A 144,179-nucleotide genomic window follows, 5' to 3' on the forward strand; every position below is an offset into this window, starting at 1 on the left:
CTCCCACTTTCAAAACCATCATTACATTTTGGCTCAGGACAAATGAATTTTGCATGAAAAAAAATTGTATGATTTTGGCATTAAACATTTTTGGGTGTGGATGGAAAATGTTCTCAAATTCTGGAATGTCCGTTTAAAACGTCACGGTAGTTGCTGCCCTCCAAAATCAGTTATTTAACGGGGCAGTGTAAGCTTGTCCATTTATCTGTGTGCGGGCATATGTTTTAGAAAAAACAAGCTCAACTCTGAATCTGCTGTTTACTTCAAAATCAACGGTGTCCTTTTGGTTAAAGGGGACATATTATGCATACTCACTTTTTCAGGTTTTTTAACAAAAATATTTGCCCCTGGCCTGTCCACAAAATACCAGAATAATCCATTCCTCCCCTCTTTCTCCACCTTTCAGAACATGTGTACTAAAACAGGCTGTTCTGAGATTTTACCCTCATGATGTCACATGGGGAGTAAGCACCCACCCCCAGGTTTGGTTGGCCCTCCCGCATGGTAGAAAACTCCACGCTCCTCTACTAATCTCCCTCTCAGCTGCCAGCTGAGATGCTGGATAGCTCACTGGGTTACCCTGCTGACTTGGTTCAGGGAGATTGATGGTTCAAATCCCAGTTAGGTCCTTATCTCTGGGTAAATGTGTCTGTAACATCAGGATTGCCACATCCATTTCCTGAAAGGGGTGGAGTCAGACAGCTAATTACAATTTAAAACCACAGAAACAGCTTGTTCTGAGATGGTCTTAAACAGAGGGGTTTTTAGACATGCAAAAACCGTATACTAGAGTGTTTTTTCAGCAACAAACTTCACAGGCATGTTTTTTGGACCTCTGAGAACGGTATAAACTTGTCTTTAAAGGTTAAAATAATTCCCCTTTAAGGGGAATAAATACTGTCATTTATGGTTATCAGCTGTGTCCTTTGGGCGTCGCTCTAGCACCACCTGTTTTCAACACCACAGAAGAAGACAGGATATGACATAGCTGTAGTGGTTGTAAAATGGCGACTGTCGTGCTTTGGTCAAAACACAACGTATGAAAACAAAATAAAAACGATATAAAGAAAAAGTAACGCTTCAAAAGAGGAGAACACAAGCTTCGTTGTTTTTGGACATTATCAAGGTAAACGAGTTTCTGACTAAAACCGTTAATACAAGATAATGTGCCTTTCACCATGTTAAATTCTCTCAGCTGTTCAACACTGGCTAAGATTATATTTGTAAACGTTTGAGACCATCTTCTACTTTCTGGGTGGCAGGAGTAAAAAGGCGACACAGGAGTGTAAATGTGACGTTTATGTTTTTACTTAATATTTCTCGGCGTTGTAGTTGGTGTTAAAAGCTTAATGTGGTGTTTTTCTCTCGTGGTAGTTTCAGTCATGACCGAACAGGCTAGCGCCAGCTCGGAGGGGATTGTTGGCCTGGATGAGCCCAAGAAGATGACCCGAGAGGACTGGAGGAAGAAGAAGGAGCTGGAGGAGCAGAGGAAGCTGGGAAATGCTCCAGCTGAGGTGGACGAGGAGGGAAAGTAAGTATGAGGACTGCACTGAGAAAATATCCTCCAGATGAGCGCAACTTATAAAAAAAGTTGTATCTTTCAGAGAGCAGTTATGTTGTACTCATATCTGTGTAATATCGTGTTTTCTAAAGTTTGTTTCAGCAGTGGAGCTGTGATGATTCCTCAATTTGAAACTTAGTTTTGTTACCAGTGAAAATTAGCAGTTCACACTTCAGACCATAGGATGCATGTTTGTTCAAAAAAAACACCATCGGAGGACAAGCACGCATACATTCTTAAACTCAGTTTTATTGTAAAAGTAGGCAATTTTGCTCATTTCTTTCTAAATTACTTAGTTGTGTGTGGAAAACTAGCTTTGTCATCCAATGAAATTAGGTGAATAAATCGAAATGTCGGTGAATCAACCTCAATTTACTCACTTGTACTGAAATAGAATGTGTATCCTTACTTCCTCTTCGAATCATAGATTTCATGCCATATTTTTTCACATTTGCTTTCCACTTAAAACAGCCTTGCGACTCACTTTTGGGTCCCGACCCACCTGTTGAGAACCATGCCACCTCCTCAGTTCTCTTGTAGCTTGCTAGATACATCATGTAACTTTCCTACCTTCAGAAAACTTTAGAAAAATCAGTGTGTGAGTATTTTCAGACCTGTGAAATTGAATGGACCACCACTATTCTTATAATAGTCAGTGTAGCTTTGGGTTAAAGATATAGCTGCAAATTAGCAGTTTCCAGACAGTACTATTAAGTGTTGTCAAATATTTAAAAACAGAAATAGCAATATTTAAAACAGATGATGCTGCAAAAGTCTTGAAATATCAAATGACCTTACTGATGGAAAACCACAATAAACTAGATGATACAATTGACAGGTATCACAATATATGTATTGTTTTTTTATATCACAATCAAGTCATGTCTGAACTACCTTATCATAATTTTCAACCAAAGAAAACATCAGGATAGAAGCTAGACTCACAACAAACAAAGTCAAAATTTTTTAAACTTAAAAAACAGACTCAAAATCTAACAGATCATAAGTGCTCTTGTATACAATGAGTTTTAAAAGCAAATTCAACCGCTCATGGTTTTCGCTTGCTTTTACAATAGTATTCTCCATCTTTACTCAAGAAGTTGAAATGATTGCTCCTGTTTCCTAAACACTTGAGTCTTTTACATGGTTCCCATACTTTCCTTACAATGCAGTTAAATGTCTCAAGTAAACCAGAAATGATGTGCATTAAAAGGAGAATTTTTGACTGAAATTTAAAGATGCTTTGCAGGGAGGTAGAGGTGTGAATCTGCACTATAGAGATCCCGGATGAAGTGGTTGGCTTTATTAAAGTTATTTGTTGTACAAGAACCATTCTTACAGGCTCAGTCTCATTTCTCATGATGTGTGGGCATTCTTAAAATCAAATAACTCGTTTGGGTTTTGTTCTTCACAGCGAAACTACTCACAATGTAAGTAACCTCTTGTGCTGCCTCCTCTCTTTCCCAGGGACATTAACCCTCACATCCCACAGTACATTTCATCAGTGCCATGGTACATCGATCCATCCAAAAGGCCAACACTAAAGCATCAGAGACCTCAAAGTGAAAGAGAGAAGCAATACTCAGCCATTGGAGATTGGTACAAGAGAGGAGTGCAAGAGGTAGGGGTGATTAAATAACATATACTCGTCTTGCCATTGAAATTAACTTCAAATTTAATAGCTCATTGTTTTCCTTTAAACAGACTGCTGTTGTCACTAAGTACCGTAAAGGAGCTTGTGAAAACTGCGGTGCCATGACACACAAGAAGAAAGACTGCTTGGAGGTAAAATAGATAGAACAGTCTGTCCCCATCCAGAACTTTAACCACTGTTCTGACCATGGTAATAAAGAGTATCGTTAATCTCTGACTTTCCCCTTTGACTCATCAGCGACCCAGAAAAGTTGGGGCGAAGTTCACAGGCACAGGCATTGCTCCAGATGAACACTCGCAGATACAGCTTGATTTAGACTATGATGGCAAACGAGACCGCTGGAACGGATATGACCCTGAGGAACACCAGCGCATCGTGGAAGAATATGCTAAAGTAGATCTGGTAAGCAGTCTTCAGGTTTTACACCCTGTTCACCTGCATTTTGTTTGGGCTGTTAAAAGAAAGAGGCAGATCTTTCAAGAATAACATATGCCTCAATGTCCACTAAAAATCAAAACTACGCAAAATGTTTAATCGATTTCAAAACTTAAATGCTCACCGAAAGCAATTTGGGCAAAAATAAACCATGACATGGTTTTGACTTTCTTTGTGTTTTTTCCCCTCAGGCTAAAAGAACTCTAAAGGCACAGAAGCTTCAGGATGAATTAGCCTCTGGAAAACTCGACCCGACTGTAAGTGTGACATAGTGTTTGATTGTCTCCATGTTTGATTTAAGGAATAAAAGAAATGGCCTTAATTCAGGAGGATAGCAATAAACTTTATGAATTATCTTTGCAGGAGCGAGAACACAACAGTGAAGATGAGGATGAAGATAAATATGCGGACGACATCGACATGCCTGGTCAGAACTTTGACTCCAAGCGGCGAATCACTGTCAGGAATCTGCGTATCAGAGAAGACACTGCTAAAGTAAGAGATGCACCTAGAAACATGAACCTGTTTTCATGCTGAACTGCTGTTTTATTTTTCCTGCCTTTTTGTGTCCACTGTTGTACTGGCTGATTTAAGTCAGACATGTCATTATCTTGTTATCAGCCAACAATCTGAACTTTTCATGTTTGTTTCTTACAGTATTTGAGGAATTTGGATCCAAATTCAGCGTACTACGACCCAAAGACTCGTGCTATGAGAGAGAACCCATACTCCAACACTGGCATGAACCCAGACGAGTAAGGTTTTGTTACTGTAAATCTCAACATTATTTTTTTAATTGCTTTTTAATGAAATTACTCCTGAACTGTTATGTCTGACAGAGTCGGGTATGCTGGAGACAACTTTGCTCGATATACTGGGGACACGATCACTATGGCTTCAACTCAACGTAAGTCAACAAGATCTCTTATCAGCTGTCGTATAAGGCTCTTTTATAATTTCAATACAATGTGGAATCTAACCATGACAGGGATGTGAGAGTTTTGTCAATTTTTGGATTGTTTACACATCACTTACATCAGTTATGAAACAGTAGGTGGACTTAATCTCCCTCTGCTTTGATTAAAAATTGCAACATTCGCACATAACCTCTAAATGCTGTGAAGATGAAGAGAATTTTCTCTCAAACTGTGATTCAAAAACCACAAAGGTGGAAAAAATCCCACCACCGTTTGGAAATGTAATTCAATGAAGTCACACAGCCACCAAGACTTGCTTTAGCAAGAGCAAGAAAGAAAATTTTGTCAGTTAACAGTAAATAAGATAATAAAAAAACAAAGAAAATCTGCATAAACATTTTGATTCCAGAAACAGGGTATATCAGTTTCTTCCATTATTGCAACCCTACGGAAAAAACATATCCACTGTTTATTATAACATGAGACCCCAAAAGCAGATAACCTTCACTTCCCAAACCACTGTGTCACATGTTCTTAACTCTTCTTTTTAAATAATGGTCAATGCTTCCTCATTTGACAGTGTTTGCCTGGGAGGCCTATGAGAGGGGCTCTGAGGTGCATCTGCAGGCTGACCCCACTAAGCTGGAGCTGCTCCACAAGTCCTTCAAGGTCAAGAAGGAGGACTTCAAAGAAAAACAGAGAGAAAGCATTCTGGAGAAGGTACACTTCTGGGATCTTTTTTTAAAGAAACAGGCTATAGATTGCATGTCACTTTTTGCAAAGAACATTTAAATCACAGTGAGTTTGATAGCAGCTTTAAGGCATGTCAAATAAATGATGCTAGATGGAATTAGGACCACAGTTAGGGACCATGGGGGCCAAGTATTTATTAGGGAAAAATGCCTCACTAATGATGTTTGTGTCTCTGTATGTAATGATCAGTATGGAGGTGAAGAGCACTTGAATGCACCGCCGCGGGAGCTGCTCTTAGCCCAGACAGAGGATTATGTTGAGTACTCTCGTCACGGTGCTGTGCTGAAGGGGCTTGAGAAGGCTGTAGCTCGTTCCAAGTATGAGGAGGATGTTCTCATCAACAACCACACAGTAAGGACGGCAGAACATCCCACAGTCCTGACATAAAAGCATCAAAATTGCCATATTTTGTTTGTGTATTAAATAAATGTCTCTGTCTAGTGTATTTGGGGCTCCTATTGGAAAGATGGCTTCTGGGGTTACAAGTGTTGCCACTCCATGGTCAAACAAAGTTACTGCACAGGAGAGGTTGGAGTTGGAATTGTAAGTACATTTTCCAGTAGTTTGAAAAGCTTTATTTGATTAACAAATTGCTTCTGTTTTATAATTTTTATTCCATTTGTCTTTAATATTTGAAGAGCAACCAAGATTGTGTCCCGTTTGAGGACGGGCTGGTTGAGCAAGAGGAGGAAGAAGAGCCAAAGTCACTGCTGGAGGTGAGTGATGCAGAGAGGATTTTAGACTCAGCTGATCTTTATTTTCAATGTAACTGATGATTAAACTAGTGTCAGCTTGTGCATTCACACTTCACTAAAACTCCTGAAACTTTCCCTAAGTTTTCTAGGTAAGCTGCATGTGCAGACGCACATTTTTCTACTGACTTAAGCCAGAAGTTTTCCTGAAAGGCCCTGGTAAATTTTTCGGTGTGAAGTCTTGGTGGACTGATATGAGAGTGCAACAGAAAATGTTCAGAAAAATAAGCCAGAAATGCTTCAGAGGGGATAGGGCTGGGCAATATGAACCAAAAATCCTAACTCAGTATTTTTGGTAACTGATGATAATACACAATATATACCCTTTATTTATTTTTTCAGTAAAAATGACACCTGCATGACTAGCTGAAGGAGCATTAATGATTTTTGTCAGCTTGATTGGCTTCATGGGATTTGGTGTCACATTGCTTGAGAGTTCTCTGAAATCAGTACAATTTCCAGTGAAGTTTGTGCCATGATCACAACAAAGTTGGCCAACTCCACTTCTAAGGCTAAAATAAGCACCGTCAAGTGTTAATGAAAGCAACTGTGGACTTTCGAGCATCTTGATGTGGACTGCTTGAAAGGAAAGGTATGTGAAGATAAGCCCATACTTCTTGAACTCCTTTAGGACAGTGTTTATCAATAAATGGACTTAAACAATCCATCCCACAGAAAGTGAAAGGGGCTGAGACTACACAATGTTGTTTGGGGAGTTTAGACAGTTGTTGCTTCTCAGCTGGTCTTTGCAACATTCAAAAGGATTGGGATGGAGTTCCATCAAGATTTGACTTTGGGCTTGACTTTGGCTGAGTGATCATGTCTGAAAATGTATGGATTTATCTTAAAACTTGATAGATTGCCTGACCCAAGGAGTGTTGATGACACTTTATATCGTGTGATCTTCATAATTAAGCTGCTTCAATGTTTTCTCTTTACAAATATGTTCTGCCCTGCTCTTGTGGTGAATGTGTCAGACTACTCTTAATATCCATTGATGTCAAGGCAAAATCTTAGCTTTTTGATTTCACTTCTATCCTTCAACACCTGTCATATCAAACCTCTTGAGAGAACAAACAAATTCAGGAGAATGGCCAGTGCAGCCTAACCTTGCAAAGCAGATAGATACGCCCGTTTCCATGTTTCTCACTGGCGAATCCATCTTGCAAAGCTCCCTTCTGAACCGTTTGGGCCAGGTTAGAAAGTGACAGGACCAATCAGTGACGAGGGGCAGTACTTTCAGGCGCAGCAGAGTTGTGACGAAAACAAGCAGCAGCAAGAGCTGCTGCAGTTATGGAGGAAGAGATTAGCGTGGATGCTGCTAAAGCGCCAGTTTTATCAGAACTTGACAACATTGCTTCATTAAAAGAAGAACAAAGAACAGCAGTGAGTTGTTTTCTTTTCAAAAACGACAAAAGTCAAGTACTTACATGTCTATAGTCGGCCATGTTTCGCGTTATTCCCAGTAGCTGCGCAGCCCGATAGCAGCTACGTCACGTGTTTTGTTGCTCTTATTGGCCCGTAGAGATGTGATAGGCAGAACGTTCATCCAGTTACACTCCGAGTTTTTTTCAAATCCTCTGCCTTTTCTCAAACGTTTCCTATTGAAGCTTTCCCAGATGGATGTGTGAAACAAATCCATCTGGCGTGTCAGATTAGGTGCAGCCTGCAGCCTTTCTTGAAATTTTCAGGAGTTCATGTGAGAATCACGGATACACCAGGGCATCTGTTGGTATTGGCATATATCAGCCCTGTTGACAGGCGTTGGCTATTGGAAACTTATGTGGCATGAACAAATATTAGTAGTCAATGTTTATCCAAATCTGGGTTTAAAAATGGATTCCGATTCAGTGTCAGATATATTATTTGCCATGCAGACCAAAAATACATTTAATTAAAATATCTATAGAAATGATTCAGAGTGTGATGTTATTAATTCTACATGTCTTGTGTTAGATAACACTGGTTACACATGAGCAGCATATTAGTAAAAGATGTGACATTTTATTGTCTGGATTACCAGAACTAACATCAAACTAAATTTTCTGACAGTAGCTTTTACTTTTTGTATTACTGCAGTGAAGTTTAAGAGAAAATCTTGATTTTCAATTTTTCAAAAACCTGATTTAATGATTATATTGATATATTGCCCTGCACTGTGTTTACCTGTTGTGTCCAATCAGTATAATGCTGGCATCTGGTATATCTAACAGCTGAGTAAAATAAGATTTTCTTCTGGGCAGAGGATGTCTCCTGCCAGACAAATTCTGATCTGTTTTCATAGTCACACATGAGAGAAACTGTTGGCAAATTGGGAAACTTACATCACTATTACACTTAAGGAAGTGATGAAAAAATGTGATTGGTCATGGTATTAGCCCTAAAACTGCTGTGGTTGTTAACTCCCAGATGCACAGAGAAAAGATGAAAGAGAAGAAGAAGAAAAAGAAGAGCAAAAAGAACAAGAAGCGCAACTCTGACAGCAGTGACTCAGAGGATGAGGAGAAGAAGAAGGAGAAGCTGAAGAAGGTAAAGCTATCTTTGTATTTATCTGTCTGTTTCTCCTCTTCAGCTTTCACTGTGACTGACATCCATTATTATTCATCTTCTCAGGCATTAGAAGCTGAGGACAAGCGGCTGAAGCACGTAGAGTCCATTATGCAGCTGGATGAGAGAAAGAGACCGTACAACAGCCTGCTGGAAGTCAAGGCGCCCACTGAGGAGGAGATGGAGGCTTTCCGGATGAAACGCACTCGGCCAGATGATCCCATGGCCTTATTCCTGGGACAGTAACCTCTTGGAAATATCTGCTGACTTCCTTGAACTCCCCCAAAGGATTCTACCAGAGCAGCTGCTCAGTTTAAAAAAAGAAGTCACACAGAATTCAACTCTTGTCATGTGAATTAAAGAGAAGCTCTCTTATAAAAAGGAAATTTGTACAGCATTTTTTTGTATTTTATTTTGTTTTAATGCTAAAAAATTGATAGACAGTGATGATTTGACATTTTGTTTGTACCAGGTTTTTAAGAGTTAAGATCCATCCATTTTAGAAGTATATTGTCAAACATAAACACTTCTACTGGAATTAATGCATCACTTTTTATTATTAAAATATGAAGCTGCCATGACACTGTCAAAAGTTCCTGTTTCATTTTTTATGGGTTTAATTCACACAAATTAACCTAACTGTAAATATGCTTTGTTTGAATAGCTACTTAAGTGCCTCAATAAACAGACAGGGAAGAAATGTTAGGTAGAGATCAAACTGACCTTGAAGAATATATTTAAAAAGTACATTTATTGTAGATTTAGCAAGTTGTATCATAATAGTAAACAGGAAATGAATCCTTAAAGTGGCAAAAGATTAATGGTTCCATACAAAAACACGCCTATTTTAGCAGTTAAGTCTTTGCTGCTGTGTTTGGATTACACTGGCTTTAAAATGGAAAACTTTAAGCCACTTTTCAACTTCTATATGTGTTTTTTTAACAAAATGGTTTGTAACAGTGCATCTAGGTCAGAACCTAAACAATTTTTTGATTAAACATCCTTTTTAGTGTTGCATTTTTCTCCTCAGAAACCTGCAGCACAACACTGGTTATGCAATATCTGCTCACATGGTTGTAGTTAAAGGTGAACACAGTAGATTGCTAAACACAAGGCTCTGCCTCTCCCAACAGCTGCAACCTTTTTATTGGTCTCTCAGCTCCTGGCTCTGCGGCACAGCAACAAACACAAACACATCCTGCAGAAATCATAGACAGTGCACTTTTTACACTCCTGCAGACCACATTGTGCTTTCTAGTATGAGGAACTTTAAACTCTAAGAAGAAGAAGAAGATCGAAGGGGGAAAAAGGTTCAACCTTATCATGAAAGTATACCAAAAACTAGATGACATTCTCCCACATTTTCCACATCCTACTTTGCCATACTATAAGTTGATGCGTCACTACTTCAGTGCACCGACTTGAATTTAATGACTTCATGGTGAAAGTATTTTTTGGCAGTGTTCTCACAGGGCGGATGTCATGGACTATGATTCTCTGGGCTGCACATTTCTCTGCAGCTCTTCTCCTGAAGAATGATATCTTACCGGATTATTGGAAAATCGTGTCGAGAAGTTTTCGCACTCTCATGCAGGAAGAGGAGCTCAACAGAGCTGGAAGATGCCTGTGTGCACAATTTGTCAGTTGGTGAGTTGTTTTTCTAGTTTTTTAATGTTTTAATCATTCCCTTTGCAGATTCATGTTGGCAGGAAGTCTCTTCTTTGTGGAAAACAGATGCTTCATGACTCATAGTAAGAATCAGACTACAGCCTCTAAAAACTGTTTATGTTTTTGTTTGATAAACTGGAGGACGTTTGCATGTCCTCTCCACATTTCTCAATTTCAGCTTTACTAACTTAGGAGAATAATGTTTTTCTTTGAACATTTACTGATCTGATTATGTGATTAACAACAAATGCTATAGTGTAAAGAATCACTTCCGCTTTTCTGTTTCCTAACTTTGTGGTATCTTGTCATTGCAACTCTACAGTAACCAACATGCTCCAGTTGTGTGTGATCTTCTGCTTGCTGTCAGCTGTCTTTTCCCAGTCAACTTCTACGACACCAAAGAAGGGTCGAAACTTCACCATCCACTCCTCCCAGCTTGTTTGCAGTCTGCCAGGCCCAGCAGGGCCACCGGGTAACCCAGGAGCCCCTGGATCAGCAGGGGCAATGGGCCCTATGGGTCCCCCTGGGAAGGATGGCCCAGACGGAAAGGATGGAGAGAAGGGAGAGAAGGGAGATGGAGGTACATATTTGATAACTGTAATAATGATAATTCTTGTTAGTTATAGTGCCTCTCACAGCACTGAAGGTCACCTTCTAAGCCAAAGTTAAAACAACACCTATATAAATGTATACTAATTAACAGTGAATATAAAAAAAGTTGGCCAAAATGTAAACTGACAGGGTATGCCAGCTTAAATAAATAGCTTATGAGACTGGAATTGAAAATAAGGAGACTATAGCGGGAGAGCAGGAATGATGTCATCACTGCTGTCCTGATGTGCTAGCTTTTTTGCCAATTGACTGTTTGACATGTGTGTTAAAAATTTCCTCCCTCAGCCTTTATCAGTCCTGTTTATACCTCACTGTGAAACTTTGCTGTAAAAATGTAAACAAAACAAATGCTCTTTTGGTCTGGTGGTTGGTGCGCCCTTCATAAACTGCCAGTCCTCTCCTTCATGTTTGAGATTGCTTTTTAAGTTAATGAGGTTTCCATTTTAAATTGAAACTCTTCCATAACCACCTCATAGACTTTAACTAGACTTTGGCCTTTCAAACAATTAACTAGATAACAAAGGGTGGCTTAAATTATGAAAGAAAAGCAAGCCTGCTGAACAGAGTTATTTGTTATTTCAAGCTTATTTCACAAATCAAAAATATTTTCTCTGCCGGCTTCCTGAAGAAATAAACCAGAACATAAATAATTCATTTACTGATAGTTCAACTGATGGAAATGATGAATCATTAATTTATTTTGTTTTGAAGTAAACACAAGATATTAGTGTCCTCCTGAAAAGATAAGTGCAGCACACAGTGCCTATAAAAAGTTTCCCCCTTGCAGAGATTTTATAAATCAATCATGGTCAATATAATCAGAGGTTTTTGACCAAAAAAAAAATCTTTAATCTCACAGAGAAACCAGATTTCAACAAGACAGGATTAATTAAATTAAAAATGTAATTTAAAATAAATGACTGCATAAATATTCACCCTCTTAAAGTCAGTACTTAGTAGATGTACTGTCGGCAATAATCACAACTCCGAGTCTGTGTGGATAGGTCTCAGTCAGGCTTGCACATCTGGACACTGCAATTTCGCTCCATTTTTCTTTGCAAAACTTCTCAAGCTCTCTCAAGTTGCACAGGGATCAGGCATGAACCACCTTTTTCAAGTCCAGGCACAAATTCTCTATTGGATTGAGGTCTGGCCTTTGACTTGGCCAATCCAACACATTCACCTTGTTGTCTTTAAACCATGTCTTTGTAGCTCACGCCATATGATTGGTTCATTCTCCTGAAAGATAAATTTTCTCCCAGCCGTAATTCTCTTGCAGACCGAATAAGTTTGTCCTCCAGGATTTTTCTGTATTTTGTCACATTCATTTTACCTTCTATCTTTACAAGCCCTCCAGAGCCAGCTGCAGAGAAGCATCCCCACAGCATGATGCTGCCACCACCGTCCTTGACAGTGAAGGGTGTCCCACAAGATAGTATTTAATAAGACCAAAGAACTTTATCCCACCTGACCATGGAGTCTCCCACATTCCTTTTGGCGAACTCTATTTGAGATTTCATGAGCTTTCTTCAACAGTGGCTTCTCTTTGCCACTCTCCCATAAAGCTTTGGCTGGTGAAGAACTTGGCAGCAGTTGCTGTATGTAGAGTCTCTCCCATCTCAGCTGCTGAAGCTTGAAACTAACACAGAGTAGTCATAGGTGTCTTGGTAGCCTCTCTCACTGGTCTTCTTGCCTGATCACCCAGTTTGTGAGGACAGCCCGATCTAGGCAGATTTACACACATGCCATATTCCTTCCATTTGTTGATGATGGATTTAACTGAACTCCAGGGGATGTTCAATACCTTGGAAAAGGTTTTGTATCCATCCTCTGATTTATACTTTTCAGTAATCTTTTCTCTCTGTTGCTTAGGGTTTTCTGTTTTCATCATGGTCTTCTAATTGTGAGACCACTTGCAACAATTGGCTGGACCTCTGTTGAATTAGGTCAATCACTTTAAAGGGGGGTGAATATTTATAAAATCACTTATTTAACATTACATATTTTGTATTCAATTGACATTAATTTGTAGAAATCTGTTTTTGCTTTGAAATTAAAGAAGTTTTCTATTTTTCTGTCAACAAAAGCCAAATTAGCTTGACCATGATTGATTTATAAAATCAATAAAATGGTATGACATCCAAGGAAGTGAATACTTTTTATAGGCACTGTAGGCCTACTAGAAACCACAATTAACATATCCTATATTATAATTTATCGATTGATCTATGACAGTGTTAAGGCTTCTTTTGTTTAAGACAAGTCTTGTGTCTAATTTATCCCCATTTGGGAATTTGTTTACAAACTGGTCTATAATACTTTTTCACATGAAACAAAACTTATTTGTTTCTCATATTCCTTAAATTCCTATATCAGCAAACAAACTATTCTACAACATTAAAAGCACATTGTTGAATGATAATTTTGATACACGTAGACTTTTAATGTTTGTTCTTAGGTGATCCAGGAAGGACCGGAAACCCAGGCAAACCAGGTGTGAAAGGCCGGGAAGGTGTTATTGGCAAAGCTGGTCCACGAGGGCTGAAGGGTCCTAGGGGGTCACCAGGACTCACTGGAAAACGAGGGCCAAAAGGAGAGCTCGGGGATGTTGGTGAGCAAGGACAGCCCGGAGGGTGTAACTGTGGCGGTGTAGCCCGAGCAGCATTTTCTGTGGCCGTGACAAAGAGCTACCCCAAAGAGCGATTGCCCATTCGCTTCAGCCGCATCCTGCTGAACGAGGGGAATTACTACAACGCCAGCAGTGGGAAGTTTGTCTGTGGCATCCCTGGAGTCTATTATTTCACATATGACATCACTCTGGCTAATAAGCACCTGGCCATCGGGCTAGTCCACAATGGACAATACAAGATCAAGACTTTTGATGCAAATACAGGCAACCATGACGTTGCTTCTGGTTCTACTGTCCTCCACCTGCAGCAGTTAGACCAGGTATGGCTGCAGATCTTCTACTCAGAGCAGAATGGACTCTTCTTTGACCCCTTCTGGACAGATAGCACCTTCACTGGTTTTCTCATCTACCCTGACCAGGACTATCTTAATGAGTCTGATAGAAAGGCTAATGATCGGGATCAAAGTTAATACCCTTGTCCATGCATGTTTTTTTCAGTATTTGGAATAAAATTATCAAGTGGGAAATACACATTGGAAATGTCAGGCTCGCTCAACTAGGCCTCAGTGTATTTAGGTTCCTGAAAAGTTATGACAGCAGGGGGCGCACAAGGAGAGACAAAGTCAGCAAATGGAAAGCACCAAAATGATTCAATCCATGTGCTTGAAGCTGCAGAATCCGTATGATGCTTTCTTACATATACTGTACAGTCCTGACAAAGTTTTCTCCAAAATGCAAAACTATTATTTTTCATTTGAATTAACATAAAAGGAGCTGTATTCCCTGCCCCCAAGACGGTACTGTTGAAAACTAAATTAAACCAGTGTTACCCCAATGATTTTACAGGATGAGTTCTTGAGTATGCAAAATCATGTGTTTCTAAATGTGTGTATGCCAACTGATACCTGCCAAACACTTTGTTGGTATGATAAATTAATATAGATTTGTCTATGATACTGTAATATCTACTCCTTCTTGTGGCAATAAAATGGGACAGGTGGCTTGAGACAATTTATAATGGGTAACTTCCTCAAAGCATCAATGGCTACAATATCACCACCTAGGGGTCTAGTTATGTCAGGGTTCCCTAAGTTGTTTTCATTCATTTATTCCTTTAAATTTAACAGTTTTATTATTAAGATGATTTTGAGATGTAAGAGTCCATTTGGGGAGGATAATTTCAAACAGACAGAAAACTTTTTGGACTGATTTGAATCTTGAAAACTCTTTTGACATGTTCAGACTCTCACATAAAATATAAATTATTAAAAAACCCTTTTGGAGGGGAGCTCTTCTCATGGGAAAATTGAGGATTGTAATTGATATTTAACTGATTGTTCAATAGTTGCTGTTGCTTTTGGTTTTTGATTGCTGTGGCCACACTGAACGACATGAATAACATTGAAAGGAGATGGTCAATATCGTTTTTTTAAAATATTTTTTTATTGAGATGCTTTATCATAACACATTCTTCCTTTTTTTTCTTCTTGTTCTTCTTACATTACAATGTTACAATTATTATTAATTACAATTATTATTATTATTAACAACAAACGCAATAATAATTTTATTATTGTTGTTATTATTATTATTATTAATAATAATAATAATAATAATAATGATAATAATATAGAATATCCACTTTTTAAAATATGTAAACTTTTAAAGTGGCACTATTTAAACAACTCTCTCAAAAGCAGGCCTATGCTTCAGCATTTCAGATGAATAAAAATTAAGGGATTTTAGACGAATCAATCGATAAACTAGCACAGTATGAGAAGGGTTATACTTTCTCAACATAAACTGAAGCACTGATTATTTCATCCTCGACTCAAACACAAAAAAATAGGTGAAAAAGTGATACTGACCGAGTTCAAATTAAAACTATGATATGTGGACATGGAAAAAATGAAATTCTACCTTTCTACGTAGCAATGTGTGTTTGTAGTTCTGAGATTGACCTCTTATGGACTACAACTCCCAAGCTGGAGGAGGGCCCTGCACGTCGAGCGCACGAGCCTAGCACCGCAACAGCAGCAGCTGGTGCAGCCGCAGACGTTACTTTGTTACAGCGGAGCTACCGGGGAGAAACGGACGGGCTGAACCTCTCGGAAAAGTGTGCAGAGTTAGGGGAAAACGGCACTACCTAACGCCTGTTGCCGGGGTCTGTCGGAAGCAGATGTTTTATGAACTTGCCAGCGGCTCTAAAGGTTGTGTTTTCGCCGAGAAAAAGCGGTTTTCTCAAAGTTAAGCCGAAGAGGAGTTCAGGATGTCGGACTGAGACAAAGGGGTCTGGGGGGCATTCCCGTCGGAGCGGTGAGTGGCACATGTAACTACCAGCAAGATAAAAAGTTAACCAGGCTGTCGGAGAAAAGAGTCGCGTTGTGTGGAGACGTTTTGTCACATCACCGTGTTTTGCTTTGGTTTTTAAACGAAGCTAGTGTTAGTGAGCTCGGTGGGCAGTTAACTTATGTAGCCTCACTGTTTGGTCGCTGTCTCGTGGTGCGAACGCCTTCACAATGATAACCGAAGTGTGAGATATGTTTGTAATTTGGTATTCGTAGTGAGTTAATGTGTAGAAAAGTGACATTACTTTAACACAAGGCTATTTTTGTTCATTTGACCCACAGCGTGGTCGAGCGGGCATTTAACTGAGCCATTTAAATTCCCGAGCAGAGAAAATGGCCTGTGTAGGCAAGGAGCTTTGCTCAGGGATTAGCTAGGTGTTACAAACTTCATCAAAACCAAGTATTTCATAGGGAATACGTTGATTAAATGCTAAAGTCGTTAAAGAAACTTGTTGTAGGCTAATTCACCCACTCTTAAATTAGAGAATTTCACTCTTCAAACAAAATGTGTTTATTGTACTCGGGGTTGTCTTCTCTTTAGAAAGACAGCTTTTTCCCAAGTATTTGGACTTAGTATGATTTTGGACTTTGTCTCAGCAGGTTAAACTCGTTTCTTGAAGTCTCCTCTGGATGGGAAAGATGGAGAGGGAGTTACAATGGTGGAAGGGACAGCTAGCTGCAGATATCCATCAGTCCCTCCGCATCAAGGTAAGTCTCATATTACTGAGCAGTATTATTTTGGAGAATCATGACATTTACACTGAAACAGTTTTTTTTTAAATTATCCAACAACAATGGACTGAAAGTATTTTGTATTGAGTATTTAGATTGAAGCAAGATCAAAAATATAATCAAAGGATTTTTAGGAATGGCTGAAATTTCAAGTTTTTGTCTTTCTTTAATAGAAAAAATTTATGTTTTAATGTGTCAACATCTTAAGGACTTGGAAAAGGCAAGAAAAACGTGATAAAGTTACTATTTGCTCTCATTTCATGTCATATTTTAAACTAAATGACTCTCAGATGGCCTAAAGTTGCTTATTTTGCGCTTTTATGACCAACAGAACATTTTGTTTTGTTTTATTTGCTGAAAATCATTTGGATGACAAAAGGGAATCTCTGAGTGAAATATCTGGGAAGCTGATCAAAGATGATAATATTCTTTGCTTACAAAGTCTAAACCAGGAGTCCAGTGTTGATATCCCAAGGCAGCTTTTTACCATTTATATATCACATACCACACTGACAGTTGGGATGAAAATATAATTACATGTTACTTTGTCTATTTAAACATGATCTAAATGAGATTACATGGAGGAGTTAAGGCTCATTAATTGAGAATGTCTTAATTAACCTCAAAGTGATATCATATTTCTTCCCATGTGTCACTTTAATGGAGACATCTGTCAACTGACTGGCATGTTGGAGCTTGGCCTCGGCTGCCAGCTCCACTCCGATGAATACAGATCAGGTTGTAGATACCACGTTCCATCGGTCTAGAGTGAGATCTGTTAGTGAATCAGATGTTTGTGAGTCTTTATAATGAGTCATTTGGTTACACACAGTTAGATTCAGTGTGCTCATGCTGGACAATGTGTGACTCAGAGCGAGCTGTCAATTAGACTGAAAATCTTTATGCAGAGCTGGAAACTGAACAGCACACCCACTCCTTTCTCATATACTGTAATGAGAGGGAGAGAGGGTTGCTCTAATTTTAGGTTGGATTGTCCTTTATCAGCATTTCTGGAAAAATCTAAAGAAGCAAAATAAGCACTGTGTATATACAGTGTATGTGCTGCCCTATTTGAATACTGTGAAGTGGTACTTTGTCCCATACATGCTGTGAAATCTGAAATGTTAGAGACCAGTGTATTGAAACAGACTAGATACTTGTGAGCAACAACACCCAGGTGAGTTAAAGTGGACGTTTCAGCTGAAATTATGCAAATGTTTACACTTTATCCAAAGTGACATACGATAGACAGATGTTCCAGATTGGCTGGGGTTTGAACCCCCAATGTCCTGCGCCAAGGCCAGGCATGTATACAACTGATCAATCCAGATGCGTTTACGTATATAAAAGTCTCAAAATCCAGGCAGCAACTAATGATTTCTTTCTTTTGCTAACCTGTTGACTGTTTTGTAGATAGATTTAACAAAGCTGCTTGTGTAAAATTCAGAATTGTGAAAACAGCTTCTTCTGTGAAAATGACTTTTAGTAACAGAGTGTCTGGATACTTTTCTGTGAGCCCATCCATCAACGCCTCAAATGACTGTTTGTTACATTATGCAAAAAGAAACTTCAAGAGTTATGGCAGATTTTCAGAAAAAAAGTGTCTTTCTTTCCTAAAAAAGATTGTTTGATTTTTTTATCTTTAGTGTCTTGAGTGTTGCACTAAAGACTGTTTAGTTTTATGAAATCACCTTTGAATGAGAAAGCCTTCTTATGCTTTGGGATAGTGGATTTATAATGGCACAAAATAAAATCTTGCATAGTTTTTAAGTCATTTGGCCTAACATTGGTCTGTAATGCTTTATTGTGCAGAGATCTGCGTCATTCCTCTTGTTTTCAAAGATATAATGATTTGTTGTTGGTAAACTGATCCATAGAGCTACACCATAAATTACAACTCGTTGTAGTATAAGCTTTAGGATAAGGACATTGCGGATTCCTGAATTAACTGCAATAGACTTGCAAACAACCAGTGCAGTCTAACTTGGCATGTATTCATATTACTTGCCCTCTCACACCATTTCCATACAGTCAGGTAAAACTCAAGCTAGTTAGCTGTTCGCAGCAAAATAGTTTCAAATTTGGTGTTAACAAAGCTTTATTTTGCATTCAAGAGAAACCTGCTTCAAATAACTATATAGGTTTTTCAATTAATTTGTTTATCATATTTCATAGGGCGAGGTAGTTATTAGGGGTAGACTCATAGTTTTTCAGGGCGGATACCGATTACTAGTAGTTCACAACACTGATGACTGATATTAGGAACCAATACGCATTTATTACCACTGTCATAACCCTGTACTTAATTTGGCAAAAGTAAAACTAAATGATTTTAAAAAAGAAGAATGATAAACAATTTAGCCCTAGGTCTACCAGCACCAGAAATGTACAAAGCAGCAAGAAAACAGGAAATGGTGCTGTAAGCTCACTGTGTCAGTGGCACCCAGACTAAAGCGTTGATTGGCTAGAACTCATTTGACATCATGCTAGGCAGATTGTGTTGTATACAGGACATTTGATGAGACTGTGGGGAGTGAAAATGAAGCTAGAGGGTTAGACACACTTTGCAGTGGTAACCAAGTCGCACACTTTTGCATTGATTTTGCAGATTATTGGTAAAATAAAGTGCTGATACAGATTATCAGCTAAATGCTATCTGGATCAACAATCTGCCCGGTAGTAGTTATACATGCATCACATGTAAGGGAAAGGCACTTCAAGACAGCATCACGTTTAAAGGGGACATACTATGCAAAAATCACTTTTTAGGCTTTTCTAACAAAAATCTGTTCCCCTGGCCTGTCCACAATCCCCTCAAGTACCAGAACCCCCCACCTTTCAGAAAATGTGTGCTGAAACAAGCTGTTGTCAGATGTTACCCTTATGACCTCACATAGGGAGTAAGCACCCGCCCCCAGGTTTGGTTGGCCCTCCCCCACTTGGAGGAAAGTTTCCGCCCTCCTCTCCTGGTCTTCCTCTCAGCTACCAGCTGAGGTTGATGGTTTGACTCCCAGTCAGGTCCTAAACTTTGGATAAAGTGTCTGTAACATCAGGAGTGCCACATCCGTTTCCTGAGAGGGGCGTGGTCAGGGGCGGAGTCAGACAGTCCTTTAACATTTAAAGCCACAGACACAGAAGCAGCTTGTTCTGAGAAGTGCTGAAACAGAGGGGTTTTGAGACATGCAAAATCCAATACTAGAGTGTTTTTTCAGCAACAAACTTCACAGGCATGTTTTGTGAACCTCTGAGAACAATATAAACTTGTCTTGATAGGGTAAGGTTCAAATGCAATTTAATTGACTTTTTTTTCTGATGCTGAAAAAGTTTGCAGGCTAAATTTTTTTTTTCAACAAAGCTGAAAAATAGCTCGGAGTAGCACATTTTTTCCTCAAATGGGGGCCTATGATAAGAATAGATGTAAAATTCAAAAGTATTTATTTATGTTTGTAAAATTCAGAGTTAATTACCGATATTGAACCTTATAGAAACTCGCAGCATTTGTTTGGAATAAATCCCTGTATTTAAAAAAGAAAAAAACATTATATGTATCACTGGAAGAAAAGCCATGGCCTGTCACTTTTTCAGTATAGTTCAGCTTCAGTGGTTTTCAGGTAATGATTGTAATGGCTTAGTGATTATTAAAAGTTCGAATTAACTGATACATTGTTAAAGTCATAAGCAAAAGTAGTTGCAGGGTACTTTTTCAGATTCATTGCTTGGGCTTTCTTGTGTATTCATGAGCCACAGGCTTGAGTAGAACCCAGGCCACCTGCTTCAGACAGCAGCCTCTGTACATGGGTTGTGTGGACATAACCACAAGGCTGTCTGGACACTGAGTGCTCTTCGTTTGACTAAAAACTGATTTTTAGCTCTAAAAGCCACAATAATGAAATCAAATGTTGTTTTTAGTAACATCAGACTTTTTTGTTAAAAAGAAGTGTCAGTCACAAACCTTTTATTTTCTATTATGTATCTTAATTAGGCAGTTGCTTTACATTTAATAGAAATATCAAACCTTTGGTGTCTGGATACGTCTTTTCAGATGTGGCTACACTGAGAGCACAGTAATGTTTGTAAAAGAGAATGAGCATCAGATCTGCGTGTGTAAAACAGGCCTTCACACAGTGTTCGTCTTTCCTGCATGGCACCCGCTCCCCCACGCTCTCCTCCAGCCTTTAATGACGTTTGCTGCAGCAAAAGTGCCCTGATGTGGGAGATAACGCTGGTGTGTAGCATGTGGCAAATTATCAGACATGCAAATCAGGCAGAGGCAGCTGTGGAATCCTTAATTATGGTGCGGGTCCCCCACAAAGGCACCTCTCCACCCAACATGGAGTCTCCCCCCTCCCTCCAGACTCCACCACCCCTTCACACCCACCCCCATTCTCTTGCTGCCCTTGTACCCCTAGACAGACAGATGGACCAGAGGTAGAGGCTGAAGCAGTGGGAGGAGAGGAAGGTTCCATGAGGGTTGGGTGGTGTGGTTGTGGCGCTGGGAGAGAGGGGGGGGTGGGGGGTGCTGTTTGTGGATTTCAGAGTGGGGGGGTACTGTTTATTTTTGTATTCCTTTAAAGTGTCAGTCTTGTCTTAGCATCATTGTTGTTGAGTTTATTTCAAAATAAATAGCTGACATTTTGTATAAAACTGGCCGTGTTGTAACATCCCTTTGTTTTAGTATCGTACAGTGTGTGGCCTGTATTTCTGTGGTTTTTAAAAAACAGAGCTGAATGAGATCTGTCAGTGACTGCCTGAGGTCTGGATCACGCCTCAAAAACAGCCCTGACATGTTGTTGATGTTTTCAGTATTTCTGCTCTAGGAAGGACCCCTCACTGTTTGGAACTAAGGAGATTAATCAACCAATCCCCAATCTCTTATTAAATCCAAATCAGACACCCTTGTTTTTATTCCCACAAAGAAAATAAAAAACAAATGTATTTTTTCAGCGTAAGCAGCTTAAAAACAAAGGAAGCACGTGCTGGGAGTCTGTGTTGTATAAAACATTTCTTGTTTTGGACTTTGATGCAGGATTTAAAAACTCACTTTTTAGTTTTTTCTGCTGCTGATTGTGATGATACCCAAGTCAATGCTAATGCCTGCAAATATCTTCTTTGAAACTTTGAAACACACACAGCTAATTGAACATGAATAGGAGATGTGCTGGGGTGAAACCTAATCCTATCTTCTTGTCAACCTCCACTGAAGAAAGCATGCTGACCCCCCCTTACACACACACACACACACATGCCTCAGACCCCTGCAATGACCCACATTAGCTCTTGTTCTCTGCAGCAATCGTGTATAAAATGAGGTTGAAATGAGACAGAGTAATAATCAGGATTTCTAAAGGTAAATTGAGTTTGATGTTGTGTTTCAGCTGTTAAACACAGTCAGCAGGGCACATGCATGGCTCACCATTATTATTCATGTTCTTTACAACCCCTGTGTTCTCCTCTGCTGCTTCTTCCTGCTCTCTGCTGCTCCTTACACACCCCGTTGGTTACATCCCACCTCATCCATCTCCTCTTTTCTCCCCTCCAGGAGCTGAAGCTGCCGGTGTACCGGGCCCACTCACCGCAGATCGGCATGCGGCGATACTTTGCAGACTTGTTGGCCATCTTGAGTAATCGCTACCAGCTCTGTCCCACAGCGCGGCACCTCGCTGTCTACCTGCTGGACCTGTTCATGGACCACTATGATGTGGCGGTCAAGCAGCTCTATATCATTGCCCTCTCCTGTCTGCTGCTAGCTAGTAAGTCTATTATCAATACATGCACCTCATTCCCTGTAAACCTCTACACTTTTTTTAATCGACTTGGTTGATAAGAAAATGTATTAAACCCCACTATTTTTGCTTCAGGGCATTATTTTTACATTTTTAAAAACAATAATTCTTCAGTTTGACATATATCTTGTCCAGGAGTGAGTTAAACCTGGTGCTGTTTTGCTCTAGAAAAAGCATTGTATGCTGATTTGCTCTGTATTAGCAGTGATACCATGACTGTGGTTACTGCACAGATGGCACAAGGTGACCTGCGAAAAGACTAATTTAAATCGTGCCAGAACATGGTGGTATTTTTCCTTCCAGCTCTGATCTGTTGGCCTGTAATGACAGTTTACTCTAGCTGTATTGTTGGTCTAAAAAGAGACACAAGGTTTCCATTGTGGTGGAATGACTGTGCCATTGTTTCTGGGGAAACTGTTTGGGATTATGCTGTGTCTGCAGAACATTTAGTGTGACTTTGATCCTGGCTCTAATAACATGTCTGCGGCTGTTGCTCTTACTTTAGTCCCCTCTGTCAGTTAGAGATCACACCTGCTGAGGTCAAAATGTCTCCAAACCAGAGGTGTGATTTTTTTTTTTGGCTCTCTTATTTAAAGCATGTAAGTGGCTGAAGAGGAAGGCATACAATCGTCATATGAACAGTTTAGGAGTCAGGTTTATTATCTTGTGATACTGTTCTTTGTCTACTGATTGTTTTGCCTGTAATTTCTGTTGTCAACCAGTTGCCCAAAACATCAAATCTAACAATGAAATGAACAAATATTTCCTCATTGTCAGAGCTTGTCTTATTGCTCTCACAGAGAGTAATGTGTTTACAAACTGTCAAACAACAAATCAGCAGGGCACAGTGTTATACTTTTTCATAACCAGCCAAGGCTTTGCTGTTTTATTATGAATCGTTTAAAAATATGATTTAATGAAAATTGGAACTGACAAATAGAGAAAAAACAAGGATAGGGTTTTAAATAGTTGACAATAATACAAATGAAGGAAATAAATAATGAAACTTTAAAATATTCAATACATCCAAACTAGAATAAAATCACCAAAATACCCCAGCACAACGAAAGTTTAAGAAAACCAAGTACATTACTGAAACATAAAGAAGTATTCAGAAAAATAAACCAGAAAAAGATGAGATAAACCAAAACAGAATATGACATAAAATAAAACAAATTAATATGTAAAACAGAAATAAGTGATCAAATACTTACAGATAAATTCTTACTATATTAAAAGCTGGACTTAAAATAAAGATCTGGAGTATGCTTTTAAAAATGTTTACTTTCTGTGCCACGCCAAGGGTTAAATTTTTTATTGAATTTGATGTTAAAATGTCAGAGGAAATGGACGTTTTTTTGCTGTTCAGCTTGAGTTGAGGCGCAGATGGGATAAGAAATACTAAAGTAATGGTTTCTAGATTGCTAAAATGTGTTTTTTGTGGGATTTACACACAAAAATGTAGCATTATAACATCAGCCCAATGGGGCTTTTCCACCACAACTGAACTGTTTTTGGGCGATGTAGCGTTTTGAGTCAATGATGTTAAATAGCTGTGCTTCAGTAAGCATTGTTTTGTTCCACCAGAAGAAGAAGAAGCACTGTTTGGTTTAGTGGTCTACTCGCATCATGCCTGTCCACGCTGTTGTCCCGAGGTTTTCCAGTTTGGCGCCGCCGTAGCTTCTTGAAAATGTCTGTGAGGCACCCCAGATGATGACAAACCACTGTGATGTCAGTGCAGCAGGCTTGGAGGTGGTGCGGGTGCACTTAGGCCCTGCTCCAGAGCAGGACCATTCTGGATGCTACTCTGTATAGCCCAGCGTGGCCAAACTGGTGATAGAAAAGTAAATCAGAACAGCTTGGTTTGGCTGGCCAAAAGTCATAGTGGAAAAACCCCAGAAGCGCCTGTGTTCACAGACTGCTTTTAGCGCAGGCAGCAAACTCAACCTCAGTTTCAGAGTGCTTCTCACCAGCGTTTATTGTTGCTGGGTCAGAAAAGTTGACCTCCTCAGTAAAATCAGTAAGATTATTTTCAAATCGCTCTGTGCACTTAATTTTGATCTTCAGTCAAGGAAATATCACTAAGAAACCATGCGAATTTGTTGAAGAATCATCCAAACATTTGTAGCAGCTGTAGACCTGAAGATCAGTTTGCCTTCCATGATTGACGTTGTAAAACTTATTACAGATCCTACCCCTCCTTGATTTTGATTAGTCAGTGAGGGAGAGGTGATGGGTGGGAGGCTGGTCAAAAGTTGAACCTTTTTCAACTGAGAGCCTTAGCACAGTGACAAAAATAAGTTGATGGTGTTTCTGATGTTTTGAACAGAATGCTGAACGCTGAGAATGCTGGACTACATTTTTTTTTCAATGAGCGCTGCTAGAACTGAAGAAATCATTTGTGGGCATTTGATTGTTGTTCCAGTTTTGTTTGTCTGAAGACAGACTCAGTGTCCAGGATAAGGAGACTTTTGGTTTAAGTTACCAGATTTTTTTTTTACTGAGACAGCTTGAGCAAAAAAGTAACAAGGGAAGAAAAATACTTATCTTCAAGCAGAAGCGGCTGAAGTGGTGATTTAAGAAGAATTAACCAAAATCCTTCATCACTGTAAACATGAAAAACAAACAAATGTGTTTCTGTGTTTCAATTTTCTCTGTAAAGCAGGTGTATTAATCATTCGTCCCTGGCCTGATGCTTCATTGTGCAGGATGTGTCATTACTTGTGTCTGTGTGTCTGTCTGCTGATTAACAGGCTGTGAGGTTTTCTGTACATTAATGCAGCCTTTGGCATCATGGGTAATTAGACTAATGATGCCGTCAAAGTGGGAGTCTGGAACAGAGCCTGCTTGCTCACTTGGGAGGGCTCTGTGTGTAAAGTGTGTGTGTAGAGTATGTGTGTGTTTTGCACACAGGCAATCATTACAATCAGGGTAGTTTCACTGGACAGCTAAATATGAATATGGGACTTGAAAGAAGGTTTCATTTAAGAGGAACCTCATGAGAATAAAGGGGAAGGTTGTAGAATTTGCTCATAAAGCAATGAGAATATTGCCAAGCCAACTTCGAGAGAGGTTCTCCTTCTACTCTCTACTACATGAATATGCTATTACTGGATCTTTTGATTGTAGCTTTTAGGGAGTTGGGCTCCCTTCTCTCTGCTCTCCTTCCTCTGACTCCTTCAGGACTCTGGGGAATCTCCACCATGATTGATGATGGCTTGAAAAGGGTGTTTGATTCAAAGTTGTCTTGCTTTTTATCTGTCCTGAGGTGCTTTGGAATCTGGCCTAGTTATTGAACAGCCTTCCCAAGCCAATACATCGTCTGTCTTTAAAATTTTTCTGCCTTCCGCGCTCCGTTAATTAATTGCTACCTCTTTTGTGTCTCTCAGCAGCCACTGCTTAATCCTGTTAGTCTATTGTGTATGTGGATGTTTTCGTGGCTGCTTGTGTGTGTGCGTGTGATTGGTCATGGATGAGCTCTTCTTCATTTGTTGGAATAAGATTATGGTCATTTTGTAAGACCCTCAGGGATCGAGTTTTATTGACTTGTGGGCACTTATTTTGGGACCTCAACTTATTCTTGAGAATCCAATTTGTCAAAGGAGGGAAAATCCTGAGCAATAAAGATGTGAAGACATTTCATACACTGAATATTTGCTTTAAATCAGTCTTCATGCTCATACTAAAGTTTGCATTGTGTTACATTCCCTGAAGTCCTGCAATGATCACATCAGTCTTCCTGGCAAATCTGCTGCCTGAAGTCACAGCTCTGCATACTGCAGCTGTTTGTGATGGTTAATGACATCATGGATGTGCCTCTGTGCCAGCGTGCAAAAAATGTTTGAGTTTATTCTTGGCACATTATTAACCCTCTGCATATGTTTTTCTCATTTCTGCTTTAATTTCATGCACTTTAAGAGTTGTGATTTTTTTTATGACTGAAAAGCATTAACCTTTTTTGCTGAATGAACCTGACTGCTAAACAACAAAAAGACAGAGCATCCTGTGAGTCGGACCAGAAGCTTGGTGATATTGACGAAACAGTGCTCTTACACAAGCCTCAGAGCCCGGGGGTGGGGAGGAACTGTGTGCTGCGGGGCACCTGCCATATGCTCTCCGAGTCAGGCCTCAAACAAAAGCCCGTCAATGCAAGCAGGACAGCCAGCCAGCCAGCAAGCCAGCCAGACCCTTCCCAGAGAGGGGGAGGGGAGCAGAGACTGAGGGGTGGAGGTTGATGTGTGTGCGGGCGTGTGTTTGGGCTAAATGAGGAGATGGTCGCTGTGGCAACCTATGGACTTTTTTTTTCCCCCGTGATCGTCTAATAACCTCCCCATTAATGTGTAATCTGTAGGAGATTTTTCCCTTTTTCACAGTGGCTGCTTATCTGCATCATAACCATTAACAAACGGGGCAGTGATCGTGTCCTTTTACCTTTTGCTGCCGGCTCTGTTTCCTCCTCGTTCTCTCACCTTGTCAGGGACAGCCAAAGAGAGCCAGTCCTGGGACAGGGCGGCCAGTAAAAGCAGCCCCTCATCCCTGGGGGGCTGGGAAACGAGCTGAGCGGTACTTCAAAGGCAGGTTGGCTGCTGATGTTAAACAGAGTAGAAAGGGAGGTGGAGGTGGTGGCCTGCAAAATGGGACATGTTAGAACTGAACCACCCAGCAGGACACCCTGAAATGTAGATTAATAGGGAGCCCACTTCCCCCTTTTATCCCCCTGTCTGAGGTTTGACAGTAATTCTGATGGAGCTTTCGTCATGTGAGGCTCTCGTGATTAAAGAAATTATGTGAAGACAGATGAGTTTTACTATTAGGACACAACCACACCTCTTCTGTTTTTGAGGAGACATAGTGTGGAACAGAAAGCAAATGTTAGGATTTAGTCATATTTTCTGTTTTGTTTAATTCCTGAGGCTCTGTTTGCCCACACATTCCCTGTGTTTGCCCTTATCACCCATGCAGCATGGAGCTCCCCCAAAAACACCACACACACACTGCACATACACCCACACAGCTCTGGGTTTCTATGATCCTGGTTGGTCCCCCCCAGCATTTGCATCAGAGGTCAGGGGTTGGCCTGGGCCTACATTGTGAGCGCTGCCGGGGCCAGGGGTGACAACACGGAGGTTCAGTAATGGAGCTGTGAGCAATTTCACACCCCCAATGAAAGATGAACCAGCAAATAAAAGGAGTTTAAAGAGCAGAGGAAATTCCTCCATGGCTGTCAGGTCAGAGAGAAAAAGAGGTAAAATATGAGGAAGAGAAGGAAGATGGCCTTAAATCTCCACTTTAGTTTTTGCTGGCTAAAGATTATTGAATTTAAATGATCATTGGTAACACAAACACTTTGAATCATGCATCCTCAAATTTTCAATCGTTGGTGTCACTCTTTCCCAACTTCAGTTGTGTATATCATCAGTGTTTTCCAAATATTTCTTCAAGCTTTATTCTTGTAGACTTCGGTTGTGTCAGTTTTCTGTAAAGTAGGTGCTTTCAGCAATAACTAGTCGCTGTGCCAAGATTTTTGGACACTTTTACCCCTCATTTCTGGTTGGAAAGTTGAGCTCCCAAATCTAGCTTGACTTGTTGCAATTATAGGTTAGTATAATGGCAACAGCAGTTACAACATTTGTACAGGTTAAGTAGTATACAGCTGTTTGAAACTAGGAACAAAAAATGTTATTCCAAGAGTCTTTACTTCTTGGTAGAAGCCTTATAACTAACACTCCGCCATCGTATTTAGCTGCAGATGTGTTGATTTTGAACGCATCACAGAGATAATGTAGCCTTCAGCTCATAAAGACATTCTTAGTAATTCTTGTAGCTTTCCAGAACACGTTTAACTTTTGGATACCCAAGATATACATTTTCTTTAGGAAACTTAGTTTTAAGGCTTAATATAAATTGTCTAGGTGTACATGATGTCTGTTGATTAAAGAGAAACAGAAGCAAGGGCAGTTCTCTTTCTCTCTCTGTGTAAGAATTAAGCTCAAGTTTCCTTTCAGCCCCTCTCTCAGACTCTCTCCCAGCCCCCACCTCTACCTCCACTACCACTGCACACCTGGGGGGAGGCCCTGTATCCTTGCCTTACCTCTGCCTCACCCCTGACCTTTAACTTCTCCCTGTTTACTTGACCTCTTCTCATCATCGTAGTCACCTGTGGGTGCTCTGAGACAGGAGAGGTGTCCTGTCAGTAGAGTGTATGCAAAGGTGGTGTTTGTAGATGAAAAGGAAGATGCTTTTTTTCTTCATCGGTGTCTGCGGCTCACTGGCTGACTTCAGATAGGATCACTGAGACGCTTGCATTCCAGGTAGGCTAAACTCACATGAGAGGAATGCAGAGTCTCTTTCAGGCCACACTGACGACAGTAAATCAGCACGAGGGGATGTTTGTGTTGGCATGTTTCTACAGGGCATCAATGACAAGAGGACAAAGAAAACAGGAAGTTCAGTTTAATAGTGCATCATAACGACGCTACATAAATATTAACCATGTGATGCAGTTTAAAAAATAATAGACAAATGGTGAAATGGCACAAAAATACAACGTAAACGGTGTGTGTACTCTGATTAATAATGTTTGATTTAATCAGGTTGGCAATGTGCTGCCCCTGTCATCATTCAGTGTGTACAATGAGTTAATTTCAAAAGTCAGTATATTTAAGAAGAAACTCTGCTTGTTTAAGTGGATAAGACATGGTAAAAGATGTCAAACCACCCAAAATATGTTTTACTTGGGGTATTACAAATAGCAAGTTATTCAAAGTTGACTTAACATCTAGTTTATATTCCTGGGCTTATTTATCGACACTTCTGTCGGTCTTTCAGAACAGCCACAATAAATCGTTGGAAAATTTGGCACATGATTAATGGTGACACTAAAATGGCACTCTGAGACAGCAGCCCTCTGCCAAGATCAATATCCTATTAAAATATGTAAATTAACAAGCAATGCTTTTTATGTCTGAGTATGTTCTCTCACTTTAAAAACTTTGTTTAAATTAATCTTGAGAAAGAAGCAAATTTAACTTTGTTCATGAACTAGAGGTACAGTTTTGTCAGCATAAATGCTACTTTTTGAGATGGATCTGTTGCCAGTTAAGAGTTTACCTGGCTCTCCTCTAACCCGTTTGCAACCCTCCTGTCAGCCGTTTTGTGAGTATTTAGCTGCTTTTGTGAAACAAAAAAACAAATTTAGGTTGAGCTGCATGTGTGAAGAAAGACTTATCCAGTCTTCCCAGAATTTCCCCTCTGGGAAACCAATAAAGTATTATCTTATCTTGGTATCATCTTATCTCTTCCTGCCAGTCCCTAGTCATACTTCCATATGAAGTCTCAATGAGAAAAGTGAGAACAGAGCGGGGTACAGTCCGCATCACACATGACTGATGGTGCTCAGCAGAGGTGTAAACGGCCCACCTTGAACTGACAATATGTCAAAGGTAGTAGTTAAGTGTAATTTGACTTAGAGTAGATGTCGAGAGATGTTGCATTCCCCACACCTTTAATAAAAATATGTGAAGATGTCTCAGTTTAACTGTTGCTGAATTAACTGGTGACATGCCAGGTGATATTCTCGTGTTTTGCCCTCTGACAACCCAAATTTGCCATGTGAGGATTTTTCCCCCTCCATCCTGTACTTCTTTACCCTCTGTGGCTGTCCTTTGTCCTGTAAATGAGACCAATATTTGGTCATACAGGCTGTAACACACCCAGCTGTCTTTACAGTAAATCAAATCACTTTGTATCTCTTAATTAGACCGTTCTTCTGAAGTTGCTTTGTTTTTGTTTTCAAAGCTTTTGGGCGTCCAGTGTCTCTCATGTTCCTGGTCAACTACAGTCAGAGCACAAAGGAGAATTACTTGCTGTGCCCTTCTTTAAGATCAAAGAGGCCAAGCTTGTGTGGAGATTGGAGGCATTGATGGCTTTTTATGGCAGCGTCTGTGTGGACATAGCAGTCTGGAGGCAGACAGAGCCCTGGTCCAGAGGATATTAGGGTGAGAGAAAGGGGCAAGTGTGGACTGGGCTGCTGAACGAGCCCTGGTGGGTGTAAACACTCCTGTTTCACTGTGCTTCCTGTTCTGCTGGAGAGAGATGCCATTATTGCCTCTCTGCTAATTACCCCTATGGCCTGTTGGGCTGCAGACCCCCACTCCTCCCCCTCTCATGCTCTCTCAACCGTTCTCTCTCTTCCTCTCTTCTATGCTGCTTAATGGTTGGTTGCAACGTTGGTGTAAAACTCGCACTCACTAAGACACCCCTCTCCCTGAGATGAGGGAAATGAGGTCTAAGAGAGACGAACATAACAGCCATTGCAGACTATTGTTATGCGTGAATAACTGCAGCTTAGATGTGCCAATAAGCCGCTGTTTTTCATAATCAGTTGTCATGGTTTAGAATAAGAGGCTGAAAATTTGCCCATAAATATAGTTTCTGTCATTTACAGCTCTAATCACATTTTTATAAAGCAGGTACAAACCTGATAGTCTTTCCTGGGGATGTTCTACAATGCAATTCTTCAACCGGTCTAGTGGCAGTGTTAATGACTGGTTACAGACATTTGTAAAAACAAAAACAAAAAAAGAGTTTTTTATTTTTATTTTTATTTTTTTTATTTTAGGAGTAATTATTATCTCTTCACAAGTCGTACACTCACTCCTCTTAATAGTGTAAATGTACACATGCTGGGTGAGAAGCATTGCTTGCTTACATGGAGAACTTTTCAACTGTATTGTGATTAATTCACATTTTGTAAGCTGCTTATTGCAAATGCTGGTGTTGTAGTAAGTATATAATGATTGGCTGTACAGCCCTAATTAGGATCCTCCCACTGAATCAGCCTTCACTATCTGTCACTATCTGTCACTATCTGAATCTTTTGACTGTTTCTAGAAGCGTCTAAAATGTATCTGTACGGGCAAGGCTTCACAATAACCCCCAAATCTTTTTGTGTTGTTATGCCTTTTTGATGCTCTGATTAATATGTTGTGCATTCTGTGAAACTTTCTGCTTGTGAAGCACCTTTATATAAGGAGCACTGATCTCCACATTTTTAGTGTAAACTGAGACAATCTTTTGATTTTAATGAGATTATTTTATCAATGTTATTGATAAAAAATAATTAGAAAAGGGTAGGAATAAATACATTTATACCGCTTCCTGCTCCGTTTCATTCATATAAACTGAGACCCTTAAAGTTTTGGAGATGGGGCTTGTCTTTTTTTTCTTGCTCTATTCTTCTTTAACTGTTTGGATGTCATTTCACATGTTGGAAATAAAGATATTACCAGCCAGTCAATCAATTAAATCTCATTGTAACTTGTTTTAAAGGTAGTGATGCACAATATTGGATTTTTGCTGATAGCCGATATGCCAATATTTGAAAACTCATTTTGGCCAATACCGATATTTAATTACATTTTTTCCACTGTAAAAAACACCAATTCCATCCTGTACCACAAATTTAATATTGGTAGTCTTTTTTTAGAAACTGACAAGACATTTGATTTTTATCAGAAATGAAGGATGTATTGTTTTTATCAAATACAGCCATACACCAATGAAAAACTTACAGTAATGTCTTTGGGCTACATGTGCATTACATGCTACATGTATTTTTAACAGTACAGCCAAAGTCATCTGCATCTTTAAGGGCAATAAACAGCAGCAAAATAACCTGCTGACACTGAGCTCCACAGTGCAAAAAAGAAATGGCTTATAAATTTAGATTGATTTTCCTCATAACTCAGCCTGTTTGCAGGATGGCTCCCTGCGATACTCCTGACAAAGTCCTTCAAATAAGAAGAAGAAGAAGAAGAAGAACAACAACAAAAAGACAGATTCTTAAATTTAAAAAATCTAGCTATAGTTCAGGGCTTAAATATGCTTTTAAAGGGGACATATTATGCAAAAATCACTCTTTTAGGCTTTTCTAACACATATATGTGCCCTTGGCCTGTCCACAATCCCCTCAAGTACCAAAAAAATCCATTCCCTCTCCCCCTCTCTTTCTCCAACTTTCAGAAAATGTGTGCTGAAACAAGCCGTTCTCAGATTTTACACCTAGTGACCTCACATGGGGAGTAAGCACCCGCCCCCAGGTTTGGTTGGCCCTCCCCCACTTGGAGGAAAGTTTCCACCCTCCTCTCCTGATCCTCTCAGCTACCAGCTGAGATGCTTGATAGCTCAGTGGGTTACCCTGCTGATTACGGTCTGGGAGATTGATGGTTTGACTCCCAGTTAGGTCCTAAACTTTGGATAAAAGTGTCTGTAACATCAGGAGTGCGGCATCCATTTCTTGAGAGGCGTGTGGTCAGGGGTGGAGTCAGACAGCTAATTACCATTTAAAGTTGTACAGATCGGCGCAAATTGTATTATCGGCAGATACTTATAATTAACTTTTTAAGCTATTATTGGCTGATACCGATACACTGCCGATAATATTGTGCATTCCTATTTAAAAGTTCCATTTAAAGTTTGACTTACAAGTATGGTGGGTAGAGAGGAACTTCAAAAATGAGCTTCTGGTAGATATAGCTGTTGATTGCTGTTAGATCACTATAACAGTGTTTCACTATGTTGTCAGTGCCCTTTATAATTAGTATAAACAGATACGTTGCTGTGGCTGTTACAGTAAAATTTAAGTGATATCTTTAAAACATATGGATACTGTTGCTAATGCTACATAGGGATGCCTGAAGTGAAGTGTAGTCTTATTAAAATTACTGTTTTAAATAAAAAATGTAATGATGATGATTCATCTACATACCATTAATCTATGATCATTCATACCACACTGCATGAATCTCCTGGAATTTCTGCTTAGGTTTGTGTGTGCTTCAGGCTCATACGTGGTTCACTCATGTATCCTGTATCGGAGTAACCCGACACCTCCTCACCATCACTCTAAAAGTTTGCGCTGAGGACGCCTGTTGGTCTGTTGGATTAAAGGCAGAATCTGCCCTCTTCATTGGTCACATGGACCCACAAAGCCTGGGGGCTGTTGCCATGGAAAGGAGGATGTCTGGGGATGGAGGGAGGCTCTCTATAATGGCACTTCTGTAATGTCTGAGAGGATCTGGAGTGAGTGAGAAGGGCACAAATATTGGGGATCGGGCTGACAGGCTTTTTCATAGAAAGTGTTGGGCTTGTATAATCCACAGTAAGCAGCAGACTGTGTTTAAGCTCACAGCAATGTTTCCTGAGGCCTTCCAGCTCGTGTAACAGCTTAGCTTTATGGCCAGATGTTCAGTAATAGTCAGCTTAATTGCTAATGCTTCACAGGCACTTGTTAGCTTGTGTGGAAACTGGAGTAGAGCTCTTTAGGGCTGAACATAAACGTTCTCTGTGTGGCTACAGAGTAGTATTCATTATTATACTTACAGAAAGCAGGGAATAAACAGTCATTAGCAAAGATTATATCTAGGATATGATATCAGGATATCATATCAAGATAATTGGCTTCTTTAAATATGAAATGTTAGACGTCTGTGTAAGGCCTGGCCATTATTTTGATTAAATAGCCCAGTGGTTGGTTGTCCGATTACGTATTTGAGAGTTTGGTTGAGTGGGATCCTTTATTTATTAAAAGCAGCGCAACTAACTAGTTACATTGTTGATTAATCTGTTCATCAGTTCAAGCTGAAGACCTTTTTGTTAGTCTTAGAAAATGTCCCACTATCATGTTATTTTGCTATAGTCAAAATTAAGTGAAAAACAAATTATGTTATGCAATCCTGTATTTGAGTACCTCTTCCCTGTCATCAAACAATCTCAAACAATTTGTGTTCCGTTAAGCTGCTGTAATGCCACTTTCTGTACCTATTCAACATCATGCACGTAAGCCACTGAAAGAATTAGACTGTTTGTAGATGAAGTTGTTATACCTGGCATTCTCAAACTGTTAAATGCTGCAGTGCTGCATGAATAGAACCAAACACTGTTGCTAACATTGCCGCACCTCTTCCACCCTTCCAGGTAAATTTGAGGAGAAGGAGGACCGGGTCCCCAAACTGGAGCAGCTGAACTCTCTGGGCTTCATGTGCAGCCTGAACCTGGTTCTCAACAAGAAGGACCTGATCAAAATGGAGCTTCTGCTGCTCGAGACCTTTGGCTGGAACCTGTGTATGCCCACCCCTGCCCATTTTATTGACTACTACCTCCACGCCTCGGTGCAGGAGGGAGACCTGTACAACGGCTGGCCTCTCTCTTCACTGTCAAAGACCAAGGCCTTCATGGACAAATACACTCACTACTTCCTGGAAGTTTCTCTGCAGGGTGAGTTAAAGTCAGGGAAAAGACCTGGACTCATCTTCTTTATTTGCTCAGATGCTATATGTAGATTTCTCAGGTTTTTAGGATCAAAGAATAACTCAAGCTCTTTTGTCTGTGTTCTGCCAGACCACGCCTTCCTGAGTTTCAGACCGTCTCAGGTTGCTGCCGCGTGTGTGGCAGCATCTCGTATCTGCCTTCAGATCTCCCCCAGCTGGACTACTGCTCTGCACCTACTAACAGGCTACACCTGGGACCACCTCACCCAGTGCATTGAACTCATGCTGCTGTAAGAGACACACTCACATACACAGATAAAGTCTAACATGAAGCAGGGTTATCGAAGTGTACATGAATTAGACCCCTCTCACATTTTTGGTGTCTGTTGTTTTAGATTATAATCTGTAGGTTGATTTTACCCTGTAGGGGCTGATACTTCAGTGAGGATCACTAGACAAATCCAACCTATCCTATTATACAAGCTGATAGCTTACTGCTGTATAATTTAACAGCTGTAATTAAGTTAAAATGTCTTGGTACTTAGGCTGCTGTGTCTTTATTGTGTACATCCTTGTATGTGTAACTGTTTTCACATGTTAAGCTAAATGTGTGGGAGTTAAGAGATGGCATAAACTGATTTCCTCAAAGTCATTTGCAAACCTCTACCCACAGTTAACTAATCCGTACCCATGCACACTGTTCAGCAAAACGGTGTGCATGGTTTACAGATCCATTGTTGCAGATTAAAATCAGTTTGCATAGTTAAACTACAAAACTTGTGTACAGATTTAATAGCTTTATGTACAAGTTGGCAAACGACTTCTCATTTCTAAAAGCCTTTATAAAAGCCTCTTCAGGCTCTGTAGATTTCCTCGCTGTTATTTGATTTGCCCAAGCAGTCACTTTTTAGGTAACGACTTTTCCTCGAGTGTTTACATGCGAAACATTGGACGCTGTAATTTTATTTAGTGGCTGAATTGCCTTCTAGTTCTAGTTCAAACATCTCAGTAAAGTAATACACAGAACTGGAACAGAAGTAAAAGCAAAAACATCAAATCTTCAGGAAACAAGTACATTCCTCTTAACAGCTAAGTCATTTGTTAACACAAATAAAATCAGCTCTGTAGGAGGTTATGTAGTTTGTCCAGTTTCCTCAAAATAAAGTAAAACACTCTGAGTTTGTTATTTACAAATGCTGTTGTCCTTTCTATTTCGGAACTGTTGTTTTGTATATAAATGGTAAATAAGGGTTCAATGCCTCATAAAAAAAGAAATTCAAATGTTAGAAAAAAAATTCTAAATTTAACTAAATTTTAGTTGACATTCCTGTTTATTCCCAAATGTTGAACCAGACAAATTTGACTTTAATGATATTAAAGTATATGATGATACAAATCCTAACCTTTCAATGCTGTTTGATTTGTTGCATAACAATAAGACCGGTGTGTTTCCACCACCTATGCCATCTAACTTTCTGTTTGCCTAAAAGCATCTGACCAATTAACAGAGGTGTGGACTCGAGTCACGCGACTTGGACTCGAGTCAGACTCGAGTCACAATTTTGATGACTTTGGACTCAACTTGACAATATTGTCAAAGACTTGCAACTTGACTCAGGGACTTTAGTCCGATGACTTGAAAATACTTGATTTTCAGTGACTGTGTTGAGTAAAATGTGCCCCCATTCAAAGTATTCAACTAACGCAGGGATACTCAACCCGCAGCTCTCGAGCCGCATGTGGCTCTTTAGTGACCAATTGCGGCTCTTTTAAGGTTTACTTTTAAAAAATCCTCCCGAAATCCTCTATAAATATAAGTCCACACAAGAAGACAGACTTTAACTTCCAAATTCAAATGAAAACTTGTATATTATTACTGTTGGATGGAGGAACGTGTGTAAAAGAGCGCAGAGGAAGTCCGCTGGTGGCGTGTGTCTTCATTAAGTTAATTCATAGAGGTGTGCTGTCTTGTGTTCCAAGATAAGCTTCTAATGCCCTCGTTGTAACACATTTCTTCAGTCACTCCCTGCCAATGCTCTCCCATACTCGTATTTGATGATGACTTTTATGATGCGCATCATCATCAACAAGCCAAACACACACGGATCACATTCTGAAATAATGTAAAATTGAGTAAAACTTGTCCAAATGTTGGTGTTTTATTTGATCTTAAACGTACCAATGATAAATACTGTCAAAAGGGCAGAAACAGAAAGATGAAAGCAACAAACTGACAGAACGATTTGTGAGGGGGAGCTGCAGGTGTGAGGCAGGACCAGTTTAAGCCATTTGGAGGCCCAGGGCAAAGACCAATATGGGGACCCTCCCCATTTAGCTAAAAGCAATAATAATGAGAGGGAAAAAATAGAAAGCATAACTTTAAGTTAACAGAGTCACAAAACTACAGTAAATGTCCAAATATTAAATATAAATACCCAAACAGACACCCATAATTATCAGCTCTTTTTTTTGTTTACTCACAAGGAGGCAGTCATTGTATTCACATAAGTTGAGGTTAAGAACTGGTTAAAACACCTTATACCTAATGTTGACCAGTCAAACATGTTCACTTACAAACACACACAAACCCTATATATCCACTCACACACCTAAACATATACACACACACACACACACACACTCACATTAGATGAGTTAAAATGATGGTACATCATCTTCAGAAGTTCATTTGTTGTTGCACCGCTTAGCACTGATTATATTCTGAATGCTATGTCAACACTTTTTCTGTGTGATAAAGTTCTGTCCCACTGGTCTTATTTTATTTAAAAAAATAAAACAGTTCAAAATGCGTTCATTATATTTGTCAAATTAAATAGATTGTTACATTGTAAAAATGGCATTTTATTTGGTAAACAGTGCTTATGACTTGTAAGGACTCAAAAATTTCAAGCCTATGACTTTGGACTTGACTCGACTTGACTTGGACTTGCACGTCTTTACTTAAGACTTGACTCGAGACTTGGGATTAAAGACTTGAGACTTACTTGCAAAACAATGACTTTCTCCCACCTCTGCCAGTTAATATGACATGTTTTTACCATCTAGTGCCCATATTGAAGAAAGCGAGATACTGTTTACCGAAGAAACCACACATATTGATTGGTTCCTACAATGATGCCTTTTAAGCTGTTTTTTTAACTATCGTAAACACTTTTAGTTGCTTTATATATGAATGGTGCTCTATTAGTACACTTGACTTGCTACGCCTTGCCTAGGGTTCTGTCCATCCATGTAACAGCCATCTCCTCGCAAGAGGCATTTTACAAGCCATGCCCACTTAATCCACAAAGTATTTTTTCTCTTTCATTCTTGAGGTATATACAAGGTATTGTCTTACATCCTTGGGCATTTTTCTATTTTAATCTATTCTTCCTCTCTACACAGTGCTCATGACAACGATGTTAAAGAGGCCAACAAGAGTAAATCCACTCCTCCTCACAGACCGTCCTCCCTGCAGTCACAGCCTCAGACCTCCCACCTCTCTCCAGTGTCGGCCATTCAGAGACCAGCCTCTTCCTCTTCCTCCTCCTCCTCCTCTACGTCCTCCACACCACAGTTGCTCTTTCAACCAGACGCCTTCCCTCACCTCTCTCAGCACTCCCCGTCCCTCTCACAGCTGCAGGCCCTGGCTGAATCGCAGGCTCTGGGGTCTGTAGTGAACATGTCTCAGGACTTCCTTCAGAGCCACAGGATGGGGCTCCTCACTGCTGCTCCCTCCATGACTCCTGCAACGGGCTTCCCCTCCTACCCAAGCCTGACCTCTGCTCTCCAGCCAGGGACGCGAGGGTTGCCCCTCCAGGGCCCCATTTCGGTGCAGATGGCCCTTGCTGGAGAGCCACGCCACTGTCTGAGCATGGCCTACAGCGGGGGCTACCTGGGGGCTCACCACACCTTTGCAGCCGGCTGCTTTGACAGGTGACGCCAGGAGACGGAGAGGGAACACAAACCTCTGCGGGAGTGCACAGCTATGCTTCCGTCCAAAGTCCCCACACCTAAATACCCTTTCTCAGACCTCCTCTCTCTCTCCGTCAGCTCTGCCACACCTTCAGCTCATCCAGCTGCCCAGCCCCTCTCACAGAGACGCCTCAAACGCAAGCAGAGGTCCAAAGGCAAGTTAGAGCCGGTGGAAGTCATCACACTGACATGACAAAGACTGAAACATTACTGCCATGTTGTGGACTGGTTTTATAAATTTGTGTTAGAATGAGACTGTCATCACTGTGAATGAGATGAATCCAACACCCACCTCATTCAGTGCCTCATCTCAGTTGTGTAAGAGCTGAGCCAATTTTGGAACCACACAGAATACAAAGAATCTGTGATAAGGATGTTTTTGCTGCTTGATATATTTCTGATTTTTAAAATTTCTAATCCCAAATACTGAATACATGGTAGAAAGAAGAAAATGTCCTGGTATCACTTCTCGATCCAACTTGTATGAGTGGCAAAAGGAGAAGAAAGGAGGCCAATTGCATCAAAACTCCTGTAGCTTCTGTGTGAGTTGAAGTCAGAGCTCGTGCATGCTTACTCCTATCTCTCTTCGTCATCTCCTCTCTCCCATGTCCAAAGTCAAGCCTTGTTATGGAGTCGTCACACACCCTCCTGGCGGGAATGTGTCTCTACAGGCTTTGTCAAACTAAAGTTTTAATGTCACTGTCTCTGGCACCACTCAAAGAACTGAACACACTGATGTGACTGGACCAGCACGGTGAAGGAGACGTGGACGTTGGTTGTGAATTGTACAGATGAATTGCTGCTGCCTTCTTATGAACTGTTGGTTCTGTGTCTGTGTTAATGACTCCAATGTTTACATGAACCACTAAGTATCAGGGACTTGAACAAAATTACTTGAATATGATGCCATTGAAACATGCCATAGCTTTTATTTATGACTTATTTGGGTTTTTTTTCAGTTTATTTGTTTGATGTAGGGTAGCTTTTTATACCAACTTAGAAACACCATTGATTTCTAGTTATTTTGTACCTGCTCATAGAAAACTGTGTATTCAGGCTCAGGTTTCAAGGCTGAAACTAGCAGCCTTTCTCATTATTCTCTGCTATTATGCTTTAAAGTGGATGCTGCTGCAGCATCTGTGGGGGCTGGAGTAATCCCCTTCCTTCCTCATCACTGGACCATACTCTGCTCACGTCAGTAACCGAATCATGAAACCGTCTGTTTGCTTCGTACTGGAAAAGCTCGTGGTCACTGGTTTAAAACAGACATCTGTAGCAAGGCCACAGTAATTGCTTCCTGGATTTCTAAAGCTGCAATCTTCCTTTCCTGTTGGAGAGTAAACACATCCAGATTGGGTTACCATGGGGATACCTTAAATGACCGTGGACGCAATGTTCTGGGATGTTTCTTACGAAAATTAGGACGGCAGCTCAGGATTATTTTCAACACTAATTAGGCCTTCTAAAAAAAAGCTAGAAAAATGTGAAAATGCCACTTAAATCTCTTAGAGCTTGGGTGCTGGTTTAGCTCAGATGGTAAAACAGGTGCCCCTATACAGAAGCTGCAGCCCTGCGCTGGTGGCATGTTCAAATCCAGATCTTGGCACTGTTTGGCATGTCTTCTACTAGCTCTACCCATATTTCACGTCTCTGTCCATCCTTCCAGTTAAGGCAGAAAATCAGTGCTTTGCTGGATTTATTCCACCAGCTTTCATAAGCCCAAAGGTATTCAATCTAGTTTTATTTATGACAAAGAAAAGTGTGACATTTAAAAGGAACCCTAACATTAAAACATGTTGACTTTATTAGATTAACATTAGTGTCTTTTACATGTATTGTATACAAAGAAACACTAAATTTATACATCTTGACAAAATTTAAATACAGATTCACATGAAAGTTGCCCTTGCTGTGCAATGCACTCTGGGAAGCAATGTCACATAGTTGCAGTGTTTTTCTTCGTACGGAGCATCATCCTTAAAACCTTTTAAAATTTTAACCTGAGTGAAGTTTAAGTGAAGAGGCAATAAGAAAGGGGTTACTATAATGTAGATCAAACTGAGTAAAATCAGAAAGATAGCAGAACAACTGTTTGCAGTACTTTAGTGCAGTGTATATGGAGTACCTGCATTTCTAAATCGCCTCTGATACTCATCACTCAGTAGTATGCGCTTGGGGAAGGTATGACCTGCCTTTCTCTGCCTCTGATTAGTGAATAACTACTGCCTTAAAGCATTTGTTGGGTTAGATGGGCAACTGTGGCTCAGTAGGTAGAGTTGCTAGTCTCAGTTTGAGAGTCAAGGGTTTGATCCCTGCTTCTGCAGTCGCATGTCGATGTGTCCTTTGGCAAGCATGTGAATCTGTATGGATGGGTATGAATAGTAAACTCTGATGCCCACTCTACATAGCAGCCTTGTCCATCAGCTGTGTGAATGTAGAGTGAGAGGGTATGAATAGTGCTTGGTGTTGTCGGGCGACTAGAGAAGCATTGCACATACTCACATCCATTAACCCTAAGACCATTAGTCTTCCTAGTGGTAAGGATGGAGGGTAAGCCAATTGGAATCAGAGAAGGCTGGGTAGTACTTTGTAGTTCTCTGCTATTTTATTATATATAATTTACAAGAACATTCTTTAACACTGGCTGGATAGGTCGCTTAAATATGCGGGGCATAAATTACGATAATACCCACTACTAAACTGCTACCCAGAACGTGTGCATAACAATACGTTGTAACAACACAAGGTGTGAATCTATTTTTTAAAATTTCTAAGACTCAGAAATCAAGTGTTTCTTGAAAAAACACACGCAAGACACTAATGTTAATCTTGATAATGTTTTAGTATGCAGGGTTCCATTGAAGAAGCTAGAACCAGAGAATTTTGAGCTTTTTGTGACTAAAATAATCCACTGACTGATGCAGCACTGATTAAAACGCTAACTGATAAAATATAAAATTCTGCTCAAAATCGTAAGAAATTATGAGCTGAAGTTCTGAAACTTTTCTTCTTTATACTCAAGTTTATAACGTCTGGATGAAACTGCTGTGAACATGGACTTCCTCATGTTGTACGTCTTTCCTTGATTTTTAAACATGATCAGACTGACTCAGAAAACACTACTCAAAGCCTTCTGAAGCTGCAACACTGAAACTGTTGTCTGAAACCTTCACGTGTGTTTGTTCACCACTAACAGGAACATGTTCACGTGCTGCTCAGTGATCTTAACTCTAAACTATGCCTTTGTTTGTACAGTCATTTTTTATATTTTTCATTTTCCGTGTATTTTAGTTTGAGGTTTTTGTGATTCTCCTGATCAATGCTGTGTCATATTTTTAACTCTATCTCCTCATAACTCATGAACTTCTCACTGAGGTGTAAAAGGTGCAATATGTCGTTTTTTAATTTTCTGTTGAAACTGACCACAGCAATCACTGTCTCACATTCACCACTGGTTCATGTTTTGTAACTTATTTTTTAATAATTGTGTGTTTTAACTTGATCTCCTCTAGGGGGCATTGTCCTCTGAACACAATGACTATGTTGCATATTGCAGCCGCCCTCTTTAAGGGATAGATACTCAATACTTTTTCTTTATTTTTTCTTTTTTTGTTGTAGCTATTTAGAGATTTCCTGTGCATTCCCCCACTGCTAAAAGGTCACTTGTTTAATGTGATAGTGATGAAATGACACCACAGAACTTCCAGTTTATATTTTTGTATTATTTTGTACTGACTTGTAGTCTTGGATTATATGACACTGTATGATAGAAGAGATTCTTTTTATCACAGTGTGCCATGGAAAAAATAAACACAAGTGAACTGAGATTTTTGTGGGGTTTTTGTGTGTGTTGTTAGGACTCAGATGCCTGTAGCCGTTAGGGGATGATGGTTTCCACCACAGTGCTCCTGTCGGCTCAGAGGGAGGACAATGAAAGCGCTCCACTGATAAGCCCTGCAGGTTTTACATACAGTCCTCCAGCTGTGCCCACATGCTGTGAGTGCAGCTCTTCATTCATTAAAACAGAGTGGAAATTGAGCTAACCAAAGCTGCTGCTGCTGCTGCACTCTGTCCAAATACATTTACTTGTGTGCGCCCAGTAACATGAGCACTGTATGACTTCAAATCAAAGCCCAGTCCTCACCAGCCATGTTTTCACAAATAGAGGCAGATTTCAATCACAGGCTCTGATTAATTCAGTACTGAAGTTGCCTGCAGATCCAAAAGAAGGAGAAAATACTGCAAGGAAAAGAATAATGCTAGTAGTGTACCAAGGTGAGAAAGAAGATGAGCTGGATATCCATTGTGTATTGCATCCACAGAATATGAGCACAGCCTCTCACAGTCTCCTGCTTGATGATCTGAAGACATTTAAAGCTCAATGAGTGACAGGAGGGATGGGAACGACACTACAGCTTGTGCTGGTGATAGAGATAAAGATAGATGTTGAGTTTTAACCCTGTATCATCTGGCATAAATAATCAGACATCATGATCTGTCTACACAGTTCTATAGCACGCATTGGAGTGGAAAATCAGAAGGTTGCAATTAGTGAAATATACTTTGCAGTTTCATAGTCTTTTCCCAAGTTTGCTATGCATGAATTTTATGCAACAATAGCTGATGGCCCTTATCTTATTGACGTGTCACAAATATTGGAGGCATAGCAAACAATACAGGTTATTTTTGTGGTGATTCGTGGTCACTGAAACTTTCAAGACAAGTATCACAAAATAAAGATGCACATATTAACACACACTCAAATGATAAAAACAACCTATCAATCCATTAAACAATGGATTGATAGGTTGTACAATTCCTTTCATTTTATTGAAATTAATTAAAAAAAAAAACCAGCAGACACTTTTAAAAATGTGATGCGTTTTCTGGGTTAGAGTGCCAGTGAACATAAAATATTCTACTAAAAACTCTACCTGCACATTTAGACATGACACGTTTATTAGATGATCTTTCAGATTCACATACACTGCCATTGTTATGCAATGCACTATGGTTAATGATGTCATATGGTTGCATAGTTCATCCCACTATTTCCTGTGGTATGTCAACCACAAAGTCTTTTTTAAATTTAACCTGAATGTTGTTTTAGTGAAGAGGACACGGAGGAAGAAGCTACTGTCATGTAGACGAAGATGAGTACAATCAGAGTGATGTGGAAAAAGGACAATGTAATCATTTGACATCACTACCCTGACATACATGCAAATATATGTTTTTATGTTATTTTCTCAAAATATAGAAATCTAGTTTATTTCTGTGAATAACACAGGGGTCTAGCCATTTTCAAACCATATTATTACAAATTTAGATTTAAAATACCAGAAAATGTAGACCATACATCATGATGGCAAAAATAATATTAAGTCCAACTAAGAAGAGAAAAATCAGGCCAACATTGTTATTGATATCTATTTCATCTTAAAGAGTCCTTACTCTGAAATTGTCATGCTTGTTGAAAACAAACTAATTTTTACTTGTGCTCTTAGAAATGGCAGAAACTGTCTGATGTTCATTTTTTTAAAGTCAGGGGTGGAAAGTTACTAATTAAATTGATTTTTGTTTCTGTAATTGAGCAATAATGAGGGTTTTTTTGTGTACTGCTATTTCTTGAGTGCATTTTAAAATCAGTAGTTTTACTTGTCCTCAAGGATACTTTTGAGGATTTTTTGGTAGTATTGTACCTTTTTTTTAGTATCAGTTATTGATTGAATGCTGTGTGGTTCCTGTGACAATCCTGTGACAAAATTCTTGTACTAAACCACCCTTGGGTTTAGGTGCAGTTTTTATTTTTTAAATTTCACTAATACTTGCTCATATTTACTAAAAAATTGTATACTTTTTTCACAGCAGCAAAGTCTTAAAAGTAAAAAATAGCCTGATTTTGTCGGTTTGGCTTGAAGAATGAAACGCCCATGTAGTTTATTATCATGTAAATCGTTTTGCATTTATCTGTGTTAACACTCAGCAGCAACAGACTACCATTTAAAGATTTGTGGATTATAAGAAGATGTTTGGGGCTTATGCTCTATAAGCCACCACCTTGCTATATCTATAGAATAACATACAGTGCTGAGCAAATTTATCAGACCACCCTAACCCTAACCAAAGTAAGGTTTATGCCACAGCTGCCCTAAATTAACAGCATTTACCAAAATCATTTTTCATGTTTCTACAATGGTTAATACACCAATATGTAGAAGCTCTTTAACCGAAATGAGATTTTTAATGCTAAAATATAATTATTATTGTTATCCATGGATTTTCAAATTTATTGATTTACAAAAAAGCTGAAAAAATAGTAAATCACATTATTATTTCTTGATTAATATGTCAAATTATAGTTATTTACTTGCATTCCTGAACAGAAAAATGAGTTTTAGTGGTTGAATGTTATGCTTGATTAATTTCTGACTTCTCAGAGAAGCCCAGTGAGCCGGCTCAAATTTGGGTGAATTCAGTTTGAAATCCCTCATTCCTGTTCAAAATGGTAAAATGTGGAGAGCTCAGTGAAAATGAAAGAGTCCGCATTAAAGCACTTCATGATACTGGATGGTCTCTGAGACAAATATGACAGGTGGTCTAATAAATCTGTTAAGCACTGTACATATTAAAGGTACAAATAAATGTATAAGGACATATGCATGATTCCTTTTTACTGAGCTTTAAATGCAGAATTATAACTTGTGCGTGTAGTACTTTATTTCAGATAAGAAAAGCATGCAGACTTTCCTCCACTGACTTAAACATGCTTTGTGTTAGAGGTCAAATCAAATAACACTTCCAGTCATTCCCTCATGGGTGGAATAGTAATGCTATTTCTCTGAATACACACACTGTTATTATTCTGCATCTGACAAACAAATGTAACTTCTTCTGCCTCTTAAACTCCGCCTGCACAGCTCAGATAAAGTCTGCTGTGTTATGAGCACTATGATTCACAGAGATCGGCTCAGTGTTGGAGATCTCTCTTATAATACAGGAGACAATATTTGCTTGTATGTAATAGTTACAAGTCAGCCGCCTCTTCTTGTGTCTGACACAGAACTGGACTGTGACAGTGAGTTCAGCTCTCAAACAAAGCAGAATATTCTTATTTCTTAAAAGCACTAGAAAGTTATTGAAAAGTTGATATGCCTCTGTTGTTCCCAAAGATCTCTATGTTAAATTCCTCATGTGCAAATTGAGGTGGAGGGGTTGGAGTCGGGGGAGTGCTCACAGCCGTCACTGTGATAATGGATCATTCTCACAGTCTCCTGTAAGCTTTTGTATGTGGGGTGAAACATTCAGGCTGCTGCTTCCTTTTATCTGGCCTCAGGGAAGAATTTGGAGAAAAAAAGAGAGATGAGGGTGCAGGAAGGGCTTAACACTTTTTTTTGTCCCCAGTTTTTTCCCTTTAAACCTGCCATACAACATTTTATCTGCAGGACTAGGGATAAAGACTCTTTAATGAGGACTGAGCCAAAACAAGAGAGACTATGAAACCTAGACAATCATATGGCAGCAGCAGAGTCGATGTGCTTAAGTTCAAGCAGAATATCAGAATGGGGAAGAAGGGTGGTATATGTGACTCTGAATATGCCATGGTTGTTGGCTGGTCTGAGTAAATCACAATGGTCTGGAAAAGAGAAAACATCCAGCTTTTTGGGTTAAAATGCTTTGCTGATGGCAGAGATCAACAGAGAGAGTAGTGTGAGTGACTCATATAACCACAGCTTATAACCCATTTAAGCAGAAGAGCATTTTTAAACCAACAACACATCAAACCTTAAAGAAGCAGCAGAAGACCACAGTGGCTCCTGTCAGCTTAGAACTTGAAACTCACGCTACAGTCACCAAATTTGGAAAATGGACCAATAAGTCTCAACTTCTGGAGCAGCATTTAAAAAGTAGGATCACAATTTGTCATAAACGACATAAAAGCCTACAAGACCACCAACGACCATAGTATTTTTCAAAGTCACTGAAATCACCTGTCTGCCTAAATGCTGCCACATGATTGGCTGTTTAGATAGTTGCATTAATTCAGTTGGATGGGTATACCTAAAGAAGTGGTCAGTGATTGTTTATGAGTCACTTAATAGTTTTGTATTAGGTATACAAACCAATGGTACTGAAAAAAGGTAACCTTAATGTCCTTTGGAGAATAATAAAGCTTTGCTTTGAATTGAATTTGGGAACATTTCAGTGAGTAAAAAAGATGTTAAAAGAACATTCTTGCAACAACAAAACAGTTATTAAGGTAAAAACCTACGGTCAAGAGTCTCAGAATGGGGAATAAAAAACCTTCCATTTGAACTTCCGTTGCTTAATTTGAAAAATGCACCACGTGTTAAACATGCGTAGTGCATTTTTTCAATAACATTTTCCCTGAGTTGCATGGAGTGTTCTTTTGTCTACATGGTGTAATAGTAGCCATGAATGCTGATTAACCAGGGACTGGACCTTCCAGACACGGGTGTCTTTATACTACATCTACTTGAGACACAATCACTCAGGTTATCCCCATTTCACTAAATGTGAGACTACTAGCACCGATTGACTGAACCACTGTTGAAACAGGTCAGTTACTTTGAAGAGAGTGAATATTTAGCCAGTCACATATTTTACATTACATGTTATTGGCATTAACTTTGTAGAAATCTGTTTTCATTTTGACATTAAATAGGTTTTGTTGTAGAAACATTTGTCAAAAAAGCCAAATTATATTGACCATGATGGATTTATAAAATCAATAAAAGGGTAAAACATTCAATGAGGTAATTTTTTTATAGGTAATGTATATACAGAAAGATATTTTTTCAAATTTTAGAGGGCTTTGTAGAGTCAGAGATGACTGTGGTCAGTGGTAAAATTGGTTAACTCTCAACCAGGTCAGTGATGTATGAATATGCATGAATGTGCATAGACTAGTTAATACAGGTGGATTCTTTACACAGAAGTGTCTACCATCTGCGTGTAAATGTGGTGTTAAATGGTAAGTGTGACCTGTGGTGTAAATGTCCTTTGAGTCGTCAGATTCTGTGTTTTTGTTTTAGACTTTACAGGGTTAAAGATCTCAAAGTGGTTTAACAGACTCATTTTTTATAAGTACTGGCAAACTTAATGAATCTCATTTGTTTGTGTAATTTCACTGTATGAATCTTCTGTGGAAAAAACATAAATGTTAATTTCAATAGAGAGCACGACAGGACCTCTTCGGTGTTTTATTGAGGAGTGAGGGTGCCTCTCAGTGGTGGTAATTTAGAAGTGCAGTTTTTTATGCAGCATCTTTTTTTTAATTATGTGAAGTAAAGCAGACAGAGTATGGAAAGGTATTTCATTGTTTGTGTTTACAGCTGCTTTAGACACTTGCAAGTATCATTCACATAGCATGAATTTTTATCGTCTCCTGAGGCTCAAACTGTGTGTGGACTTTATGAGTCTTCATTTAAAGTGACTATTTCAGTTGTATTTTTAATTCTGGCTTCTGCTTTGAAAGTAAAGAAACATCTGAACTTTGGCTGCTTTGTGGTAAAATCTTGTCCATATGTGAGTGAAGTAAACATAGACATTATGATTGTATCATTACTACATCTATCCATGAAATCAACACGTTCAGACGTTATATTCAGGACAAAGGTCCTTTATGCAAAGAAAAAAATCATTTATGGCCAGTTGTAATGCAGGAATCATAAACTTTAAAGTCAGCTTGCTACCTCATAACACACTCAGCACTTTATTTTATCATTTAACAACTTTATGTTGCTGTTTGTGAATTTCACGGACAGGATTTAAGGGCATCATCAGCCCTGTTTTTGACAGGACAAGACACGTGATTAGGATAATGGATCTATGGAGCAAAATTGTTCCTGCTTTAAAACTTCAAGTATGATATTTAAGTTTTAAGATCAGCGGAGGCCTGATAGTCATACATGCCATGCATTATGCTCTTTGATTTTCTTGTGGTCTCCTAATAGAAATGTCCTTATTTACAGAGCTGGAGAAGGACTGCTGTATTTATCACTATAGTGCTAAAACATGACAAACAAACAACAACATCATTTTGTTTGCATCTTAGTGCAATAACATTTAAATGTATCGGATTGTATTTATCTGCACAGGCCAGGGCCTGTTCTTGGCATAGGCAATATAGGCATTACATGAGCCCTGAACATTTTGAATGAAGCACCAAAGTAACTGATTTTCAACTCCTGAGCGTCATACTCTAACCCACTCATTCCCAAAGTCTGGGGGTCAGAACCCATGTTTGGGTTGCAGGGGTTTTATTTGGGTCACCAAATGAGTTTTCAGGATTTCTTTGCTACAGTATTTAATGTGGCATTATGTCTGCATATTATAGCCATGGGGGGCTCCATCCTATCACACTCATCCTCTCTAACATAATAAAACACAAAACAACACCAAAGCTAATGGATGGCTAAAGAGATAAAATCAGTTATTAATGCTTGGCTTATAAAAAGACCCAAGAGGTCAAATGAAGAAAGAGAATCTTAAGGAAGTGAAGTGGCCTCTTCCAGGCTTGTAAAACACTAAGCTCCAGGTCAGGACCAGCGCGAGACTTGATCAGCTATAACGTATGTAAAATTAAGTTGGTGGGTTGCAATGGCTTGAACCTCGTTAAAGGTGGGTCGCCAGCAGGGGCGGAGCCAGACATGATTAATATCCGGGACTAAGCCCAAATAAAGGATGGTCGGACACTTCCATAGAGATTTTTTGCTTATCGCACAGTTTAATGCACTATTTTTGCACACTTTTGAACAAAAATGTAGAATGCCAAACTAATGTTGTTTAACCTAAAAAATACTTCAATGCTAACATAAATTCTTTCTTATTTTTACTGAGCTAAAAGTGTCTTTATCATTCTTAAATCATGATTCACAGTGCTGGAGTTCAATAATTTTCACTCCTACCTCCTAAAAGTGTCTGAAACTTATTTTCTAAGTAACATTGCATGGGTAGGGTAGGAATTTGTTCTTTCAAACAAAGAACATAAGGGGGGGTTAGAGATACTGGTTTATTCACAAAAATGCTGTAAATTGTGTTCTTAGAACAATGTTAAAAGTACTTTTTACACTGCAGTGAGTGCATAGGTACAAAAATGGATTAGGACAAAAAGTCAGAATTCAGTGGAAAAAATCAGAATTCTGACATTTTTCACTGAATTAAAAAAAAAAAAGAAATGCATGCCAATTTTTTTTTAAATATCTCTTATCCTCTTCTGTACATTCTTAAATGTAAAAAATATCAGATTTTTTAAATGACATTTGGCTGCTGTGATCAGCAAAGCTCAATTATTGTGCTGATTTCTTTTTGCATTTATCTAACATAACACTCGTCAGCAACATACTTATAGCCAACCTGAAAGATTTGGGGCTTTTAAAAAAACATTCAGGGCTTAAGCCCCATACGCCACCCCCTCGCTCCGCCAATGGTCACCTGTTAAATAGTTTGGAAACACTGCTCTAACCTCTGCGCCCTGCTCCAGCCTCTCTCTCCCTACCTACAGACGGCCGGTGTTTTAAATTAAAATGGCTTAAAAATAAGATGTCGTTTGAAACGGCATATTCAAACCCTGTCATCATGGCATTTCAAAATAAAATGCTGTTTTAAACACCATTTTAGGCCATAAGCATCAACATTATGTCGAATATAAACACTTGTAACCTATCATTTGTGGTATAAAAGATACAGATGTAGCCACATGGTTATAAACTACATTGGAGGTTGCAGGTTTGAGACCCAGCTTGGCCAGTGTTTCACAAGTGATTTTACAAGACCATGCTACAGGACCCCCACCTGGACAAATGTTTTGTTCATAATTTCTACAGTCATAACATATTATGACTATGAAAACTTATTTGTAAGCTTGAATATATGTGTATATACAGCGTTTAAGTAGATCTGATCTGTCCGTCCATCCACAAAAAAAAAAATAGTATTTATTTATTTCTTAACTATATAACTTTCAGTTTAATTGGAGATATGATAACACTATTTAGACTAGAAAACAGAATGAAGGAGAGAGAGAGCAGTTTATTATAAAGAAAGAAATGAGGAACAGACAGTAGCAGTAGTTAAAAGAGGCTAAACAGTTCAGTCGGTTCCTCCTTAGGTAAAGTTCCCTTGGTCAAATATAAACCAGTTTGCTCAACAAAGCAGAGGCATGCATTTGTTTCCATGATATAAAACAAATAAAATACAACCATTATTGCTTGTCAAAATCAGGTCATATTTATTAGAGTCTGCTGAATCAAACATTGACATTAGTAGAGGTAAAAACTTTGTAGAGATAGACATTCATTTCAGTATTTGTATAAGAGTAAAAGAATAAAATTCAGTCCTGGGAAGCAAAGACACAGTCCACTCCCCTCTTAACTACAGATGGATCCTTTGTTCATCTTGCTTCAGTAATTGTAGCAAAATTTTCATGATGTTTCACCCCCTCTGGCCTCTTTACTATTAAAACGTGTCGAATCTTGCCACATTAGGTCCTCTTGCTTACTCTTTTGAAAGCCACACCCTTGTCTCCCGGTGTTGTGCAAGTCTGGAAGACATGGTTAGAAAAAAAGACAAAAATTATCAGATTTAGAAATTAGTTTGATAGAATTTTTCCTAGAGAGCACTTGCAGATTATGCATTTTCTACTTTACCATCACTAATTTATCATCAACGATCTCTGCTGTGAAGTTGTACTTTGGAAATGGTACTGAGATCTTTTGACCTTCCAGAGTCACAGGAGCCTATAAAGACAAAGCTCATAAATGATTCTCATCACATGAGTGGGTCACAATAAGTCATAAAAAGCTGCCACATTTGCTTTTGATCTTTTCTTTTATAAGCTCACCCTGAATTTGTCACCCTTCATTGTCATCAGCTCACACTCCTGACCTGCGGTGAACTTGTTGGTCCAGGACCAGCCAGGAATACTCTGAGTCCAGGAGAAGTCATTCCCATCCTGAACCACCTCTGTGATCACCTTGTGGTCAGTCTTGGCGCTTTGCTGTTCTGTTAAGAAACAGGCAAGATCCCATAGAAAAACAATGAAATGTTCAAGAATAAGCACCAACTTTGATCCAATTAATGTCTTCTAAATCAGCAGGAAAAAAATAATACCAATAATTTCAAGAAACTCCTCGTAGTTCTCTTGACTCTCCAGCTCATATTTCCCAGTGAACGCCATGGTGGAGGAAGAGAAAAGATGAGGCGAGGAAGACGTTATAAGAGACATAAAAAAGAGGAGTGGCCTCAGAATCTATTCTTCCTCCCCTTTCACATTTATCCACCAAACGTCACCTCTGCATGCATGGGAAAAGTCAGCAGGTATTTTTCTGAGGCAGTTCGTGTCGTGCTTTATCCTGGCAGAACTCCCACTCTTTTCCTGCTGCTGTCTGTGTCAGGTTTGTCATGAAGTTAGCAAGTTTGAACATGCAAAGCATTCTGCCAAGAGTAAGCTTTAAATAAAAGTCACACATTTTCTGTTGCTGAATTTTATCACTGATAAATACATTTAAATGACATGCTTGAATTTACAGCCATAAACACCAGAGCAGTGAATTGCAAAATGTTGAAACCTCATATTTAATTACAAAAAGCACAAAGACAACATATCTAGTAACCTTTTATTAGGAACCTATTTACAAAGTCCCTACCAAGATGTGCAGCAGCACGTTTAACAGGTAACAGACATGAATCGAGTAAACAGAATCAGCACAATCCTGGAATGACTTTGTCCTAAGAATTTCTTTTTCATCCTGCAGATTATAATTAAAAATAAGGAATTATCCAGTTGATTCAAATGATCAAAAAGCCGTACCCAGAGGAGTCACTGAAAATATGTAACTGTTCCCCCCTCACAGTCAATAAAGCCGCTGCTGAAGTTTTCTCTGAGGTACAGTTTGAACTTCTGTACACTATTAAATCTGAGGGAATTGTGCCTGAAAAACCCATCCAAGACACTGTGGCATCACAGTCCAATCCAATTGACTCTCACTGACTCTTCCATTGTCGAGAGTATGAGCAACTCTGGTGGAGGCACTTCTGTGTAACAGAAAGGAGTGTACCTGTAGCTAAAGTGTCAACCTGGCAGAGTCTGGAACAGATGGGGCAGACTTTGAAAAGCTCCAGTAGGCAGTCCTCATAAACCAACAACCTCTCCATGTCCTGGACAGGCTTTGTTGGTGCTCTGATGAGAAAGAAAACAAATGGTAACAGAAAACTTGTAAGAAAGTGTACAATTTTGTATATCTTATGTCCACACTAAAAGGTATAGCATGTAAAATTTTGGCACTGAAATATCTTATTTAATCAAAAATGAAAAATCAAATCAAAATGACTACTCCTATCAGTCTGAGATTTCTATCAGATATTTGCCCAGTCTGAATTAATTAGTTGTTAATGCATTTGTCATGGTAAAGACATCTGTCCCACTCAAAGCTTGCTGTAAAGGGCGGCTCAGACGACACAAATTCAGCCAGACTGGTCATTGGCAAGCCTGAGGCATCTTTGCATCATCACTTACCAGCGAGGGTCCCTATTTTTTCTCCCTTCAGGGATCTAATGTGTGGGCTACATTTTATTTAATTGTATTTCCATTATCACTCGCATATCATATATTGTATCTGAAGGGGAAACAGTCCATATCATCCTCCTCTTGATACATCAGTAACTGTTATCCAGCCTGTTATCATGGTTTGTTGTTTTCTTCTTTCATAAGCAAGGCTGCTACAGTCACACTGAGCGCTTCTGTTGCAGCTATCATTGACACTCTCTGACCTGCTCCCCCGATGACCTGTGATCTTGCACACAGTCGCAGATACAGTGGTGACATCAGTGTATGATGAGCGGCCAGGATCACACTTTTAGTGTGGTTAGGCTGTCGGCCAAGACGGGACAAGAGTTGCATAGTCTGACATGGTGAATCATGACCAACCAAAACATCGTGTAGTCTAAACCAGTCTTAACCTGGAAACCTCACTGCTAATTGTTCCTTGCTGAAGTTGGTTAGCATTAGCAGTGCCAAATGTGCACAAGCCATCTCGTGGATACTTAACACACTGGACTCCACGTATTTTAAAGAACAATATTCACCACTCATCAAATTTCTGCAAGATAACTGAAATGAGCTAGGCATGCAGGCATGGGTCAAGATCATTTGTTGAAGTTCAAACCTCAGTTTGAGAAAGACAGGTGAATTAAGTGACATTAAACATACATGAACAAGTGAACATCTCCTCCAACACACTCCTGCCTAGAAATGAAATCATGTGGAGGAACATATCTTCCCTTTTATGTCTTATTAGCAACAAAGTCTGTCACAAGTGAAGTAAACTTACTGTTCAGTGGTGGTGCCAACCAAATCAGAAATGCCGGTGCTGGTGGTGCGATCAGGATCTGCCAAGGTGGAACTGACATCACATTCCTGTGCAGAGGGAAAATGTAGGAGGGGGTGCTTTGTTGGTGGGCTGTCAGATGATACTGTTTTCTGCTTAAGCAAAGTGAAGGTGTAGAACTGCAGAACTAGGGGTTCATTGTTCCCCACAGCAACGCTCCTGGTTGATACAGTGGCTTGACAGCCTGCAGAAAATATGTGCAAAAATTCACATTATTAATGACATATAATTAAATGTTCCTCATGCACACTGTTTATCTGTTTGAAGGGAGGTGGAGACATGGGATGTAGAAAAAATGCAATTGTTGAACTTTAGACATCAACGCTGAAAAGGCTTGTACATGGCTTTTTGTTGTATCAAAACATGAATACTGCATGTTTGCAACATGTGGACTGTACTCAATCACAAAGAAACAAGTTTTAGCTTCCAGCCGAAGCAGTATCACTAGTATGGAGCTTGTAAAATAAGTGTGACAAACACAACATGAGGAAAACTACAGAACATTTCAGACAGAGACTGTATTTTTTAGTTTTTCTGAAATCTTTGAATCCTTGAATATTCATCAGAAGAAAATTCATCATTATCAGAAAAACAATCTTGTACTGTTGCAAAAAAGTTGGGGTGCTATGATTTTTTTTACATCCAGCCATGTAACTGTGCTGTTGCCTATTGGTTGCAAAATGCTCTTTCTGCTTTTTTCAGCAGTAACACTTACTTTTCTAGCCTTTTGATGTCCCGTCCCTACTTTTTCAAGGTGTGCTGGTTTCACCAAAATTTAAAATGAGTAAATTCTATTTCCATTTACACAGCGCCCACATTTTTTTGGAATAGGGGTTGTAGAAAATTCACAAGAAGATTCACAAATATTTACAAAGAATAACTAAAAGCTTATAACTCAGCATACCTGTAGTCCTACTTTTCCAAAGTTTTCTCTTGGACAGTTGCGTGGCTGCTCTCCTTTTGCCCATAGAGGGGTCAGTCTGGCACCTCACTTCTCTGTAAAATTCAAGGGTGTCATTACACTGGCACCCTATTTCCCTTGTGGTTGGAGGAGACTGCTGCTATGTCAAAGGGATAATAGATTAATATGCTTTCTAATGACAAATACGCTCATAAAAATCATCCACTGAATGCTATATTTCTATTGAAAGTGCCAAAATACCACATATGACAAATAAGATTTTTTCTTTTCCTGTAAGTTGGCTTCTTTGTGAGGTTTTTAATTACAATGTACCAATGCAGATTAAAGCTGTATAGTCTTCAGGAGGAGGACAACTAGTGTCTGTTTTCATCTTGTAACGTGAAATCAAAGGCATTACAGAATGAGTGAAATATGGTTGTGGGTTCTGGTTTAGGTGCCCCATCCTGACATTTACAGGACCTACACCCTTGAAAATCATTCTGGGGGTGCCAATGCTCAAATTTAACCACATTAGCTTTGAAATAATGCTATGCTACACAGTAAACATCATGTTGGATTATTGCACTCAACCACATAGTATTTACTATGGATTATCAGGATAACTGATTATTTATAGCCAAAACTAGTACTCACATGGCGCTCAGGTAGGGATACAGATGGTTCAGCACCTTTAACAAGCAACAGACGATCAACTGAGAAACCTATTTGTCTCCGTTGAAGGTTAAAAAAACTTTCCGGAGTGAAGTGGTCACTGCAGAGACGGCTTCTGCTATTTATTACCAGTTGTCCATCATGGTGCCTTTTCACAAAGTCAATCCACTTGTTCTTCATCTCCTCATTTTTGGGGAATCTATATAGGCCGACCGAGCTGGACCTCACATTTCGACATCCAGGGAAGATGCACTTTTCGTACGAAGGCAAAGCTAGTGAGAATAGCAGAATTAATTTTTTTTGTTTTCTGGAATCTTCAGAAACAATTTAGACCCGTAAACATCAGGGATAAAAACATTATCAGCTTAATATTGGTATTGGAAGATATGAAAATGTCTGCTGCTATTTAAAAACGATATACCAGCTATTAACATACTGTAGGCCTCATCAGCTCTAAATACTGACTGTACGAATGAGTTAGTCATTCTCTCATTCCTTAATTTTTAAAATTGTGTGTTTTAAGGCCTTAAGTTTTAGATCTGAACTATATTTAAATATCAGTATCAGCTAAAATTAATTTGTAAATACTGGATATGTGCAAGACTCCAACATCAAGCATCCTTAGTAAACATTAAATGAGTGATACTAAACAGCATCCTTAATATTCTTTAAGGATCTCTTCACAGGAACATACATTAGTGTTAGAAAACAATCTCATAAGAGCAGAGCAGTCAAACACAACATCTAACAGGAGGCAGTGAGCAGTTTAAGCTGTTTTCTCTTCACGTGTTGTGTTTATGTAGATGATCTTAAAAATATTCACAAAGCATAACTAGAAGCCTAAAATCTCAACATACCTGTAGTCCTCCTTGTTCCAAGTGTGCTAAACAGCTGTGTGGCCTCTCTCCTTTTAGAGAGATCAGTCTGCCACCTAACTTCTCTGGTAAATTCAAGGGTGTCATCACACTGGCATCCGATTTCTCTTGTGGTTGGAGGAAACTGCTGCTGCTATGTAAAAAGGATAATAGATCAGTATGCTTGTTGTGCCTAAAATATACACATAAAAAGCATCTACTGACTGGAAAAAATGTGTGATCATAAAATCCTGTATCACTACCTCTAATGCCCCAAATAAATTCCACCAGAGTGAGCTTGAAGGCGGACAGACCAAGACTTGGAACAATCCTGTCACTAAGCTCTGCCAGCAGTACCTTTGACTTCATGGCTTGGTTTTTGCTCTGATGTGCTTTGTCAGCTGTGTGGCCCTCTATAGAGAGGTGTGTGTGCCTTTCCAAATAATGTCCAATCACTTTAATTTACCACAAGTGGACTCCAAACAATGTGTCGAAACATCTCAGCAAAGATCCAGAGAAATGGGAGGAGCCTGAGCCAAATTTACAGTGTTGTTGCAAACAGTCAGAATACCTATATTAATGTGATATTTCAGCTTTTTTAATTTGGTAAAGTTTCAAAAAAATCTGTTTTCACTTTGTCACTATCGGTTACTGAGTGTAGATTAATCACAATAAAAGGTTTTATTTTCGACTGTAGCATCACACTGCAACATAATATTGAAAAATTGGGGGGGGGGGGTCTATATACTTTCTGAATGCACCATATCTACTTAAAATGGCTAGAGAAGTCCATATAACTGCCATCAATGTTAGAAATTTTTGCCCTTTTCCCTATAATTAGGCTTTCTGTGATTCTTCCAGTCCCACTACATGTTCTTAATAATCAACCTACCTGCCAACATTTAGGTCTTTAAATACAGGAGGTTTTGTGGTCAATGGGGGGGTCCAAGGCTGATGAGCAAATATGTTATGTAGGTTTAACTTCAGTTCTCTGTTTTTGCATGGGGACAAATACCTGGGTCCTCTCCCACTTTGGCCTTTTTCACACATGTCCTGTGTTCTGATGTATTACTATTATCTTGTTACAAAGTTGTCTCCTTTTATGGAGAAAAGGAAAAAACTTATTTCATTATAAATGTTGACAAAAAAGCCACAAAAGTGGGAATGTTGGCAGATATGAATCAATGAGGGCCACTATTGCAGATTTAGGCTGTACTATCTTCTTCTGTAAGAGGACAACTGGTGTTTTCTAAATTGTAAGGTGGAATACAAAAGTATTACATACCTTGATGTTTACAGAGGCCGTCCCTGTGAAAACAGTTCTGTGAGGCAGAGTCGGACTTTACCATTAGGCAGAGGTAGGCAATTGCCTGGGCCCCCATACTTCTAGGGGCCCCCATAACTAACTTAATTCTTTCTCCTCAAACAGCTTATGTTGTGACTGTTTAAAATTCCAATGGCTTAACTCACTCATTAAATGCACAAAATATTAAGTATACTCAGTCATGTTATAGTGGGATTAAAGCTTTAAATAATAAAACATTTATATTTGTGTCAATTACTATATTTTTTTCAATATTTCATTTAGAAACCCACAAAAACAAATTATTTGGTGTAACTGCTAATTCACTGAATATTCTATACCAACTATCATACAAATATATTAACATATAAATACAATTGCCCACTTTTTGAGAGGTTTTAATCAGTATGACCAAACATGACCAAAAAAGGAAACATGACCAAAAAAGTAAAATAAGGTCCAAAGTGGAACTTTTTTTTTTCTTTGAGTAAACTGTCATTTGTTGTTGAAATAAACATGATTATTAAGTATAACATTCCTCTAATATGTTTCTGTACAAAAAACACATAGTCATTTTTTGGTCGATTATCAACCGGCTTTCTTTGATGAATAAGAATTTGAAGGGGGTTGGGGGGTGGCTGGATGTGGAAAGCCCTTTATCTGTGTTCGCCTAGGGCCCAAAATTGCTAAATCGGCCATGTTGGGGTGGGGGCACTGATTGGATTACACCTATTCTAACCACATTTGTTTAGCAGTAAAGTCGTGGATCATTGAACTTTACAACTAAACATGTGCTGTCATTTAACTGTTCATCTTTAGTCTAAAGGTTAACTTACACTCACAGCTGGACAGGCCCTGTCTGCGAAGGCTCCAGGTGTTGCAGAGAGGGGTGGGTGATGGTCTGGGAGGGGGATAGACGGTTCTGCACCTCTAACAAGCAACAGGCGATCAACCGAGAAACCCAGCTGTCTTTGATGGAGATTAGTAAAACTTTCCGGAGTGAAGTGGAGACTGCAGAGGCGACTACTGTTAGAAATCTGCAGTTTTCCATCATGGTGCCTTTTCACAAAGTCAATCCACCTGTTCTTCATCTCCTCATTTTTGGGGAATCTGTATAAGCCGACCGAGCTGGACCTCACATTTCGACATCCGGGGAAGATGCACTTTTGGTACGAAGGCAATGGCATAGTTAGAGAGGATAGTACTATGTCGATGCGGCAGTGTTGATAGTTAAAATGCTCTTCTATTATCGAGTACTTTTTAAAACGTCGGTGCTAAATAAGCACTTAAACAAAAAAAATCTAGCAGTAGTCTTCCTCCCAATGTTTTCAGTCATTTTCTGTCAGTCACAGATAGCATATCTATGCTGTCCGTAATGTGCAGAGACGGGGTTGGTACCTTGTTCCGTGTCACGTGACTGAGGAGACCAATCAGAGGCAGTTAACGCGCACTCAGCGGCACCCGCGAGCGCGCGCACAAAGGCACACAGACCTAAAGTCCATAGACAAACTCAGCCTGCAATGTATTGTTGAGGATAAACAATCTAGGGATTATTTCTGATAAAGATCTATTTAAGTAAATAAATGTTACATGTAAGGGTTTGTATTTAAATGTTTTATCAACCCTCAGATACAAAAAATGTTGCAGACAGCCTCTGTGTATCCAAAAGTGAGACCTGACGAGGAATATCAATTTAAAAAAAAATTAATTTTCAGAAATGTAACCCTTAAAATAACAGTTAAACACATATATCATAAATTCCTTTGCTTTTTAATGTTAAAAATCCATTATAAATCAAATAATTTCTCTAAGCTATGGAAAGGGCTATTAGAGCCTCTGGTATGTTAATGTTGAGCAGTATTTTTTTTATATTTATGCAGTGTTATTTTTGAAGTGTTCAATTGTTTCACTGCAATTACATCAAATCAAATATATTGCATTCTATATATTCATTAATATTTTATCTATATGCATGCTGGGACTGCAGAATTTGGGGGTAATACTTGTCCATCTTTCCAGACATAGGTCTCTATCCAATCTGCATCTGCTTACAGGTGTTGAAGCTACAGCATCTGTGTAAACTAAGAACTTGTCTCAAAAACAAAGCCAGAGTTTGCTTTGATTTCCTCTGCGGCTTTATCTTTGATTCCCTGTGTTATTATTACTTGAGTGAGATCATGTTCTGGTGAGAGTGGACCATTGTGTATGTGTGTGTAGGGTGCTTATGATGATGAGGAGAAAAGAGGGACTTGACCTACAATCTGAATTCACACATGAAAGGAATGAATGCTAAACTAATCCTTTTTGTCACTAAAATTTAGAAAAACAAGAATCTCTAAAGAAAATCATGAATATTAATAATAATAATAATAATAATAATAATAATAATAATAAACACTTTACAGTTAATACCTGCCAGTATTTGCCCCCTTGCTTCACTTGGAGTAAAGGCCAGTAAGGCAGCACTGCCATCCAGTGGCTAAAAATATCACATCCATGCAGCTCAGTTACCATTGAAACATACAATAAATATTATACATGAGCACTTTTGCCATAAGGAGCAAGTTAGAAAAGAGAGGCAAAGTGTGCAGCATATTTTTTGACACTAAACCTTTTGTCAGTTCTTTATTTTGCTGGGCTACAAATGCTGAAACAGGTGCCTATTGTTTTTTTTTATCTTAATCACAAACCTATGTAATATAACTGATATGATGTAAAAATACAAAGAAACTGCATCGTTTCAGCCATTGGTTCCCAACCTTGTGGGCGTCAGATTTTTCAGGGGAGCACAAGACTCAGTCTGCTTTGATTAACTCTTACCTACTAAAATAATGATAAAACACTTTTAAGAAGTTCATGCAAAAGTCTCTTGATAGGAAAACCCTTGTGTGGGCTATTTTATACAATATAGATTTGAAGAATTAAATCTTTGAGGTTATTTTTTGATATCTATGTATCACCTTTTGTTTGTGTGGGTCCTGGGGGTCCCCAGCTCTTCTATAATACAAGTAAGGGGGCTCGTAAGAAAAACGGTTGTCAACCACTGGTTAAAGCCATGGATAGGTTTTTGTAATCAAACTCTGCAGGTTTGTAAATGAGTTACAATGAATTAACTTCTTCATGTGACCTGGGGCCTGATACACTTACAAACATTTCTGAAATCATTAAACCTTAAGAACAAGAAAGTACATGAACTTTAGAAAATGATGCAGAAAAGCTTTAAGTTAGAGCACAGAAATTCATTAAAATTCAGGAAAAGTCTTAATTTTTAGATGTCTTTGAAAGAAAATTCCAGATTCACACCTGTTTTTTTTTGTCCTAGGTGGATGCAGTTTAACCACCTTGATGTAACCAAGTATTTACTGACACTTAACCTCACAGATATTGCTTATGATGCAGTAAAGATTACATTCAATGGACTTGAAATATGTTATTGGTGGCATCCTGGTCTGCACTGTACACTGTGCTAATTTTATAATTAATATTGTATATATATAATCTCATGCTTATCATCAAAGAGGTTTAGAGAAGGGGTGTAATATACTGCAAAAGAAGAATCACTGCCATCATTGGTCAGGTTGTGGTGGTCTAATGTGTTAGTTCCTGCAACACCATGACTTTCCAAGGACAAATTCATCAGCCATCAGGATGGTCCATCAAGAGGGATCATGCTTTGATTTTTAATTTCAACCACTCCTTGTTCCTTCATCATATGCATCTTCACGGTGTGGACCTGGCTCTCTGCTAGTCTATGAGTGTTCAGCATTAATCCATTGCCATATCACAGTCCTTCAGATGTCAAAGGTTAACATGCATGTACCAGACTTCAGTGGGCCGTTTGAGAAAAGCTGGGAGCAAAATGTGTCAAAGCTGGGCTGTGACGGAAGACCCCTGTTTACATAAGCTGTAAACGACCACATTTATCACTGCTCAGGGAAGATATGCCTCGAAATAACACCTTATAGACTAGGCTGATCGTCATAAAGCTTCTGTGATTTTTATCTGGTAATGAAATGAATTCCAGTGGACATTTAACAGATACTAAAGCAAATCAGGACATTTAGGAGGAAGATTAACTATTTCTATTATGTTGTTTTTGATATCTGTAAACATTGCCCAAAAGTAGGAGTCATATGAAGGGATGAACTGACTTTGTTTACATTTTACACAGTTAAGATTTAGCCTCACTAAATATTTGGATTGGCGAGATTCCACATCTATCACAGAGAAAGTTGGTGAACAATGGTGGCTGGTGATTAGATCAGCCTGGATGTAGCTATTGTGGTATTAGAACTGGACGTTTCTTTGTTAAAGCTGGTGGAAAAAACTATTTTTTCCCTCCTCTCCTGAATGCTTTGATAAGAGTTTAAAGACCCTGTAAAGCGAAATCCAAAGTTTTTTGTCTTAACACTCTAGATATGTTGGAATATGGTTGCTGTAATCATGTGAAAACACTGAGATCTATAGGTGACTGAATTTTGGATTTAGACTGCTAGAAAGTTTTTCACTTCTTTCCTGGCTGGGTTTATTTTGGGTGGGGCAAATATGTGGTAGACAATGACCCCACCCCTCTAACACTACAATGTAAAATCACAGAGCAGTTCATCTCAGCACAGTCTGTTAGCTGATGTAACTCCCTTTATTGAAAATTATCAGTCAGTTAAATGCTGTTTTTTTGTTCATTGTGAGGTAAATTTGCCAAATCTAGTGCCTACAGTGGTCCTTTGGATCATATAAAGCATCATAACAGATATTTGAGCTACAAAATGGACTTAGTCTCTTCTATGGCACAGAGCCAGGCAGCTATGAGTTGTTTTATTGGACTGAAATTTGATTTAGGGGTACCTACTGGCTCCACTAAAAGTGAACAACAGTAACAGCTGTCAGTTAAGCTTGTATTATGTAATCTACTCCTTGGCAGCAAGTCCTTTCAAAAGGTTCTGCCCTTCCCAGACACTGTTTTTAGGGTATTGCCCAGATGGATAAAGTATGTACCATACTATGGATACAGTGTCTATAAAAAGTATTACCCCCTTAGATGTTTTACCCTTTTATTGATTTTATAAATCAATCATGGTAAATACAAGTTGGGCTTTTTGACAACAACCAAAACAAAACAAACCAAAAAGCTCTTTAATGTCAAAGAGAGAACAAATATATTTAAAGTAATGTAAAGGAACTAAAATATGTCATATAAAATAAGTGACTGCATTAATATTAACCCCCTTCAAGTCAGTATTGAGTAGATGCACCTTTGGCCAAAATCACAGCACTGAGTCTGTGTGGATAGCTCTCAATCAGGCTTGCACATCTGGACATTGCAATTTGACACCATTCTTCTGTGCAAAAATGTTTATGCTCTGCCAGGATGCATAGGGATTGGGTGTCAAAACACCAAATTATGTTGACCATGATTGACTAATAAAATTGATAAAAAGGTAAAACATCCAAGAAGGGTGAATACTTTCTATGGGCACTGTATATGAATCAGTCAGGTTAGCAAAGATTCACTGGAAATGATATGTTTGACTCAAAAGAAAGCAGGATATGTTGTACTTAAACTTAGTAAAGTATTAAAGCTAAAATACAACTCCACTTTATAGAGACAAGGGAATAAAAGAGTAGTAGTGCTTTGTTCACATGGATTGCCAAAATTGACACAGACCTTAAATTTCTCACAAAAGCAGTAATCCATTATGAAGTGTCTGAGCCTGTGTCCATCAACACATTTTTAACAGTTTTATAGCCCATCTCACCAGCATTTATTGATGGAAACTGACCTCTGCTTTCCTGTGTAATATCCGTAAGAAATTTTTAAGAGCTCTGTGTACTTCATATTTAGGATTTTGTGAAGTGAAGTGAAAACAATGTAAAGGAATTCATCCCAGCATTTGCAGCTGTAAACATGGAGATGGTGCCCTCACAGTAGGGTCTACTTCATTCGTTTCTTTCTGTTGTTGTTAACAAGGCTGGTGTCATTGGTCCTGCCACTTCTTGATTTTGATTGGCCAGTGAGAGAGAAGTGACATTAATGAGTGCACCACTGTTCCAAAAAAACTTCACTGTTTTTATAGTAGGAATAAAATACTACATTAGTTTTACATTTCAAATGATGCTGCCAGCACAAAAAGCTGGCTTTGGACACAGACCCTAAAGGTGCTGGTTCTTCACACATTAAAGTAACAGAGAGGCTGTGTTTGAGCACTGATCTATTTTTATTTTTAAGTATCACATTTCTAATATTGATATTCAGAAGTTTTTGAACATCAAACATATAAAACAAAATGATATCTGATGATTGTGCGCACAGCAGATAAACCAGGCTATACTTATTTTCCACAACATACCATTTAGATATTTAGTGACCTCAACAGAAAGGTACAGAGCCATTCAGGGTCAAAAGAGCGATCACATGTCTGTGGACAGTTTGTAGTCAATACTACAGCATAAAAATTAAACTTCAGAAACTGTTTCATGAACTGTGGGAATGGATTTGTAAAGTATGGGCATAGATAAGTAAACTTGAGGACACCAAGCCTACGGTCTACCCAACAGGCCCAGAGTTTCAAAAAGTAAAGAAAATTGTGCCCACAGTTTGCTAATCTGTTCCAACAGATTCCAACACTATTCTTACTGTGCCATAACATTCAGCAATATGTTCTCGCAGGTCTGTTTCCCTTGTTTACAAATCTGTTCCCACAGTTTACAATACTCCCACAGTTTCACTGAGTTAACATAAAAACTGTTCCAATGGTTTAAAAAAAAACGTTACTATAGATTTGTAAAAGTTATGAACCTTTCTCCATGGTTTACAAAACTATGGCAATAATTTTGTAAATTTGTGAATCTGTCTCTATGTTTACAAAACCATGGCAATAGTTTTGTAAAGTTTATGGACCTGTCCCCCTAGTTTACAAAACCATGACAATAGTGTTTTAAAGTTTACAAATCTGCTCCCATAGTTTACAAAACACTTCCCACAATGTGCAGGATTATTCCAATGGTTTCCAAACTGTGTCCACAGTTTTGTAAAATGTACTTATCTGTTCCCACAGTTTACAAAACCATGACAATAGTATTTTAAAGTTTACAAAACAGTTCCCACAATGTCCAGGGTTATTCCAATGGTTTCCTAGCAGTGCCCGCAGCTTTGAAAAAATTACAAATCTGTTCCCACAGTTCACAAAACTGTACCCATAGGTTAAAAGAATTACAGACCAGATGACATTTTTTCCTCAGTTGACACCAGAAGGGCTCTATAGAAAGTGACTGTTTCGTCTTTTCACACGTTTTACATGAGAGTAAAGATGTTTCAGTCTTTTTACAGGGCAGACATAAATTAAAAGGAAGGCTGTTTTTCTTTCTGTGTAATTAAAATACATGCAGTAATGTCAGTGGTTTTCACCAACTATCTGAAGCCCTTACGGCCCATTGAATGAAACCTCCGTTTTCAAACACAGGTACAGCAATGAAGGACAAAACACCTCTGATACAGCAGCTTAGTCAATACTTCTTCACCTCACACTGGCCACTAATGACAATGATGACTGAACACAGGACCATGTAGAGTGAGAGCAGCAGATCCCAATCCACACTGTGTTTGTGACTTTAATCCCTGTTAGGAATGAACATGTCAGGCTTTGTCATCAGGCACACTGCCGTCTTTTTTGATCCCCACTTTGTCTCTGTTATCCCTGAAGGAAAAAGAGAAAACATTTCTGGTACTCTCTTCCGCATGTTGCCCTCCTCTTGACTCCCGTCTCATAGCTCCATGCTGACAATCTGCAGGGCTACCGGGCAGCAGGTTAGGAGTGGAGGGAGTAGGAGTACTACCCCCCCAGATGTATAATGTTTCCCCTTCAGGACAGGGAGGGAGACCGTGACTCAGGTAGCTGGGGCTTGGACTGGCTGATGAGGGCAGAGTACGCTGGCTGCCATTTAAGCAGCTAGAGTTGTGATCTGCCGAGCCTTTGCGTGAGTGTCCGGAGGAGCTGAAGTTGGAGGAGCGGTAGTTGTATGCTCTCCGTTTACGCTGATGACACTGGCATCTGAGGATGCGAATGAAGGCCAGCTTGAACTCGCGGTTGTAGCAAGGGTAGATGATGGGGTTCAGGCAGCTGTTGAAGTAGCCCAACCAGAAGATCACTTTAAAGAGGAGGTCGGGTGGGCGCAAGTTCACATTAAAAGACCCTGGAAACAGAAAAGGAGAACACAGATTTATTGCACAAAAATTAATAATGACTTTTCACTTAAACCTTTAATCACCCCTTTAAAAGACCTTGCATCTATTCCACCTCACAGCTTCTTTGACTGTGCAGTGCTCAAAGGGAAAAGTTGGAGAGAATTAGCTGAAGTTAATGCTAAGCTCAGTCAAACATTTTTATCTGTACCTAAAAACATTTCCCTTCTTTTGATCTTCTCATATTTACCACGTAGAGAGACAAGATTAAGCTTTTGAAATACAAAACCAGCACCATACACATCAACAAGACCTGCTGGTAGAACTGTCATCTGAGATGCATTATAGAGTCATGTAAGGCTGGCTACAAACTAGACGATTCTCAAATCTTAGAATATTTTAGCCACAACTTAGCGACAACCAATATAAGGACAATTTTAACCAACTGTTAGAATTACAATCCTCTAAACACATGAGATGATTCAGCTTCTTCCCAGGGATTACTCTTTGGATATGACATCTCTTTATTACAGAATAGACATACAGTTTTTCTTAGTGGAGAAGGCTCTGTTCCAAAGCATGCTCCCTGGGTTAGTCAAGCAGCTTTGACTTTCCAGGGAGCGCATAGCTACAAACTCCCATAAAGATTGATAAATTAATGACAATGCATACTGAATGAAATAAAATTAGTTCAAATCAATGAGTTCACTGTAGCATGAAACTGAATATTTTTATTACTTAACCTTTATCTAATTGGGTTGGTCCCATTGAGATTAAAAACCTCTTTTTGAGGGAGACCTGGCCAAGACAGGCAGCAGCAAAAAACACAAAGTTAGAGGCGGAAATACAAAGAGAAACAAAGTACAATTTACAAAGCACAACATTTTTTTTTACATATATTTGGGTGCAACAAGCTTTACGCTATAAAGGAGGAGGCTGGGGTGGAGGAGGTTAAGCTTTGCCAGTAGCTGTGTGGTGCATCAGCATTCATGCAAGCAGGGATTACTGAGAAATACGTCATATTCAAATGGGGCGCTGTGTTGACAGAAAGAGCTGTGATTGCCTGTGGGAGCTGCAAGGCATAATTGGGATCAGCTGGTTGTCAGCTGATCGCGGCTGGGCCTATGACTAGGGTGTCCTGCATGAACTATTGCTAAGCTTCATTCTGAGGAACACTTCAAGCATGTGTTGATACCCCAACAAAAGAAGCTCTTAGTGGCTTAAACCTAGTAAGAGTAGGGAAAGAAATTCTCTTTGTCCATGTGAGAATGTAAAAAGTCCAATTAGCAATGTTAACACCAGCACAAGTTCAACATCTGCCATTGTTATGCAAACACAGGTGACACCTTCACACACCAGTCACATCAAACAGAGGAAGACCTTTCAAGCAGAGAAGCTCAGTTTTCCACATCTACACATAAAAGTTGTAAATTGTTTCTAAAAATGTTCAACTTGGTTGTAGTTCTCCAAAAGGTGTGTTTTTGAAGACCAAAACACTAGTTGTGTGTGTGTGTACACAAAAGGCCTAAACACACAAGAAACCTCAGTTTTCAAAAATACCTGCTTTCATGGATAGGCGACCTAAGTTCAGGCCCCTAGGCTACTGGCATTTTGGATCCCCCCTTTCCATGAAATAATGAACTGGTTGACTTATGTGTAAACTCTGGATTGAAAAATAAATCAAACCACTTATTCCTCAGTGAGAAAAGCACTGCCCATCTTAATCCAACATTTTCCCTGTCTTCAATCTGGATACAGCTATTCTTCAATGTCGCTGCTTGAAGCTTTCTGTTAAAAAAGTCCCTGACCTCAATTTAACCTTAGTTGTATTCTATTTAAACCACTGAAATGTGAACACTTTATAATGTTAACTCAGCCTCTGTTAAATGAGAGGCTAACTACCCACAAACCCGCACATGGAGCTATGGCAGCTCTTCCCACTTTGCTTTCAATGCATTTTTTTTTTTTTTTTTTTTGCAAACTGTAATCGGCCTTTCATGTATTTTGCACTAAGGAAATTTGTTTTTAAAACTGAAATATAACATTGACATAAGGTTTCAGACCTGTTGCAAAAGCACTTTAAAATGAGCTTTGTGCCTCTCTGAGATGTTTCTACACCTTGACTGGAATCTACCTTTGGTAAATTAAATTGATTGGACATGATTTGAAAAGACACACATCATATACTGGTTAAATGAAATAAATAAATAAATAAATAAATAATATAGAGGGCCTCACATATGGCAATGCATATCAGAGCAAAAAGCAAGCCATGAGGTCAAAGGGACTGCCTGCAAAGCTCAGAGACAGGATTGTTGCAAGGCAGAGATCTGTGGAGGACTACAAAAAAATCCTCTGCATTGAAGGTTCCCAAGATCTATAATTATGGCGTCAATAATTCTCGAATGGAAGCGCAACCAGGACTCTTCCAAAGCAGATCACCTGGTAATACTGAGCAATCAGAGGAGAAGGGAGAGGTGACTAAGAACCTGATGGTCACTCTGACTGAGCTCCAGAGCTCCTGTGTGGAGATGGGACAAAGCTCCACAAGGACAACCATCAGTGCCGCCCTCCACTGATCTGGGCTTCATTTCAGAGTGGCTAGATGCAAGCTTCTCCTCAGTGCAAAACACATGAAAGCCTGCTTGGAGTTTGCTTTGTTTCAGTTATGAGAAGGGAGAGAATGGTTTTGAGTTCAGTGTTTCATTTCAGTTTTGCTTAACAATTAGAAAGATTAAAAAGTGTATTTAAAATGTGGTTTGTCACATTGCTGATGTGTGACCTGATCCAGGTATCACATTACCTGACTGATGTGCTCATCTGTTGATTGTTTCTGTAGTAGCAGATTCTATTTCAACCACTAAGTGGCAGCACTGATTAAGAATAAAAAGTGTCTTTTTCAGTCAGAAAGACAGGATGTGAAGTAGGAGACTAGCAGACCTGAAAGGGCAGCCAATTCCACATTATTTATCATTGAATATAGGCCCTGTGCTGGCTTTTCAAAAGCTGATGCTACCACTCAGTCAAAGTTCAACTCTGGAGGACTTTTATAAGAACACAGATCATGTGGGGTGACCCTGAACTCCATTTCAGATAAATAAGCTGTGCTGGGGAGGCTTTGCTTCTGGCAACTAGATATTTAAGGTGAAATGAGATGGCATCTTCGTTCTGAGAGGTGATGGAGGTTAGACTTTTCCATTTTCTTAATCTTACCAGGAGATGTGTCTGGAAGAGATGTCCAAGTTGTGTATGTACTGTGGGCGTTTGGGGCGGTACGTTGTCTTGAACAGTCCTATCTTAACGATGGGAATGACACCATTACAAAGGCTCCTTAGGCAGGTTTGTCAAGTATGCTAATGTGGGAGTTTGCCCTTTGTTAAACTGCATTAATTCACCCTAAGGCTACCTTTTCTGTGCTTGCTTAAATAGAGGAAGAATATTTCGCAAGCTAATGAGGTGAGAGGGGGAAGCCTGGAGATAAAAAACAGGGAATTAATAAGCACGGCATGTGTGAGATTAGTGTGAAAGAAAGACTTTGTGTGAATGTGTGTGTGGGCAGATGTGAGCAAAGCTGTGTTTCTTCACCAGCCCACAGTCTTAAATTAATATCACATTCCTGGAGAGACCGAGGATGCACCATAATCTCAGGCTGTCAAGTGTGAAATTACCTCTGGTAAGATATTAGAGGCAAGCAGACAGACAGACACCGTAGCCTGCCTCTTCATGAATATCGGATCAACAGCTTTAACACTTATTTTAAGAAGTACAAGGTACATTACATAGTACATAGCCAGGGGGTGAGATGTATCGCTGGCTGCAAATAATGATTACAGGCCCGAGGGAGTTGTGTCCGCTTAATGAGCTGAAAATAGTAAAAAAAAAAAAAAAAAAAAAAGCATCCCACGCTGCTTTGGTTTCATGCAGAAAAAAACAACAAAAAACAACACCTGTGTATGTTGACACACATGCACACACCCCCCCACACACACACACAATTTGTTAGCCTGGCACACAGAGATTGTGCAACCTGATCTGTGAAATGTCACTTCCAACTTTCATTTAACTTGGTGGCTCCTAAAGAGCAGCACCACAAGCTGTGTTGGTGTGTGTGTGTGGGTGTGTGTGTGTGTGTGTGTGTGTATTAGTAATGAATAGAAGAGATGCAGTCTGGATGTGTGTTGGCTCTCTGTACTGCAGATGAATGGATCTCGTCTAGCTCCATGGTATTTTCACATGCTATTTTTCTATCTTTACAGGCACTTAAAATAGATTCCATAACTTTGAGCCTTATGTCTGTGATTGGGATAAAGAGTTCACTGAAGTTGAATGAAAATTTGATCAATCTGTTCTTCTGCCAGTCTCTCCTGGCTTAAACTAGGTTGCAAAAACGGAAAGCAACACAGCGTCATTAGTCCATTTTTTTCCACTTTTCATTTCATAAATTTAGATATCCACATCTAAAAAATGACAAATCTGAACTTTTGTGCTATCGTATGGTACATTTCTATGATAATACTGCACTAATGATTGGTGTTTACTGTGGTTGAATCAGGGGTGCTCAACCTGGGGGTCAGGACTTTCTTTGGGGTCACAAGACACTGAGAGATGCCTTCCAAAAAATAGAGGATATTTTTTAAATGATTTCAAGTGGTATATTTTACCCATTTTTTAAAATAAACAATTACATACAATTAGCTCAACGTAAAATAAAAACATGGTTATTTGGTGGGATTAACGCTCTAATCAAAGTAATGTTTAAAAAAATCAAAAAAGTCTGCACATGACTATTCTTGTCCATAGTTGTGTTCAACTGTGCTTCAACTACCCATAATTACAGTGGGGGTCCCTGGTCTCAGGCACCTTCATTTTGGGGGTTAAATGACTGGTATCAACCACCATTTTAACCCCTGGATTGTTATGATTATATGATAGTTATTGTAACAGTATCACTGTTGAAGTGAAGGCTTTGTCATGCAAAGATACCAAAATCCAACATTTGCTACCTATGCTTTTCTGTTCTGTAATTTCTCTGTGCCACTGTTATCAATTTTTCTCATTTTCCATTAATCACTTTTTATTATTATCCACATTTCCAAAGAACAAATAACATTTGAAAACCCAGAATATTCACTTAGACACCACATTAATACCTTGAGTTAGCATCCATCCTGGGTGACTGGATCACAGGTGCTACATGTAAATCCTTAATTTACCAATCAGTAAACCAATGTTTTGATTTCATTGATGAATTTCTCATAGTAAGTGGGAAAAGCGGTTAAAAGTGCCCTTCCTGATTAGTGCTGTGAGCAATCCCAGAAAGCTTTGATAGTAGCTTCCAGTGTGAACCACGAAGGACAATTTCAACAGCCTTTCACACTAATTATGTGAAATTCATGAATGAAACCATAACGTTACTTCACTGATTAGTTAAACATTGTCAATTTACACTTGATTACTAAATTCAGCATAGAGAAGAATGGTGTGCTGTGAAGTGCTGATCTCATCATATTGTGTTATTATTTTGATTGAGAGCCCCCTGACGAAGGAATTTACATACTCTGCATTTAAGGTCCAACCCCTCAACTGGGAGAACAAAGCTGCTTCCTGCCGTGTTTCAAAGATGATATAATCAGTCTTTTCAAACCGGCAGGTGCTTATTTACATGGGAGACAGGAAAATTAATTCTGATCTTAGGTACTCAATGAAGATGCATTATTAATGTGAAGTGTAAAAGCCCATCCACTATCTGCTTGTTATCACCCATGGATGCTAATAGAAGGTATAAACAGGCTTAGATGCTCTGAGTACATAAAAGCAACAAATGGTTAGAGAGGAAAAGCTGGAGCTAATGACTGTTGTAGGGATTTCCCCTGTAACTGATTAAAAGATCAATACAGGCCTTAGGACCGTTTATTTATGGTCGGGTTTTTTAAGCCACTGTGGACAAAATTTATGTGTCTCTTTTCTGACTGGTCCTGTACAAGCATGGATGGTGTACTATAAAGAAAGATATCCTCACCTGTCTTTTTTCTGTAAAATCTATCTGCAAAAATGCATTTTTGTGTGTAAGTTTGCTTTAATAAGCTTGAACATAATATAACAATAATAGAACTCGGTGACAGAAATTAAAAGTAAACATAGAATAAAGGCATTGTTTTAGATAGTAGACTTGTATCCTTTTGATGGGTATAAAAGGCACCATGTAATAAACTTATGATACCATCTGATTCATATGATATGACACAGTTCAATCAGACAGTACAATATGATACAGAACAATACCATTTGGTACAGTGCGATACAATGCAATAATGTATGATTCAACAACATAATATGAAGCAATACAATATGATAAAATAAGAATTTACACAACACAACACTGAATGACTGCATTTGATATGATGTGATATGGTTGGAAAACAAAAATCAACTCTGAAATGTTTAACCCTGAGATATCAACCCTCCAGTTTTTGCTGTTTTTGGGATGTGATGTGAAATCATCCTCTGATTATGTGGTTCTGTTTACTCAACAGAAGTGGAAAAAAATACAAGAGTATTACACTCAAGTAAAAGTGCTGTTACTCTGGTTAAAACTGTCCTCAGTAGAAGTGAGAGCGCTGATTTCAAAATGTACTCACAAAAGTAAAAGTACCCAAAAGTACTCTTTGAATTGAATTGAATGAAATCAGTTTTTTACGACCCTGTATTTAATGGGATACAATGCAGTATGATATGAAGCAGTACTGAAATCCTTTGGTTCATTCATTCATCAGTATCTGATGAAAACCACCCTGCAAACACAGCTGCTCCCTAAGGAGGGCCAAGCAGAGATCCAAATGTTATTCCTAAGTCCTTTCTACACAATTGAAGGATAAAAGTAAAGGAAACAGACAGAAATCAGGTTGACAACAGGTTTTCCTGCAGCATGATATGGCACATGTTTGCATGTTTTACTTTTGTACGGACACAGTCTACTTGGTGCCTTGAAGACTGTTTATGTTGAAAGGCTGTAGTATAAACAGCTAAGGATGCTGGGGATTAGCTGTGAGACAATAGCATAAAGATAACCATGAGAGAGGGCAACTGGCGCTGTTGCCGCCAAATCTGTTAAAAAAATGTTTTGCACCTCCTTCCTCCGGACAGACACACAAACGCACACACGAACGCACACACATCTCACCATGAAACACAGGAACGTCTTGACAAAACAAGGCATCCTGTTATTCTCACTAATTTGAAGAAGTGATGGCTTTTCTGTGCCATGTGTGCTCACATACACGCGATGGCACACACACAACCTGCTGTCCACACATCCTGCCTCATAACACACCCATAAATATGATTAATTTGTCCTGATCTGAAAGGACAGAGGTGTTATTGCGCTTGCAGATTGCTTTCAATAAAAGCGAAGCATGAAGCTCTTTTTGTAAAATTGGGCTGACATCCTAGGGGGCCCCTCTCTCACCCCCTCTGCCCTGTGGCCCCTGCAGCTAGGCCCTGCCACCTCCTCTCTTCTTCATCGCTCCGACACTTAGCACTCTCATTATTTCCCCCCTTCAAAAACATCTCAATTACCCCCTCAGCACAGGGGCCACCTGGCTCATGTTACTAAAAAAGAAATCAAATCCTACACATGTGAGATGCACACAGCGACAGTTTCTCATCTGAAAACACTTCCACAAAGGAAACAATTGGCTAACACCTCAGAGTGTTGGTTTCTCTCACACATGGGCTCAGTGCTCAGTATAAAAGTGAGGCCTTCACAGGACGTTGGAGCCAGAGCCGGGTGTTAAAGAGCCGGGGGACAATGTGGGCGAGTATCCCCCGGGGACTGATGATTTCTCTTCAGCTGGGAACAAGAAAAACACTCTCATTGGAATTCTTAGATAAAGACTCCCTCCTTTTGTTTTACTACTGAATTGAGTCAACACTTTTAGACGTTTTAATGATGATATCATTGCTACATGTGTAAATCACTGTCTCTGACTACCTTTGTAAGTGATAGGTGAAATAGCTGGAAAGATTGATCTTTTAACAATCATTTTAGCATGTTTATTGGAGCAAACTTGGGAAACCTTCATTGCTTTTTCCCAGAGTGACATGATACTTCTGTATGCAACGTTGGTTGAATGTAAAACAAGCATGAAACCCTTGTGCTTTCTTCATTTGCACATCATGTTTGTTGTCCTCAAATTTACTCAGTCTAGTTTCACTTTTTTTTTTAAAGTATGGTAGCTTTAAGTGTCCTCAGTTTGTGTTCCATCTATTTTTTTATTTATTCTTTTTTTACCATCGTCTCTCATTCATACTCTTTCAAACAAATTTAACATATTTTATTTTACATTTAAGATAGGGCTGGGCAATTGTGGCAAAATCGAGATTAATCTGACTTGACCTCAAGCATTAATGCTTGAGCGTTATTTAAGCATTAATGACCACCTATCCCACCCCTGACTTGGTTTTTGCTTTAAATATTTGAATAATTCTAAAACTAATAACTAAAATATGGATGTTTTATAGTTAATGCATCAGTCTGGTGTACTTTGAGAACAAAATTATGTGACTAAATCTGTAAAGACATTCTCTTTAAACTGTTTTGTGCCCTTGTAGTAAAACAGAGGTTTGATTGACTTTTTTTAAAATGAATTTTCCTGGTTTGACTTCTTGATAAAGATCTAAGATGATTTTCTTTCCTTAAAAAACTGTCATTGAAATCAAAAATATTCTTTTTCAAACTTTTCTTTTGGGCTGATGCAGTGGTTCCCAAACTTTTTCTGCCAGGGAACCCCTCGGAAGATGAAAATAATTTCACCCACCTCCCCCAGTCCCTCACCCTACACTTTAAGATGTAAAAAAATGTGAGCGTACAACAAACTTAATATCAGTCATGATGTTTGCGAACAGGTTCCCATAATTTTAGAATTAACCACAGCATAAAACCTCAAATTTTGTTGAAACAACAGCCACCATTGGTTAAAATAATAATATTTAATGAAAAAAATATTGAACATCTTTCAAGATTTACACTTCCAGTCCTGCAGTGATTTAGTGTCTACTGTCCTTGTTTTATGCACGTTTACGTCTTTTCAAGTCTTGGGTGCAGCTGCCATTATCAGTTCATTTTCCAGTTTTGATCTGTATTTTACACCTGGCTGCCTGTCACATGACTACACAGCCAGTAGTGTGTTTTTAAGAGGCTGGTGCATTAGTAGAGATAAAATTACAAGGGGAAAATAACTGACACAGCAGGTTTATGATGGTTAGAGGCTCTAAATGTCGGCTTTGATTCTTTTCGATTAATGGTCAAGGATAACCTTGCAAAGCAGATGGATACGACCATTTCCGTGTTTTTCCCTGGCAAATCCATCTTGCAAAGCTCCCATCTGAACCGTTTGGGCCTGGTTAGAAAGTGACAGGACCAATCAGCAACGAGGGGCAGTACTTCCAGGCGCAGCAGAGTCGTGTCGTGCACAAGCAGCAGCAAGAGCTGGTGCAGTTATGGAGGAAGAGATTAGCGTGGATGCTGCTAAACCGGCATTTTAATCAGAACTTGACATTTCTTTGTTAGAAGAAGAACAAAGAACAGCAGTGAGTTGTTTTTTTTTCAAAAACGACAAAAGTCAAGTACTTACATGTCTATAGTCACCATGTTTCGAATTATTCCTCAGTAGCGGCGCATGCGTAGCTCCATAGCAGCTACGTCACGTGTTTTGTTGCTCTGATTGGCCCGTAGAGATGTGACAGACAGAACGTTCACCCAATCACACTCCAAGTTTTTTTCAAAGCCTCTGCCTTTTCTCAAATGTTTCCTATTGAAGCTGTCCCAGATGGATGTGTGAAACACATCCATCTACTGTGTCAGGTTAGGTCTAGGATTTATTTTAGGTCAATATGCCTCACTTACATGAGATTATCCCCGGTCTTGAACCACTATTACTGTAAATATGAGTACTGGAGGATCTGATGGTATGATCACAAACAAACATTTTCTCACTGGCAACAATCCCACTTGTTCTTAGTGTTTGTCAAAAATGTCCCTAGCTGCTTTGCCTTTTTATATCGGCAAATTCTGTGTTAGAGCTTTAATGCCATCTTTATTTCCTCATTAACACAACTTTGACTCATCTCTTTGTAATCTGTAATCAATATTTACATGAGATTTCAATTTGTTTTAGTGCTAGACTTCACATAAATCTTGACTTATCTTTACTATAGCTATGATCATAGCACCGCTGGGTCATTTTTGACCAGCCAGGACAAGAAGCACTATACATTTCTATAACACCCTTCAGTTCATACTGAATATTGAGCATGAAGGAAATTTGCAGTGTGTGGCAGGGAGCCATCTGTGTCATTTTTAAGCAATTACACCAAAGAAATATGTATTCATTATTAAAATGAAGTCTTTTGAAAATGGACCATAAAGGTCATAGAGGTTAAGGCTAACTCCTGACCTATAATAACTCTTAATCAGAAAATAACTAGAACTAAATGGATCTGGTCCACTAATTCTATGCATGAATGCTTCCTCACACAGTTTTATCCACAATGGGTATCATTCATCAGCCATTCTTAAGAAGAAATTTGTTTTTCAATCCCACATACACAGTTTTAAAGAAGATCTGAATACCAACATTTCCTTATCTGTTATTAGAGTCAAGCTTTCACTGGCAGGGACCACACCACCAACAGGATGCAAATTTATAATGCTTTATTTTTCATTAATCATATAGGAATGATTCTTTTAAGTCAGTGATGGGAAACGTTTGTTGATATTTGTTTGCGGAAGCTTAGGGGGTTACGCTACAAAGCACTCTTTAAACATCTGAGGACCAATAAGGCGGTAAAAGCATTAACTAGCTCTTATATGCACTCAATATGCTAAATTAATAAAGACCAAATAACATCTAATTTGAACTGCATTTTACTACAGTTCTTTTCAATTTAGCAATTTTATATAATTAAATAATAGGCACCAATTCCCAATTAAAATATCTTTAAATTTTTATCAGACCATTCAGTTTTTGATCTTGAAAGCAAAATGAAAAATTGTGAAAATAAACTTAGCATGTTGGTAGGATTTTTTTCATTGAAAGCTTATTGAAAACTATAAAAATCTACTTTCACACACAGGTATTCAAATATGACTGGCAGCAGCAGGTTTTTAATGAATGTAAGTTTACACTAAATACACATACATATTTATTCATTTATTTATACTCATTAAAAAAATGGCTGCTCGACTCCCAATTTAACTTTTATTCATTAATCTGAAACAGTGCGATGTTTGGTGTTTTTCATCGAAACAATAGAAATCATCTGATAATGTTTGTAGCATATTTTGAAAAACTACTACTGTGGTTTCATATACAATTAAAATGCCTTTTTAAATTTCCTTTTCCAGCAGCATTCCATCCACTTTAGAACAACCTCAGCCTAATGATTTCTTATACTTGGAGTTCAGTGTGCAAATGTTTCTACAATTTATTTTAAGTTGGGCATTACTGACATCTTGCCTGTTCTCAATCCTGACCGCCATCTATATTTGCACACAGCCCTGCAGTCTCCTGCCCTTATATGGAAATAAATGGAGGGTTGCCATGCTAAGTAGTAAAAACAAGCACAAGCACAAGCTTCAATTCAGCTGTTTAAGAGCCCGTCATGAATCAGAGAAACTTTCTGAGAAACAAATAAATAAAAAACATAAGAAGACAATGGTGAATGAGGTCCATTGTTCTGCTTCAACATTATTCTTGCTTAATATTGTTTCTACATTCCCTGGTATTTATATTTAAAAAATCCTTAAAATATAAGTCAGCACATGGCTATTCTTGAATGTGCATGGCTGTGTTCACCTTTGTTCAACCACCCTCAGGTGCAGTGGGGTCCCTGGACTCTTGGGGCCTTTATTTTGGGGGTTGCAGGCTGTGAAAATCTGACAACTCCTGATTTAGTGATGTAAAACTGTTGTAATAGTCCATGCATGTGCCAACGTTCAATTGACTTTACTATGAAATCACCCTTCCTTTATTTGGGACAGCCATCGATACAAGACAGTCTTTAATAATTTTCACAACCAAACTTGTGCAAAGTTAAAATGGGAAAGACTATTTCCTATCTTTTTCCCAGTTTTACTTTTGGTGTCTTGCTTTTTCTTTTTTCTTCTTATTTTTGATCCATTAACTCTCTCAACATCAAATGCAGAGGAGTCTTTATTTGAGGCCTGCCTTTATTCAAAACAAACAGCAACATCAGACTAATTATGAGGCCTTGAATTGGGATGTGCTTTCATTTGAAGTTCTGCAGCACTTGTCCATTAAAAACTGATTTTGATTCTTTATATACTAGACTTATCTACTCTGCACTATGCTGTTATAACAGATAACTTGTTATGCAAGACGCATCAGATCTCTTTTGTATAGTTTAGTGAAGTTTTGGTTGCAGTCACTATATTTCATTCCTTTTTGCACCTTTGAGGCAATTGTGCATGTTTATTATTCCAAACATCACAGTGTCCTTCGCATCCTGATTCAACACAGGATTCGTTGCCAAAAACTTAGATAGCAGATAAATCACCATAAATGACAGGTTAATTCATACAACACTCAGTGAGTTTTATTTTTACCTGTTCCTGGAGAAACACTAATCTAAAACCTTTGATGTCATGTATTTTACACTAAGGCATATATACTTTATTTTGCTCCAAGTTAAAAGAAAATTTTGAAAAAAAATCTCTGTTTGCCATCCTTTTCAAAAACAAAAACAAGTTACTTGCAGAATTCCAATGAGATCAGGTAGGATCAAGTGGAGAGAAGGAGGGGTTCACATATTTCTCTCAGGTTGACACTTACTGGGTTAAAGGGGTCGGCTCTTACGTGCAGCCAGAGTTTCATCTCTGCAGGCTTTGAATTCTCTAAACATCAGCGTTGATAGAGGACAGAAAAGCAGCTGCAAACACACTGACACGATCGCTCAAACACACACGTAGACGCGCTTTCACACATGTATAAACACACATACGTTTTTCAGCACTCCTACATGGACGGAAAAAACAAAACACCCGGGCCGGCCTCCGCTGCCATCAGAGTACACACAGGCACAGAGGCCCACGGTACCAACAACAAAACTTCCACATATGTTACGTTCAGTGACAGCATGCAAAAGAAGGAGTGGGGTAATAACAAGTGTGAGACAGGAAATCCCTCTCTGTGGGCGGGGCTAAGGAACACTTTACACCAGGAGAACACCACTTTGACTTCAGAGCAGAGTCACGCTAGAGATCCTCCAACATGAGAGTCCCTTTATTAGGACTTTATTTTCTACATGAAACAAACTAAGCCCTCCTTCCTTCAGGACTCACATGACAACAAAGTCATATTCTGGTTTTTTAAAAAATCACACATTTTGCTTGTTTTCATAGATATAACCCACTAGTACATATGAATGTGTGTCTATTTGACAACCTCAGAGCAGACAGATCCTCATACACCCCACTTGAGACCTTTAGCACTCCTCATTAGCGGGACCCAGACCCCTGGTTAGGAACCAGTGGTTGCTTTGTTATAGGAACACTTTTGGAGGCCTATTATGTCGGTATTTCATTGATAAAATCATACTTAACAGCTCAAAATGGACCTCTACGCTGCAGTTATCATGAGAAAGTTTCTACATAAATTGAATGTACCCTGCACTTTACAAAACAGGATTTTTTTCCCCACAGTTTAACTGATTTTACCTGGCCTGGAGGTGATTTTTTTGTGAATTTCACAAATATTCAGGTGTACGGGCCTCCTACTGCCTTTATCTTCCCTCCCTTTATCATAAAGGGAGGGAAGAGTCTAGAGCAATGGCTCTCACCTGGTGGGGCATAAGGGCCCATCACCATCTCTTTACGAGAAATTGCCACCCATATTCTACAAAACATTCCACCACTCAAATGTATTTAATGAAAAGTGTAGAGTCTGGACCCTAAAAAGACAAAAAGACAAAAAGAAAAATGTTTTAAAAAGCACATTTAAAGTGCATGTCCACATACATTTCATTTTCCCCCATTTTCCCTAGACAGCATGGAAATGTGTTTATTTCTTGAGGAATTTCATAATCAACTTGTGAAAACCAGCTTTGTTATCCAGGAAAGGGAGATAAATACGTTGAAATCTTGAGAAAAGACCCAAATGTACTTCTCTTGACAGATAAACCTAAAATATGGACGGTCTGCACGTAGGGCTTTTGTAAATCATAGACTTTTTTCCACATTTTTTCCCCCTAGTTTACACATTTGTGACCCACTGAAAACAGCTTCGCATCCCACTTTTGTGTCCCGACCCACCAGTTGAGAGCCACCAATCTAGAGGAGTCTTGTACTGAGCTAAGGGGCTAGCGGAGGCCCTTCAGCATATTAAAAATGTCCATGTCTAGTCACAAACATGCTTTTAATTAAAGAAGTGATGTATCATCAACCAAATAAACCTTGTGTGGTGAACTACTGAGTCAAGTTGAGCCGTTCATGAGCGAGCCTGTTCTACAAAACGGCTCTTTATGTAAGCGACGGTAGCTAGCTCCCATTTCAGTGTCAGTTTCCTTTCCATCCTTGGCAGTTATCTAATCAACTGTGACTAAATGCAGAGCAGTTTTGGAACCAAACAACCAGCTCTACTGAGCTGAGCCAAACGATCTGGATCTCTTAAAGAGACAGATTTCCCATCACAATGAGCGAGGATGAGGGTTTGTGAGAGGGAGATCAGCTGAGAAAACATCAGAGTTTAGTATGCTAAAGCATGGCAAAACTCGACTGAACCAAACCGGACTGCTTCATGGAAATGGACCATACACGAGCGTCTCGTCCAGGCTTTAGACGGAGGCCTTCTTCGTTACTGCCTACTGCTGTTTCAGCAGGAGTTTTTTAAAACTTTTTTTTCCCGGATGTTTGGGACTATACCAGTGTAAACCAAACAATATTGATTCCTTTTTTAATACCATGGTAGCAAAAATGGAAGTCTTAGAACCCCAGTATTAGCAGTTTTAAAAAATTTCATTAATCAAAAACTGCTGGCAAACTTCTGCATTGTGTCTACATTGTTCAAAAATTTGGCGACATTTGGACGTTTGCCTGCATGTTTGATGCATTCATTCTTCTTTTCATGCAACTCCCTTACGAAATAGATGCTCTTTCAAAGTTTCAGTACTTTTACGTGCTAGGGATCAGCCCTGCCACAGATCTGGCCGGGCCCCTGCCAAAGCTGGAGAATGGACCCTCCCCAGTTGTTATTTATTGATGAAATCAATATTAAGATCAGCAGCATTGGTGCTAGCTATCCTGGATAACAGATACTGAATTTGGAGCTGAAAAGTATGTCAAGCTAACTGAGTCTGACACTGAAGATATTTATTTGTGCCACTTTTAAACATCTTGCCACTTTTCATCGATTTTGTACATGTATTACTCAATTTGCCCATCTATTTCATGTTTTTGCCACTTTTTAAATCTTTTCACCACTTTTTCTGCTGTTTTAAACCTGTTTTGCCTCTCTTAACTGATTTTTGCCACTTTTTGAATCCTTTCCACCACTTTTTCTGCCCAATTTTCCATTATTAACCCATTTTTACCACTTTTCCACAATTTTTTTCCAGATTTTAACTGCATTTCACTCTTGCTTATGTTTTTGCCACTTAGAACCCCCTTTTCTATGCCTTTTTTTAAAACTTTCAAGCAATTTTTGCGACTTTCAGCCATTTATTTTGCTTCTGTTAACCAACTGGGCCATTTTAAACACACTTTTAACCAATTTTTATTCTGTTTTAAGCTGTGATAACTATATTTGATTTCTTTTACCTGAATAACAACCACTCTTATCAAAGCAACTAACAATTTATGAATTTATTTCTGCTCTAGTTTATAGCCTTCTTCAAAATGTAAACCCTGTTTTTTAACTTTCCAATGGAGCATGATTTTCCCGACCTCAATGGGCCCTCTATTTGGATGGGCCCCAGAGAGTCCCCCCTTTAACCTGCCTTGCTGATGATCATTGAAATAATAGGGACTATACTGTTTTTAAATGTGTGGTATCAAAAAAGTATTTAAAGTTTTGGCAACTTTGCTGTTTGAGGTTATAAGTGCTTTGTCACAAGGTATCAGTCTGCTACACCAGAGATGGCACAGCCAAATGTAGCCTCAGGGGGAGTTTTTTTTTTGGCAGTTTGTTGATTAGGACTCTGCTGAACTTAACTAACTGCTCTCTCAAGTTTCACACACATCTGAAAATCACAGCTTTGGAAAACAGACATGCTTTGGGTGACGCCTCTGGGCAGAATAATCCCCGCTATGTGACACTGCATAGTGATACTGCCCTGGTTATTGATGTGTGTGAGTGTGTGTCCATGTGAGGATGTGATGAGCTGCAGCTAAAGCCAGAGGCATAAACACATCCCCATATGACCACGAAATGTATGCACAGACACAGATGCATGCAGACACACAACAACACACACTCTTATAACCATAAAAACGGGCAAACGGCCATGTAGAATCAGCCATGCTTGCTGTTCTCACTTTGTTCAGGGAGGCCTTTAATCTAAACTCCTTACATAAATGTTTCCTTAACCTCCTCCACACAGCAGGGGCGGTGGCATTTACCACAGAATATATGGCCTAATCCCCTCTGCAGTTTTTCAAAGGGTCCCTGACAGCACAGTGTTGAATGCTCAGTGGCATCAGGGAGGCCTCTAAAGCAGCTGACCGGAGCATGAAGAGGACGGCTTCTCCTCACTTGGCACACTCCACGAGCTGTATTTGTTGCCCTTACGGATTAAGTGAGACTCTGGGAATATGATCACCATCTCTTAAAAACATCTTTAATCCCTTTTCATCCCTGATTTAGAGGCTGCATTTTCACTGCTGCTCTGGTGTTGCAGTGTAAAAGAAGTGTTGAATTGGAATTCTGCTGTAAAAATGAAGAGTGGCTTTGACTGATTCTGGCACAATAAAAGTCCATCCCAGTATATTGCACCATATAATGAATAATAGAATAAAAGACTGGTGATGTTTTTGTGTTCTTGTAGTGAGGAGTAGTGTATCAAAGCCCATTTATAGGTTTAGTGAGAGTTCAGAGCACCCTGGAGACGTTATAGTGCCAGTTTGGATAATATTCACAGCCTGCAGCATCTTTGACGACAACATTTTTAACTTTAATCACTTATTAAATTGACTGGAATATCTGTCCTGTAAGTCTCATATCTAATAAAGCCTATTGGAGTGTTTAAATATGAATGGGCTGGGGGAACAGGTGGGGGTTGTAATTTTTGTGAATGGGCCAGCAGAAGTTTCCTTCTTAAAGGCTAGTATAATCCATTGGACTTACCTATGGGTAAGGCGAGAAAGAAAGGCAGCCAACAAAGCGTAAACATGCCGACCACAACCCCCAAAGTTTTAGCCGCTTTCTTCTCCCGGGAGAATTTCAGAAGTTTAACCGTGAGGGAACTCCTGGCTTGGTGCGCTCGGCCCTTCCCGGCTGCTGCGCCCGAGCTGCCGGACTCTTCTTGCACCTGAGACCCCTTGTGGATCCTGAGGGTCAGCTCCCCGGAGTTCATCCTCTCGCGCATCACACCTGCTTCCAGGTTCTTAGTGGTCCGTTTGGCGACTATGTAGACCCTGCAGTACATGGCTAGGATGACCACGAGAGGAATGTAGAAAGAGCCGAGGGAGGAGAAGAGTGCGTAAAACGGCTCCTCGGTGATGGGGCACACCGTGTCGTCCGGCGACGGCGGCTGCTTCCACCCGAACAGAGGCCCGATGGAGATGACCACCGACAGCACCCACACCCCCAGCATGGCCAGCAGGGCCCGCTTCTCCGTCACGATGCCCGGGTACTGCAGCGGGTGGCTCACTCCTATGTAGCGGTCGATGGATATTACGCACAGGCTCATGATGGACGCGGTGCAGCAGAGAACATCCACCGCCGCCCAGATGTCACAGAAGATTCTCCCGAACACCCAGTAGTCTAGGATCTCCAGGGTGGCGGACACCGGCAGCACTGTGGTGCCCAGCAGCAGGTCGGCGATGGCCAGGTTGATAATGAAGTAGTTAGTCGGGGTGCGCAGGTGCCTGTTGCACACAACCGAGAGGATGACGAGGATGTTGCCCGCGATGGCGAACACGATGAAAGCCCCGAGCACCAAGCCGAGCGGGATGGCCCGGGTGAGGTCCACCTCGCTGGGCTGCGTGTGGTTCCCCCCGCTGGAGCTGCTGTTGGTGAAGTTGACATGTGAAAACACACTCGGAGTCCCGTCAAGTTCCGAGGAACCATTTTTCCACAAGTTTGTGACATTGTCAGTGCTCACACTCATTTTGACTTAAGAGGTCCTCCATAGCAGGCTTCAGATCACTTCAAACTCCCGATAAGAGCTTTAGCAAACATAAATAAACCGTCTGAGCGCTCCAAGTCTACATGGCTGGACTGCGCGTTCCGGATTTCATCTCCAAAATCAGCAATGATGCGTTTTAGCAGAGAAAGGCGTTCAGTGCGGTCCCCATGCAGTCTTTCTGCCTCCGCTCTCCTGAGGGCTCAGTGGAGAAGTGAGGGGGGGCAGCAGTCCTCTGCTGCGTCCTCTTCACCACACTCTGCCATGCACTGACCAGACAGACCTAAACACAGCCTGAGAAGCGCGCGTGACACAACATTACATGAAGAGCCGTGACTCCAAGACACGGCATCTGTTTGCATCCTTTTACGCATACGTGGATAGAGCAGAGTATTGTGGGAGGGCGCCTCACTCCACAATTAAAACTGAACCGAAATCGGCGCAAAAAACAATACACCTTCCAGTCAGCTCTTACCCTTAAATTAAAAAAAAGTTATTTTCCTGAAAGAAACATCTTTGAGCTCAGTTTTCATCAGTGTGTGGTCCTTATAATGCTGAGGATGTTCAGAAAAAGTTAAACTAGTTCAGTTCAAATGGAGATAACAGAATCTAATCTGAGAGCCCATGTGCTGTAACAGGTAGCCATTCTCCTGAAATATATTCCTATTTTGGTCAAAGGCAGGAGTTTCTCATTTTGGGTTCAGTGAGTTAGTGAGGAGTGATTTTATGGGCTGAGTTCAGACACATTCACATTCCTTAAAGGTTCCTCCTCTTAAAGAGCTTTCTCACTACTCATGATGTAACACAGCATGGAGGAAGACGGATACCTATAAGTTTCCTTTATGATCCAATGTAACAAAAATTTACTTCTGTGTTCATTAGAGAACTGGAAACAAAGCAGAGAGTCTTTGTTATCAGATTTGACTTGAGCGGTTTTTCTCCAGCTGTATTTCTTGCGTAAGGTTTTATTTTGAACCAGTGACAGTAAGAGATTTAATCATGCATATAAGAGGGATTATTTTCAACATTTCTCCTTTCTTCTTGGTTGTTGTAAAAACTCTATAAGAGGACTTCTTTATGACTGGAAAATGTTTTTTTTTCTCTACTTTATCCAGCTACAATTTCAGTTTTAATTCCTCTTCAGCTATTTAAATATTTTCATCATAACTTAACCACAGCACCCATCAGGGCCATCGTACATACCATTATCTGTATGCATGAGTAAAGTCCAAGACTGGAGAAAATATCAGAATGTATGACATAGGTGTGTTTGAGCTGAACCTGTTGCTCATAATCCAGGATAAAAAAATAAAATAAAAGGTGGAGTACCAACAGAATTTGACAGGATCTGAACTGTTTTCAACACTGATAAGTATGAAAACACAGGCCTGGCCAGAGTTGGCTTTGTCCCTGAAAAACTCAGTGAATGGGCCCTCCCCAGTTGTGGTTAACTATTAAATCAATGCACGTGTGTTGGATCAGTAGCATTGGTACAGTATCTTGGCTAACAGCCATGTTGGAGCTGAACAGTGTGTCAAGATATTGAATTCTGATGTTGGGATTATTTGTTCTGGCTATTTTTAACCAATTTCACCATTTTTCCCCATCTATTTTTTCCACTTTTTTTGTCAATTTTTTGCCACTTTTGTCAATTTTTCTCCCTTTTTGGCCAAATTTGCCTATTTTATCCTGCCCCCCAACACACACACATACACACACGCTTTTGCCTCTTTTATCTGCCTTTTGCCATTTAATGCCCATTGTTCCCCTTTTTGTCCATGTGCACACTTTTTGCCCATTTTTGCAACTTCTTTTTGCCACATCACCCCTTTTTTTTTGCTACTTTTGTCCATTCCTGCATGATCTTTTTTGCAACTTTTTGCCTATTTTAGCTGCCTTTGCCAAATTTGTCAAATTTTGCCATTTTTTCCCACTTTATGCCCATAGCCTACATGTTGCTTTTTTCCACGTAAAAACCATTTCTGTTATTTTTTGCCCATTTTTGCCAGTGTATTTGCCACCTTACTTAATTTTTGCCACTATTTGCTAATTTCTGCAACATTTTGTCCAATTTTTTTTAAGTCAACCAATTTTCTTTGTCTTTTTTTTCCACATTTATTCTATTATTTTCAACAAAGTTGTGTCAGTTTTTTTCTGCTTTATGCATCCATGCATTTGTGCACATGGCCTAGCTTTGAAGTCTGATATTACTTTCCTTAAAGTTCACAGTAGTTCAGTGTGCCCATCAACATTGTTAACATTAATGATAAAAAGGTTATTCAGTTTGAAGAAAAGGGGTTTTCATTATTATTCATTATGGTTATCACAGCTTCACTATACAGTGGACCGTGATTTTGCTGACCTCGATTGGACCTCGGTTCTGCAGGGCCCCTCTCCCCTTTATCGGCCTTAAGGAAACTCAAATAAATCCCCAAGTGAAAGCAACAGGCACATAACAAAATGTGAATCATTTTAATACCTCTGAGGCAATGATGTGTCTGACTGGGTAACACGTTTTTCAATTATTTATTCTTCATGTTGAAACAGATCGATAAAAATGACTCAGGAGTGGAACAAATCAAAACAGGAGAAAAAAGGGCAACTTTATGGATCTGATCTCCTCACCTCTATCAGTTATGTATTTCAGTTCAAAGGTTTCCTGTTTTTCTTGTAGGGCAAGGAGGCAAAGCATAGGGCAGTGTTTTTCAAAGTGGGGGTCACAACCCCCCTGGGGGTCCCCAGTCACTGGAAACTTGAGAAGTAATTGGGCAAATGACTAAATATAAAAATCATCATAACTTAAATGTGATTAATCACTGCTTGTCAAAATCTTTGTTCTTTCCTATTCCCGTTTAAAGACCATGTGTAGGAAAGACAATAAATAAAGTTAAAGAATAACAGGAGTGTTACCTGATAAAATAGGAAAGATATAAAGAAGTTGTTTTTTGATACAGAGTAACTCTGATAACCACTTAACAGTCACAGAGGGTCAGAGAACCTGCTCAGCCCTGCTTAATGTAAAATATCCTGCACTGTCTCGAGTTGCTTTACTGTATCTCAAATACTGTAAGAGAGCTCACTGTGGTAAAAGCCTCACCTTACCTCATGCACCCATTAACCTACTTACAGTACTAATAACTAATTTTAATCTATTTCCTTTACTCAAATGCTGCAAGTTATTAATCTATTCACTGTAACTCAAATATTTTATCTTAAATTATTTTATCTACTTCATGTAGAGCTGCCCACATCCTGGCATATTTTATACTCTGGTCATGTCTCGTCAGCATCCTTTGCACATCTATCAACCATGCTATCAATGCACACAGGCGTGTATATGCTACCTACAATTTAATGTTCAGTTCCTGTACATTGAGAGCAAAGCTACTGAGTCAAATTCCTTGTTGCCTAAACCTACTTGGCCAATAAAGCTGATTCTGATATTATATGCCATACGAATGCAACGTCCCCAACAGAGGCAAAAGCTTTATGGCAGTGCTACCCAAACCCACTGGTGAGCCCCAGATGATACTGTAGTGTGGCTACATGAGGCCCTTTACAACAACTAAAAATCACAGAAATTAAAAAAAAAAAAAGAAAATCACATTTTAAACAATCATAAAGTACCTGACGACCCATTATCATTTTAAGTCCAAAACCAAAACATATCCAGAAGTTTTAACTCACTCATTTGTTTTGTCTGACATACGGAATCGCTGCTGTGTTTAACTGGTGTTAGATTAACTGGCGACACTTTAAAAACTAAGAATTAATTAAGGCTTTTCTAACCATCATTTCAAAGTTTTAAATGGAAAAGTAATAATTTGGTCTTAACTGTGATGAGATTAAAGGTAGGCTTCTGCAGGAAAATTGGAATTTACTCAGCAAGAATGATATAAAACCTGTTGAAATGTAAAGAAAAGAAAGGTAACCTGAACAGATCTCAGAGCTATAAATAAGAAACAGCAATGCTTTATCATTTAAGGCAAATGTTCAGGCAACAAATCAGTGCAAAACCCCCCATCTATTGACATAACTATCATGAGGATACAAAAAAAATAGAAGTTGATTCAGATGGTCTCTTTTGCAAATGCTGAGATGACAATAGATGGGGAAAATGAACATTTTCTTGCATAATGAAGTCTCTTTGTCCATTTTAAATGATAACAGCTTATCAGCAGAGTGGATTATTGCTCCAGTAAAGTATTTCAGTGGGAGTAATTTTTACTTAAGTTCAGTTTAGTTGTAATTATTAATGCAGTTCGTTTGAGCACTGACAATTTGAGCAATCCTAATGATAGTGAAAGAAATGTAAGAAAGAAATTTATACACCACATGAAATTTGAATAGAGCAGCAGTGGGTAGAGCAGACACCCATGTAGATCTTGATCTCAATCCATGCCTTCCCCCACTGTCTCTCTTTAGCTATCCTATCTAAAAAAGACAAACAGCCCGCCCCCAAAAAGGGGGTAAAACAATAAATGTTAGATGCATTTAAATTCATATAAAGTCATGATATAGCTGACAACACTGGAATCTGATCTTCTTTGGATTGCAGCATTTGTTGGCACACGCTACATCAGCTACACCTGCATCTTTAAAGTCCTAAAAAGTCACACTTGTCCCAGGCTCAGTAGAAAAGCATGAGTAGCATCAATGGGACGGCCCAATGCCAACTTTCAATAAAATGCACAGGCTATGATTTGTCAGTCAAAAGTTATTCAACTTTTAATAACCTGTGTTACTTCTTGTCATGACAGCGCCAGTCTGGAAGAGTTTTTAACACACATCCACACATCTAGAGAACAATTAATGTCACACAACCTCCAAACTTTGCTGTCACAGTGGATCTTTTGGTTCTTCTTTGCTGCTCTAAAAACAGTAGCTGGTGCATGCAGTGCTTTAGAGGAGCAAAGAAGAATTGACTTCCATTTTAAAATGCTAACATTTATGGCTAAAGAAAGAAAAATATAAGGTAAAACAGAATGGTATTGAATCGGTGCATAAACATGTATACTTGCCGATACCAGTACCTGCATTATGGTATCAGAATCAGAACAGCGATACACCAAACAGTGGCAGGATCGAGAACTGATCCTGTGACCAGTGAGGACTCTGGGCTCTCGATATGGAGGCCTGCTTTCGCAACTGAGCCAAACTGGCGCCCAAAAAATGTATTCAACACATCCAATGCTATTTCAAACAGCAGTATCTATATCGGCAATTGGCTTAACTTTAAACGGTATCGGTCATTTTTACAGTTGGTGTGTCACCGCTTAAAACGGTTAATAGAATACGTTCGCAAAAAGACCTGATCTGACATACTGGACTGTTTATATGATCAATGAAGCTTTAATGCTGCAACGATCTCCCTCCCATCTACATCAAAGACAGAAGGCGACATGGTATTGAATACATGCATGCATGCATGTTTACTCAAATTTATATTATGTGGAGTTCTTTAAGAAATATGCTGTAACATCCCACCAGTGCTTAAAGATACAGGCTGTAGGTTCAGTTTCCCATGCTTGTTCTTATGTGTTCTTCATTGGTTGTCTCTTTTTGTCTTTGGGTTGGCCTGGAAACGGTGTTTGGTCTTGTGTGAGCTAATTTAGCAGGATAAATGTCCTGGTCCTTAATATTGCAAAGCTCATAAAAAAAAGTAGTGAGTTAGTCCCCTCATTTGTGACAACTTTGTTGCACACTAGCCATTTTTGTCACATTCCCTTTTCAGTATTAGCAGACAGTCATTTTAAACATCACATTAATTCAGCAAATTCAGGTTATTTTAAAGCTGAATAACCAGGAATTATATCAGTTCACATCTTTGACAGGATTTTAGTGCTGGGATGAATTGCATTTTACTGCCCATTTCACTTGATTGAATGCTCTGAGCTCTCAAGTGACATAAAAAGCTTCTGCTGCTCAACTGGCTGCCAAGTCCTGTGGTTGAGTTTCTTATTCTTGCAGTGGAAATTTAACTTTAACAGGAGCGCTTTCCTCTATGAGGTTCAGTAGTGAGGATTTGTTAAATTCAAGAGGATCAGCTTTTCTTCTTGGCAGGAAAAACACAATAAATCTGGAATTACATAAGATGTGGAGCCATTTGATTTCTTTTTAAAGACATGGCTCCTAGTTTTGCTTGGTTATTTGTCATTAATTCAGACCATATAGCATTAATCAGATGAGATTAAAGGGAGATGTTTTTCTAGACTACAGAAAAAGACTTTTCCACATATAGAATACTGTAGTTTGTTTTCCTATGTCTGAGTAATTGGGTTTTTGTACAGTTCTGAGGCATTTATTTTTTTAAGGAATGTCCGTCAAACTCAGTCAGATGAGCTTTCCATTTTGACATGGCTCACGATGGAGTAAAGAAGCGTCCAGGTCTTCTGCCTTAAAATGTTCAGGTCAAAATGAGTAATTCAGTGTTTTTCCTACAGCTATGAGTTAAAAGGTAAGGGGTCAGAGTCTCTCTAACCTTTCCTTCTGTTTAAAGCCAAAACACAAGTTGGTCTGGTCACAGTCATGCTGCATCCACTGACACCCATCTGTTCGGCATTATCCTTTTCAACAACACACTCAAACCACTTTAGCTTTACATTCAGCAGAGGACTGATTAGAACCAGCGTGACCTGTGATGACCTGAGCAGAAACTGTGTTTTACTGTGAGAGATTTTTGCTGCTTTTTACATCTGAAGGCATGATGAAAATCTACTGTTGTATTTAGGTCCTTATCTTAATTGTAAAAGTTAAACCTCCTCTCAGGTCAAAGTACAAAAGTGTTAACAGCAGAACTCTCCTAAAGGGATAGTTTGGGCTTTTTGCAGTGGGGTTGAGATACTTATCAATAGTAAGATAAGATTTACATGGCTCCTGTGTGGAGAAGCCAGCCAGAGTTTCAACACAAAAATTTAGCCCTCAGAAATCTGCTCTTAGAAAAGTCCTACACATAAAAAAAGGTCCTTCGCTTAAGTGCTCACATTATTTTTGGATATTTTCAGGGCTTCAGCTTGACATAACAGCATGTTGTGCTTTCTTTCTGTTTACAGCCTGATAAAGGTTGTATTAATCCTTCCCTAAAATGCTTTAATTTAACGTTTCCTAAATCTTTCCTTCTAACAATGTGTTATTGTACTTTAGGGGCCAGGAAGTGGGGGCAACAATGATGAATGAATTGGAATGGAGTGAAGTTGGTACTTTATGGCTCTAAACTGACCTTTACCCTGCATTTTTCAGAAATTTTCTACATACACTGGCAATGATCTCTACACTAAAAAAAGGGATTTCCCCACATTTTTACTGTTATACAGTAAAAATGTGGGGTATGTGGGTATGGCAGTATTTTGAATTTTGGTTTCTGACGTGCTTTGAAAATGGAAATAAAGTTGTATGCAGGTTGCTGGGAGTTAAACTCGTGTATAACTACTCTACCGAAGTGAAGAGAAACCACTCAGAGCACGATTTTAATCTGCAATGAGAAACAAAGGCTGCCAGAGCTAACTGCTAACTTTAGCCATGCTCCTTATCGTCACACCAGCTTCACGTCATATAACCACTGACACAATGACCCTCTCATAAATGTGGCTGTTTTCTGAGCATTTTCACCGCTTTTAACTGTAAAGTGAAAATTAATCTGCATTTAGGTTTGTTGCATGACAGACCACTGTTTTATGAACCCCCAGGTCAAATTTCAGCCATGAAAAACATCTGAAATTTTATGGAACTGAGCTTCAGAATCCTGAAAAATGAGGCAGTAAAATCTGCTCTAGGTGTGGGCGTGTCTGTCGAATGAGCTGAAGCTACACCCACTCAGGAGAAATATGATCCTCTCAAATTTAAAAGATGCTACGATCTGAATTGAGGAAAGCATTCACACTAATACCCTGCCTCTTTACCTTTTGTTGACCTTAGAAGAAGAGACAAAGTCAGTTTTCTGACTCAAATCTCTGTCATGATACTTTTAATGATCCATAGACCTCTGTGGCTGATAAATTTGGTAAATTTACCTCACAATGAACAAAAAAACAGCATTTAACTGACTGTTAGCTTTCAATGAAGACAGTGACATCAGCAAACAACAGACTGCACTAAGATGAACTGCTCTGTGATTTTATATTGTAGCATAAGAGGGGTGGGGTCATTCCCCATTTTGGGCTCGTGACATCATAAGCCCACATACTGGCCCCGCCCAAAGCCAGGAAAGATGTGAAAAACGTTCTAACGGTCTCAATCCAAAATTCAGCCACATGTAGATCTGTTTTCACGTTTACAGCAACCTTATTCTAACATATCTAGAGTGTTAAGACAAAAACTTTGGATTTCACTTTACAGGGTCTTTAAAGTGAGGTTTCAGTGCTAGGGAAAAAAAAGGGGTGGGGGGGGGGGGGACTGCAGCTACTGCTCTGAATTGTCAAACAACACTGAATGACTCAGACAGATGCGAAAAACACAAGAAATCAAACCTCTTACAAAAAAAAAAAAAAAAGTGAGTGCATAAAAATGATTAACACAATGATTAACACAACTGTAACAGACTGTGATTTTTTGGTGTCTCAATTTCAAAGGAAAGAAAACAGACTAAATGTGGCCTAGCTTTTGCTGTGGTGTTTATTTATGAAAAGTATGATTGTAACTTGCACACGAGTTAAAAGGCACAAATGTAGCAGACAGATGGATAAAAAACAGAGAGAGCTGAAAAGAAAATGAAGAGGTGAAACTGACAGGAAAAAAAAGTAAATAAATACATTAATCTTGCACTTTACTTTTAAAGGAGTGTTGGTATTCTTCAGCTAATCAAATATGTGCCATTTGATTTTCTTGCCTTCACATGTAGCATTTGCTACAGAGTAATTGTATCTTGATATCATCAAGATCATGGTCCAAGTTTTTGGTATCAAATCACAAGTTGCCCTGTGATTCTAACCCTAGTAAGTTAATCTCTATGGTTGGAAAATAACAACATTTGCATCTGAACTGTGTATGAATTAAAGCTGAAAAATGCCCTCTATGTTTGAGCTACCTATCACTGAGGTAACTCCAGAGGTTTTAGACCTGACTTTGTGGAAGCAGTCCTGGCAACAAATCTGGCACCAAGGAGGCCAAAAAGTCTGGGAATGCTTCATCATCTGTATTTATGTAATACGCAAACTTTTTGATTTTAGGGAAGAAGTCCCCTTAAAGTTGTTTGATGTTTTTATCCCATCAATAGGCAGTTAGATGCCAGCTGGTAGTGAAGCCCACACACAGCCCTAATCTATAGCAGCCCACCTGGATGTGTGGGCTCCCGCTGCAGGGTCGTGTAGTCTCTCCAACACCATATAAGGATGATGTTGTGTAACATGTCGAGACCCAGAAAATACTTTTTGTTGTATAACTGTTTTTTGGGATTAGTAATATGATTTCGGAAGGACCAAAATAGACTCAAGGAGCCAAGACACAGAGATAGAGAACACGATTAGCTCCTCCAGTTTGTCTCTATTTTCTTTGAGCACTTGACTCAGACATTTTTGCCCTTGAAAGTCATTAGTAACAGGACGCAGCGCATGAAGGAATAGGATAGATCCATCACCTGGAGGAAGTTTTATTTCAGCATGTTCAAAGTCATGTCTGTTAAAACAACCTGTCTGTGTGTACCTGCAGTTATGTGAGGGAACAAACCTTTCAGCAGTGTTACTACTACTAGTTTGCTGCCTTTCCTGAAGCTGTTGCTATTTTTTTTTAAAATAAAAAATGAACCATGTTGTTTTTGTAGTGCATAATGCATTTTGCCATGAATCAATTAATTTAGGTAAGACCTGAAAATAAAATCCCTATAAAAGTGGAAAATCTTGTTTTTCTTATCTCTTACATCTCTTATCTTCATCGTCAGTGCTGTTGTTTGAGCTTGGGTGGTTTTGAAAGACATATTCTATCTAATAATAAGCAGAGAGAACATAAAAGAATGGAAATGAGAAAAACAGATTCAGACAAGAGAGAGCTGAGCTTTAATGCAGTGAGTAGGACAAGGAAGCCCTCATTAGATGAAACCATTATCTCACGTACTCTGTAAATCAGCATCACAGTCCGTCTCATTACCAGCTGAAACAAGGTGATCCTGCAGACTGGGCTGTGGGGGATCAAACTCCAGCTGCATGGCTGTATTTTTCTTCTCACCTTCATGGACTGACGGCAAACAGAAAACAAGAAGTTGTTTTGCTGAAGGATGAAGTCATGTATGTGGATATATGCAGCAGGCTTGGAGCTCAGTTGGAGCCAGAGATAGGCCCATTTTAACACATTAACTCCTGGAATATACGGCCTGTCGGACAGGAGGGGGATTCTCTAGAGGCAGGAAATTATGTGGAAATATGTTTAAAATTTATCCCTTACTAGGAATGTCCAATGCGATTAGTAAATGAACAAAGGAGTGGCAAAGAACATCTTGAAGCAGGAAAAAAATGCGGATATTCTATTAAGGGGGTTGGCAGGCTGGCAAAAAAAAAAAAAATCAGGGTATATTTTCAGGAGTTTTGTGTACATGCTTCATGGTGAATTATTTCCAATCAGATTAGACGTGATTCTGATTGACCTGGTATGCCAGATGGATGTGTGCCACACATCCATCTAGAAAACCACTCAGCATTTGGGAAAGGGCAGAGGCTTTGAAAAAAAATTGGAGGGCGACTGGATGAATGTTCTGTCTGTCACATCTTTACGGGCCAATCAGCATGTGAAAACAAAACATCTTATGTAGCCGCTAACCGAGGAGTAAACTCCATACAGAACTGCATAACGTGATTAATGGCAATTTGTTGTTTTTTAAAAGAAAATAACTCCCTGCAGTTCTTTATTCTCATTATATCGAAACAATGTTGTCAAGTTCTGATAAAACGTATGCTTTAGCAGCATCCACGCTAATATCTTCCACCATAACTGCACCGGTCTCTTGTTGCTGCTTGCATATGTCACTGCTCTGCCGCGCCTGAAAGTACTGCCTCTTATCGCTGATTGGTCCTGTCACTTTCTAACCGTGCCCAAACTGTTCAGACAGGAGCTGTGCAAGCTGGATTCACCAGTGAGAAACACAGAAATGGGTGTATCCATCTGATTTGCAAGGTGAGATTATGATAGCATTCAGCCAACTTGTCTGAAGTTACATAAATACATTTCTAACCCATCTTCCCTCTGCAGCGTTAAAACAACAATGCCAAGATTGTTTACAGAAGGTCGCTATCGTCAGCAGCACTAGTATCACCGGCCTTTGATCCTTGCAACCAAAATCACACAATCGATACTTCACTTTGTTTGTAAGGACCGGTGCCGTCTTAGTAGCGTTATGAAGGATGGCTTCTGTTATACAATACAGTCCTAAATGCTGGGCATGAAGATCAGCTTGTCTCCTGTACTCCCCTAATAAACACCTTGACATTGAGTACAGACATACAAACTGATAAAGCGCCATATATAAACGACTGGAGTACATTTACTCTGTATGGATGTCTTTGTTACCATTTTCTTTTTAAAAATTCTGCAAGCAATTGAAGTTATTACAGCAAATGAGGAAAATCCTCATCTTCAGATTGCATAAAGATCGTCATGATGCTAGATGAGGCTGGACAATATATATATATTTTTAATAAAGTGTTAAACAAGCATGTTTTACTATATCTCATGAATAACCCAGTTCTGTTCTGTTCTATTTTTTATCTATGAATTTGACATTACATAGTAGTAATATATTTGCACAATTTGAAAGATGGCAATATCAGCACCCCTGTATACATATCATATCACCAGATCCTTGCCAACACACAGCCCTAATCTGAAAAAAACCTCTGCACAAGTTCATCCTCATTTTCTGGATCAGAACAGTGCTAAACAACACTGTTAGAACCCCCCTTTGGCAGAAAGAAATATTTTCAGGCCCTCCCCCACCCCTCAACAACAATATCAACATGTAAAAACATGTTAACATAAGACAAAAATAGTCAGTTATGATTTTCAGGGAAAAAAGTTTTTTTTTTTTTTAATTTATTAAAACATAAAACCTCAACATTTTGTAGAAATAATTATTTTAAATAGAGTCAACAACTGATTCTCTCAAGATGAATAATTCCATGAATTGTTATTTATTTGTTGTTATTTTTTCCTAAGGATGTGCAGCCAAATATTAAGTTCAGGGTGCCAATAGTTTTGTCCTGCCCATTTTTGAGTTTTGTGTAAAATTATGTCAATTTTGGCTTTTTTTTCCTGCTTTTTTTGTGTAGTTCCAATACACATAAAGGAAATAAACACGTGTATTCCAAAAACATTTTTAATTGCAACAATTTCTGGGAAAAATCGTGTATTTTCTGGAAAAATTCCAGGGGCGCCAATACTTTCATCCATGACTGAATTTAGTTGCCTCAGATATTCTTGAGTCCCAGGTGCAGGTGTGAGAATGCCACTCTCGGTTCATTTTTAATCTCCAGCTTTGATTTGTGTTTTTGTTTTGATTGAGGCAATAGCAGATCTCACACAGGTAGGATGTAGCAAAAGGAAGGAGTGTGTCCAGGGCTCTCCTGCCGAGCAGGGGTACTCCTTTTCCGCTCCAATCCAAAATGCAGACAATGTCTTGGACTTTAACTACAACATCATGGTTGAATCTGAGGTACCATCAATGAACTGCGCCCCTTCCTCAGCACTGAAGTCATCAGCTGGTTTTGCTTGGCCTTGCTTGGCCTTGCCGGGCCCCCCCGTCATGATGCCATGCTTCCCCGGTGGGGCCCACGGCCCACCTTGGGAACCACTGGGTTAGAGGTTGTTTAATGGGATCATTGTGGCAGCAGGGCAGTAGTTGTTAAAAATAACTATAGTGGCCACTAATGGCAGACGCTGCATTACATTATAGACAGAGCGTTTGAATGGGATTGTGGGCCTGAAATGCTAAAAAATAAATAAATAATTAAAAAAAAAAGAATTAGTTGAACAGACCCATAGTTAATGAAACCTCGAGGGAAATAACAGTGAAATAAACTTGTGAGTATTTATTCAATTCAGACAACATTAAATTAGCATAAAATCCTTATTAAATAGTAACGGTCTTTTGGTAAGAAAAACATGGGTAGAACTGTCAATAAACAATTAAAATCTCTGTTCATTTTTGACAGAAATGTTTCACTTTCTCATTCCTGTGGAATTAGGCTGGTAATCACTGTCACGACAGTCATTTTTGGGTAATTCCTTGTTTGTAAGAGCAAAAGTAAGGAATGTCAACCTGTTTTATATAATTAAGAAAGTGCTTTCTCAGCAAATTTTGCATAATTGCATGATGAAGGATCTGTTTTAAAGCTTTTGTCTTTCATTATACAATCTATCTTTAAAGCTGCTGAGATTGTATTGTTTTATGATGTGTATTGAAAATGTAAATTTGCAAGCTTATTTTCTGTTATCTGTAGAGTCTGATTTCTCCCCCTAACTCTGTCAGCTCTTTCACATCACTTTTACTTTATAAGGCTTCTTCAAACATGTAATACCTTGACTGACTGCATAAATATCCTCCCATCTTTCAACAACTTACCCTCCTTTTAGAAAAACAGAGAGCGATCCCATCTGGTTTTCATCAAAGCAGCAGAGGATTCACGCCTCAGCCCGTGGATGTGACGGACATATCCACCTGGTAGCACATTTTTCAAAATGCACTGAAAAGAAACCAGACCCGGCAGGCCGGCAGAGGTTGAGTTAATATTTTTGTTTCCCCAACAAACAGACATCTGGAACTGCTGCTGAACGTTTCTTATTTGGGATAACATGAAATAGTTTGGACAAGAAAATCAAATGTCTGTCCAAGTCTCCAAAGATTGTCACTTAAAATTGGAAGAGGCTTGAACTGTCCTTTGGGACGTTGCTTGGAAATTATTTTAAAGGCAGTCAGAAATAAAAGTTTAGCTAACTATTCAGAAAAAAAACTGAGCACTTATCTAATTGCCTTTCCTTTCATTTGTTCGAAGCACAAACAGACTGTGCAGAGACCGGTCATTTTCTGTATCTGATTTTTATTTAACCGATCACTGATATTATCAATTAATTAAAAGAGTGCGACTCTGGCTTCATAGCAAGTTGTATCTTCCATCTGGCTCTGTTTTCACTCTCCACAGTCTCCCTATGCCCCGCCCCTAACACAGTCGGATTGACCAGACGTCACTCATAGCCATATTCTTCACTAGTAATTAGTAGAGAGATATCCAAGGTTGTACATATGACATTGAAAATTCTTACATTTGCTGATCATTTTTTTTCACTGAAAATGCATATGGGTTCCAATTATCAGTTGTTATTTTGAACCACTAATAATCACTAATGGTACTGGCAATAAAATATCAATACTGTTTGAACCGTATTGTCATAGAAATGCTTTGATGAACACTCACAGTCACAGAGTTACTCCAAAGTCTACTTAACAGTCACAGAGTTACTCTGATGACCATTCAAAAATGTAAGAGAGATCACAAGTATCCATTCATCCAGGTGTCATATGCTCAGACATCCAGACTGTTAAGTTTTCATTAGTACAGTAAAAAAATCTTCTTAACATTTCAGAATGGGAATCTGACTATTTCCCTGCTCCACTTGCCCTCTGTTGATCTATGCATCTGCATCGTCCTTATGTGTGTTCCTGCCCCTACTGTGTCTTTGTGGGCTGGGGGAGTGTGGTACGGTAAAATATAATTGAATCAATATTCCATCAGTTTCCTTTGATTATGGCACAACACTTGAATGAAAATGTCAGCATGTGATTGTGTGACTAAAAGATTTAGCAGCAGACAGACATCACTTTGCAGGAAATATTAAGAGATTAATACTGATAACCAGTGGATATAGAACATGATTTAAAAACCTTTAAGACTGCAAATGTGCTTCACTGAGGCAGACGAAGAAGAGGGGCTTATCCAATAAGAAGATGTAAGTAATGACCTAATAAAACAGTCACTGATTGTTGGATGATTCAGAATTCCTTCAGAGGTCAGGGAGAATGCTGCTGAGGGTGAAGCAGTAAACCTCTCTGTATCTATGATTTAATTTAAATTCACCATCAAGAGTGTTGTTCAACAACTTGAGTTGCAGAAAGTGTTTATTAAGACCACTTAAAGACCCTGTTAAGTGAAAATTGTTGTATGACAGGCCACTGTGTTATGAACCCCTAAATCAAATCTCAGTCAAATAAAACATCGCTTAGTTTATAAAATTAAGCGTCAAAGTCATGAAAAATGAGGCAGTAAAATCTTCTCCAGGATGGTGAAAAAACACTCCACCATGAATTATGAAATAAAAATAAACAAGAATACAGGACATGAAAGTGTGAATTGGCCAATGGGATTGCAGACAGAGCACCAACAGTTAATATATTGATTATCAAAATCAATACATTCTCCCATACTAAAAAATATGATCAGCCCTACTGAAAAATGCAAATTTTCTTAACTTTCTTTATGTAGATCAAGCAAGATTAATCTACTCTTTTTGGTTCATTAACAAATAATCCAAGTAACATGAACTTCATTTTTAAAGGAAATTTAACAGAACTAGTCTTTGTTTGAATAACTTTTTTCCCTTGAAATAAATGTGATTTCAGGAGCCAAACTTGTGTTTATTTTGTAGATAACACAAAAACAATTGGTTTTACATTCTCATTTTCAGATGTATATGTATGTATAATTATTGCCATTTGCTCATAAAATCTACTTTTTTATTGGGTGGACTAAACAAAACTAGTTTTTGCTTCAAATATTTCTTTTATCTTCACAGTAAAGGAATTCATGAGGAGTATTTACTTAAATTGAGGTTATCAAAGAAGACTTCAAGACCCTGTTAAGTGAAAATAAATCTGTATTTAGGTTTGTTGTATGACAGGTCACTGTGTTATGAACCCCCAGGTCAAAATTCAGTCACATAAAACATCTCTAAGTGTATAAAATTAAGCTTCAAAATCCTGAAAAAGTATCTGCCACTTCCCTAAACTTGCCTGAACAAATTTTAACTCACCTAAAACACACTCTGCCACAGGGTATCATGGCAAAATTCTTCCTACACATCCCCAGATTTGAAATCCACCAGTCTTATTCACCATCACTGCCATGTCTTCGGTCAACAGTTCAGTTATTCCTGTTTGTTTGAAAAGCTCTTTATTGCTAATTTGGAAATGCCAACAATGCACCACATGGGATGTTGATTCATGAGTAGTGTGAATGGAACTGAGTAAAGATTACAAGATCAGTTTCTGTTATGTGGATGGACTTAGGACAATATACATACATTACATGAATGATATTTAAAGGAAAATTTCAGAATTTCTTGTGTTTTTTTTTTTTTAACAAATACAGTGCTTGACAAATTTGTTAGAACACCTGTCTCAAAGACCATCCAGCATCATGAAGTGCTTTAATGTGGACTCTTTCATTTTCAGTCAGCTCTCTACGTTTTACCATTTTGAACAGGAATGAGGGATTTCAAACTGAATTCACCCAAATTTGAGCTGGCTCACTGGGCTTCTCTGAGAAGTCAGAAATGAATCAAGCATAACATTCAACCACTAAAACTCATTTCTCTGTTCAGGAATGCAAGTAAATAACTATAATTTGACATATTAATCAAGAAATAATAATGTGTTTTACTCTTTTTTGTTTTTTTTTGTAAATCAGTAAATTTGACAATTCATGGATATCAATAATGATTAAATTTCAGCATTAAAAATATCATTTTGTTTAAAGAGCTTCTACATATTGGTGTATTAACCATTGCAGAAACATAAAAAATGATTTTGGTAATTACCAATGCTGTTAATTTAGGGCAGCTGTGGCGTAAACCGTACTTTGGGTGGTGGTCTAATAAATTTGTTGAGCACTGTATAAACTGACTTTGAATCCAAATAAAGTGTATTTTTGTTAAGCTAGACACATACTTTATCGTTGATATCACAGATTAGATTATTTACTTTTGCTCTAGTTTATTTTTCTCAGTGCAGAGGCTTGGTAATAGATTTTTCAGACTCACTGAAATGCTGTGATAGAAGGCCAAAGGTTTTCAGTGAAAGATGAAAAGAAACTTCTCCAGCTCCACCAGTCAAACTGTTGATTTCAGTGGATTATATGAATGCATGTCTGTCAAATGTCCTCTGCAGGTGATAGAAAAACATACAGAGCTGGAGGACATTATTAACCCAACCATGACTATCAACAATTTAATGTTCTTTGCAATGCATGCATTATGTCACCTTCCCAGCTCCACTATCCTGTTCCTTATGGATTTTGTAAGGGACCTGCTATCGGACAATTTCCCTGTTTCACACTCCTTATCCAGCATCTGGGTTCCGTCAGCCACATCGCAGTGGAGTTTAAGGCTGCAGCCATCAGATAAGAATGGATTTGATTTTAAACATCAAAGTGAGATTGATTTTCTTCTCTCAGTAAAGGAACACAAGTGAATAAACTTACAGAGGAAAAGAGTGTTTCTATAGTACAAGAAGAAACCTGGTTTCTCTCCTGTGCTTTTTCCATGTTTTTCCAGCTTGTGTTTTCTTTAACATAACTGTATGTGATGATGTTTTTGTCCTGGTGGGTTCTGGTAATCGTTAAGAGGAAATTGCATTGTAATGGGAACTTGCTCTGCAAAGACCTTGCTCATGCTTGGCAGGGAGTTTGAATGTTGAAATCTACAACAACAGCCTTGTTGACATAATGACTGTAATCTGTCTGAGCAGATTGGTTCATTACTTTCCATCTAATGTGAATCACAATAGTTGAAACTATTAGAAAATTACTCTTACACTTGTGGATCTTGGATCGCAGAATAATTTATGGTCAACAAGATCTTGTAGGGTTTAAATCACAGCTTAGGGCGGCTTGCTCGGCAGCAAGCTTCAGTCGGGGAAGAGAAATGAAAAGAGAAGAAAATGGATTTCATCAATGCTGCTCGTCCATCTGAAGAGCCTAAACTGTTATTGGCTGCACAAAAGAGCAGATGAATAGCCTTTCTGTTGGTTGTAAAGAGCCGCGGGCATGATTGAGCTTATCTGGTTGAAGAAACCACGGAACACTCTCTTTTAGCTCGGCTTCTTTTCTTCACTTCCTCCTCCCACCTCCTCCCTCTTTTGACATCACTGGCCATCCAGGATAAGTTATCAAACCTGTCCATACAGCCACTGTGACCCCCCTACAGTTATATATAGCATGCAATGGTGCATTTAATCAATATATTACCTGCCCTGCTAGAAATGAACAGCTGACACAGAGGTGATTTCCTCCTTGGGTGGAAACTGCAAGTCCAGCACTTTCTTAAGCACTATTTGTGTTTGACAAAAAGGAGTAAGAAGTGGTGATTGGCCGCACCGCTTCACTTTGATAGAGCTCAAGAGTGGTTTCTGGCTGACCCCATCAGAAACGTGGCTGTGAATCCGGGGTGTTCATGCAGCTTGTTTGACAAAGATAAAAACAGGAGTGTAGCTCTGTGTGTGTGTGTGTGTGTGTGTGTGTGTGAGGCTGATGAAGTGGACTGTACAGTTGTAGCTAGGTGCTTTCTTTAAAGCAGATTCTTGGCCGATGATGTTGGAGGCTGGATGTGGCCTGGCAGGAGCCCAAGCTTTACATACAGACTGCTGCTGCTGAGTAGACGTTTTAGCTGCACCATGAGCACAAACCATTAGATAATTGCCTCAAGGGTTTGGTGAGGAGAGGGATGCTTGTTATGTTTGAAATATCCCTCCTGCAGGATCGTGATTATGAGTTATTTGATCCAGAAGAGTCAAAAATCTCCTCAGAAATTCATAAAACTGCCCTGTGCTTGTTCTCTGGAAAATTTGGAAATAAAAATAGTTATGATACTCTGCAGTCTCAGGAGAGAAAGGCCTCAAGGTGCACCCTATAAACATTAGATTGCATCATTATTTCCTTTTAAATCATACAAAGAGTTTCCAGTGCTGCTTTCACCTTCAATGGCATGTTATCTCTGAAGGGCTGGGAGGATAGGCTCTGTCAAAAAGCATCTTGGCACTCTATCATTGAAACAAAATATTTATTAAAAAAGCCTCCAAGCTGCTCATCATCATCTTTAAAAAAAAGTCTTATTTCACCTTGAAGTAACCAGAAATATGTGCTGAGAGAGGTGGCGCTGATTGTAATATGTGTTTGTATGAGTGAGCACATGCATTTTTGAGCCGTTACGAGATAAGTTTGTCACTTAGGCACAGATTTTGACTAAAGCATGTAGATTTAGCACATTTTCTGTCTGAGGTTCTTGGCTGAACAAATGGAGCTGACAAATGAATATTGATAGGAGAATAAGACCAGATCAGACTAATGATAGTGTTTCAGCTTTCTTTGTTCGCTTTCTTTTGTCACCAAAGTTTTAGTTGTTGGTCTGAAAGTTCTCACAATCATAAATTAAGATCTTTCCGGTGACTAACACGCTTACAGTGATTATATCCGGTCTAAGCTTGTGTTAAGGCCATCAAGGAAATTAAAAGGGGCTTGTGGGGGAAATGGAGACCTTTGTAAATCAATGGGAGGATGATAAGCACAGCTCTGTTTGTTCATCAGTGCTGTGCCAAAAACTAAATTTAAACTTGGCGCTGGGCCTTTAGATTTGAATGAAATACTGTCAGTAAAAAGCCACTCATTTAAATTACACACTCACAGTTTATCAGGGTAACAGTTATTTTTTGTTTGCATTGTTTTCAGCAGCATGGGGAGTACACTGAGAAAAATGAATCGGGCAAAAGTTAATTTAACTTTTTTTTCACAGCTTTATTTATAACTTAATAATATAATATAATAATAACATAATTATTATTATGTTATTATTATATTATTATAATGATAATATAATAACATAATTACAAAACAAAAAATATTTTCCTACAAAGGTAAAGTTTTAACATCCCACAGTCCCCTGCCAGCTCCAAAAAAGACAGACAGATTAACAGCACAGGATAAATAAATAAATAATTAATAATATTCATACAATTTATAGTACAGCAAAAACAAATCTAACAAAAAGGGATGTAGAAAATAAAGAAAAAAAAACCTAAACAAAACTTAATAACAATAATTATCAATTAATAAACAGACACAAATAAAAACAAAAACAAACAAACAAACAAACAAACAAAATATTTGAAAGTGTGTGTGCAGCCATCAACAAGCTGTCCTTGTAGATAAACTTATCTAATATAATTATTTTACAGCTGTTCCAACAGATACAAGAGGAAAGTTTGCCAAACACAGTTAAACTTGTCCTTAGACCCTTGTAGACCCTTGCAGTGAAAGATGTATTTTTTCTAGCTTGAAGTAGTATACTGTATCCCTGACCCAGTATTTGAATTGGGGTCCACTTGGTTAAATACAAGTGCACCAAAAATGGATGACCAGTATTCTAAGAGCCTTGGACAGTTCCAGAAAGTGTGAGCTAATGTTGCAGTGAGTTACTGCATCTATTGCAAGAATCATTTATTGATGGGTAGATTTTTAAGAGTCTGGCTTTAGACAAATGAAGCCTATGTACTATTTTGTACCACTCAGTATCTTCAAAGTTAACATTTAGATCAGCCTGCCAAGCATCTTTTAATGCACCGCAAGACGCTGTTTGATAGGATGAGAGCTTTAAGTATAAGACAGATAGTGTGCCCCTTGAGGATGGATCAGATGGGAACAAAGTGTCTATAGGCTGCTGTTCAGGAATTATTGGAAATGATCCGGTATGATTGCAAACCCATTCCCGAACCTGCAAGTATCTTAAGAAAATGAGAATTTGGTAGATTAAATTTCACTCTAAGCTGGTCATATGAGGCAAAAATATTTGCTATGTACAAATCCTTAAATGAATTACTATGAAATGAGGGGAGAAACTGATGATTTGCCACCAGTGGGGCACAAATTGAGCCAGCATGCCAGCGAAAGTGTCTGCTCACCTGAGTCCAGATACGCAAAGATTGGTTCAGTAAAGGGGCAGATATCGTATGCTGCTGTACAATAGGCATTGATGAATATAACAGAGCAGGCAGAGATGTTGGATGACAGACGTAAACCTCAATCTGTAGCCAAGAAGGAGGACTGCCACCTTCATAAGTTTGAAGCCAACATGCCAAAGCTCTCAGGTTACAAGCCCAATAATAGAGTTGGAAATGTGGTAATGCCATACCCCAGTGCTCTGGGTCTCCTTAAAAATCCAAGGTGGCTTCTTATTCCAAATAAAATCAGAGATACTCTTATTAAGATTTGAAAAGTAAGAGCTAGGTACAGTTTGAAAAAGATATAAGAATTTCAGTACAATGTTCATTTTTATCAAATTTATTCTGCCAGCTCATGACAGAGGGTGCTATGACCATCTTTTAAAGACCATCTTGGTGTGTTCCAGCAGCAGAGCAAAATTGAGCTTAAAAAGATCATAAATCCTTATTTGGGTGCAGACGACACCCAAATAAGTAAATAAGAAAATCATGAGTTACTTTAAAGGGGTAAGAGTCAAATGGATTTGATTGTGCAGAGGAGTTTAATGGAAAGAGCTCACTCTTGGAAATATTTATCTTATAGCCCGAAATTTTACTGAATCTCTGAAGCAATGTCATAACACAAGGTAGAGAATTCTGGGGATCTGATATATACAACAGTAAGTCATCAGCATATAATGAAAGTTTATGCTCTATTCCACCTCTTCTGATGCCATGTATGTCAGGTGAAGAACGTAATGCAACTACAAGAGGCTCCACTGCTATAGCAAACAGGAGGGGAGAGATGGGGCCGCTCTGTCTTGTGCCACGCTGCAGCGTAAAATAAGGAGAACTATAAGAACAGAGGACAATGGAGAGTTGTATAACAATTGTACCAATGCTATGAATTTGGGTCGGAATCCAAATCTCTATAGACTCTGAAAAAGGTAGTCCCATTCGACTCTGGTTTCTTGAAAGGCGCTATATAAATTCAAGATATTATTATTATTATTATTATTATCATTATTATAGATGGCAAGGTGGACTCCAGGCGATGAGCTAGGACCTTAGCTAATACTTAACGATCCACATTAAGTAAGGAAATAGACCGGTTTGATCCACAGTTTTAAGGGACCCTTATCCTTCTTCAGTATAACAGATATAGAAGCCTGACATAAAGTAGGTGGTAGGTGGCCTAGAACAAAAGATTCTTCAAAAACAGACAGTGAAATCGGCAGTAACTTCTCTCCAAGCTACTTAAAAAATTCTACACTAAATCCATCAGGACCTGGTACCTTTGAATTCTGCATATCATAGAGGGCTGTTCCAATTTCTACCAAAGAGAGTGGTTCTTCCAGTTGTTTCACAAATGCTTCATCCAACCAGTGTTAATTTTGATAGCACTTTTTAATTTAGTTTTAGTTTTAGTCTTTTGTCAAGAACATTTTTTAGCTTTAGTCATAATTTAGCTATCTAAATTGTTTTAGTTTTAGTCTAGTTTTAGCTGACAAAACTTCCCGACATTTTAGTCGACGAAATTTACAGTAAATTTAGGATCTCCCCCGTATCTCATCCCACCTTTCCACACAGCCAAAGTAGCTGTGATTGGATATATGCCTAACTTGCCCCTACTTTCTACATGATGAAATTAAGTCTGATTGGATAAAGTCTCTGTCAAACATTTTTGTCTTGTTTTTATTTGTTGACTAAAATGTAAATTAATTTTGTTTTAGTTTTTGTCCATGTGCATTTGTTTTTATTAGTTACTGTCTAGTTTTTGTCAGGGGAGAAAAGACTATTAACGAAAACTTTAACAAAAATAATTAGTCAGCAAAATTAACACTGCATCCAACCAGGGTAAGCTTTGAAAAAATGAATCAAGTCTTTCAGGGTTATGCTGCACCACTGAAGTATAAAGAGTGGAATAAAATCTTTTAAACTCATCATTAATCTCCTGCTTGCTAGTAGAGATCTGACTATCATGTGTACGAATACTTGTTATTAAAGTGGAAGTAGTAGATTGTCTAATCTGCTGGGCCAAAACCTTTCCTGCTTTGTCAGAATGCTCATATAGGTTAGAATGAGACTGCAAAAGTAGCTGTTCTGTATGACCTGTAGTCATCAAGTCAAACTCTGTCTGCAGAGCTGACCTTTTTTTTTTTTTTTAAAGAAGTTGAGGGGACGATGTAGTTGACTACTTACAATCTATTTCTGCTATTTGTTCAGAAAGCTGTTTGAGACATGATTTTCTAGTCCTGCCCTCCCAAGACGCATCAGAAATAATTGCTCCCTTAACACGGCTTTAAGGGATTCCCAGAGAATGGATCTACTTGTATCTGGTGTATCATTAATAGACAAGAAAATGTATTGAAATGATTAACAAATGCTTCATCAGCAAGCAGGATGTTGCAAAAACGCCAGGGGCGGTGAGTAGCTTTCTTTGGAAAGGATAGTTGCAATAACAGAGGCCTATGATCTGAGAAGACAATGCTGATGGAAGTTAACAGCTGATTATCAATTAAAAAGTAGTAGATCTGAGTGAAGGAATGATGCACTGGAGAAAAAAATGAACACTATCTTGCCTGAGGATGAAGAAAGCACCATGGGTCAGAAATATTATACATCTGTAAAAATGCATTAATAGTGTTTGCAGTTTTTGTTTGATTGTAAGGAGTATTTAAAGAATGGCCTAATGTTGATGTAGTACACAATTAAGATCACCTCCAAGTATCAGCTTATGTGTGTTAGGGTTAGGTAGTGAGGATAAAAGTGTTTTTATAAACTGTACATCGTCCCAGTTTGGGGCATTTATATTGGTCAGTATCAGAGGAATGTTATAAAGGGAGTCTGTAACCACAACTGATCTTCCTTGATGATCTGCATGAACATTTTGTACAATAAACGGTGTGTTTTTATTAATAAGAATAGCAGCCCCCCTGGATCTGTCTTGATAGTATGAATGATATAACTGTCCCACCCATCCTTTGTATAATCTATTATGCTCTGTATTCTTCAGGTGGGTCTCTTGGAGAAAGGCTATATTTACATCCATTGTTCTTAGATGGGAAAGAACTCTGTTACATTTGATAATGTGATTAGCCCCTTTAATGTTCCAACTTACAAAGTTTAAAAAGTAAATTTAACTTAATTTAATCTGTGATATCAACAATAAAAATTCAAGTTCCTAGCTTGACATAAATACACCTAATTTTTGAGTCAGTTTCTTTCGTTAAAAATGCAAGAAACCATGCATTTTCCCCTAAACAGAATAATTTAGGTATGTAAGCCAATCTTCCAAAGTTTATCCACATAACTAAGCTTGACTTTGTTACCTTTACTCAGTTTCCTTCTGTTTTAAAACTACAAAATACTACATTATCCATGAATAAATGCCCCCTGTGATTCATTGTGGGTATTTCAAATTAGTGATAAATGGCTTTTCTAACGATCAGGAATAGATGAACTGCTAACTGAAGACATGGCAGTGATGATAGATCAGATTGGTGGGATTTAAATCTGGGGTTATCTGCTAATCTACAGAAATGATTTATGCAAAAAGTTGCCTAGGTTTTTCTAAGTCGGTTGGAATTAAATTTTTTTCATCAGTGTAGTGTATATCAATGCTCACTCAGAACTCGGACAACACTAAAAAATGGCGTATTCATATATAATGCACTTCATAGTGAATAGGGAATGATTTCGGACACAGCCAGTGTGATAAGTCAGACCAGCGCTGCCCAGCTCAACTGTTTACTTCTTGTTTTGAATTGAGGACTCTGTTCAATAAAAAACTGCAGCTTAAGGCGTATTTACTCAACAGAAAACCAACATTATATTTTCATTCATAAGTTTCTCAAATGAGGGAGAAATGCACCGTTTAAAGCTTTTCCTGGTCGCTTTGGAAGCAATCTGGCTGGAAATGAAGCTAGCGTGCACATGCACATCCTCAGATCGCTTCCAAAGCAACCAGGACGTTTTTTTTATCTGAGCATTTCTCCCTTATTTGAGAAATTGATGAATAAACAGAAAACAGTTTTCTGTTTAGTATGGGCACCTTTTGAGGTGCTGTTTTTATTGATATCTTTGATATTGAAAGATATGGAAAGTACATTATATAGAATTTCTGCAATGAGATATCTATATCAATTTAAAAACTGACCATTCCTGTATTGTAAAAAAAATCTTACCGAGGCCTTACCTCCTTCTCAATACTACTTCTTGTTTGGAATCGAGGACTGTTCAACAAAAAGTTTTCTGTTCAGTAAGTACACCTCATGAGGTGCTGTTTCTAATGAATACAGTCCTCAATTTCAAACAAAAAGTAGCATTGAGAAAGAAGTAAGACCTCAATAAAGGAGGTAAGAGAATGGTCACTTCTTAAATTGATATACTGTAGATATTTCAGTGCAGAAACTCTACATGTACCTTTTATATCTTCAATAAGACCGTTTTATTTTTTATTTTATTTTATTTTTTTTTACCCCAATAACCAGACGATTGGCCAGTGCGTGGCTGTAATTTGAGCCTGCAGAGATTTTCTTTGATTGACTACTGGGCTAGTGTTTTCAGACACACAGGACTGCTATGTATTGTATGTTGGCATTAGTTTTGTTTTAACTCTGGCAGTGTTTTTTAAAATTAAAAACAAGTGTTGAATGTGGATATTACATAACATTCACAAGAATAGCAAAACTGGAAAATATTGGTGAATTTTTTGATTCTTGCCTCTTAGTTTTTCATCGGAATTTCTGTTTTGGTTCTGCTTTGATAGAACAAAATGTACTTTTGGCTGAGACAGCCACAGTTTGTTATCTGTCTTAAGTGTGTGCCACAAATCTTTTCACAATTTGGCTGACAACACTTTTTTGATAACAATTTTGCAACTATTAGATTTGCTGATATACTTTCCAATAATTTCTGATAAATACAAACTGTTTCAAATAGCGACTGATTAATGGTGATGGACTGAGAAAAACAGAAGATATTGTCCAGGTTTTTTTCTTTCTGGAAAATACACTTCCCTTTTTCAGAAGATTTCAGAAGTTTCTCAGCTAAATCTCTATTACACCTTTTGTCCTTATTATTTCTCTTAAAGCAAGAAAGCACAAAATTTTGAATTAAATCTCATCAGTTAATATAGTCTATGTTTACAGAGCACATTGGTGTCCATAAGGCCTTGCTTGTTTTGTCGAGCAAGACCCATTTTTGTTTATTGATCCCAAAGAACAATGACCCACGATAGTCCCATTGACCTCAGTTGTGAAGCCTTAATGAAAACCTATTGAGTTTGGGTGAAGTGATGCTGAGATGGCCTGTGTCAATGGCTTGCTGTTTCTTGGAATATCCCCTCAGAATGGGCAAATACACCTCTGTGCCTGCAGTTAAATACAAAGACTGACACACAAGTGTAAAAACTACTCCTCAGGAGGCAGAAAGGTTAAGATAGATGAGCAATGACCTGCTGAAGCTGTCTATTGAAATCGATTTCCTCCACTTAAGAGAAGGAACATACTGACCTCCTTGAGGCCCAGGTGCTCTGTGCTCATCCCAGACAGATTTTTCTTTTCACATGACACTGTGTTTATTTTGAGCTGCAGAAACCCATCAAAGGTTTCCTGATCTTTGGAAGATGTCTCATACATTTAAGAAGAATGTGATAAAAATAAACATGACTGTCTGGAATCTACATGAGGTCTTTCCTGTTAAGCAAACATTCATGACACCCAGAGCCTGCAGACTTTGTCTTGTGCAGTTGTTGTAACACCACCACTATAGATGTCTGAATGACTAAGTCTGCTCCGGTAGCTGTTTTGATGCTGGTGGTCTCAGTGTTAATGTCTAATGTTGTGTTGGATGCAGTTCAAATATAATGGGTTCTACTTTGGCTCTTGTTGCTCTTTGAACAAGTTTGATGGAATCCAATTACTTGTAATCCTGCTGACAAACAGAAAAACATTGGCATCAAACACATGACCTGGAGGTTATCAAAATAATGAGACATTTTCTATGGGAAGAGCATCTTTTCTCATAGTATGGGCCCATTTGTTTAGCCTGGACATCTGATGTAGATCTTTGAAATCAGCAAGAGGTTTCTGCTGGTATGGCCATGGTCTGGGACTTGCCGAGGTCACATCAGGTCTCCTGTAGAGAGAGAAAAAATGTAAAACTTCCTTATCATGCACAATTCTCTTCTAATCCCCTTCTGCCTCCACTGTATTTAAAAAACATCCACAACACAGCTGATTTAGGTAGTATGTGCACGAGTTAAAGGTCACTGCCCCTGCTGCAGTTTTCCTTCATATCTAAAGTACGATCACTTTTCACTCAGTTGATAACCACACCATTTCATTAATAAATTATACCCACAACACACAAAGAGAATGTCTGGATTGTACTTTTCGGTACTTTTGTATTGTCTCCATGAGTAAGACTGTGAGTAATAACTGTAGAGTCCTTTGGAAGAACAGACACTGTTACTGGAAAGTACTTGAGTGGATTTGTGTCAAAATTAAGCCAAACATAACCAAATGTTCTGGCTTTTAACCACATATACAAACTTTTTACATTACTAGAGTTTTTTTTAGATATCAACACCAATTGGTACTGGGCTCTAAATGTACCTTAACGTGTTTTCAGTGTGTAAGTGAGTAGACATTGATTCAAAACAACAGTTGGAAAGGATGCACAGATGCATCAGTTTAACATTGGCATCAGGATACTGGGATAACTCTCTTTACAGTAACTTGCTTAGCAGATGGATCCGCCCATTTCCGTGTTTCTCACTGGCTAATCCATCTTGCAAAGCTCCATCTGAACCATTTGGGCCCAGTTAGAAAGTGACAGGACCAATCAGTGACGAGGGGCAGTACTATCGGGTGCTACAGAGTCTTGACGTAAGCAGGCAGCAACAAGAGGCTGGTTCAATTATGGTGGAAGACATTAATGTGGATGCTGCTAAAGTGCCAGTTTTATCAGAACTTGACAACATTTCTTTGTTAAAAGAAGAACAAAGAACAGCAGTGAGTTGTTTTCTTTTCAAAAAAGACAAAAGTTGTGTACTGACATGTCTATAGTCACCATGATTCATGCTATGCAGCTCTAATGGAGTTGACTCGTCAATAGGGGTGCACCTCGCTGGTGGCTACGTCACGTGTTTTGTTGCTCTGATTGGCCTGTAAAGATGTGACAGACAGAACGTTTATCCAATCACCCTCTGAGTTTTTTTTTCCAAAGGCTCTGCCCTTTCCCAAACGCTGTGTATGAGTGGTTTTCCAGATGGATGTGTGAAACAAATCCATCTGGCATGCCAGGCTAATCCTCTCCTGCACCTGCACTGCCTCCGCTCCGGCTTTAGTAACGCCAGTAATGGAGTCAACGGCACAAACAGATGGTGCTCAGGACCACCTCGGGCCGCAACCACTCCACAGTCTGCTTCAGGGGACTCTGGAGGGGAAAAATCCTCCACCTCTGAAGATCCCTCTGAGGCAGCAGTGCTGAGTCACTTTCTAGCAAGGGGACGGCACTGTCACTCCCGCCTCATCTGGAAAACCCTGTCCTTTTCCCCTCCCTGCTCTCAGTATCAAACAACCCATTTTCTGTGCATTTTTTGAAATACTGAAGTGGGCACCCTGTCCTGCTGTCTCGACATTACATTACTGACACTGCCTTACCAGAGCTGTACGACAAGGTATTTGAAAGCATACTAGAGAATTTAAAAAGCAACTTCGCCGCCGTTAGCTTCACTACAGACTTTTAGAGCTCTGATGTTTGTAATAATGGGGAAAGAAATTAAAGTGAAGGAGGAAAACATGATGTGACAGCTCCAGTTGCATTTTAGAAATTGCACTATAATAACAAGGGTGCCTTGTATTTGATATTTGTATTTTTTTTGCAATGCTAGTATTTTGGTTTATGTCTCAGATAAAGCTGCACATTTTAAGAGGGATTGTTGCTTTGTATCTATATTATTCATATGTTTTTGATCCTATTTAAGTTAAACCGTTTTAACTTAAGTTTTTGTTGTGACTAATACAGTAAAGTTAATATGCAACTTTATTTATTTATTGACAGATTTTTAAAGTGAAACAGAGCTAATACACCATTTTGAGTAGAAATGGGATTTTGTTTTACTACAACAATGTTGGAGTTTGAATGCTGTATTAAGTTGACTGGAGTAAGTTTGAGACAACTAGTAGTTATTCTGTTTACGTCAATTATTTTTTAAACAAAACAACTAAAACTCTACTCTGAGTAATTATGAGTATCGGATCCAGACTCGGTATTGGCAGATATTCAATATTTAAAAAATCAGATCGGAGGCCAAAAGTGCTGATCAGGACAACCCTAGTTAAAACATACCCCCAACACAAGTCTTGTATAAAGGTTAAAGGTCAACATGATTCGGGCAAGATTGGAGACACTGAGCTACAGCACAAGTAATGATAACAAGCCCCAGTGAACAGATTTCTAACATTCAACTTGATGCATTGACCAATACACATTATATTCCTATCGATCCAGAGCTTCACCGACTGATCTAGCCAGATCTGTGACATCAGGACCAGGTATCTAATTCACATTGGTTTATCTTAACCACTTGTAGAGATACTGTATTTCCACTAATAAAGACAGGGAGTCAAACTGCGACCGGCCCTCAAATTACGGTCATGGTTGTGGTCCACACAAGCTAATAAGGGCCAGCTACCCTTTAATGGTCGGGTATTATACATGACTAGAAATAATTCTAACAAAAGCTTGGATGGGGATCGTAAATTTTTTTAACAATTGATACTGTTATCAACACTCCTTACTGATCAGAGTCCTTATCAATACCATTAATGATACTCTTCTATAGTTTGGGGTAAAGGATAAATACTTACAATAGAAGTGGTAAAAACTAAGTTGTGTGAGTTAAACTGTCATGATTCAGTCTGTAACATCTATTTCATATCTCCAAATACAAATAATTTCCTCATAGCTGCATTTGCTGAAGTTTCTTATAAAAAAAAAGCCCTATTTTTTGGGACATTTGAACATAACATAACATATAGCAGTCATCTAATTTACTGAGATTACCTGAACACACCATATTTTACGTCTTTCAGCCTGTCAAGTTCGCTAATTAACTTCAGTTCTGCTGATTCCAGCACGGATTTCAACACTGGGTTGATATTTTTAACAAACAGGACTTGTTGCAAAATTAGGGAGCATTTTCAGCATTTATTTGAGCAAATGAAGAAGAAAACTGTCTTGGAGCAGTTAAGGAGATTATGACTACCTATTACTCCTAGCGCAGGTGGTGTCTCTCTTCCTCTTCCTGTAGTGCGATCGAGACGTAGGAAAACACAGCAGCTTCTCGGTCTGCAGGTGTGTAATGGCGGTTGGCAAAGACAGACAGAGGAAAAGAGCAGATGTACTGAGGAAGTGACTCAACACACTCACTGTATGTCAGCATGTTAGCTGTATCAGTGGATGGGAATCTGAGGGGGACCAATGTGAAGTGTAAAAACTGCAATTTTGGAGTTTTATACGAAATCTATACATTTTTATGATGTTGTCATGCTCTCAGTTTCGACCCAGTATACCCAAGAAGTCCTCTGAGGTATGAATGGCAATTGGAGCAACAGGGAGGTTTGCAAATTGACACAGACAGACAGACAGACAGCTCTCCAATTATAGTAGTAAATTAACATGCTAATTCCCTTTTGTTTTCATTTTAAACAGGCTCATGTCTGTTTTAAACGGCACAGCTTTTCTTGACTTGAGGGTATAAATCGTCCCCTGTGACACAACTTGGCCAATCAAATCCTTTGCTCAGAGCTTGCGGGCTAACCTGGAAAAGTACAGAGGGCATAAAGAGGAGCAGTGCAGACAGAAGAATTTACTGAGGGACAGACGGAGTCATTGACAGTAAAAAAGTTTGAACCTGAGAAGAAGACAGAGGAAAAACAAACTCTTTTATCAAAAATAGAGAACTGTTGAATGCTCATTCTTCCTCACACTATGTGCTGTTTCAACCAGCATGTCTCGTATGTTTTAGTACAGTCACAGTGATAAATATGGTGTGTCAAACACACCAGCAGACGTCTTTCAGCAGTTATCCTGGCTCACATCTGATCTGATAACAGAAAATAAACAGGCTGATCGATAAGATTTCTCACATTTTCACTGACCCACAAAGTTATGCTGATTTTAGATCAGCATAAATCTGTTTACAGATGCTGGAGGTTACATGTCAATGTCAAAGTTCAGAATAAAAATGTAAACAAGATGAATTAAACATCATTACTCTCACTAAATGAGAAAATGTGGGAAAGTGGGAGAGGGAGCTGTTTGCCGGTTTAACATGCACCTATCAAACACTAGTTTATTTCAAACTGTATTTTAGCTTACTAGAAAATAAAAGAGAATATTTATATTTTATTATCTTAATATTACTTAGTTGAAGTATTATCCCTTATGCAGAATTTTTGTAATTTTAGGCTATTATTAACGTTACATTGTGATATTTTCTTTGTAGTAAAATCTGATCATAAATCTCTATGAGAATGTAAACATGCACACTTATTCTTCTCATTGATAAACAGAAATAAAGGCCTGACTCCAAATAAAGAGCCACCTTCTTACAAAGGTCTGGTTCCCTCATCAGTTTTGTAAATAAAGGCCCCGGTCTTTACTTGAGGATTTATGGTAAGACACTAGACATAGTCTGAAAAAGGGATGAGAGGGTGGGTGATGGAAAGGAGCCACTGGCTGGACTTGAACCCGGGTCACCTGTGTTAGCTTTGCTTTTTGGTTGTCTCTGTCTATAGTTTTCAAATGCCTGATGAATTAGCACTCTGCCGGCATTTTTTTTACTTGGTGCTGGTGCCCGCACTAAGAGGGGCACAACCTAACTGCTAGGCCATCTGCACTTTCAATCCATTTCTTCTAAAGAAACAATCAGTTGTGGTGGCATTGTCACCTGCATATACATATTTTGTTTGACTCTCCCTTATCTGTACAAATATAAGTCCAGAGATAAACATAACCATTAGTCCAGACAGCCAGACTAGAGCCTAATGAAAGAGAAATGCTTAGTTTCCTTGACTTTACTCTTTGTTTTTCTGAATGTTACTGGAAGTTCGGTAAATTACCCTCAGATGACATGTAACTTTGAAAATTGTGTTGGGTCAGTAATGTGAGTTTTATCTGTTCTTCTTCTAGAAATGTTTTTATGGCATGGATAATTTCATGATGTTCTGTAACTACCAGCAGGAAGATGCCATAAAATCAAGTCTGAGAAGAGAGATGCTTTCCTCAGAGGACTGTGAGTTATCTATCCCAAAGGTGGAAAGTATATTTATAGGGTCATATGTTTTTGCTGATATTATAAATCTCAGCTCCCAGGATGCTTCATAGTGTGTGGGCATGTTGTGCTTCCTCACAGAGGAGTCGATAACTGGCTTCGACTCATGTGGATCTGCTGCTGTTTGTAAATTTGAGCCAAGATGATATGTGAGTGATTTGAACAAACGGAGGAGAATATCACTCCTCTGGTCCAGTTCCAGAGGTTTTGTAAGCAAAGAATATTTAGTTACACAACATAAGCAGTGAAAATAGGCTGGCTGAAACATTGTGATAATCTCAGGATCATTTCAGAAGACTTGGCAATAGAGAAAAAGTACACAAGTAAAAAAAAAAAAAAAGAAACTTTTCGAGGAGTTTGTAAGTAAGTCCCAAAATAAAGCCCAGCAGATAGCTCTCTTGACATTGACCATGGCCAAACGTCTATGAGGAGGGAGATATTTTCATCCTGAGAATCACTGTCAGCCATGAGATCCTTGAGCAGCATAGAAAACCAGGGACTTGGGAGTATTTTTGTAGATGATTGAAAAATAGATCTGAACCCACTGAAAGCCGCTGAGAGTGAGATGGATGACCACTGATCCTCCCTGAGACGTGAAGCAAAGTTTCTAAATTATCTACCCATGGAAACCCATTGAGGTGTGTTTCCTCACCAACGATCAAACAGAGATATCACATCTTTAATGGCAGTCATCAACATCTGTGATTTATGGCTCATCCCAGGAGTAAGAAGTACTCAAATCATCATTGAGGTATCTTTATCTTCAATTCACGTGAGACTCAAGCATTCATATCTGGTCTTAGAAATCTATACACCATCAACGGTGTGAGCCAGTAAAAATAATCTCAGCTGTGTGTTTGGATGGCTTGCTGTGTTTGCAGACACTTGGCCGCATAAATAGAAGCAGCCCTGATTCTTCATGCTTTGAACACATGGTTTTAGTTTGGAAGTTAGACATGCACAGTGACTAATGTGTTAGCATACCTTTGTTTTATTTATATGTAAGTCTGACAGCATGTGTGCTGTGTATTTATGTTTGAACAGTACTGTATGTAGGGGCACTAAAGCTTGGCATACACTGTAGCAATTCAGGCTGTTTCTAGAAGGATTTTTTTCACACATCTGATTTTAAAGTTGGGCTGTATTTCATATCTGTTGCTCCTGACTGGTCAGATGAATTTCTGAAATGTCTGCTAATTTCTTCTCCTAGTAAACAAAGCACACGTAGACTGGATGTGCAAACTCCAATGTCCCCTCAAGGAGCCCTGCAACTGTAAAGAGTTGGTCCACCGTCCCACAGCCAGGGCGGAAGTGTTTCTGGATCTCCTGTATCCAAGGTTCACCAATCGGCTGGACCATACTTTTCAGCACCTCAGAGTAAACTTTTCCCTGGAGGCTGAGTAGTGTGAGATCCTGATAACTAGAGCACACCATCTGGTCTCTCTTTTTGAAAGTGGGAGCCATCCTTCTAGTCTGCCACTACACAGGTCTACCCCGTCCACATGGAGACAAATTCAGGAGTATACACTAAAGTTTTTTGTTGTATCTGTGTTTCATCCACATGGAAACAGTGTTCTGGGTGACTGCAAACTATATTTTTTGAAAAACGGGTCCCAGAATGCACAAATCCATAAACAACTACCATTTCGTCTCCGTGTGGATGACCGGCTGCATTCTTGGAACGATTACATCACACATAGCGTAGCTCTCTTAAGACGCCTGCATGGGTCCAGCCAAAGCAACAATGGGGGATTACAGGGTTGTGGTCATGCTGAAGAAGCACAGTTTTCTGTGATCTTCTTCTCTCTTTTGGTGAATTTCCGTGGCAGCAATACAGCGCCATGTACAGGCTTGGCATAGGCACTACAGTGTTTTCAGTCGTTTTCAGTGGTTCCGTGCTTACGCAGATACTTCCTGAGGCAATCCCGTCTTTATGGAAAACTTTTTCAAAACAAAACAGCTATATATCGTTTTCGTTTCCATGTGGATGGGGCCCTAGTCTTCCAGCATCTCAGGGCGAATCTCTTCGACACTACACCTGGCGCTCTACTGCCAAGGAACTTTTTGACCACCTCAGCGACCTTGGACAAGGATATAGATGGGTCTTCCCCTGGATCATCAGACTCTTCCTCCTGGGAGGATGATGTGATAGACAGGTTCAGGAGTTCCTCAAAGTATTCTTTCTTCCTACCAATGACACCCCAAGTCCGGGTCAGCAGTTCTCCATTCCTGCCAATCACAGCCTGAGCCAAGCCCTGCTTTCTCCTCCTGAGTTGTCAGACAGTTTGCAGACCAACCTTGGGACCAACTGAAAGTCGCTCTCCATAGCCTTCCCCAACTTCTCCCGCTCTCCAGTTTTCATTTCCACAACTGCTGAATCTGCAGCCCTCCAAACCGGTACCGGCCAGCTGCCTCCAGAGACCCCCAGGCCAACCAGACCCAAAAGGCCTCCGTCTTCAGCTTGACGGCTTTTTTTTCCGCCAGTGCCCTAAGGTTGTCCTAAGAAGAGGGGGGAGTTGGAGACCTCACAGACAGGTGTTGCTACCAGTTGTTCCCACTTCACCAACATGACTCGTTTAGGCTTACTAGGTCTGTCTGGCAGCTTCCCCCACCATTTGATCCAACTCACCACCAGGTGGTGATCAGTTGACAGCTCCGCTTCTTTTTTCACATGAGTGTCCAGAACATACAGCTGTAGATCTGACGAAACAACAAAGTCAATCATCAACCTTTGGCCTAAGATGCTCTGGTACCAAGGACACTTATGAGCCTCCCTGTGTTTGAACATAGTGTTTGTTATGGCTAATCCATGACTGGCACAGAAGTCCAATGATAAAACACCACTCGAGTTCAGACTGGGAAGGCAGTTCCTCCCAGTCACCCCCTTTCAGGTGTCTCTGCCATTGCCAACATGGGCGTTAAAGTCCCCCAGTATGACAATGTACTCCCCAGATGGCATCCCTTCCAGAACACCACCCATAGACTCCAAGAAGGCCAGGTGCTCCGACCTGCTATTTTGTGCATATGCACTGTTAACATTCAGAGCTTTCCTCCCTGCAACCTGAAGTCGCATAGGTGACCCTCTCGTCCACTGGGGAAAACTCAAACACACAGACCGCCAGCCAGTGGCATGTGAGTATCCCCACATCCGCCCGGCGCCTCTTACCCTGGGCAACTCGCAGAAGAGCATCCAGACCTTCTCTAGGAGTGTGGTTGTGGAACCAGAGTTGTACGTGGAGGTAAGCCCGACTATATCTAGCTCCACCTCCCTCACCAGCTCTGGCTCTTTCCGCGCCAGAGATGTGATGTTCCATGTCCCCAGAGTCAGTCTCTGATGTGAGGGTCAGAGCGCCTGTGTCCCCACCTTTGCTGGTAGCTCAGCCTACAAAGCACCCTACCCCTATCAGCCCTGGGCCCACAGGGTAGCAACTCCATGTTTCTTATTCAGGCTGGACGCCCCCCCCCCCCCCCCCTCAGGAAAGGCTCCAGGGGGTTGCCCCGGTGTTCTTCTTCCGGGTGAAGTGACACCAATCCCTTCGTGCCGCTCCATAAGTTTTTGTTGAACTGCTCTTAGGCTGGTTTTCCCTCAGGACCAGTTTGCCCTGGGTAACCCTTCCAGGGTCTAGTACCCCCGAGAACGTAGCTCCTGGGTTCTCTGGGACACACAAACCCCTCCACCACGATAAGGTGGCGATTCTCTGAGGTGGTTTTGAAGGTAATCCAAACAATTATCTTTGGATGGAGGCAAATGAACTGTTTTCTTGTTATCAGCCCATGTGCTTAGCCAAGCCAACATTCTTCTCACACAGAGAGGGAGTGGTATTGGTCCTCTTATCTCACTCTTTGTAGGCAAAAGGGTTTTTAATTATATTGATGGATTTTTGCAATGAATGAGTTACAAGCTTTTTTGCTCTGCAGCATCTTCTAAATCTTTTCATACAGAGCGTAACACAATTTGATTTAATAATAACTTTCATATCCAATTTTCTCTCTTGTTGAGGAGCAATAAGTTCATTGCTCACAAGCTTCCATTGTCACAAACCCTGATTGACATGATGCCTTCCTTTTGATTTTGGAGCTCCTCTTGGCTATTGATGGGAGAAGAAAACTATTAGTGTCATTTGCACGATCAGCACCTAATAAGGAGTACAACAGAGCATTTTTTCCTCCCTCTTATATATGCGGCTGTGCAGTTGTAACTCATACCACACCTCCTTTTCTTTTCCTTTTCCTGCAGTTCAGCAGATGTGTGCTTATGAAGCCATTTTCTTAATTAGAGTGGAAAGGTGGCGTCCAATTTGAGCTCAGGTAATGGATCAATGCCCTGGATGATAGCAATGAGAAACAGCTAATTTCAAGGAACATTGGTTTTTGGAGAGCTGGCAGAGTGAGCTTGAATAACTGGAAATTCATTTCCATTAACATTGTGTTATTCATGAACTTATGAGTAACAAAAGGTTCACATACTGCCTCCTTTTATAAAAACTTAGGAAAAGTCTCAGTGAATTACATGAAAGCGTCTGAGTGATTAATGATACATGACACAAAGTTGGCCCTGTCTACATTTAAATCAGCAGACAAAGACAAATACATTTAATTCTCTGAAGAAGCTGATAATCTCAGGGCTTTAAGAGAGAGCACAAAGAAAAACAATAACATACCTTCTGGAAAGGATAGCCTAATGTGATTGCAACTATACATCAGTTTGATGTCACAGTGACATCCAGTTCTGCATCTTTTTGTGTCATGTTGATTTTTTTATTCATCACCTTCTCTTTCAGCTCAGACTGGCAATTACTTTCTTTTCAAGCAGCACTTACTGGTTTGTTCTCTCCTTGCCCGCCATCTGACCTTTAAAACCACCTGAACATTAGCTTCTATTCTCACAGCTTTTTAGACTCTTTCCCTGCCTGCTTACCCGCCTTCTTAAGATGTTATCAGACCATTAAATGCCTTTCTGTCAGTGGCTATCACCGCAATTAGAAAGTTTTAGAGGGCATACCTTCACCTGTGAATATGACATAAGGAGATTTATTATCGCCATTATGTCTGCAGTGAAAGAAGGTAAATGAAGTTACTGGTAATAATACCAATATTTAACTTGATGGTTAGCTTTGTGATACACCTTGGTTAGATTTTGGCATCATTAAAGATTGGTTTGGCAAAGAAAGAAAAATCATGGTTTAACAAATATCCAAAACCTCAAGGATAATGGTATAGTGGGAATAGAAGAACACTGTAACAAAAGACAGTTAAATTATACTTGGAACTCACAGTGTTGTAAGATTTGATACATTTAACACTTGATTTAAACAGACTTTCAAAGTTCAAAACATTGGTCACAAAAAACATAGGTCAGCCTACGAAACTGCCAAAGAAAATATTCCATGAGCGATTGCACTACAGTAAGAAGATTTATAACATGATCATGTTACTGAGAAAGATTTGGCAATTTTGCTTGCTGTGCTTATAAAGCCAGAGCCAGCTACCTCTGTGTACCATTTATTATGTACTTACTCTCAATCTCTTATCATGTTGCACAGTTAGACAAACTAAGAAATTCTGAGCACACATGTAACGCTATATCATCCCTAATTTAAACTAGTAGCTTCTAACCTCAGAAGAGAGAGTTGTGTTTCTATTACTACTTCTCTCCTCTTGCCCTACTTGATGGCAGCATGTCTGCAGGCGCACTCATGCTAAATTCATATTTAAATTGGGGATGCGCACTGTTAAATGGTTAAATTCATTTATCAAACTAGCCGGTGCAAGATTTTACAAATTGGTTAAACTATCCATCCATCCATTTTCTATACCGCTTATCCCACTGGGGGTCGCAGGGACCTAGGGCCTATCCCAGCTGTCATTGAGCAAGAGGCGGGGTACACCCTGGACTGGTTGCCAGTCAGTCGCAGGGCTGACATATAGAGGCAGACAAGCAGGCCAATTTAGACTCACCAATTAACCTAATGAGTATGTTTTGGAAAACAGAGTACTTGGAGAAAACCCACATATGCACGGGAAGACATACGAACTTCACACAGAAAGGCCCTGACCAGGGATTTGAACCAGGTACCTTCTTGCTGTGAGGCAACAGCGCTAACCCCTGCACCGCTGTGCAGCCCTCTCAGTTAAACTAATTTCCTTTAACTTTTCATTAGCATGGCCTTGAATACTTGGTCTATAATGCTCTTTTAAACTGTAACTCACCTCCTGCCACTGCCCCTGTATCTTTAGTTAATGGTCGCTGCTTTCTGTGTGAGTTTCTCCCAGTACTTCACTGGCCTTAAGTGTCATGACCCGGCTCAAAACCATGACAAAAAACGAGGAGACTTACGGTTTAAACTAAAAACAAAATGATTTTATTATAAACAATATTAAAATAAAAGGTGAACAACTTAATCAAATACTAACTAAACTAACAAAGGATATAACTAAACCAAAACACAGTGCAAACGAGGAATCGCAGAGCTGCAGCAGCGCAGGGTAGAGCAGAGAGAGGGTGAAGATTAACTGCCAGCCTTATACACCTTGTGGAATGGCCAGATCCCCCCAGGTGTGGCAAACCCCAACTACCAACATGCAGGGGAAGACAGACAAGACACCAGTAGGGGCAACACACAAAACACAACAGCAGGCCCTAGAGGGAGGAGGCTGTCACATAATCATGAGAAGCTTAGCAGTTAGCGTGTAGTAGGACCAGCATGGTATGACAGGTTTTTAGGTAGTAAATGGAAATTAAGAGGTATGTAGGCTGTTGAGTGTTCAACTCGTGTATAACTATTCAACCAAAGTGAAAAGAAGCCACATATCAAAGCATGATATTCTAAAAAGAGGACCGAAGGCTTGTGGAGATAGCTGCTGATGTTAGCCACGCTCCAGAGAGTATATCAAGCTCACATCACACCTGTTGCCTCAATGACCCTGTGATGAATTTGACACAAATGGGGAAATAGATGTCTGGGAACGAACTTAACTTGAATAACTATGCATCTGTTCTTTGAGCCAGGCTGTGCATAAACAGGAAAATACTATTAAAATGGGCCATTTCTCCAGAGGGGGAAGAAGAGCTCTAACCAGTTTTTGTCACTGTGTTCATGTGCCAGAAGTTGATTGAGACAGAGTCTGTGTGCTGTCGAGGTGGCCACCATACCAACAGTGCCTATAAAAAATATTCACCCCCCTTGGATGTTTTACCTCTTTATTGATTTTATAAATCAATTATGTTCAATATAATTTGGCTATTTTTACCCAAAAATATTAAAAAATGTTCAACAGAGGTCCAGCCAATTGGCTCTAGTAAGCTCACAATTAACTAAATGGGGATCACCTGAGAGCAGTGGATGTGTCTCAAATGTTTATAGTATAAAGACACCTGTAACTGGAAAGTTCAGTTTCAGGTTAATCAGTATTCCTGGCTACCATTACACCATTGGGACAAAAGAACAAGCAACTCATCAAAAAGGTTATTGAAAAGCGTAAATCAGGGCTGAATACTAAAAAAAATCCAAGGCACTGAACATCCCCTGGAGTTCAGTTTAATCCATCATCATGAAATGGAAGGAATATGGCACATGTGTGAATCTGCCTAGATCAGGCTGTCCGCACAACTGAGTAGCGTACAAGAAGGAGAGAGGCCACAAGACACCTCTGACTACACTGATGGACTTACAAGCTTCAGCAGCTGAGATGGGAGAGGCTCTGCATACAACTGTTGCCCAAGATCTTCACCAGTAAAAGCTTTATGTGAGAATGTCAAAGAGAAAGCCACTGTTGAAGAAAACTCAGATCAAATGTTGACTCGGGTTCACCAAACAGCATTTGGAAAAAATCCACTATCCCCATTGTGAGGTAAAATGTGGCAGCATCATGCTCTGGGGTTTCTTCTTGGCAGCCAGCCCTGGAAGGCTTGTAAAGGTAGAGGGTAAAATGAATGCTGTAAAATATAGGAAAATCCTTAATTTCTAGCCAGACGATGACCTGAATTATACAGCGAAAGTCGAAATAGTTTCAAAACAGTTTGGTGAATGTTCTGGAGCCAAGTCAGAGCCCAGACCTAAATCCAGTAGAGAACTTGTGACTGGACTTTAAAATGGGCTGTTAACAACTTGACAGAGCTTGAGCAGCTTTGCACAGAAGAATCAAGTAAAATTGCAGAGTCCAGATATGCAAACTTTCCTCACAGACTCAGTGCTGCGATTGCAGCCAAAGGTGCATCTACTAAACACTAACTTGAACAGGGTTAATGTTTATGCACTCATTTTACCTTACATATTTTTATCCAATTGATATTTCTTTGTAGAAATAGCCATTAAAAAAATCCTAATTATTTTGACCATGACTGATTTATAAAATGAATAAAAAGATAAAACATCCAAGGAGGTGAATACTTTTATAGGCACTCTATAAACCACTTCAAGACACAATGAAAATAGCAAAGAATGTATCAAAGAAACAAATGTGAGAAGATTAGCATGATAAAAATTATTTGAAATTGAAACAATTGAAACAGAGTAAAAAATTAAAGAACAGTTTATATTTACAAGGTAGAGTAGTCTCTGTAAAAAAAAAAATCACTTTAGATTTGACTTCAAGGTGGTCAGAGTCGAGGCTTGCTTCACTCTAACAGATTACTCCAGGTCTGTGTTGCATGACGACCAAACAATGGCTCTCTGTGTTTTCTACTCTGGAGGCAGATTTAGACCCAATAGCTCATATCTTACTCCCATTTACAGCTGATAAAGATTATTCAGCAGGCTGAAAACACCTATGTGCTTGGAGACCTGTTCTAATAGCCTCCATGTTTCCAAACAGATTTAAATAATTTAACTTTTTCTTGACCATATCTGTTCAGATTCCACAATCTTAGTTGTACTGAGCTTTAACAGCAATAAGCTATTCTTTATTTACTAATAAGAGAACACAATGCCTTTATTGATAAAAAAAAAAGAATTATGATGTTTCACAGTAAGATGACACAGGTGTTTATGGTAAATTAATTACATTTAGGTATTACTGGCAGCCTTATAGAGTTTACTGACTCACTGACTGAGAGACACTAATAGAACAAAGCCATCGTTAATGCTGCAAGTAACACCTGTGCTTTTCAGTAACAAGTCAAAGTGTGCTGTGAAAAGGGCCAACTTCACATTGGTTTATTTGGATGTGCCCACAAACAATAGAGACCACCTGCTCACAAGGACCACTACTGACTGGTACTGTTATACAACACAAAGATGAGCCCACACACTCAAAAATGCAGAAAAGTGACAATTAACAGAAACACTGGAGAGACAATCAATAAATAATATGATGGATTTTCTAAAATATTCACATCTGCCACTGGCTTTACGCCAGTTCTTTGTCCAACATCAATGTGAGATGCAGGACTAAGGTGTTGAGTCCTGCTCTTTGCTAGCATCATTTACTAAAGTTTAGACACTTCTGATTAAAAAGTCTGACAAGGAGCATTGAACCTGTTCCTACAATAGACTGTATATTAAAATGGACAGGGTAACAGATGCTTGGAAAAGCTAATTTTTATATTTAGAGCTCTCTGCTGGCCTACTACATAAAATCTGCCTCCTCAAGGATAACAGACGGGGCCAAGGACAAACTATAAAATTAAAATTCACATCAGATATTTTTAGATTACACTCACATACAGCAGAAACAATAAGTAACCACATGCAGCATAGGTATGCAGATGTTAACATACAAAGAGAACTGAAGGCTGTGGGTGCTAGCACTGCTAACATTAGCCACACTTTGCAAACTAACTTCTCAACAGATCTAGGGAAGGCTGCAAAAACATTCTGGTGCACTAAAGGTTCCCAGGAGCCCAGTGGCCTCTAAAATTCTCAAATGGAAGAAGTTTGGCACAACCAGGACTCTTCAGAGAGCTGGTCACCTGACCAAACTGAGCAATTGGGGGAGGGAAGGGGAGAGACTGTGAGAAACAAGATTCTCTGGGCTGATGAAACAAAGTTTGAACTGTTTTGCCTGCCTGGTGAAGGCAGCATCATGCTGTAGGGGTGTTTTTCTGTAGCAGAGACTGGGAGACTGGTCCAGGTTGAGGGAAAGCTGAATGGAACAAAGCACAGAGATATGCTCAATGAAAACCTGTTCCACAGCACTCAGGACCTCAGACTGGGCCTAAAGTTAACCTTCCAGCATGACAATGACCCTTAGCACACAGCTAAGACAACACAAGAGTGGGACAGCAACATACAACTCTGTGTGTATCCTAGAGTGACTTAGCCAGAGCCCTGACTTGAACCCTATTGGACATCTTTGGAGGGACCTGAAAATGGTTGTCCACCAACTCTCCCCATGTTATCCGAATAAGCTTCAGAGGATTTGCAAAAAGAATAGAAGAAAATCCCCCAATCCAGGTGTGCAAAGCTTGTTGCTTCATATTAGAAAAGACTTGAGGGTGGAATTTGATGCCAAAGGTGATTCAACTAAATACTAGGGGTTGCACAACTTGAGAATATTTAGAGTCGACTTTCATTTGATGAAAGTCGACTCGACATCAACTAGTCATTGATGAAATCATGAATGGCTCTAGAAGAAGGATAAAGTTTAAAATAACCAACAATTTATACATTTTTAAAATCATGATCCATATTATCCTAAGAACAGGCTGCTTACAAACATTTTTTTTTGTATGAGTGCAAACAACAAACGGTTAATATGGTACATAACATACCAGAATAAAATAGGTCTTAAGACTGGATCTTGAGGAAAGCCTTTAGGACTCCCAGGAAAGAAGAGGTGGATCCAGCTATCTGAACACATTGCCAATCAAACAGTTGTCAAGCCATGATGCTGCTTGGTATGACATGGCAATGTGATGAAGCACATTTATCAGTAAACAATGGTCTACAGTGTCAGAAACCTTAGATAAATTAAAACAGCAACATGTTAGGCATTGTAATTGCCTAATCTTTCGATGAGTGACTAGTCAACTTCAAGCAAAAGAGTCATCACACAGCAGTAAAATCGACTGATCGACTAGTCAACTAGTCTATGCAGCCCCTACTAAGTACTGAGTAAAGGGTCTGAATACTTAAACAACGTGATATTTCAGTTTTTTCTTTTTAATCAATTTGCAAAAAAATCTAAAATTCTGTTTTGACTTTGTCATTATGGGATACTGAGTGTAGAATATTGAAAGAACAATTTAAATGACCAAACATCAGGCTGCAACATAGAAAAATTGAAAAACGTGAAGGGGGTCTGAAAACTTTCTGAATGCATTGTAAAAACATAAATATTAGACACTTTTGATGAAATCAAATGGCAAACAAATAGCTGAATATAACTCTTCATTTGGTTACAAAATTTATGAAAAAAAGTCTTATCTTTAAAGGGATACTTCAACATTTTGGCAAATTCGTCCAATGCCATAATCCCTATAGTCTTAGTAATAGGTTCGATACCTTCAGTTGTCGGTGCAAGCTGTTTTTAGATTGGCCGCTGCCGAGTTTGGACCTGCTGTGCCAACTCAATGTAAGCAGACGGTATTCCAGCTTTTCCTCACCAAACTCATCAAATACACAATCCAACAACTCCAAAACACTCTATGAAACACGCTATAAAATAATAATAACGTATAATTATGTAACATTACGATGCAGGAAGCAAATACTCGGAACTATTTCTTGAGTAAACCACTGGGCGGAGTGACACAGTGCAGCAGCCTTTGCATTTAACTTTAAAACATCTCTGTCTCGTAATGTTCCATGATTATTTCATAGCTTGGTGAATGTACAGGTCACAACTTGTCCATAAAAAAGGGTTTTGGAGTTGTTGGATTGTGTATTTGATGAGTTTGGTGAGGAAAAGCTGGAATACTGTCTGCTTACATTGAGCTGGCACAGCAGGTCCGAACTCGGCAACAGTGATCTAAAAAACAGCTTGCACCGGCAACTGAAGGTAACGAACCTATTACTAAGACCATAGGAATTATGGCAATGGACGAATTTGCCAAAATGTTGAAGTATCCCTTTAAACCTTAAATTTCTGTAAAAACTATAATAGCAAACCACTTTAATAAGTACTGTCAACTGGTGGTGTTTTTACTTGTACAGTTTCCCAACTGATGAAATGCAAAATCTAATTGTGTTCAACCAACTAGTCTAGAGTTAAGTAAATACATTCTTTAAAGCAACTTCATACTGCAACAGTAAAACAATGTCACATTGTATTAATGAGAAGTTGGTTTTCAGAATGTGGCTAATGTTAGCAGTGCTATTACTGCAGGCCTTCAATGTCTTTTGCAGGTTAATGTCCACATTCCTTACTGTTTTAGTTATATGAGAGTGCAACCTGACACAGCCTCCGGACAACTTCATACCCATCCTCTAGGTCAATACAGTGCAAAACTGCACTGTCTCTATGAGACGTTATCTATGCTGTCCAGTTTTCTATTACTTATATCATGTCACAGAGCACTGTCCTAGCAGGGCAGTATAGTCATCAAGAACAGCTACAGTGGCTACTAGTGGCTGGTGGCTGTGTTACAGTTTAGATGTAGTGTTTGACCAGGATTAGGGACCTAAACTGATTAAAATGTCAATAATTAGTTGGTAGACTGATAACCCTGGTGCTGGCGAAAAAGGATCAGTATTTAACCAGTCAGCTAGCTGATCATGCACATCCCTACTGTCAAATCAATGTGCAGGCCCATATGTACACACTCACGCATACACATTCATAGCAAAGGGAAAAGGAAAGGAAACAAACAAACTTTGCAGTCCCTTTTGATGCTCAAATGTGGTGCTACCAATAGGAATTCCCCTTTCACACAACAGAGGTACAAAATGTCCAAGTCACATACTGCTAGGCTTCAGGAATCCTCTCCAGAGGAAGCAGAAGTTCAGGGAATCAAACTCTCTATTTAGCCAAAACAGTCCTCTTCACAGGGTCAGACAGTCCGAGTGAGACTCACCATCCAGCAGAAGTAGAACTGCATACTTGTGTGCACTGTTTGAACCCTTTACATATTTTTACACACTTTTTTTTATATTTGTTTAGAAATATCTTATAAGTCATTAACTGATACATATATCTTTAGTGAAGTTATATCAACAACTTTCCTTTCCCTTACATTTCTTATTTTTATTTATTCTTGTTTTAAGACATTATACATTGTTTAAACATTATGTTAATTCAGACATTTAATCTATTTATCTCCTCATTTTAGGCTGCAATTCTCTCATTGTTTAAGTTAATCTGTATTTAGTATAACCTGGCATGCGAGTTGGATGTGTTTCACACATCCATCTGGAAAGCCACTTAAAGACAGCGTTTGGGAAAGGGCAGAGCCTTTGAAAGAAAAACTCGCAGGGTGATTGAATGAACGTTCTGTCTGTCACATCTTTACGGGCCACTCAGAGCAACATAACACGTGGCGTAGCCACGACTGAGCTGCGCCCCTACTGAAGGAGTAAACTCCATACAGAACTGCACAACATGAACCATGTCAGTACACGACTTTTGTATTTGAAAAGAAAACAACTCACTGCTGTTCTTTGTTCTTCTTTAACAAAGAAATGTCGTCAAGTTCTGATAAAACTGGCACTTTAACAGCATCTACGCTAATGTCTTCCGTCATAATTGCAATGGCCTTTTGTTACTGCTTGCTTGCATCACGACTCAGCCGTGCCCAACAGTACTGCCACTTGTCGCTGATTGGTCCTGTCACTTTCTAACCGGGCCCAAACGGTTCAGAAGGGAGCTTTGCAAGTAGGGTGGCCATATGTCTGGCTTTTGGCTGGACAGTCCGGAAATTTTGGGGGCCTCATATCAGCTCAGGGCCTCACTTTGGCTAAGGGCGGTCCTGGATCAAATTGGCCTTCAATGAATGGAGTATCTCAGAATCACTGTATCATGATACCATTAGTATCACAGACAAAACTATATTATAGTGGGGAATACGCTAGAGTCCTATTTGTTGTGATTATTTTTGCTTCATTAGGTGCTGCAAAGTGTCCCCCTTTTTGATGCTGTGGAAATGGCCATCCTATTTGCAAGATGGATGCGCCAGTGAAAAACATGGAAACAGGCACATCCATCTGCTTTCCAAGGTTGTATTTAGTATGAACTGGACCTGGAAATGCAGGCCCTGTAATAGCTCTGTACAACTGAAAATGATTTGTGAGTGTGACAAATGGTTTCTAATTCTCAAAGCTATAGTCATAAAAAGCCTAAATATTAGCTGTGAAGTCACTCTTTGATTGTCTGTTAAAACACTTAGTGTGTCACTTCCCTTTCTTTGAATTGGTTGAATCAATGAAAGGGAGTGAACCTAATTACTGCCCTAAAATCTACAGGGATTTCCTTTTCCAGGTCTAAATGTTGTAATAGTTGTAATTTCAGTGTCATTGTGGGCCTGCAGTAATTGCTCCCAGACCAGAGCCACTGTGGTTGGCTGAATTCACCATGGCGATGACAGTGGCTGCTCTGCAGCTTGTTTGGGTTCCCCCTCCTCTGCTTTTCTGAGTGAAGTCTGAAAGTTGTTAGCCAGCTTGATCATAATCTCAGCCCTGACTGCAACCTTTATTCTTCCAAGGAGACTCTTATCTTACCACCCTCAACATTCAACGGTTTTAGGACAAGCATAAGTATTGTCTTATAGGTTTTAGGTTGTGCTCATCTGATGCCGTGGACACCATAATTTTACATATTTTCACTGCAACAAGCCTTAAACCTCTCTGGCTGCTTCAGGGACTGTAAAAAAAAACAGCCCTCAGGGATATGTTAACTGGTTCCCTCAGGAGAAGGAGGAACTGGAATAGCATCCGGCTCTAACTTACGGAAATTCTTAGACTTGTTTTTCATGTTGCTACACTGATTTTTGAGTTGACATGACAGAGATACCAGTTTCATCTTGAAAACAACAGAGCAGAGGAACCATCATGTCTGTCTGTTTACGACATTTATATCACAAAAGATTAATATGTCAAGCTTTAGCAGAGGCACTTTGGTGTTGATTGATTGCTCCAGAAAGGATGTGTTCAAGTGAAAGTGTTCCTTAAGAGTTGAAAGAAATATTATCACTGTAAATATCAGTGTGACCTTGGATTCGCCCTGCTTACATTATTACTATAATGTTTCTTCAGCATGATGTTTTCAGAGATAAGCTCAGCAGCACAAGCCTGTTCATCCCCCTGCCCACCAACAATTATTTTCACAGCAAAGTCACTAAAGAGAACTGTCTTCTTCAGAACTGCAAATGGGTTAAAGTGCTGGGTCCCAAGAGATCAAACTGTACTTTGAAGTTCTGAAGTTTGATTCTACCTGCAGAGAGAGTGTACTAACAGATCATTACATTATTTGGAAGTTTGTTTTCCCTCAGGCATTGGCCACTCGCCTTGAGGGTAGGTCATGCATGTATGGAGTCAGTTTAGTATGCACGAGGCCATATAAACAGCTTCTGATCTAATTTTTGACTTCCTGTCTCTCCGTTTCTTCCCAACATCAGACTTCTTTGAGCCACTTCCCATGTGAAATCTACCCTCACTTGCCAAAAAGGCCACAAAGATGATAACTCTCACACCATGCTTCTGTCAGAAGTTGGTTCCACCTTATAAAAATACATCCTTTATCTGTTATCTGATATGCTTCTTCTTACATAAATAATTTTGATTTTACCATAAATGGTAAATAATGCCCGGGTCTGTTGAAGGTGGCATGCTGCTGAGGCTGTGTGAGCCATGCGGTAAGGTAGGTAAGACAGTGTCTCCGTGTTCGCATGGTGGGTGGTAAGAGCCGGCATGGAGGAGGGTGGCTCCAGGACGCTGAAGATCACTGTACAGCCCTCTGGAGGTGTCGTGGGACTAACTGGACGAAACACTGATGAAGGACGGTTCCTTACTACCCATTGGTCGGTTGACTTTGGGAGGCAAATGGTAATGGATTAGGGATTTCTTCACTGAGTGCCGATCCTCTTTGTAGGGCACAAGTATCTTGTGTTTTATTCAGAATCAACCAGTTGATATACATTGAATGGCCATTTAAAATGCATTTAACTGACGGGTCTAAAGAGGAGAGAAGACTTAGAAAACAGTCACATTTATCACATGGTCATTGTGTCAGCAGGTATGGTGTGAGCCATATACTCTGTGAAACATGGCTAACATTAGCAAGCCTTTGTTCCTCTTTGCAGATTAATGCCGCAAACAAGACCATCAGAAGAACGTTGTTTCTGTATTTGTATGAAAGGTTTGTCATGTCTTCAGTTTTATGGCATTTGGGCCAAAAGTAAAATCATTTATTACTCAGCCTTTTATATAAATTCAAAATGTTGGTATCATATTGTAATCTGACCTGATCTGTTTTTCAGGCAGTCCTCTTTTGCCTTGTTCATTGCAGAGTCTTTGCTAAAGGAATAACGGGCAGAATTAAAGGAATCTGTGCAGAATCCCCTTGTGGTCTTAAATGAACCAGAGCATTCAGAGTTGACCATCAGTGACTCCTAACTGGAATGACCTTCAGAGCAACAACACCAGCTGGGTAAAATCAGGACAAAGTACAGCAGGGGGGCTTCTATGCTTTCTGCTAGCATCCTCCTTATTCTTTATTTTCTTTTTACTGAATCTAACAATGTAAGGTCACAGAGAGAGCCCTAGAAGTACATAAGGAGTGATTCATGGCGGCTATGACACTAACATGCTGGCCTGTGTAAACAACCCGCCAATAACATACAACCCTGCGATACTGTCCCTTCAGTTTATGTTGCCTTAGCCAGGAAGGAAATCTGGTTTGTTTTGGAGGACCATAACACACAGAACACCATTAATCACTCATCTCTTCCACTCTCTGTTTTTACAGGGTAACTGTATTACTGTTAAACCAGGGAGTCAAGTGCTGTGTGCTGCAGGACTGGGCCTCATAGAAAGGATCTTGGTAAGTGGGTGGGTTTGACTTTTTCAGTTTAAGTGGCAGTCATTTCAGTCATTCATATGAATCTCTTTATATACATTTTCCCACATTTTATTGTCCAGAAGAGACAACAAGGGACTCAATAAAGCTGTGTTGGAATTATTACTAGACCCAACTCACTCATAAATCTAAGGATCTGAAATAGTGTTGACAGCTTTGTTATACCACATGAATTTGACCTCTGACTTCATGAGAGTCACAGAGGAAGTCTCCACATCGGTGTTACATAAATCCTGCATAACCAGACTACAATCTCATCATACTTAAGATGATTTATATGATACACCACCAAATTATTTGAATGGGTTTTAAACTGCATTCTGCAGAAACAGGATGTTGCAGGTGCTTTTTTTCCCTCTGCACAATTTCTGTCATAATCGAATTGGTTTGATGTATGGTAACGTCCCACTAGCTCTGTGACCTTTTCTAAGTGAGTTTGGTGAACAAATTGAACAAAATAACTTTAAGAAGGATGAATGTGGCTTAACAGATGGTTCTCTTTTTTTCACTGTTCATAAACATGATGCACCCTGTCAAACTAGATGCAGTTTAATTTACATATGACAGAGTACGTATCACTCACTGCAATATTTTAAGCTTTAGCTGTCGGGTTTATCATGCTTGATTAAAAAAAAAATGTGAAGTGCAAAGTATAAGCCATGGGTTTGTTCGTTTATCCAATCACCCTCCAATCCTGTGGATCTCTGATAATTTGTGAATTACCCCTGGTGTCAGTGTTTGGTGTGATGCATTTGCACAAGATAAGCAGAGTTTGTAATGTACTCAAATTGACAGACCTTTCTGAAGGAAAACATCTGGATGCTGCATGGCTGCATCAATGAAAATACACAGTACATTTTTATATATAGTTTATACTAAAGATACAATATTGTGCACATCACATTCTGCAGATGATGTTTCCGCATGTGTCCTTTATATACTGTTAACCAGACGTTCCAATGGACAACATTTGCCTGTGTTTCTTTCCTCTATAAATTTCAACATTTTTTTTAGATCTTTGCAAGTTGTCCATGCCTAACGGACTAGTGAAATACCTCCTCTATCTCTCTCAATACACATTGAGGTTGCATAAGCCACCTGTGCATAGTGTCGGGCAGTATTGAGGGGGTTGATGGGGGGTTTCAGCAATGATTCAAACAGGTCAAGGAGAATCAACTGTGCTCAAACTTTTTAGTAGCTGCCACACAAACGATTCTGAAGTGTCAGGAGCAATAGCAGGGCACTTACTACTTCAACTGGACCTTGTAATGGCAGTTCCTCAACGGCATATGCCTCATAAAACCTTTTTCACCTTGGCGAGAAATCTTGTGACTGGTTGGTCTTGTTAGATCTTGTAGCATTGATGACAACATATATGACAAACCCAGTGATGAAAACATGTTGTTATCACTGGGTTTGTTGCTAAAATGCTGTGTTGTGATTGGTGGGGAAAACGATCAGGAAACCAGTCTATTTTGGTACTCTGGCGGGAAGAATTGAATTTCAGAGTGCCTGAAGTGAAAAGTTGACATGGAAAACAGCTGCTTTAATCAAGAAAAAAATCTTGGGTATGTCTTTATCATGCATCACATTCACTAATAATGACTGTGTTAAATGTTTTTATACTATTGTTTTACACTTGTAGCACTTCAAGATTTGATTCAACTGTAAAGTGCTTTTTAAAATAAAGCTTGTTATTATTTGTGGCAGATGGCTGCTTTACAGCTTAGACCAATATGTGACTGGGACTGTAGATCTTATTGATAAAAGATATTATTTACCAACTAGTAATTCTGTCTGCTAGTGATTGTGTGGGCTGTAATTAATTTTGACTTATCTCACTTCCTTTCTGTTACTATGCGTTGGTGTGATGATGCCAGAGCAGAGAGAATTAGCCTGCAAAAATGGTGACTTGGGATAAGCTCCCATTAAGATTTGTGGAAGAAGGCTTTTGCAAGCTGATGATATTTGTCCAGACGGAGTACAAGCCAGCATCCCGGCAAACAACAGCTGCGAGATTGGAAAGATGGACAGCTCTCTCCACAGTCTTATTTTACCAGCACTTATTCCATTGAGAACTGGGATTTGAAGATGGCTGACCTGACATGCAGTTTTTGTAGGGAGCACACAACAGAGAATGGGAAATCACCTCAAAGTGTGTGGGAAAGCTGTACTTACATGACAGGTCTGGGAGGTCTGTGTCAGACCTTTTTTTTTTCATTTAAAGAAAAATGATAGATAATGCAAGTAATTGATCAATTGTGCAGGCAATGAGAGTACCTGCATATTGAAATGACTGAAAATGTCCATTCCAATTTAAGAACTAGACACAAAGTTAATCTTTTAACCCTGACTTCTTTGTATAGAGTATGTATAGACAGGTTTAAACACTCCTTGGTTTGAGTCAGTGGTTATGAGCTCATCAAACATAAAGCCATTCATCACCTTTATGAGAAATATGGGCTTAGCTTCATAGCACTAGAAGTGAGAATTTATTTATATTCCAGTTTTAGTGACTTAGATGGCTGACTCCTTTAGCTGTGGCGGTTGGCACAGCTAAATTTGTCTCTTGAAATAGATACAGACACTGTTGAGTCAGAAGACATCTCCCTTAGCCAAGACCACTACTGAATGATACACTGGAGAGCTCAGAAACAATTCCTGGTTGTCTGTAAAATGTAATTGGCTAATGAAGTGATTCTGTTTTACTGGCAGTAACAGGGTTTCACAACAAAACACCAGCCTTTTTGGCAATATATTAGTGATTCTATGAGAACTGACCAATACCTAATACAGAAATCTTCAGACAAACACTTTTTACATGCTTAGTCACCATAAAGGCTAATCCAAGAGATGACCTGCGCTTTTTATTTTTTTCCTTTTTATTCTGAGAAGTTGTGAGAATTGAGTCTGTTATCTACAAAATCATACAAAGTTGTGATGGACTCTTATCTGATATGTGGATTTCCCTGTATGAACTTCAAGTCTGGGATTTGTTCTTTTGTCCTGCTTTTTTTTTAAAGCAGGAAGTGACAATATAGGGATGGGAGTGTGGAGCTAAAGAGGTTTACTTGGTTAGAAAGCACATGGAAACAGCGTTTTGGGAGGCTGTAAAGGCTGTTTTTTGAAACCGGGTCCCAAAGTGAACAAATCTGTATACGCCTACCGTTTCATCTCTGTGTGGACAGCCAACCGCATCTTTCCTGAAACGATTACGTCATTCAAAGCATAGCTGACTAAAGCCGCATGTGGGGTCAAGCCAAAACAACAATGGCAGATTACAGGGTTGTGTTCGCGCTGCAGAAGCTACTGAGCTTATCATAGCTTTCACAACAAAATCTGATGCACCTTTTCCACCAATGTGATCAACAAATGGTCATGGAGAACAACATTAACCAGATGTTCTTAGATCCACTGAAGAGATATTTTATTATAATAGTTTATATGCATGCTCCGTAACCTTCTTCTCTCTTTTTGGTGCATTTCCATGAGAGTGTTCTCAGTGGTACTGCGCTTATGTGGACATTTCCTGAAATGATCCCGTGTTTACTGAAAACGTTTTCAAAATGAAATGGAAATACATTGTTTTCATCTCAGTGTGGGCAAGACCTTAATGAAGTGCTGCTGGTGGGCCAAAGATCACAAGTATCAAACACTCACCTTCAGCCTTGTGCCTTGTGATGAATCTTCTGATGATATTATGTACTGTAGATGATGGGATATTCAGTGTCTTCACAATTTTACATTGAGGACCATTTTTCTGAAATTGCTGCACAATTTTTAGACAGTTTTTTGCAAAAGATAAGCCTCTGCCCATCTTTCCCTCTGAGATATACCTCTCTAAAATTCTTCTTTCCAGTCATGCAACTGACCTGCTACCAATTCACCTAATGAAGTGCAAAATGCTCTTACAGCTGCTTTTCATTAGTATCACTTACTTTTCCGGCCTTTGTTACCCTGTCCCTGCTTTTCTGAGATGTGTTGCTGCCATCAAATTCAAAATTAGCAAATATTTTTTGTGAAATGGTAAAATGTCAGTTTCAACATCTTGCTTGATGAAATGTGGACTTTTAGCATTAATTTAAGGGGTTTCATAAAAATGTGACATTTACCATTTGGGATATACATCCATTTTTTTTCAGATAATCTTGATTATCAGGGGCTCAGAAGTATTTGAACAATTGACTAATATAATAACGAATATGACAGCACTTTTTTAGGCTCAGATAAAAGTTCTTTACAGTCACTGACATCCTTAAATCGTAAGCCAGTGGACGTCCTCAACTTCTGAGTTTCCTCCCTGGAGATGCTTTGACAGGCTTTTACCGCAGCTGCCTTCAGTTGCATCTTGTTCATGGGTCTCTCTGCCCCCAGTTTCATTTTCAATAACTAAAAAGCATTCTCTATTGCATTAAGATCAAGTGAGTGAGTTGGCCTTGAAGAATATTCTACAGTATGTCTTTGCCTTCAGAAACTCTCAGGTTGCTTTTGCAGTATGTTTTGATCATTATCCATCTCCACAGTAAATGGTTTCAGTTTTGCAGTATTTGGCTGAATGTTAGCAGAGAGTACAGCCCTCTACACTTCAGAATTCATCTCTCAGTGTCCATTCTGTTGGCAGCCATTACTCCCCAACGTCACAACACTGCTTCCGCCATGTTTGATAGATGATGTGGCATGCTTTGCATCATGAGCTGGTCCTTTACTTCCATACTTTTCTCTTCCCATCATTCTGGTGCAGGTTTAACTTATCAAAAGAATCTGATTCCAGATCTGAGGAGGCTTTTTAAGATGTTCTCTGGTAAAGTCTGATCTGGACTTCCTGTGCTTGAATGTTACCAGTGGTCTGCACCTTAACATTCATAAAGACTTTTCTTCATTTTGACAATGATAAACCAACCACATCCAAAGTATTCTTGACTGATCCAAAAGGGGGTTTTCTTCACTAAGGAATGGATTCTGCAATTGCCTTCTGTAGTTGTCCTCTGTTGTCACATGTAGATGTAGTTGTCACATCTGGCCCTAAAACTGCTTGTCCAAATACTTTGAGTAGAGGCACCACTCGTTCATATCTCTACCTTTTCTAGTCTTTCTCTCTTCCCGCTCTGGTGATCAGCTGATTACTGGCGTTCACTCTCCTAAGTACTCAGCCAATCAGGTTCTGCCACATCCTCGTTTGACCAATCATCATGCACCTGTCAGATTTTAAATCTGTCATTCTCTCTTTTACAGTCAGCCAGTTGTTCTGTGCGGACGCTGCAACCCTCCTCCACCCCAGCCATCTCCATTCAGTTAATCAACATCTAGTCCAGATCCTCACAGGTCTACTGTTCATCCCTTTCTGCATACTTCAGTCTTCTCCTCCATGCCACCTCATTGGTTACTGGGCAGCTTCTCAGAAGTCTACTGCTCATCTGATCCTGCATCTCTCAACACCACCACCAGTGTCTAGACTCCACTGGGGGTATCCTATTCCTGCTGTTTGCCTCACTATCCCTTCAAAATACATGAAGTCATCACAATGGAATGGTAGTTGCCATATTTTTGTGAAACCCCTTTAATTAGTGCTGACAGTCTGCACTTCAGTCACATGTAGATTGTGCATTTCAAATATATTGTGGTGGTAAACAGAATCAAAATGATTAAAAAATGGTATTGTCCAAGTACTTATGGACCTAACTGTATTTTCTACGGACTCATCAGATGAACATAGATGCTACAGGGCAGGAGAAATAACAGCTTTAATGTTGCAGACGGAAAAGGAAACCTTGCCTAGAAGTCTTAAATGCTAACCAGAGGAACAAAGTGTCTATCATACAGTGATAGTTTTTAACAGTTTTTCGTTCTTAGATCTTTGGTGTTAGGTGATAGTTATTTGCAGCACAAGTTGAACAATGAGGATTGACTCAATGTTAGAGGTGGTTTCAAGCGGTCATTAGAGGTACAACTTCTTTGCACCCATATATGGGTTTGATCCTTAATTCCTGCAGGTTGCTGCTTGGAAGTGCTGAGTGCAAATTACCAAGAGGGGCCTGCAGGTATAAAGCTTATTTATAAGTCCACTCTAAGCTTCCTGCATATCTTTGCTGTCTACCATATTTGAGTTTTTTAAAGGTGTCCAAAAGGTTTAAAAAAGGGTTACAAAAATCATATTATCCCTGATCAGAAAGCCAGCGCCTTAGCAGCATACATTTCCTCACAGACACTGTGTGATCTATTTATTCCTCCATTCACTTCACTTGAATGTATTTTCATGTCTGCAGCATGTCATCTTAGCAACAAACCACTCCAAACACAGGTTCAGTCATCCTGCATGTTGTGGTGTATTTGGGCTGCCAGAGGAGGCAGATGAGATGATGATCGTACGTGCACACATCACATGTGTTCACCCCCCAGAGAGGTTTATATTTGGAGATTGTCTCCCAAAATACATCCAGTTAGACTATGCCTTAAGATTTTGGCAATCAGTGAAGAGACATTTTTCCACAGCTGTCCTAACCAATTTGTCTCTGTCATTTTGTATTGCTGCCATAATCCACAGTAATCCTCTACATCAACAAACAACACTGGCACTGTCGGACATTCATAATTGAGTAGGGTGTAGATGCTTTTTACTGGAGTAGAAAACTGCTTATTATGGACTGATTATGAGAAAGAGGTATAAAATTTAATAGGATTAGTTTGACCAATCTATCTTAATTAGCCCATTTACTGAACTAAATGTGGTTTTCTGGAGCCTTTAACGTGATCTTACCATCCTCATATGTAAAGTGTGTTTCCTCTGTTGTCATGGAGATGAGTTGTTGACTTAAACTCGGTGACCTCTTTGCTCTACCAGGTCAACATGTATGAGAAAGACAACTCCATTTACTTGTGAAAAATTCCGAAGCTTATTTTCAGAAAGCTTCAGAAAAGCAGTTTTTGTTTAACTTCCTGAGCTGTGCAATTATTGCACTTTCATCATGATTGCAGTAACTATGTTCAAAATAAACACGTTGCAAAGTTCATATACTGTGGTCAATAAAGAAAGAACATACTTGAGTAAACAAGCAATGCTTGCTCACTCATCATATTTGCAGTTCAACTGCTGGGTGAAAGCCTGTGTTTAGGTGTTTTGCAATTATGTGATCCCGAATGTCTGTTCGGGGTCAGGAAGTAGGGGACGGCCATAAGAAAAGAAAAGGAAGAGAGGAAAGTTAGCACTTTAAAACTCTAAACAGACCTGTATGCAGCAATCATCATCAGAACACTTCTACATACATTGAATACAATTCCTACACTTTAGAAAAAAGGGATTTTTACCAGTTAATCAGATTTACTTGGCGTGCAGGCGATCAATATCACTTCATTCCTGCAGATCTCCAAGCGTCTAACATCGTCTAACAAGATTAAGGGAATCTTGAGGAGTACTAAGTGTTAAGAGGATAGCTGAACCCCTTTAAGAAATAAAAAATCCTCATTTTGTGAAAAACATACTTTTAATTGAAACGGTAATAGGCTATTAACCAAATAAACCATGTGGGGTGAGCGATTGGGAAAAGATGTGCCATTCACGAACGAGCCTGTGCTACGGAATAACTCTTTAATGTGAGTCAGTGTAGTTATCTCCTGTTTGAGAGCCAATCATCTTTCCACCATCCTTTGTCATTATTTAATCCATATTTAAAAATCCAAAGGGCTACCAAATGAAGTTAGGAGCCAAACAACCAGCTCTACTGAGCTGAGCTAAATGACCTGGGTCTCTTGAAAGAGACGGATTTCCCGTCGTAAGGAGTGAGGCTGCAGGTTGGAGAAATGGACATCAGCTGTTGAAAACACAGGTAAGATCAGAGTTTAGCATGCTAAACTGTGGCAAAACTGTACGGAATGAAACAGGATTGTTTTGTGGAAACAACCCATGAGTGTTGTGTAACACCGCTCATCCAGGCTTGAGATGGAGGCTTTTTTATTCCTGCCTGCTGCTGCTTCTCTGTGAGTTTTTTAAAAACTATTGAAACATGTTTGCCTGAATATTTAACTACTTTTGGAACACAGAAGTGGCTTAAGAAGTATGAATTTTTTTGTGAACACTCAAAACATGGCCTTTTAAATAGCATTTCTCTATATAGGAATCACTGTTTGCCCCCAAGGAGGGCTCTTAGCCGCGTGACCTCATCTGAGAATAACCTAGGTTAGAGAAGTTAATTTCTGCCAAGGCCTGTTTAAAGGTGACAAGACATGAGAGGCAGCATTGTAACACACACTACATTAAAACTGGTTTTCACTGAACATTCAAATAAAGTGTAAATGTCATTACTGTAACAATAGTTTTGTTAGTTTGGATGTTGAGCTGTAGTTGTTGAGTTAAGTCTGGTGTCTCCTCAGTGAAACTTAACAATGACATAACTTAAGTCACAGCAAACTAGTTTTCATGTAGTGATAAGTCCAGACATTACACTATAACTTAACTTATGTATAGCTGGTGCAACAGGCTTGAGCCCCCTAAGACTTTTCCCCCTTACATTCGGGTGTGCAGACTTATTTTCAGTTCACCTCAGGAAAACATACCAGAGTTGCACGCTGCCCCTCCATCTGGGAGACTTCTGAGTCTTTACTTAATGCTGAACAGTTTGGACTGTATTTACAATGATAATAAAACACAGTAAAATAGTTGCACTTAAAAAAATTAAAGAATCAAAACAAACAACAAACAAATATTATGCTCCATTTTTTAAACCAACTTTGTCCCTTAAAATGCTTTTAAATATTACACACTGTACCTTTAGAATTTAAACAGTATCAGGTCAACATGTTATGTTCAAAATATAATTTTAAATTAAGTATTATGCCAAAAAAAATATCAAAATTTGACCATTTCCTTTTTTTTAAACAATCCTTGTCTCACAAAAGTCAAAACATATTTATTGAGAATCTTGGGGAAGTTGCTTTGTTAAAACATGAGGATTACAACAATTGTTTTTTCTAACCAATCCAAAACTCCTGACCTAACATGCAACATGCAAAAAATAAAACACAACCTTTAAGGCATTAAACTTGATGATAAGACATCAGTATGTGTTTAACCCAGATTGTTTTTTAATTCTTATGTCCCCCTCAACTTGAAATGATTTGATTGAACATTTTAGTGCATATTTGATGGGTGCAAAATTAATCTACTCAAAGAGACTGTACATGTTGAGATTTTTTTTTTTTTATGTTTAAATAACAAAAGCTTTTCAGAGAAACAGTATCTGTAACTGGCATGAGAAACCACCCAGTAGCTCTGTGATTTTGTGTCTAATGCAGGGGAAAAAAAACTCCATCTTGCTGTACAGACAGCCAAAAGCACTCAATCAATATTAGAAAAAGCTCTTACATGTCCAGCTGCATCTCAGTGGGTTGAAGGGTGCTCTTAAGATAGAAAGATAGACACTCTGTAGTTTTCTTGGATTGCTGAGAGCCGAGGGTCACCTCAGTCCATCAGAGACAAAGTTTAACTTGGCATTCAGCCAGAAGCTGTCAGATAGTTAGTATAGCACTGATATACTACGGCTCCTCACTTCTTATAGTAAAAGAACACTACTACACTGAAAAGCGGGGGAAAATACATCCCCAGTACTCTTCTGTTTCTAAATGACAATATAAGCTTGAAATACAGAAGTTAAAATAATTACACTCAAACTGATACATTCAGATACTTACAAAAGAATGCATGACACAAAAATAGTGTAAAATCTGAATCAAAATCTGATGAGAGATTTCAGCCACACGTTTCCTTTAGTTATCACAGCAGTGACTCTTTAAACACAGGACAAGCTTCAGCTGCTCCTTACATAACATAACACTTTTTTTGAGTGTCGTTGCAAATGTTTTGAATACTGATATCAATGTGATAGTTCAGTTTTTATTTTTAATTAATCTGAATTGTTTTTTGCAATCTGTTTTCACTTTGTCATTATTGGGTACTGGGTGAAGATCAATGAGAATATAAAGGCTTTTTTTTAACTGTAGCATCAGGCTGCAACATAACAAACTGAAAAAAGTAAAATGGTCTGAATCCTTTCTGAAAGTTGATAAGAGAAAAGATCAGAAAATACACTTGAATATACCTATGTGCCCTGCCTGAAAACTGGCTATGTGTGGAAAACTCTGAATGCCCCCTCCATGACAGCAAGCAAGTCGAAACAAAATCAAAGTGTGTTCCTGTGGTAGAGATAGGTGTGTTGGAGGGTTTTAAAAAGCCAGTTAGCTACTTTTTGTTTTATGATTATTTTTAGATGTATCTTGGACCAATAGAGGTGAGACAAAATGTTGAAACGGTGATGCATCATTTGTCTGATTTGTGCGATGGAAGTATGGAACTACTGGGGTCTTAAAGTCCCAGTGAGCGAAATCCAAATTTTACATCTTAACGCACTAGATATGTTGAATAAAGCTGCGGTAAACGTGAAAACACTGAGATCTGTGTTACTGAATTTTTATTTACACCGTTAGAAAGTTGTTCACCTCCTTCTTGGCTTGGTTTTATTTGCGCAAGGCAAATATCTGAGCCCCCTAACACTGCCAGTCTTGATGGGGGATTACGCTACAATGATATATAACCACCCAGCGGTTCATGTCAGTACAGTCTGTTGTTAGCTGATGTCATTGCCTT

At 39.1% G+C, this 144,179-nt stretch overlaps 5 protein-coding genes across 14 annotated transcripts; 3 read left to right on the forward strand and 2 right to left on the reverse strand.

Moving 5' to 3' along the window:
• Window positions 1–977: 977 nt before the first annotated feature.
• On the forward strand, window positions 978–9,211 carry slu7 (SLU7 homolog, splicing factor). The gene is made up of 15 exons (XM_041796821.1): window positions 978–1,126; window positions 1,375–1,531; window positions 3,029–3,182; window positions 3,266–3,346; window positions 3,453–3,617; window positions 3,842–3,907; window positions 4,014–4,145; window positions 4,308–4,405; window positions 4,490–4,557; window positions 5,148–5,287; window positions 5,510–5,671; window positions 5,762–5,863; window positions 5,959–6,036; window positions 8,482–8,601; window positions 8,686–9,211. Exons 2-15 carry the CDS (start codon window positions 1,383–1,385, stop codon window positions 8,863–8,865), a joined length of 1,695 nt encoding a protein of 564 aa, XP_041652755.1. The 5' UTR covers window positions 978–1,126; window positions 1,375–1,382; the 3' UTR covers window positions 8,866–9,211.
• A 615-nt stretch (window positions 9,212–9,826) lies between these two features.
• On the forward strand, window positions 9,827–14,520 carry c1qtnf2 (C1q and TNF related 2). 2 transcript variants are annotated; one of them, XM_041797729.1, is made up of 3 exons: window positions 9,827–10,266; window positions 10,655–10,867; window positions 13,358–14,520. In XM_041797729.1, exons 1-3 carry the CDS (start codon window positions 10,155–10,157, stop codon window positions 13,996–13,998), a joined length of 966 nt encoding a protein of 321 aa, XP_041653663.1. In that variant the 5' UTR covers window positions 9,827–10,154; the 3' UTR covers window positions 13,999–14,520. The 2 variants fall into 2 exon arrangements, with proteins under 2 accessions (XP_041653663.1, XP_041653662.1); XM_041797728.1 differs by having other exon boundaries at window positions 9,829–10,266; window positions 10,610–10,867.
• Window positions 14,521–15,590: 1,070 nt separating this feature from the next.
• Window positions 15,591–42,445, forward strand: ccnjl (cyclin J-like). Of its 2 annotated transcripts, none has more exons than XM_041797977.1 (6): window positions 15,591–15,844; window positions 16,474–16,584; window positions 22,148–22,358; window positions 34,368–34,667; window positions 34,791–34,950; window positions 38,066–42,445. In XM_041797977.1, exons 2-6 carry the CDS (start codon window positions 16,507–16,509, stop codon window positions 38,598–38,600), a joined length of 1,284 nt encoding a protein of 427 aa, XP_041653911.1. In that variant the 5' UTR covers window positions 15,591–15,844; window positions 16,474–16,506; the 3' UTR covers window positions 38,601–42,445. The 2 variants fall into 2 exon arrangements, with proteins under 2 accessions (XP_041653911.1, XP_041653910.1); XM_041797976.1 differs by having other exon boundaries at window positions 16,477–16,584.
• An 8,416-nt stretch (window positions 42,446–50,861) lies between these two features.
• LOC121516696 (gastrotropin-like) lies at window positions 50,862–59,166 on the reverse strand. 8 transcript variants are annotated; one of them, XM_041798091.1, is made up of 8 exons: window positions 58,612–59,166; window positions 56,476–56,626; window positions 55,748–55,890; window positions 55,601–55,635; window positions 54,950–55,041; window positions 53,989–54,229; window positions 51,770–52,838; window positions 51,520–51,661 (listed from the first exon to the last, which is right to left on the reverse strand). In XM_041798091.1, the coding sequence occupies exons 1-7, from the start codon at window positions 58,960–58,962 to the stop codon at window positions 52,643–52,645; spliced, it is 1,209 nt and encodes a 402-aa protein (XP_041654025.1). In that variant the 5' UTR covers window positions 58,963–59,166; the 3' UTR covers window positions 51,520–51,661; window positions 51,770–52,642. The 8 variants fall into 8 exon arrangements, with proteins under 8 accessions (XP_041654026.1, XP_041654020.1, XP_041654025.1 ...); XM_041798090.1 differs by having other exon boundaries at window positions 51,770–52,044; window positions 52,717–52,838; window positions 54,950–55,103; window positions 55,601–55,890; XM_041798086.1 differs by having other exon boundaries at window positions 51,515–51,656; window positions 54,950–55,103; window positions 55,601–55,890.
• A 3,893-nt stretch (window positions 59,167–63,059) lies between these two features.
• Window positions 63,060–85,004, reverse strand: LOC121516195 (alpha-1A adrenergic receptor-like). The gene is made up of 2 exons (XM_041797326.1): window positions 83,312–85,004; window positions 63,060–65,965 (listed from the first exon to the last, which is right to left on the reverse strand). The coding sequence occupies exons 1-2, from the start codon at window positions 84,294–84,296 to the stop codon at window positions 65,409–65,411; spliced, it is 1,542 nt and encodes a 513-aa protein (XP_041653260.1). The 5' UTR covers window positions 84,297–85,004; the 3' UTR covers window positions 63,060–65,408.
• Window positions 85,005–144,179: the final 59,175 nt, after the last annotated feature.

The sequence above is a fragment of the Cheilinus undulatus genome, linkage group 10 (genome assembly GCF_018320785.1).
Source record: "Cheilinus undulatus linkage group 10, ASM1832078v1, whole genome shotgun sequence".
Taxonomy (NCBI): Eukaryota; Metazoa; Chordata; class Actinopteri; order Labriformes; family Labridae; genus Cheilinus; species Cheilinus undulatus.

What these genes read in the sequence shown, in the direction of transcription:
- LOC121516696 (XM_041798086.1), bottom strand. Translation starts at nt 58,962, where the DNA reads ATGCCATTGCCTTCGTACCAAAAGTGCATCTTCCCCGGATGTCGAAAT. An exon ending in TATCCCTACCTGAGCGCCAT is followed by an intron (nt 55,104 to 55,600) that starts GTGAGTACTAGT and finishes TTGACATAGCAG; the next exon opens with CAGTCTCCTCCAACCACAAG. An exon ending in TTGGAAAAGTAGGACTACAG is followed by an intron (nt 54,230 to 54,949) that starts GTATGCTGAGTT and finishes TATTTTCTGCAG; the next exon opens with GCTGTCAAGCCACTGTATCA.
- c1qtnf2 (XM_041797728.1), top strand. Translation starts at nt 10,155, where the DNA reads ATGATATCTTACCGGATTATTGGAAAATCGTGTCGAGAAGTTTTCGCA. An exon ending in TGTGCACAATTTGTCAGTTG is followed by an intron (nt 10,267 to 10,609) that starts GTGAGTTGTTTT and finishes GCAACTCTACAG; the next exon opens with TAACCAACATGCTCCAGTTG. An exon ending in GGGAGAGAAGGGAGATGGAG is followed by an intron (nt 10,868 to 13,357) that starts GTACATATTTGA and finishes GTTTGTTCTTAG; the next exon opens with GTGATCCAGGAAGGACCGGA.
- ccnjl (XM_041797977.1), top strand. Translation starts at nt 16,507, where the DNA reads ATGGGAAAGATGGAGAGGGAGTTACAATGGTGGAAGGGACAGCTAGCT. An exon ending in CTCCTGTCTGCTGCTAGCTA is followed by an intron (nt 22,359 to 34,367) that starts GTAAGTCTATTA and finishes CCACCCTTCCAG; the next exon opens with GTAAATTTGAGGAGAAGGAG. An exon ending in TGCATTGAACTCATGCTGCT is followed by an intron (nt 34,951 to 38,065) that starts GTAAGAGACACA and finishes CTCTCTACACAG; the next exon opens with TGCTCATGACAACGATGTTA.
- LOC121516195 (XM_041797326.1), bottom strand. Translation starts at nt 84,296, where the DNA reads ATGAGTGTGAGCACTGACAATGTCACAAACTTGTGGAAAAATGGTTCC. An exon ending in CTTTCTCGCCTTACCCATAG is followed by an intron (nt 65,966 to 83,311) that starts GTAAGTCCAATG and finishes TTCTGTTTCCAG; the next exon opens with GGTCTTTTAATGTGAACTTG.
- slu7 (XM_041796821.1), top strand. Translation starts at nt 1,383, where the DNA reads ATGACCGAACAGGCTAGCGCCAGCTCGGAGGGGATTGTTGGCCTGGAT. An exon ending in GAGGTGGACGAGGAGGGAAA is followed by an intron (nt 1,532 to 3,028) that starts GTAAGTATGAGG and finishes TCTCTTTCCCAG; the next exon opens with GGACATTAACCCTCACATCC. An exon ending in GAGAAAGCATTCTGGAGAAG is followed by an intron (nt 5,288 to 5,509) that starts GTACACTTCTGG and finishes TGTAATGATCAG; the next exon opens with TATGGAGGTGAAGAGCACTT.